This window comes from Podarcis cretensis (genome assembly GCF_951804945.1).
Source record: "Podarcis cretensis genome assembly, chromosome: 2".
NCBI lineage: Eukaryota > Metazoa > Chordata > Lepidosauria > Squamata > Lacertidae > Podarcis > Podarcis cretensis.
The window spans coordinates 106,850,599-106,967,288 of NC_137171.1; the positions used below are offsets into that span (position 1 = coordinate 106,850,599).

Genomic DNA, 116,690 nt, shown 5'->3' on the forward strand with positions numbered 1-116,690 from the left:
GCGCGCAAAGCCAGGCGCAGAGGTTTGGTTCCGCTTTCTAGCCGGGGATCCGAGTTGCTGAGCAGGAAGCGAAAACAAGGCTCCTCACTCAACCATTTGTTAAAACAAAATAAAAAAATTCCTTCCAGTAGCACCTTAAAGACCAACTAAGTTAGTTCTTGGTATGAGCTTTCGTGTGCATGCACACTTCTTCAGATACACTTCTTCAGAAGTGTGCATGCGCACGAAAGCTCATACCAAGAACTAACTTAGTTGGTCTTTAAGGTGCTACTGGAAGGAATTTTTTTATTTTGTTTTGACTATGGCAGACCAACACGGCTACCTATCTGTAACTCAACCATTTGTTGCAACCCTTTCTTTGTGGGGGGCAGAATAGTTTGTGCAACTACACAGGCTCCTTCCGGGTAGATTTCTGCCTAAACTTTCTGGGGAAGTCCTTTCTCTCCTCCCACCCCACCCAGGCATTTTCGCAAGTATCATCTTAGCTTTGCGAGTTTGTTTACCTAAATCTACCTTCCTGTGGCTAAAATCCGCAGTTGCTTAAAATGAAACGGCCAGTGTTAAGGTTTCAGGTGGCCGCGTAAGAGAAGCCCACAGGCCATCAGGAAGGCAGATAAACCTTGCCAAGCAGCCGACGCTGCACAGTGAGGTATTTGGAAATAGGGTTAACGTGTAGATGAGAACATAGAATTCCAAATAATTTGTAATCCACTGATAAAGGGCAACCCAGAAAGACTTATTTAAATATCCCCTGGGTCTGTAGATGTATATATTGAGGAAGCTGGGATAACTCTAATCAGTAGAGCAGGAGGCTGTCAATCTCAGGGTGGTGGGTTTGGCCCCAGGTTGGGCAAAAGATTCCTGCATTGCAGGGGTTGGACTAGATGACCCTCATGGACCCTCCAAGTCTACAATTCTGTGATTCTTTAAAAATGTCAGAAAAGCAATCGATGGAGTGGGAAAGTATATATAAATGTTCTAATGGACAGAGAGTAGCAAAGCAAACTTAGTGAAATAATAAAGGGAATAGCATTACTAAGTATACCGTATTATTGATTGATTACATTTATAGCCTTTTCTCCAATAAGCTCAAGGTAGAGGTTCCCTTGCTCCTCATTTAAACCTCACAACAATGCTGTAAGGTTAGGCTGAGAGGCATTGACCGGCCCAAGGCCACCCAGTGAGTTTCATGTCCAAATGGGGATTTGAACCCAGGTCTCCCAGCTCCTAGTCCAACATTCTGACTGCTTTATCACACTGGCTTTCAAACAGAACACAATTAAGAAAATGTCCGATTGGTTTGATTTAGGAAAATACCTTAACCTGAATCTAAAGTATCTTTGTGGTAGAAGGAAGAGGAAAAGAGGTGGCTGGGGCTTCTCATCCTATAGTGCAATCTGTTTTCAACATGCAAATTTTAAAAGGAATTGAGCCTTCCGGTGACCCTGTGGGAAGGGATTTGTGCAGAAGTATTGTGGATTAATTTGGGGAAAAGAATGGGAATGGTTAGGAAATGGCAACATTAAAACAACTGAATCAAGGTAATGATGTCTCTGCCTACCAAGAGTTAATTGAACGAAAGGGGTAATAGACTCCAAATATTTTCATTTGAGAAATTTTGGGTTCAAAATAAATCGAGAAGGAATTATGTGGAAGGAAAGTGGATTTATAAGGATGGAAAGTGGATTAGAAGTATTATTAACAAAGAGAAAACAGAAAAAATGATATAAGAGGGATATCAACACAGTTGATCTGACAAGAATATAAAAACTTTGATGAAGGTGTGCACCACTTCCTCAGGCCTTCTGTCACACCCTCCGTGAATGTTTTTACATGGCTGGAATGTGTCCTTAAACTTTTATTATATCTCTTGCTTATCTGGAAGGGGTTTATGGAGGTGTGTGTTCAGGAACTAGCTGACTGTACAAAGCTTAAAGCCATAGCAAGTTGCTATATGGCTCCGTTGAGGATAAAATTAATGCCTCTAAAGCAGAATGCTGTGGATGTACATCTCGTAAGGAAGATACAATACTGCCTGGATATCCCCCCCCCCCAAAAAAAAATGGATTAAAATATTAAGATTACCAAAACAAGTTTTCATCTGGAGTCAAAAGTTTTAAATGTACTACCCACTAGCCCAAGCGGCGTCTGCATTGTTTATAGCACCAGGCTGTGTCAAACTTCTTCCTGAGGTTGAGAAACTTGTGTTTCGTTAACGGGAAGCTGCGTTTCTCAAAAGATGGCTCCATGTTGTACAAAACACATGCGGCCTGGGGGTGGGGAAGGAAGGTGGCCTTCCTAAGAATGTATAAGCTGGGGCAGGAAGAATTTGAAAGTGAGAATGAACCAAAACGCCTCCTCTGGAAGGCCTGGTGTGTGACTTGGAGAAGCCATTGTTGCTCAGCTTTGCCTCTCCTTCACTCTTGTTACATTGAGAGAATATGGGCCTACCCTCCAAGCAAGCCCGGCTCTGCCATTGGGGAGAGTGAGGCAGCCGGTGCCGCCTCAGGCAGCCATTTTTGCTGTGAGGCGAAGGCCGGAAGCTGTCATTTATCGTTACTGCATTTATCATTTATTTATATACCACCCTCAATCCGAAGATCTCAGGGCGGTTTGCGAGATAAAAATACAGGATAAAAACACAAAATAAATAGCTCAGACCAAAACAAAACAAACCCCTTCCCGCTGCCAAGGAACAGGGGAAAGGCGTTTAGACCACCTCAGAGGACAATAATAGTTTATTTGCTGGGTGGGAGCGAGGTGCCATTTGCTGCTGTGCCTCAAGCAGCAAAAATGTCTTCAGGCAGCCCTGAAGATGACTCAGGAAACGGCGACGCAGAGCGTTTTGACCATTTGAAGTGGGGAAGCGCTATGTGCAGAACAGAGATTATTATAGCTTCCTGCCCGTACGAGATAATGCCCATTCCTTCCCTCCTTTTCTCGCCAGCCCGGCTAACACTTCCTCCCACCCCACCCCCCCAAGCCGCCCATGAGAATCGGCACTGGGAGCACATTCCCATGGATGGCTTGCCCGGTTGCCATGGCGCCCGGTGAGCAAACAATTCCATGGCATGGCTAAGTCTCCCTATATAGCAGGCAGCAACCAGGCTCACAGGGCAAACACACATACACGGGAGGCCCCTTTTCTCAAGCCGAGGAGTGAGGGTTAATGCCTTAGAAAAATAGGCTGAGGCACAGCCTCCGCCCGCTGCTCCCTTTTGTGATGTGAAAAGAGGCCAAAGATATTTCTGGGGCCTCCTCCCCAATAGGAAGCACATTGTATCTTCCCTGGGCCAGATAGGAAAGTGTGAGAATCAAAGGCAAGGCCGAAGGGCTTCCCACCATTGCGGAGAGTGTGGTCCAGCAGTTTCCAAACCCTCCAGCTGCAGAGAACCATTTTTTAAAAACAAAAAACGGGCTTCCCTGCGGAGGAACCTCCTCTTGCACTGACCATTCTGGGAAAAGTTCTGGTGCAGGCAATCCAGAATAAACTATTCACAGCGGTGACAAGTCCATTTGTCCAATTATGTACAGAAGCAGATGGGGGAAGGTGGTTTTTAAAAGCAAAACGACTCCCATCCCCACTTCCCTCATCTGTTCACCCCCCAAAGGTGTTGCTCTTCTGACGGGCTCCCTTCCCTGAGGGCAAAAGGCACTTGTGGATTGAGGCTATGTGGGGGGAAGAAGGGATTTGATTCTCCTTAGCCATATGCCCCTTTTCGTGCCAAGTTTCCGATCCGACCATTTCATCTCGATTGGCCCTCAGCTCATACAAGGTGGTGGTTCAGGACTGCTGGGCCTCCTTCCTGCTCCATGTAAACTCCCCTCCAGTTCCCCATCTGAAGCATGATCAGCAATAGCAGACCACCTGTGTCCGGCAGTGGAAGCCTGTCAGCCATCTTTGAACGCCATCGGTCCATTCTTGTATTCCCAGTTCTTTTTACATTAACCTGCCAGTGGTTACTAACAGCTGGATCTCTGCTACTTTCCAGGTCCTGCCCACCCTTTTCTTGAATTGTTATGTGCTCCCGATATTAAATATGTTCTCCCTTTGGGCTATATAGCACCCCTTTCATTCACTCTGAAGCAAAGCATTTCTGTGGCTCACGTGCATTAGAATCAAGTGGGGTTCACTAGGGGCATAATTTCAGTGCAGGAAGTGAAAACATGTCAGGAAACCAATGGATTTTTATTCCGACAAATATTCAGGGAGTAGGGAACTTGCAGTCCCCGCCTGTTGCCAGGCCACAGCTACTATTGCATCTCTGGCCATTGGGGGGGGGGGCCGTCACGATCGCTGGACAGATGGGGGTTGAAATCCAACAGCGTCTGATAGGCCACCCCCCACTCTAGAAGCTTCTGTGTGTTGTCTTTTCTTTTTTAAAAACACAGTGCAACACTATCTCCCCTTTTGAACTGTTTTTTAGTCACCTTGTTTTTCAAGTGGAAATTCCTGCACACTATGTAGCATCCTTCCCATCCCACCTGTAAGGATAATGCAGTCTTTTTCCTATCAACAGCCTCTCTGTATGAGAGCTTATTCATTACCACATCAGAAGAAATGCTCATTTGCAGAATATTTTATCTGACATGGCAACTTCTGAGTTTCTCATACGGAAGGCTTTATCATCACGTGCAGACTTATCATTTCAATTAGAGACATGAGAAATCAGTCAGTTGTCTGTTACACTTAGCACTATGTATATCACTCTTGTGATGAATATATTTGGTTATAGTTATCTGTGTTACGTTAAGGACTCTGAGTTGTTTAAGTCTCCTTCTGCTAATCACAGGGAAAAAGAAAAGCTAAATTCCTGGTATCTGAATGTAAGGATGATGGAGCATAACATACTTCTAATAATTCCTGATCTACAGGCCCTTTCCTATACATCCATCAGTCATTTTATACAGAAGTTTAAATCGTGCCACCATTCCTTTCTTTCCCAGCTCCCAGAACGTATTCGCCAAGGAGACAGAAAGAATGAAGGTTCTAATTCAGGTTGCAATTTTTATCTCTACAGTGTTGCCCAGGCTGAGAGCCCATGCCAGGGTGGCATGGCAGCAGACAGAATAGCACACAAGACACAGGAACAAGCGGCGTTGAGTAGAATTTAATGACTCGGGACCCAAGACAAACACCAACTTTATACAAAGACAGAGCAAGACTGAGGCCTCCCTGGGAATGGGCCCAGGACAGCCTCATTTGGTTACAGCAATTCCAAGCATGGATAAAAGGGAACAGGGAGCCAAACATTTAAATAGGAGATGGTACTGGCAGTGGTTTCTCACCCCAAGGGGCCAAGAAATCCAAAACAACTCTGGGGCAGGCAGCCAAGTAGTAGGCCAAGCCGCAGTTCCATGCCTTCCACGTAGGAGGAGAAGGCATAGCAGCAGGTGCCTTCCAACATTCTTTACCCAAACTGCCAGACTAAGCAATGCTGGTGAAAGGGGTGGGTGGGTGCGGAAATCAAGGAAACTGGGAGATGCATACTTCTGTCATGAAGGCCCATTTTGCAGCCACGGTGTCCTGAGCTTGGGATACCAACAAGGAGCAGATGGGAAAGTGAAAGGGCAGGCAAAAAAATAGGGGGGGGGGGCTGTGGAATATTGTGAAGCAGGCACCCATGGTATGGCAAATCGGGAGGAGGCCCCTTAGGGGCAGACACCAATGACACCCACCCCCACCCACCACCCCCAGTAGAACAGGCTGGGTATGCAAGACCAGGAGCGCAGGACTCGCCACAGCTCCCCTGCCTCTGTGCAAGGCGACCAAACCAGAACCTTTGGGGCAGGAGATGCAGGAGGAACTGCCACACCGGGGGCACTCAGTGGGTCTCCCCTGGCACGCCGGCACAGGGCAGCCTCTAGTAGGGGGACACGAAGGGAAACCTTTTCAGCTTGCAGGGGAGGAGGAAGGGGGTGGAGCAGAAAGTGCTTGTGTGCTTGAGAAAAGGTCACAGCAGCTCCTCCTCCTTCCCACTGCAGGGGGGGACGCCGGGGCGGGGTAGGGCGGGAAGCCACAAAACAAAGCCTTCTTATGTACACCCCACCCGCCACCCACCCCCAGTGCAGAACGACTTAGTCAACTTCCTCCATGTTGCTGTAGGATGGAGCGGGGTGCTCTGCGACCCCCTCTGGTGCCAGTGCGGGAGCAACTTCAGGGGCCAGGTTGGTTCCAAAGGGTGGCGAGCTAATTCCCTGCAAACAGAACAAAGCGTTAGAGAGCAGCCGCAAAGGGTGCAAACGTCTCCCTGCCGTGGAAGAAGCTTATTGTCTTGTTTCCAATATGAAATCTCTAGATACACATTGTTTGAAGGTCCGGAAACAGATTTCAGGGAAAGAGTTCATATAAATATAAACCTTATTCATTGACTTCGTTCACAAGTTTTATATCCTGCTTGATTGCAACAAAAACCTCGGAGCAGTTTACAAAAGCTAAACGCTACAATTATCAGTTAAAAAAAATGGTTACCAAACAGCTATTTAAAGCATTCAAAAATAATCAAAATATAAAATAAGGTAAAGGCATGTCAGATTTCCACATGTCTGGATAGGCTTGCCTAAACAGAAATGTTTTCAGCAGGCACCAGAAAGAGTACAGTGAAGTACTGGCTGATGTCAATAGGCAGGGAGTTCCCAAGTGTGGCTGCCGCCGCACTACAAGATTGATTTCTTACAAATGCGGAACGAATATTATGTGGCACATGTTAACAGTGACAGGTCTGCAAATCAAAGCAGTCAAGTGGACACATGAGATAAGGCAATCTTACAAGTAACCTGGTGTCAAGCTGTTAAGCACTTTATATACCAGATAATGGTCCGACCATGACAAGGGAATGCATCATTGCCCACCTCCTTGGTCCATCCCTCTTACCATCACTTGGAGCAAAGACTACATCAAGAATGTGCCCTGCCTGATGTGTTGGGCCAATGACCATGTGAGAGAGCCATGGCTGTCAAGAGGTCATGAAGTCTTGAACCAGCTCAGCAGCAGTCTCTACATGGATATTGTAGTCATTCCAACACCTCAACCAGCCTGATCAGGGACACTACTGGGAATTGGGGGGGGGGGCATTCTAGAGACCAGCAGCATCCCAATCTGTCTCTCTAACCCAACACTGGGGGGAAACCCCCTAAGCCTTTCCCAACACCAATAATTTTTATGGCAAAGGAGATGGTGCTTTTATGGACAGTAAAACCACTACCACCCTGGATGCCCCCAGTCTAGCCTGGTGCAGTACTATTAACCAGAGGGACCCATCCAGCTCACTCACCCAAGTTTCAGTAATGCAAGCCATATCAGTCCCTTCAGTGTGAGCAGGTGAGCAGTTACAGCTAGTCTCATCAGTATATTGTTCAATTAAACATGGTGTCTGGTAGACAGGCACCTAAATACGAACTGATATTATTGAACAGTCAAATCTCCGGAAATTTTAGGAAAAAATCAGTATTTCTGAGTGTAATACATACAAAGCCTTACACATAATTCTCTCCTGCTCCAGGCTTGAAGAGTCAGCTATCCGCCTAGAGCCAGGTCTACTTTACACAAAACTGCCCCATCACCCCAAGAATTGTGTGCCAAGGAAACCTACACTCCGTGACCCACATATAATAACAATAATAAACATATAGTTTGCAAAAGGGCATGTAGCTAATGTATCCTGCTTCTGCAAATAATGGGGAAGGGCAAAAAAACTACCCTAACCAGTGATTTGAAATCCCACTGAGCTCCTCTTCTATTTCACTAGACATTGCCCATGCACTTCTGAAACTCTTCTTTGAAGATATCCATGCTAATAACTTGTTTCTTATTTTGCACAAACACTGAAACTCTCAAACAGCAAAGTGAGCTTTGCACCAAACTACAGAACACAGAGAGCTACAGAGTCATCACCACCAAAAGAATTTATCCAGGACTATTTTCGCTACAATTCAACGAACGGCCCAACCAATTCCTTGGTTCCCCTTGTGAACCAGTAGAAACAACAGCTAAGACTGGACAGGCTTGGGAGCCAGCGGGAAGATATATGTGTGGACGCGCAGAACCCCCATTAAATTTAGAAAGCAGGTGCTGAAAGAAAGGAGCAGCTGGGGAAAGAAAGGAGCCCATCCATATCTCTTTAGAACAGCTTAGGGTTTATTAAATACAATAAATAAATACACAGTGAAAGCTTTCCCACAGCACAATGCAATGCCTTTATCCACCCAGCTGGCAGAGGATGACCTCCTTAGGGCCGGGACGTCCTCACCAGAATTGCACATGGATCAGGCTGTGCTCTTTGGCACTGGTGCGGCTAGAGACTGCCCACTTCCTGGGACACAGCAGGAGTACCAGCACTAGACAGCCTGAAAACTGGGCACTGGAGACAAGGCCATATCCCTTTCCCTCCCTGCAACGAAAGGGAAGGAGGTGGGTGGGTGGGGGAGCCTCTCTGAAAAGTGCTGGGAAGAATGTGCAAGATGATGTTAAGAGTTGCGTAATGTTTATGAGTATAATATTAACAACAAACAATAATGACACACAAACCAAGGAAGGGGTGTTGCGAAGAATAAGACCTGGGCTCCAGGATCACAAGCTCTCTCTGACTTATTTGGCCACAGCCAAGAGCCTAAATTGGGGTACTCAGGATTGAACCTGTAGTCAAAGAGGCACCAGAGGGATCCTGCACTGCACTGGAAAAGCCACACAGCCTGCAGGGCCAGATTAAAAGAACACGAGGCTACACGACTCTGACGCCAGAGACACACTTCTGTTTCCTCGTGTGCACGCAGACATTGCCTAAGCGTTCAGAAACAGGTACGGGAGCTGTGAGGCGAGTCAAAGTAGTGTCTTCTCTTTAGCTGGGGCCCTGTGCTAAAGAACATTTAGCTGAACTGTGGTCTCACGTCTCGGTAGAAAGATTTGTAAGATGCCATAAAACAAAACAAAAAAGATGATGATACAGTTGGCTGAAAGCCAACACTATCCTGGTGAGGGAACCTAATCCATCAATATTCGGAAGAGTCAGCAATACATTCTCACTCCCTCAAACAATGAGGGAACAGATGCCCGGGGACTTCTTTTCCACCCCGCCTCGAAGCACGTCGCTGATGCCCAACTGGGTAAGAGGTCACGACCTTCAACTACTAGGCACATAGGGCAGGGGGCAGCTGTCAACCCAATACAGAGGAGCAATCGCAAGGCAAGGAGTGGCCAAGACCAACAGATCCAGTTAGAGAGACCAATGTCTGTAGCTCTGTAGCCTCTGCTGGAGTTCACAGATGTGATTCACGCGGGCCAAAGTCTTACAAGGCCGCAGCGCTTTAAAGGGCCTTTCCCCAGTTGCCAATCCATGTGGGACACGGGCCAAGCAGGAGAGAGCAGGTCCTAGACTTGAGGGCTTCGTGATGGGGAGGCACTGGCACTAGGGCTTCTTCTTGCACCCACCCTGGCAGGGAGCATCCAAGGCCTTCGTCACAAAGGTGTAATTGGAGGAGAGCCAAGGCTGAGGCGAGTGAGCTACCCTCCTGCTGGGTGCCGTTTCTGCTGCTACTGCTACTACCTCCAGCGGGTCTGATAGATGAGTGGGTAGAAAACATTCAGTAAGAGTGCCACAATGGCTGCCATGGTGCCCAGGACAAAGTATCGGACACGGCCTTCATCGGGACAGTCTGGGGCGAGGTGCCTTGTTCTTCGGCTGCAAGACCTCCAAGGGCTCCTCATCAGCCTCCTGGCAGCTTCCTCTTCAGCCTCCAGTTCCTGCCAGAGCAGAGAAGCCTGCGATGTGGAAACCTGCGTCAGCACTTGGTGAGAACACAGCGGCAAACCCCTTAGTCACCCACAAGCTGCCCTGCCCCTGCCCGGAACAGCCTGCCTGCAAGCGCACCTTTCCCACGCCAGATCTCTCTGCTGCGGCCCCACAGATTTTCTGCCCCCCCCCCCCGCTATACAGCTCCAGTAGTTCAGATACGGGGGCCTCCCAGGGACAGAGTGAGCAGCACAAGCCACAGAAGGATGGGGGGCAAGCGAGCCCCAGATTCTCAGAGTAAGGCATCCATGCTGGCTGGCTGGGGTCAGAGTTCTTCCCCCCCCCCCTGTCTGCAAGCGTCAGCACCAGCTCAATCCTTTCAAAAGACCCAGTCACCAAAGTCATCACAGCCCAGACTTCCTTGTATGCGCAAATGCACTGGACCACTCAGCCACACTGGGTGAGAACACGAGGATCATTCATAAACAGCCAATCGCAGTTGAGCTTTTGCTGGTGACAACATGAGGATCTGATGGCAGGCAGTCACATCCAAGCGCTTGCAGGTGGGAACATGAGGATCTTTCGGAAGGATGACAGCTAATCAACAGCTCAGCTTTGGCAAGTGAAAAAACCATGAGGAACATTCAGAGATGGCAGCCAATCATAATCACTCTTGTTTCTTTTTCTTTTTTTTTAAAAAAACCACAACAATAACGACAGAGTTGCACAGGAGTTAGTTGCAGAGTAACTAGTCACAGACCAGCTCTTCCACGTACAGAAAAATCATTCAGACCAGTCAGCCAATCACTGTGATTTCCTAGATAGAGGTTTAAAGGCGGGCAGAATCTGTCTTATCTTCCCCACTCCATCCCTTGGGATCTGTGCACAGGGGGGATCTGTGCTTCCAGACCTCCCATATTCTAAAGCTGGTTGGGGAGGGCGATGTTTTATAGCTGGTTTGAGGCGCCAGTTTCGCTGCACGGGTCAGCTGCCAGAGTCCACAGGCACAAAGGGAATCTTGGCTTAAGGCACACAAGCCCCTCTGGCAGCTTCTCTGAATGGATCTGTCTGCATCCTCTCCTCCTGAGTAGGCCATGTGGTTCCAATCGGCCTTGGCTTGCTGGGCAGATGGCCAGGGGGCAAAACACACCGCCCAGCTCCAGCAAGAAAGGGCAAGAACAATGCGGCCTGCCCCGCAGCACAGCCTCGGAGCTTAACCCCTGCCCAGGAAGCTGTCCTGGGCAAGATGCCACCACACCACATGGCAGAACCCCAGGAGACGCCAGTGCCCCCAACCCAAGTGCACACTGGAGGCTCTCGTCCAGGTGGCTGGCATTGCCTCAGAAAGCAGTGCTGGCCTTCCGCCTCCCCGGTCGCTACCATGTTAGTGGCTGGGAAAAGAGTCAAGGGGAAAGAGAAAGGAGAGGCTCTCAAGCCAACAGCAGCGCCGAGTGCACAGCAGTCCACAGTGCTGGAATCAGGCCCCTTAAAGTACGACACCTTGGCTGCTCAGGAACCGTGGCATTGCCGTTTCTTTGGCACCATTCCCTCATCTGCTCTATTTTGAACGGGACTTGCTGCTGTCACCCACAACTCTGAAGCCGGCACCCTCCATATTGAGGGGATCTTTCCCCCCCAGCCAATTCCCCACCCACCCGCAGGCGCCTTCGACTCAGGGTAGCCTTCCTGTTCTTGAGAAGGGCCTCTCTGTTTCTATCAAGACCTTCCCCTGACAGCCTTGAATGCTTGTCATTTTTCCAGGACACAACTGTTGGAAGGAGGCCCACAGCCCAGCCAGAGCTGTGAGGGGGAGCCAGCAGTCCCTTGGCTCCTCTATCGGCAGTAGCGAGGCCCGTTAGCAGGCCTGTCGAAGCGGGGAAGACAGGCAGCTCCCCCCAAAGCCCTCACCTGATTGGCTGCTGCCTCGGCAGATGGGGCCATGTCGGCCCGAGGGTCTGAGGGATGTGGTGGCCCCCGTGGGGGTCTCTCCACTGGAGAGTTTCGTCGGCGGTAGAAGAGCACGTAGGCATATCGTGTCACCACCTGGCTTTCATCCACTGTGGTGACGGTGCTGTCATCAAAGAGCCGCCATCCTGTGAAAGGGGACAGGCAAGGGATAAGCACACCAAGCTCTGTGACCCACTGATGAGGCAACACTGCCTGATCCTCACCTGTCCTTCACTCTTGCACAGTCTCCAGGTCTCCCACACATCAGGAAAGAGCTACCCTGTGCACTCACCCAAATTCAGCCCACAACTTACCAACGTGGTAGCTCCCACAGCCTTGCCTTGCTGTCCAATGTGCATTCATGGGTGCTGCTTCCCTGGCAGAGGTTAGCAGACTTGTGGGGGATTTTGCAAAGATGCCAGGACACCCCAGAATTAACTGAGAGCGATGAAGCCGGCAAGTGGGATCCTGTCACTATGTGAACCTATGAAATGTTTCCCCACCTACATGGACACTCTCTAATACTACAGTCATATTCACAAGTCCTAAAACAACTATTTATTCTTCGGTGTTATTAATTATCAAGGGCAGTATGTATTGGGGATTCATCAGATTCCCTTCCACCAAATCCCACTGTCAGCAAATTCTAAGCAATGGGATGAACAAACTGACTGGAAGTTAGGAAGGAGAAGGGAGTGCAGGGCATGGCAGCCCTATTCCCATGAATGACAAGGTCGTTGGCCCACAATGCTTACATGTCTACAAGCCATGAATGCTAGAACGGTTATCTCATTTCTTGAAGTAAAAAGTAACCAGCTACCAACCCAACTGGTCAAGACTGCTCACATGCAGAACAGAGAAGAAAAAGATTCTGCTTAGAAAACACTTCTATATAATGTTACTCAAAATAAAATAAACAATACAGTCGTACCTTGGATCCCAAACGCCTTGCGAGTTTAATGTTTTGGCTCCCGAATGCCGCAAACCCAGAAGTGAGTGTTCTGGTTTGCAAACATTCTTTGGAACCCGAACATCCAACAAGGCTTCCGATTGGAAGCTGCGCCTTGCTTTCCGAATGTTTTGGAAGTCAAATGGCTTCTGGAACGGATTCCATTTGACTTCCGAGGTACCACTTTATATCCTTAAAACACTCAAATTAGACCTGCTTCCCAGTCTTCCAAAATCCTACTGTATGAGGACCTGGCTCTAAATTCAATCTTGAGAGGCTGAGGAAGCAATAACAAGTATTCAGAACAATCTCCCTGGAACTTACTAGTACAGAGGGGTCCAGCTCTTTTTGACTGTGCATGTGGACCACTGCATCAAGACCTCTCCCATCATAAAGGAGGAAGGGCAGTGATTTTCCTTTGCAAATGAATGGTGGAGGCCAAGCTGTGCTGAGCAGAAAGCCCAATCTTGCCCTAAATCCTGCTTAAAATGTGAAGCAAGCCTTCTCCTCCCTTGCACCTGAAACATTCAGCACTGACTATGGAGGAAGACCCTGCTACTTCCTCATTGATGCCTTATCAAAGCAGCAATGAGTGCCCTAGCCAAGATCTTTCTCCTTGTGTAGGTCTCTGAGAAGATTCTACATCAATGGCTGGAACTTGGCTAGACAATCGATGGCTACCAGACCACATGAAGCTCCCCCCCCCCCGCCCCGGTAACTCACCCACATCACTGCGTTGGCTATTCTTGTCACTGGGCAGCCGTGCATAGGCTGTGTAGTGTCCGCCAATCATGCCCCCGTAGTGGTTGATAACTGCATACAGGTCATACATGGGCAGCTGCTGCTCATCCTTCTGGCCAATGCAGAACTTGCTCAGGTCCAAACTCCTGGGGACAGAGATAGGAATAAGGTACACAGCTGTCTTAACTTGTCCTATCTATATGTGTTTCAAGGCAGGCAATACAAGAAGTCTTCAGATTGCTTTGAGAAGTGGGCTGAGTTCCCTATCCCAACAAACTATAAAGACTGGGGGGTGAGGTGTTCCTAGCTTGCTCTGTTCAAAACGGGCAGATTTCAGAAGAGCAGCCACTGGAATTGGTTGCAGCAATACGGAAGATAAATTTGTGGCACTTTGAAGATGGATCAAGTTTACTTAGCGGTAGCTTGAGCCTACTTTCATCAGACACATGGTGGGTATACATGCACCACAATTGAGGACCTAACAATGCACACTTGACTACCACATGCATCCGATGAAGCAGGCTCTGTGAAAGAGAAATGTGCTGCAGCCTCAACGTGAAGGCACCACCAGCCTATGCTTTCTGCCCATCCTGAAAGATTTAGCCCAACTTCAGTTCCGCCCTCCCTTCCAAACAACGGGTGGCCAGTTAGGCTGCCTCCTTGCCACATGAGACGTAAATGCAGGCAAAAGGGTTGACAAGCATAGCCTGAGCATAAAAGGTAAAGGTAAAGGGAACTCTGACCATCAGGTCCAGTCGTGGCCGACTCTGGGGTTGCGGCACTCATCTCGCTTTACTGGCCAAGGGAGCCAGCGTTCAGCTTCCGGGTCATGTGGCCAGCATGACTAAGCCGCTTCTGGCGAACCAGAGCAGTGCACGGAAACGCCGTTTACCTTCCCACCGGAGTGGTACCTATTTATCTACTTGCACTCTGACGTGCTTTCAAACTGCTAGGTTGGCAGGAGCAGGGACCGAACAATGGGAGCTCACCCCATCGCGGGGATTCGAACCGCCGACCTTCTGATCGGCAAGTCCTAGGCTCTGTGGTTTAACCCACAGTGCCAACCGCTAAACACCCTTGGTGCTAAGACAGGGCCTGGCACTGCAGCCACATCTGATCCAGGCTTGGAGTGGAGGGAGATGCCTTCCGTGGACTTTCCTATGCGAAGTCCAAGTGGGAGCAAAGGAACACAAAGCGCAGCAGCATCTCCTCACCGCACTGGGAAATCCACCATGTCGTTGATCTTGTCTCTCCAGATAAAGCTGCGGAAGGAGAAGCGCTTGAGTTGTATGATGAGGACGTTGGGCAGGCGCCACAGCATGAGCTGCTTGGATGCCTCGCGGTGCTGCTTACATTTCGGGCAGTACCTGCGCGGGGAAAAGGGGGGCGGGGTCTGTTAGCTTCCTTTGCTGCCAGTTCTGCTCTTTACCAACCCGTTTTGCCGCACTACGGAAGACCAAGGCATCCTGTTTGTGTTTCTGAGATCAAAGGGTTTAGAAACAGGCTTTGATCACAGCTGCAGTATGCAGCATTCAGCTGATGGGAGAATGTGAGCTCTTTAATTGGAAGAAGGGGGCTTCCACCTGACGTGGTTTCAGAGAAGAACGTGACTGTATGTGGGACATGCTGAAGCATGCCTGAGAAGCCCAGGAATTCAACAGAACTCTCAGTCCTCTTCAGCCCCTCCACAAACTCCCAACAGTTCCTACTGTGCAGTACTTGACGGCCATCTGTCTTGGATGCTTTAGCTGAGATTCCTGCATTGCAGAGGGCTGGATCAGATGGCCCTTGGCCGTCTCCTCCCAATTCCATGAATCTATGATCCTATTATCACTTCAGTGTTTGGAAGCAGTAACCATTTCCCAGCCTACAAAAGCTGCAAATCTGAACCCCAAAACTAGCTGCACAGTGTATACGTTTCACAGACACTTTGGGATCCTGCTTATGGGGTTGTCCCTGCCCACAGAGAACCCTTTCTTACCAGGCCTCCTCTGGGGCTAACACCTCTGGCTTAGTGAAGAGGTTGAGGCACTGCTCCAGGGTGAAGTGTCCTGCCCTGGCTGCCTCACTCGCAGAGCCGGGATCCTCTACGCACTCCAGCTCCTTGGACTCTACAAGAACAAACTCCTTCATCCTCTCGTTGTTCTTCCAAACCAGGGCCAGAGAACAATCATCTGTCAGGTCAAGAGGGACATCTCCTGCAAGGATATGGAAGTTTACAGATGGTGCCACCCATCTAAACACACCAGGCCAAAAACAAACAGCCAAGAAATAAGAACCAGAGCAGGGGCAGCCAATATAGTGGGGCCTCCAGCAGTTGTGGACTGAAACCATAATCAGCTCCAGCCCAGCAAGGTCAATGGCCTGGAATTAGGGAAGCTGTACGCCATAACTTCTAGAGGGTGGTCATATTGGCCACTACCAAACTAGGGGCAGTCCGCCTTTCTGTTTAAGAACATAGAAAGGGTGTACGGAGCAAGAAACATGAGAGAAGAGGGAGGCAATTCCTTATCAAAGCTAGTTTCAATTCTTTGTGAGCAGGAAGATTTGCAAGCTTGTTCATAGCTCACCATGATCCTGCAAAGCAAGTTGCTACTAAGCCCAAATTTCACATGGATGGAACTGGGGTCAGGCCAAGGAGATTACTCCACTCTAAAGTCACCCAAGCGGAGCTCGCAGCCAAACATTCCACTAGATCACATGTTGGCCCTCCAAGTAACGGATGGGAAAGCCACCAAGGCCGCTTAAAATGAAAGATTGGGTGTAGGAGTGTGGGGACAGATACCCAAGACAAAGCAGAAAAGGAACAACTGCAGGCCCCATTGTCTGTTTCTGCAACTGTGTAGCATAGGTCAACGTCAACTATGCTGGAGGAGGAAAAGCCAGGAATTCCAGCTCCAAGGACTGTGCTTTCCTCCCCAGAACTTGTGCTCGTTTGTCACTCCTTCGGGTGGGTTGCTTGTATCCCACACAAATGTGGTAGTGGGAACCTTAAATCAGCATCCTGAGAACTGGGACTGGCAAGGGCCGCTGAATTCTAAGAGAAGTCATCTATGGGACAAGACACCCAGCTAAGATTTCCAGCAGCCAGGTTCTTGGTGCCTTGCATAGCTTCTTATCCCTTCCCCATAGCTACCAGAAAGATGTGGAATAAAAAATACAGATCTGTATGATTCACACAGATAGCAGACTTCAACCTTTTGTGCAGTGTGTGCATAATTTTAGCCCAGGAGAGACAGCCTCAGCTAGAGCTGATCAGTAGCATACATGTATTCCTTTAGGGGCTCAACAGCACCTTGCATTGGGTAAACAGATTAGATCAGCCTCTATCACCACAGAAGATCTCCCTAAGCAAGGATGGGGCCCTCTTAAAATACCAAGCCAAATGTTCCAAGATGGCACTGCTTTCAGAACCCTGAGATTTTAACCCTCACCTTTGTCCTCCAGCTTCTGCTCTTTGTTAACGGCATCAATTTTGTTGATGTAGAACTGGGTAGCGTGGGAACTCAGCCCCTCAGCCGGATGCTGGTAACCTGGGATGGCAGCTGTAGGCAAGCAAGGGAGGGATGGTGAGTGGCAGCACCTCAGCCGGCAGCCCCTTCTTTCCTCTGCTCAGCCACCCTATCCCCCTTTCCACACCTGGGACAGCATTTCATCTACAAAGCCAGGGAGATGGCTGGGGTCTTCAGGAACCGCACAAAACACAGGAAACGGCCCTGCTTCAGGATATTAATATTTGCTTCTGGTCATCTGTGTTACGTTCTGCTGCTTAGAAGCCTCCACCCTACACAGCATGAGGCATTTGGAATAAATTGTTTTCCTAATCCCACTTTTGGCTTTTGGGGAACAACGGGGACAAAAGCATTTAATAAAGTTGCTTGATTTTATTATTTTGATTCTCCTTCTTCTTCTTTGGCTTCTGGTATCTGAGAGCAGAGGCTGTTGGGAAATTTGCCTGCTGCCTACAGAGCTCCTTGTGCAACAAGCAGCCCTAAGGAATGCTGGCGTAACAGCCGTACCGAAAAGTGGTGAGAAACCCCTTGGGGAGGCAGACGCCCAAAGTAGCAGCCGGTGGAGGGTGGGGGGCTTTAAAGAAGGCCCATTCAGATTTGCCTACCTTCTGGCTTGGGGAGCCTCTCAAAGGGCCCCTCTCTTTCCACAAAGCTGTCAGCCCGTGTGTCCAGGGAGGGCTCGGAGAAGCCCGAATCCAAGCTCAGCCCCGAGCCTCTTCCTGCGGGGACCTTGCTTCTCACAGCGCTGGCGTCCCCCAGTTCCGGCTGCAGCTCAGGGGCCGAGAGAGACGACTGGGGTTCCTGCAGCAGGTGTGGGGCCCTGGCCCCATCTCCCGACTCCATGGCGGTGGAGGCCTCATCGGCGGCAGAAGCCGTGGCGGCGGCAGACGCGACTGTGGCGCTGCTGCTCCGGGCCAGCGCCTCTGGCTTCTCGGGAGGCTGGTGCTGCAAGCCTTGCTCTGGCGACATCCTGCCCACCTGGAATGGCGGCTGGAACACGCTGACCGAGTACCTGAGCAGGGAGAGGAAAAGCCGTCCGCTAAGAGGACAAAAGTAGACACATCACCTTGCCAACAAAGGTCCGTATAGTAAAAGCTATGGTTTTCCCAGTAGTGATGTATGGAAGTGAGAGCTGGACCATAAAGAAGGCTGATTGCTGAAGAATTGATGCTTTTGAATTCTGGTGCTGGAGGAGACTCTTGAGAGACCCATGGACTGCAAGAAGATCAAACTGATCCATTCTTAAGGAAATCAGCCTTGAGTGCTCACTGGAAGGACAGATCCTGAAGCTGAGGCTCCAATACTTTGGCCACCTCATGAGAAGACTCCCTGGAAAAGACCCTGATGTTGGGAAAGATGGAGGGCACAAGGAGAAGGGGACGACAGAGGACGAGATGGTTGGACAGTGTTCTCAAAGCTACCAGCATGAGTCTGACCAAACTGCAGGAGGCAGTGGAAGACAGGAGTGCCTGGCGTGCTCTGGTCCATGGGGTCACGAAGAGTCGGACACGACTAAACAACAACAACAACAACAACAACAAAGAGGTCACAGCCTGTCTGAAGAGGGAATGTGCTGCTGGCACTGAGGAAGGAAATGGAAGCTTCCTTGCTGCCTCGGCCAAAGCCTACAAAACGAGCCAAACAGCGGTGGCTGGCCAAGCGCCCAAGAGCGCTGCCAATACTCTGGCTACCTTACCTCGCATAACCTTCCAGAAGCTGGGCCAGCCGTGCATAGGTGAGGCGTGACTCCGGCACGCTGATGAGGAAGGGGAAGCCAATGTTCTCAGGGAGGCACAAAGCTTTGTGGTCAGGCCAGTGTGTTTTCTGGCACACTCTGAAACACAAACACAAAAACAGTCTCATGCAGAGGGCCGAAGGGGCTCGACGCAGCCATCCCAGCCCAGCCTGAGAGCAAGAGACGGCTCTCAGCTATGGAGAGGGTGAAAAAAGAAGGGGCGGCTTACACGTTGCAATAGCCGACACGGTAGCACCGAGTGCAGCGCTTCAGCTTCTCCTCTTCTGACTGCTGCTTCTTCTGACAGGCGGCACATTTGGTGATGGGAACGCTGGGCACCTGAGGACGCTTAGGGGAGAGAAAATGCCCGCTTAGGGTGATTCGGAAGCGGTGGGCACCTGTACTGGGAAGGTGGCAGGACAGAATGTGTAGGTTTCACCTTGAAAGCCTAAGAGCTTTCTTTCCATCTCCTTCTCGTACACCTGTATGGAGGGTGTAATGGCAGCTCCTGGCACTTACCTGTTGGACCTGCAGCTCCACCACACGCTCCTTGGCCAGGTCTGGAGAAAGCACTTCGAAGCACAGCAGGAGGTCTGTGGGGGAGACCGTGTCCAATGAGTGTGAAGGCAAGAACATGCGGTGGAAGCGGTTCTTGATTACCTAACCAAAGGAAAAAAGGGAGGTGAAGTCCAGCAGAGCGTTAACCAGGGGAAAAGCAATTTGCTCTGCTTCTGAGCTTCCCAGTGACATGTGGACTGTCCAAGATGGAACAATAAGCTTGGCCTGGATCCAATAAACAAACCAAATACTGAACAAGCAGGGTGTGCAGCAATTGCTGCAACAAAATGTTGTGGTGAATCGTGCACCTGTTCTGAATTTCCAGCTGGCCAATCAGGCCCCACTCCAGGATACTCAATTTTCTCATCTTCCTCCAGTTTCCCTTTTTCCTCAAACAGCTGAACAGCCTTGCCATGCCCACCGGGAATGCCAAATCCTCAGAGCAGTTCTGAGTGCACACCCTAAAGTCCTTCCCTCCCCATTTCAGACCATGCACGTCTTTCTACACATACACACGGTGCTATTCTGGTTACACAAGGATCCACCTGGAAAATGTTCATTATTACTATATAGGTTTGTGCTAGTGGCAGTAAAGACTCATTAGAACAGCACTGTGTCAGGATGAGGACGGAGTGGGGTGGGGAGACAGACAGACAGACATAGAGCTGCAAAAAAGGGAGGTGGCGGGGGAGGAACCAGATCCTTTTATGTGTGAATGGAATAGGAGGAACTCTCTGGGTTGAGTCTTTAGAGTCCTAACTTAGCCTGGAACAATAATACAGTCTTAGATTTGGGGAGTAGGGAGAATTGAGAACTTGCTGGTGGGAGGAAGAGGAGGAGGAAAAAGGAGACGAATTTGCAGCACTTTTTTAAGAAGCGGGAGGTATTTCCAACTAGGTTCATGCAAAAGTAGATACATATGCTGCAAGGATCCAGTTTAGTCTAATTGCCTAACTGTAAGCATATGGGAGGAACGGGGCATGGATAGACCATCATTGTCTCCATATGCTCATGACAATTCCCACCCCCCCCTTGCTCCACCCAACAAACAGGATTTTGGTCCAGGTCTTTTCCTTGGTAGACACTCCAGAGTTTATTCCTGGCGGGGCCTAGTACAGATTAAGTCTTGAGTGCAGCACCACTTGCTCTGTGGTCAGCCTTCTTATTTTTAAGCAAGAAATTTGTGTGCATGTACAGTCCCAGTGTAATGCATGCCACAACTACTGAGATGTGGGTGGGTGTGGGGGTGTGCGTGCACACACCCACACATATAATACATCATGCACAGCCTAGTGAGAGGTAGGGTTCTGTGTTGATGACACTCAAATGAAATTCTGGAGGTTGCAGGTAAGGGATCCCAATGAAGTGGCCAGATGCAAGAGCAAAGGCAAGAAGCAGAGCCAAATTTTGCATATTGATTGGAAATTTTCTGCCAAAAACCTTGGCTGCCAGGTCACTAGGTCTCCTGTACACATAATGGCTCTCTGGTACCCGGGCAGCCACAGCCAGGGGAGATCAGCCAAGCCTTGTGTTGTGAAAAGGGCACGGCATCCACAGAAAGAAAAAGCTCCAGAGGTGATCTGAATGCCAAGAAGCTTCCATTCAGTGAACAAGCCTCACTGCTGCTAGGAATCCTTAGAACCACAACTTTAGCAGCATTTGGACACAAGCAATCAGCCGGACCATGCCTACCTCAGCCAGGCGCAGGTTATCAGGAGTCACTCGCACGCTATGGGACACAGAGTCTAGCACCTCCATGGCAGTGGAATTCTCCTTGCTGATGCTCACCAGGAACTGTTGGAAGAGAGCATGTGCTGGGGTAGGTATATCACGGTGTGTGTCCCTTCCAGTCTTCCCTCCCACTCCCTGGTCTCATTAACATTTACAACTTCGACAATGTAGTTCCTGAACTGCACCAGGCTTACCTCATTGGATTAGCCAACCAATCAAAGCTGTACCCGTGGTGTGCCTATGTTCACATGCTCTCTATTGCAATTTAGACATATTTTGAGTTGAAGCACTTGGAACCTGCCCCCGACACATATTGCTTTGCCTCTCAAAGCAGATGTTATTTCCGCTGGTATGTCCCGCTGAGTTTCAGAAATCTCTAAAGCTCAAGGCCGCTCATGACATAGACACTATTCTGAAGGCATTTAAAGCACAAGATAAAAGATTCATCCTGGGCAGCTGGGATGCTGCTGCTCTTACCTTAACAGGTTTCTTGTGCGGTTCCTTTGCAAAGTAATAGACCGTCAGCACTTTCTGCTTTTGGGGTAGGGGGACTGGCAAATAGAGGAAGGGGTCAAACGTGATGGACACCTGCAAGCAATAGGATTTGGCAGTCAATCAGCACCCCCTGGACATAATGCGTAGTGCTGGAGGCACTGGCAAACCCCAGAGATACAGAAATGGCGAGTCTGGGGTCAGAGGGCAGCAACCAAGGGAAGGAGGCAGCCTGGTAAAGGTGTCGTACCAAAGGATCACCAAAGTCCTTGATGGCAGGACACATGGACCGTGGAGTGGAGGATATGGTCCAAGCTAATGAATAATCACTGTAAAATTAGTAAATACCACCTCCCGCCAAGCTAGTGGAGGAAAAGCAACTTTAGATGCAGGCCATGTTGCCCCGCAGCAGGCTCAGAGCTGCGAAGCAACCAGGAAACCCAAAGAGTTGGCACACTACCTTTGAACACACAGGGCACACTAGCTTGGACTTGTACTGGCCCTGGAACAGGTCCACGATGAAGGAGTCGTTCCTCATCTTGTGCCGTTTCCAGGCCTCTTCAGCAACAATCTAGCAGTCAAAAACAAGTAAATAGCAGTGAGGGAACAAAGGCAGGGGTGAGCAAAGGTCCTTCAGGCTCAGCCTAGCCAAGGCCTCCCAACTTCCACTGGGCCATTGTATATATTATATATGTGTATATATAAAGACTTGCCTCATCAGGTCGTCCATCTGAATCTACCGTTTCAGTGTAGGGCTTGCTGTGAATGCGGTTCAGGTCCTCATGGAGCCCATCCAGCAGAAAAGCCATGAATTCCTGGGCATCGTGTTGAGCATAGCCTGTAAACTGGCTGGCCTTGCTGGCCACAATCGCCTGTGGGAAGAAAGGAGCGTCATGAACAGCCAGACGCCTGTATGGCATGATCAGAATGAACGTTCTGCCAGATCAGAGCAGATGGCCATCTAGTCCAGCATCCTGGGTCGTATCCAGCTAAGCTCTGCTCAGAACAGACCCAGTAAAATTAATGAACCTAAGTCAATCGGTCAGGTCTACTAGCATCAGATACAATCTTCTCACGGCGCCAACCAGGTGCCCAAGGGAAGCCCATAAGCAAAACCTGAGGACGGCGGCACTCTTCCCACTTGCAGTTCTCAGCAAATGGTGCTCCCCTTGTCCTCTCAGGACTGGAAAGAGTGGAAAGTGCCAAGTGAGAGGTGAATGGGCTCAAGAGCTATATGGAAAAACAGTAACTACCAGGACAAGTAGCTTCAGAAGTGTGCACAGTCCGGATTAAAGTTTCCTAAAGCCCAGAGGCTTCCTGCTTGAGAATCTAAATGGTTGCTGGTGATCCAAAATCATTTCCAGCCAGAAGGCACAAAAATGGTTTGTGCTTGCATAATTTATCATTATTAAGCTCCCAAGTAATAAAATGCCCTTAATTCCAACACACAGGGGTGTGTGTGTGTGTAGTTTTTATACACTGTAACCCATAAAGGATCCCCCCTGAGGGAGAGCAGATAAATTTTGCTTTCACTGCCAACAGTGCTCCCCAGAACAGCAATTTGCTCGGACCATATAGTAACTATAAATACACATGGAAGAAAGCAAGCGACACTCTAGTGGAAACTATTGGAAGGGGATTAAAGCTGTTCCCTGCCCCCTAACGACCCCCAGCAGCTCCCTGAGAATCAGGCTTGCTACAAACTGCACAGCCCAACTGCCCAACCCTAAGCAGCTTCTTGGTCACAAGCACTGGGAACCTGCCTCTGCACAACAAAACTACATAGGCATAGGTGGACACGGACACACACACACACACACACACACACACACACACACACACGGCCTCCTGCTGCCCACTTGGGTAGCTCATCCTCTCAGCCTATATATGCTTCTGCAGAGATACCTCACCTTCAGCTTGGAGGGCTGGAAGGCGTGGTGTGTGCCTTTCCAAAGCGCCCTCAGCAGCACTGCAAAGCCGATAGCCAGGCGCCCCCCAGTTCCCAGGGGATTGTTGTAGTTGATTTCGGACTCGAAGGAGTGATCTACAGGAGTGTAAGTGAAAGAGAGAGAAAAGGTGATGGAAGGTGGAAGGTGAAGGCCAACCATGGCACGCACAGAGACAGGTCCAGCCCTGGTCCCACTCTTAAGATACAGCTTACCGTGAAAGAAGTCTCGCAACTCCCGGGTGTTGGAGAGAGACTGGATAACACTGTTCATGAAGCAGGTGTTGCCCAGGTTCACCAGCCCCGTGAAACCGGGCAGGCACACCTTCTTGTCCTCCTCCTCCTCCTCTTCCTCCACGCTTTCGCTGCTGACGGGGCTGTGAGTCATGGGTGGGACCATGCATGTTGGCTTGGGCTGGAGGGGAAGATGCTAACACAGTCAAGGAGGCAGCTTCCATTGGTTGCCAGGCTCTCTGTCTTGCCCAGAGTTTCTAGGCTTTGCATGCTGGATTTCTATGGTCACCACCCCACTTTCCCCTTCCTCTCTCCGGCACAGAAACCCAGGCCTTGCTCACATTTAACTTTTAAAAAAATCATTTATTATTCATACACAGAGCAATTCCCCCAAAACGGCTAATCCATCCTAATTAGATGATCGCATATATGCTCTTTGTTCACTGGCATGGACAGCAAGAATCACACCCATATGTGTAGGGTTCAGCCTTATCAGTTGTATACCCCCAATTACCTGCTGCTGGAGGTACCGCCCTCTGTTGTTTTTCTGTAGAAACTTCCCCAATGGACTTTACCTGCCCACTGTCAGAACACAACTGCTGAGATAAAATGCTGGACCCAGCCCAGCAATTCTTAAGTGCATATTCTGCATTACTTTTGATTTTCCTTTAACTAATGTCACACAGTGCAATTCCCATATGCTAAAAGCAAATGCATTCTCTGAATGCCGATCCTTATGTGTCCAAAACAGCAACAACCATACAAAGCATGAAGGCACCCTGACATTTAGGGGAACCTGAGAGTTGCAGAAGCGCAGAAAGTGCTTTTAACTTGATGGCAACGTTCCTTCCACCCCTGTTCCCTCCCCCCCATGACTGCTCACATGTGCATTCACATGTCCAAGGAAGTTATTAACAGCCTTAGTTCCAGCACTGCCTCGCTGCCTCCATCTTCAGAAATTTGACTTTTCCCATATCCCTCCTGGCTAGGAAGAGGAAGAGGTAGGTAGGTAGGTAGATAGAGGGGTGTGTGTATGTGTGGTGTAGTAGTAGTAGTAGTAATAATAGTAGAGCGTCCTTTGCTGGTGACAAGTCAACTTGATGCAAGGTCAGGAAATTTCCTCGCACTCCCCCTGGTTCAGAGGCAATGCAGGAAACAGTCCTTCCCTGAATGGCTCCCCTTATGCTGGAAAGGAGAAGGTCTGAAGGTCTAACAGCCAGTCAGATCTCCACCTTTAGGCACCAAATAGAAAAAACAGCCATAGAGCTATTTCCATCCAAACAGCATTGTTCCGCCCACAAGCAACATTTTGTTGCAGCTGCTCACTCCTAACTCATTGGTCATTGTAATAATCTGCGCAAGGTTCAAACCCATTGTAATCCAAGTAGCTCCTGTCTTCAGCCTACCACCTCCCCTGATAGCGTGTCTGCCTGAGCCCTAGAGACTGGGATTCGAAACTCCCAGCGCAGGCCAGGAGTTCTCACCGAGGGGACGAGTGGTTCCTGCTTCACTGGCACATGCTCCGTCACCGTCCGAGCGGCTACGCCATCCAGGCTGCTCTCCTCTGCTCGCGGCTTCTCCTTCTCTCCCACTCGTGCCTCCTCCTTAGTGGACAGCGGGTGCTGGTTACTTCCAGGTTGGCTTTTATCCAGGGGAGTAGGGCCTGTTGGCATGGCAACCTTCGCACCACCCACTGCACCTTAAAAAGGGGGAAAAGTGGGCTTGTGGTTAGCAGCACATGTGCACTGAGAGGTGAGCGGCGTGCTCTTCACTGCGCCAGCGCCAGGACGGTTGCTGTGCAGTGAGCCCGGCTGCCCTTCCTTGCTTAAAAAGAAACGGTGGGGAACCTTTTCTGGATTCCAAGCAGACATCACAACATCAACCCTCTTTCACACCCTCCATCTGGTCCTGTCCCCAAGTAATTTCTGACCTCAACATCCCCAGCCAACAACAGCATTCATTTCATACCATTTCTATAACTCCCTTCATCAGAGGATCATAGATGGGGGTTAACAATCACACGGCAGTTCACAAATAGTAATACTAATCAGAATATCTGACGCTGAAGCCCCAGCATCCTTGTCAAACCTCAAGAATCCCAACAAGGCGAGCTCACAAAAGTCAAGGTGCAGACCTCGTGCGGCAGGAGCCTCGAGACCCCCCCAGCGCTGGCTGTGCCGCTTCTTCAAGCAGATGTCGATGCGAGCGGGGGTGAAGTTGTACGTACACTGGTCTGGCTCTATGAGGTTCCTGCAAAACAAAGCAACCCAACCAGGGATCAGAGAACAGGAGGCATAGACCTAACCTAAGGATGTCTGGGCATCACAGAAGAGCGTAACTCCCAAAGTACAGTGGTGCCCCACAAGACGAATGCCTCGCAAGACGGAAAACCCGCTAGACGAAAGGGTTTTCCGTTTTGGAGGTGCTTCGCAAAACGAATTTCCCTATGGGCTTGCTTCGCAAGACGAAAATGTCTTGCGAGTTCCTGCGGGTTTTTTTCCCTTTCCCCCCCTTTTTCTAAGCCGCTAAGCCGCTTATCAGCTGATCCGCTAAGCCGCTTATCAGCTGATCCGCTAAGCCGCTTAACAGCTGATCCGCTAAGCCGCTTATCAGCTGACCCGCTAAGCCGCTTATCAGCTGACCCGCTAAGCTGCTTATCAGCTGACCCAATAAGCCGTTTATCAGCTGACCCGCTAAGCCCCATAACCGCTAATAGCACTAATCCGCTAATGGGCTTGCTTCGCAAGAAGAAAAAACCGCAAGACGAAGAGACTCGCGGAACGGATTCTTTTCGTCTTGCGAGGCACCACTGTACTGTGCTCATCCCATTACATAGGAAGGTGGGAGGAGGGGGGAAACCTTCTCCAAAAGGGACCCCACACTAAAGGTTGCCCACCTTATTACAATTTCTGGCAAACTGGGCTCAGGCTACTGGCACTGTTGTGTCCACATGGCACAGTAAGGAAAGAGGGGACAGGAGAGTGTACCCACTTCTCCAGGGCAGAAGTAAAAACGGGAAGTAGCTACCCAGCTTGCACAAGTTCACACGCTTTAGACTGGGCTGTCTGGCAGCGTGTGATCAATACGAAGGTTGCTTCTTGTGCCACAGAACAGAAAAGTGGGTAGGAGGCTTATTTAGATTATGATGCAGGGACAGCTAGGCTTTGTTATGTCTGATTGCTGGTGTGTATTAGCAAAACAAAGCCATAGTAACCGGCGACAAAGAACCCCATTAAAAAAAATCTACAATATCATCACTATGAAGGGAAGAGATACCTGAGCACCTCTTCTATCCAGTGTCCCAGGCCTGGGCCCCCAGTGTAAAGTAATATACATTGATTTCTAATATACTGATTCATAGACCTTAATTCAGAAGGGAGAAGAGCTGTGTCAGATTGGTGCTGGATGTGCAGGTGGGGAAGAGCAACAGAAACACTGTCTATACCATTAGTGTAGAGAAGGAAAGTCTTATACCTGAGTTTCACTTGCCACCGGAATACTGTATGAGAGCCACAATCTGGATGCAGTCGCAGGAAGTTGACATCACTGCAAAGAGAGAAAGAAGTTCAGGCAAAAGAGACAGACAGGAGCCATCGCTTCCCCGCTGTCGATCCCACTTACTGGCAAAGTCCAGTTCTGGGAAGGAAAAGCACTTGGCCTCTACAACAGGAGTCACCATACCTCGTCTGGAACAACAGTGTGAAGTCTTGCTCCCGAAACAGCACCCTAGACATCTCCTTGTGAATCTCCTTCACATAAACGTGCACCACCATAGAATCGTTCCCTTTCTCATACGAGTCGTTCTTCACGAACGTCAGATTCACTGTGGGCTCTGGTTCTGGGAGGGGGGGAAAGCAAAGGCAATGACAGTAATGACAGTAATAGAGGGGCTCTGAATAGCGCCTCTGCACCATCCTCAGCAACGGCAAGCCAGAGAAATGTGACAAGGGAGCGAGAGAGCCCAGCATGTGACCTAAATTCTCAAATAGGGTTTGTCTCTTGGGTTCAGGTAGGAGGACTTGGAAATAGATCAACCAGACATTAGTCTGCAGAATGCACCGGAGCAGCGTGCACTTGAAATGTTAAAATTCAGCGTCCAAAAATTAAATTACGCAACTTATATACCTTATGCAAATTTGCATAAATTGTTTAGGCTTCTGCCAATCACAAAGAGCAGCAAAGAGCTATGCAGAGCACAAGACCCACGTCTCCCTTGCCATTGCGAACAATTACACTGTTCCACTCCTCTATCAATTTCTGAGATTGGCTACACAATGCCTGGTGGACAGATCATATAGCAAGCTGGATTACAAGTCCATCTAGGCTGGTACTGTCCACTGTGACCAACAGTAAATCTCAGGCAGAGGCATTCCCAGCCATGGCCTTTCTTGCTGCCTGAACAGTTTCAAGCCTAGGCTAACACCTTGTTTTAAAAATAAAAACAGAGCTTTTCAGGATGCTGAATTCTTCACCCAATTCTGATGTGGTACTTCTTGTGAACAGCTCAAAACATAGCCCTTGTCAAATGTTACTGACATTGCATATTTGTTATGGTGGGGGGGAATCAATAAAAATTACATATATATAATATATATATTATACATATATATAAATATAGCGCTTGTCCACAACCAGTTCTTGCCTAATAACAACAACAACAATTTTATTATTTATACCCTGCCCATCTGGCTAGGTTTCCCCAGCTCCTCTACATAAGGTAGGTCCTGTTGCTAATTCATAGACCAATTCAAATTATTTCTTAAATGGGTGAGCATGCAGGAACCCCATTCCCTCCCTCACCATTAGCAACAGCCTCAAGGGCATCGCTGTCCTCGGACCAGCCTCTTTTCTCAGTGTCCCTGGATGGCGGAGAGGAGGAGAGGCCTTCGCTGAAGGCAGAAGCAACTTCTGGCCCCTGTGGAGTCTCAGAGGAACTGGCTGGCTGTGGAGCCCTCTTCTCTGGGCAGGGCCGAAGCTGGCAGGGCAGTGAGTCTGCAGAGACAGTAGGCAGCTGCGTTTCCACAGGCACCGACACCCTCTCCATGTTGTCAGCCTGGCAATGTAGGGAGGAGAGAAGGCACAATCAGATGCAGCGATAGCCACTGCAAAACATGTAACCTGAGGCATGCCACAGCGACCTTCTCCTATAAAATTATGTGACGTATGACTAATAGAAAAGAACAAAGATTGCAGCTGTAGTCCATGGCGCCTCTAAGGGTGAATATCACCAGTGTTCAACATGCACCTGAGGGGTGGACTGCAATGCTTAAGGGAGGTGCCAAGGACACCTTTGCAACATGCTAAGGAACACAAGATACAGTTGAACTGGGAGACTCTTAATACCACCAAAAGCAGCGATGAGGCAAGCAGCATAGCAGAACTAAACAAATTCAAGGAAATGGACACTGCCTTTAGTGAAGACTGCCCTTTCTAGGGCATAAAGGTAAAGGTAGAGAGACCCCTGACCATTAGGTCCAGTCGTGACCGACTCTGGGGTTGCGGCGCTCATCTCACTTTATTGGCTGAGGGATCTGGCGTACAGCTTCCGGGTCATGTGGCCAGCATGACTAAGCCGCTTCTGGTAAAACAGAGCAGCGCACGGAAATGCGGTTTACCTTCCCGCCGGAGTGATACCTATTTATCTACTTGCACTTTGACGTGTTTTCGAACTGCTAGGTTGGCAGGAGCAGGGACCGAGCAACGGGAGCTCACCCCGTCGCGGGGATTCGAACCACCGACCTTCTGATCGGCAAGCCCTAGGCTCTGTGGTTTAACCCACAGCGCCACCAGCGTCCCTTCCTAGGGCATAGCCATACCTTAACTCTCATTTGAATCCCATCAGGGGTATAAAATAGTACCGTATTGGCCCGTATATAAGACACACCCGCAAATAAACCGCACTTTTAAAATTCAAGGCTTATTTGTGGGTGTGGCCCACCTCCTGGCTCTACCACCCTGAACAAGGGGTGGGCAGAGCCCAGCTCTGAACGCGCTGCACGCCTGCCTCCTACACTACTGCCTCCCGGCACTACCTCACCAAGCCAGTGCCGGGGGAGGCTTGGGAGTGGCAGGCAGGCTGCGTGCCGTTGCCCCACGCTCCCAGGCTGCTTCCTGGAGGGGGGGGGGAGCCGCGCCGCTTTGCCAGCGGCCTTCCCCTTTTGTTTTGACAGCTTGCGGGAGGCTTGGGAGTCATGAGTGGGCGGCATACCGCTGTCCCACACTCCCAATGGCCCACCTGGGCAGCTGTTTCAGCAGCAATATCATAAGGTCACAAATATAAACTGAACTTTCAACTTTTCTGGATCGGAATTTGGAAAAAAAGTGCTGCTTATATTCGGGCCAATATGGTAATAATAGTAATAATAATAATATGATGCTAGGAATGAATGCATTTATTCATTTTCTGCCCTTGTGCTTCATTAAACACCTGGAAACAGCTTTCTGCACAGTAGGATGCAGTACAGTACTCGCAACCATTGCTGCACTGCAGCTCTTGCAGTACAGCATCTTAATCTAGTAATTGTAGCAATCAGAAAGGGTGAGAAAGAGAAAGCACCAGCTCAGTTTACCTATAGGCAAACTTGGTCATTTCAAGCCCCTTCAGGAACAGGACAAGTGAGCCTCTTGTGTGGGAAAGCTGTTAAAACTTGGAAGGCTCAAGTGAAATCCCTGTTCTCAAAAGTGAGGAGGATAGCAAGCCACAAAACTGGGGCCAAGTGTCACGAGCTCCATGGCGACATCTTGGCAGGACTGGTCTGAGGGGGAGGAAGAAGGGTTTGGAGCCTGACGCTGTAGAGGGGCCAAGCAGTCTTGAGAGTATTCAGCTGCATGGTTGGGAAGAGGTCCCTAGTGGTTTGCTGGGAAGAAGCACCACCCCAGTGCCACTGGATGGCCCATCTGATTCGGCCTCCACTCTGCCTTCAGCTAGTGCTTCCCTACTCCAGGGGGCGTGTCTGAACCTAGGTCAGACAGTTGAGCAGGCCGCGCCAACCTGTTTTCCAGGGACACGGCATTGGCCACACACACAGTGCCCACAAAGGAAGAGCCAAGGGGACGTATCACATGTTGACAAAACGCCTTAGCGTGTGCCCAGCCTTGCATCTTGGAGTTCTATGTTCTGAACTCCAGACATGTGTACCTGCATCTATGTTTAGACCATGCAGTGGATTTCAGAACAAGGCCTTTGGGAATAATCGAGGAAGAATTCCAGTAATGTGTCTACAAGTGGAAGCAAGGATGGCACACCTGCATTTCTGATGAGCATCCCAGAGTCTCCTCTCCACAGGGACAGACCACAGAGCCAAGTCTGCCCTTTCTTGGACTGACAGTCATTTGATGGGAGGAAGGAGGCAGCCTGTTCCCTTTGCCATAGGGCTCAACGACAAAAAAGCAGCCGGTCCCAGCCTTGAGCCATGCACACCCCTCTCTCCCCGCTTCTCACCTTTAGGTCTGGCGGGGCGTCGCCTTGGGCTCCCTTGTCATTTCTCGGGTTGCCGGCTTTCCCACTGAGTCCTGGGCTCCCCAAGCTGCAGCTGTTTCCTTCCTCCTCAGACAGGCTAGCTTTGACACCCACTGCCCTTTTGGCACTGGGGCCAGCTGGCAGTCCCGGACTGGCTGGGCTCTTCCCTCCTGCAGCCTCGTTCCTCCCAGAGCCTCGCTTTGGGTTGGAGGAATCCCGTTTGCCCCTGGATGGCTCCGCTGTGCTGTCAGGCTGGGGCTCCTCAGGCACCTCCACCACAGAAGGGGATTTTTCCTTGCCATTCTCCTTACACGCAGGCCTCTTCGTCTGCTCCCTTGAGCCATCCTTGCAGCGTTTCTGGAACAAATTTTTTAAAGGCTAAAAATTACTATATTGAGTTAGGGAGAGGAGCAGGCTCCTTTCAGACTGAGCTTAATGGATGCAGCCAGACATACACTTGACCTGCTTTTTGCATGCTGGACCAATTCCATTAATGGGGGGCTTGTAGTTGTTTGAGTTATTGGAAGCTGCTGTGACATTTTTGAAAAGGCGCTCTGAGGATAACATCACTCAGATTTAAACAGAACATGACACCACAGAGCAAATCCTGAGGTGGTGTCCTGAGTGTTGCCTGGTCCAATTGTATCAGATCAATTTCAATTACGGCAGCCCAATGATGGGGGCAGGGTGCTTGTAAGGGTTTGAGTGATCTGCTATTCTCTCCACCTTCCCTGTAATAGCTTATAAAAGCTAGCCAGGCAGGAATGCATGGATGCGTCTGTTGCCCTTAAGGAGGAGGTATACCACTGCCACTTTAAGAGGAGCTCCCCAGTTCCTTAAGTATTGAATAGCTATTGCCCAGTTGAAAATATCCCCTTTGGGAGCCAGTTGCTCAAAAGGGGTGGGGAGATTCAACTTGCAGGCATGCTTGGGAGAAATGGGTTACCTACAGCCATTTCGGTCTGGTTTAAGGCCTGGGATTGGGACTGAAACAGCATTAGTCACCCTGGTTGTTAGAAAAGTGTTTAGGGTGCGGGTGCAACTGTTAATTTTTCTTTACCACTTGGTCTCTTTTGACCATGGTATTCTTTAGGACTGACTCCAAGGGTCAGAAGCTGGAGGCACTGTGTTGCAGTGGTTCCACTTCTACCTACAGAGGCATGTCCAGGGGGTGGCAATGAGAATCCCCTGCTTGGTGCCATGGGAACTGACATGTGACTGTGGAACTCCCTGCCTCTGGATGTGCACCTAGCCCCAGCTTTGCAGGTATTAAGAAGACACACCAAGGCACAAGGTTTTGGCCACACTTGTGGAAATGTTTGATTACCGTTAAGGATTTTACCAGTTGTACTACTGTTTTAGTGATACATTATTCATGTATGTATCTTACTGTTTTATTATGAGGTAAGCCACCTAGAACCTTTGGTAAAGGGCAGGTAAAAGGTAAAGGTAAAGGGACCCCTGACCATTAGGTCCAGTCGTGGCAGACTCTGGGGTTGCAGCACCCATCTCACTTTATTGGCTGAGGGAGCCGACGTACAGCTTCCGGGTCATGTGGCCAGCATGACTAAGCTGCTTCTGGTGAACCAGAGTAGTGCACGGAAACGCCGCTTACCTTCCCGCCGGAGCAGTACCTATTTATCTGCTTGCACTTTGATGTGCTTTCGAACTGCTAGGTGGGCAGGAGCAGGGACCGAGCAGTAATAAATGAGTTTAGTAAGTAATAAAAATAATAATAAATGTGGCCCCTTTGCTTACAGGAAACAGATTTAGGCTGGCCATGGGTAACAGGTTGGGGACTGTTTGCCCAGAGTCACAGCAGCTGCTGCGGCTCCCTGGAGTATATCACTGCCGAGCCAACCCTCCGGGGTCCCTTCCAACTCTAAGATTCTATGAAAAGGCAGTCCGGCTCTCATTCTACCTATCCTTGCTGGTTTCAGAAAAGGCTGAGCTACGGAACAAAACCCCACCTGAAGGTTCAGAATAAGGCGGAATCTTACCAAAAGTGAAGCCCAAGTGTGCAACGGGATCTTCTTTTGTAACACCAGCTGTAGGATATTGCCCTTCTTGTACTGGACTTTGCTGCAGGAGCTCTCAATCTCTGCAAATAACTGGCAGCTCCACTCGCGGCCATCTAAGGGTAGGGGATGGGAGGGGGAGATACGGCACATACAACAGTCTTTCGGCTGCATTTCACTCCCCACTCCCCCCGCCAATAAGACAACAGAGCGGCAACAGCGAATAGTGCATTGAAGGCAGAAGGTCTTAGGTGCAATCTCTGACTTCTCTAGTGAATGTCCCTCAAGAGATCAGGAATAGCCTCTGTCCAAAACCTTGGGAAGCCACTGCTAGTCATCACAAGATAGTATTGGGCTAGATCAGGTATAGGCAAACTCCAGCCCTCCAGATGTTTGGGGATGTTGGTTTCTATTTCCCTCACTGAGCAGCAACTGCAGTCACAAGACATTGTTTTGCATTCCACAGTCCAAGTTACTGTTGGATTCCCACGGGAATGGGAGACTGGATGTGACGTTTCCTGGATGTGACTTTCTGGATGTGGTTTCCTGTTTTTCACTGTTCTCTCGGTTTCCTTGTTAGAGAGACAGTTGCTTCTCTGCTCTCAGAGGTAAGATGCATGTTTGTATTCTCTCAGCATAGAGTGTAAATAAAGTTAAAGAATGTGGCACATACTGCTTATCCTTCTGCTGTGTGGATTACTCTGCTTGGGCTCAAGATAAGACGAGCCTGTATCAGCTTCAGATGGGCCGAAGCTGGTCAAAATCTCACAGGGACTACAATTCCCATCACCCCTGACCACTGGTCCTGTTAGCTAGGGATGATGGGAGTTGTAGTCCCAAAACATCTGGAGGGCCAGAGTTTGCCTATGCCTGGGCTAGATGGTCTGATGTAGCATAAGGCAACTTTGTATGTTCTCAATGTTTTTGCCAAGCCGCAACTGGATGAAAACAGAAGCACACCTGTGCTGACTTAACCAGGATAGTGCTGTGCTAGTCTCATGAGAAAAGGGTTTTTTCTTTTTGTTTTTTAAATGTTTACAGTTCTACAACATTTTGCATTGGGGTGAATAATGTTTCACACAGTAACGTTTTTTTAAAAAGACTTAAGTTGTACTTTTTTTTTTTTTGCAAGGGATGGAAAAAGAAGGGCTGGGACTCATGGTCAAGCCTGAAGAAGCAAGCTGAGAGCCATAGAGAATAGCAAATAACTATGCCAAGTGAAATCTATTCCCTGAGAGCTGGCATCTCTTGACCCAGACTTTTACTGCTTGCTGTGTGTTGAGCATTTACAAAACACACACACAACAAAAATACTTAACAACATGTTCTCATGCCTGTTTATGCAAATCTGGGACATAAGATCTTTTAAAAAGAAAACCTAAGTCTCTCAGGATCCTATACAAACTGCAGGATCCAACAATAAATGCCACATTTTGCTCTCCGCTGCACAATCAGAACAATGTAAGTTTCCTGTTGAATCTTCATCTGCCACTTCTTGGGCCTCTGTGGGAAGAAGACTCATTCCCCTTAATTTGCTATCACAAACAGTTATTCCACTAAGAAGCCCTTAATCTTGGGGGTTAGGGGTTTTAAAGACTGTGGCATTCAGGGCTGAAGCAGATGCTAAATGAAGCCCAAAGCATTACAAAACAAAAAATCCCTAAACTGTTCCCATTGATCCCACCCTGCAAATGCAGGGCCACATGCAGCCACATGCAGGGTTCCTTCCTCAGTTCCTCCATCATGAACTACCCTTGCAGGAAGGATACATTATTCTAGGCACCAGTTACCTTAACTCACCATCGAGCTATGAACCAGATAATGTCCCCCAAGAGAAGGACCTAATGTCCCTTCCTGGAGGTGCTCAAATGGTTCTCTTGGCAGATTGCTTGCTTGTTAACCTCAGGATTCTCAAATGCCCAATTTTCAGTCACTCTTTACCCATAAACAGAGGCTATGGTCTTCTGACTCCTGGTAGGGCTGAAGCCTGAAGTCCCTGCATGTATAGACTAAGGACAAGTAGGCTGCTATTCTTGTTCATTGATTCTTCCCTTCCCAGTTTGGGCCTGCTTGGAGTTTTGCTTTAAAGAGGGCAACTGCTGCTACTGTTCACCAAGAGCAAAAGAAAAGGAGCAAACAGAAAGAGAGAGAGAGAGATGCCCAGCCAACTAAGAGCTACAGGAAAAAGAAAGAATGTCTGCATCACACACCAGGTAACTTGACAACACAACTGGTGTCTGTGAAAGATGTATCCACTTCCTCTCCCTTCAGGACTCCGCCGCCCAAGTTCAGCTTCACAATGATTTCATGAGCATTCTGCTTCCAGTCCAGCAGCAGGTCTAGGAAACAAAAGGGTGGGTGGAGAGTAAACAGAGGATGTCAGTCTCTCACTTGCTGATCCAGAAGTGCAAAGTGCCAGAGTGACCTGTTAGCTCATGAATGTGAGAGTCCAGGACTTGAAGCAGAGTTAGTAACAGAGTGTAAGTTTGCAGCACTCCTACGGCATCATAACCAACGTAGAAATCGTTGCCACGCAGGATGTTTGGAAGACGGCTACCAAAACTCTTCTTAAACAGGTCACATGAAAATGTGGAGGATATTCAACAGTTGCAACAAGCCATTGCAGCCAAAGGAACATTCTCAGTATGGAAAAACAGTGTGTTACAGCATTGTATTAGGAGCTGGTGGAATACAGTAACTTAAGCATAAGCTGTGAGTCAATTAAGCTGTTCACAGTTCACCTCAGCCATGAAGTGACCAGGTGGTCCTAGGTAAGCCATTATCTCTCAACTTCAGGTCTGCAGCACAGGAAAAGCAATACTGGCTAACACTGTGCAGGACAGTTATGAGGGTTATGGAAAACATGTATGTGAATCACTTTGAACACTCTAAAGTGCTATATATATTTCACGTGTGTGAGTATGAGATGCTGGAAATTAATGAGATGGATTATCAGCAGTATCACCCATTTGTAATCTGCACTGACTGCAACCTACCCTATAGCAACTGTCAGTTATTATTTATTTATACAACTTTTAAACAAAAAGTTCTCAAGGTGGTTCACATAGGGAGAGGTGGCTTATAAATGAGTTTCAATAAAGTTGTCTCAGCAGGGATGGGCTTCCACACATAGGCCTTGAACTAAGGACCAGACTCCCTCCCCTTAGGCCTGAATATCCATGCTGGTTCTGGGTGTCTTGAGGAACAACACCCTCCTTAGAGGAGAGTTTGTTCAATTCCAATAATCCTCACTTGGGGCATGTTGTGAGATGCAGGTGCCCTCTTCCCTTGAGATTGTCCATGGTGGTTCTCAGGATGACAGGGTGCTGAGCTGGCAGGCTCACTGGCATGACCCTGTCTGGCAATTCTTGAGCTCTCCTGCACTCCCCGCTCAAAAGCAGAGAGGAATGCGGCTGAACACCCATCACTTCCATGGGAACAGAAAGACACAGACATGCTTGAGGCAGCAGTAGCTGATGCTCTCCTGTGACATAACTGCCATGCCCTCTGCTGGTGAAGGGCTGATCTTACCATGTGCTTCTCATGCCTCAAATGGGCCAGCGTCAAGGTCGTTACGGCAGTCAAGGTCCCCCTTCTTTTGTCATGCTACCTTGGCAGCATGTTAGGCTGTTAGATTGACACAGCTTTGTTAAGATCGCTTGTTAAAGAAGCAACCCTCAGCCCTGAAAAGGAGTGGGGCAGCCACACAGTGCAAACAGGCGCATCAAGGATAAATAAGGTGGCTCAGTACTTTTCGCACCCTGAAGTCATGCACCCCTGCGACTTACCCTCCTCCGACTCCCTCTGCCAATTGGGCTCTACCAGCGCCAGGCCAGGGAAAGGCTCTAGTGATCAAAGAAACATAGAAGAGGTGTGTTGCTTTGCCAATGAGCAGCTGCTCACTGCATCTGCACAATGTACCTCTCTGCTGCTCCTCACTTTGGAATAGGTCCTCCACAGGTTAAACTTACTTCTTGTTTTTTAATCACCACAGTCCTGCTGCCTGGATAAGGAACTTGCACACAACCAAGAGGAAGGCAATGGCAGCAACACGCAGAGGACGGTAACAAGCCAAATAAGGCTTATGAAATTGTCAATTGTTGTGGTTGCCTGGCCTGCAGCAACAGGTGCCATGTCGCCTCTTTGTCAATGCATGCAGGAAAGAGGTCTGTGTAACATTTGCACAGGGATTTGCAGGCTGGCATCCCCTGAAACCCTCCCCTTTGGCTTAGGTCGGGTCTTCACCTGCCCCACACCTGACGCACTGTATGAAATCGGATGTAGCGCAGGTGGGTGTGGGTTGACTGAAGTGGACTCTGCGGACCAAATGGGGAGGTTTGGCAGGCCCAATTAGTTCTGTGGATCAGAGGTTCCCCACCCCAGCTCTCTACAGACAAATAGCAAGGCTTCCCTCACCAGCAATTGCTGCATTAGATTATTGAGAATCCCAGCTTTCACTTTCAAAAGGATATTCTGGGCTTCAAAACTGCAGGTATAAGCTTAAAGAAGTAAATGCATTTTCTACCAAAAAACAACAACCAACAACAGACCACCCCCTCTGGAACTCCACGGATTGGGTGCACACACTCTCCCACCAGAAACTTCATAAAGGCCCCCATTCCTTCCCCGCAAGTCCCTTTCCTTATATACTATTTTAATAATTTGCAAATTTAAAAAATGCCTTATTATGGTCTCGGCCTGACTCACTGTGGAGACTTCTTTTGAGACTAAACAATGTTGTTGGCCTAGATTCCATTGGTCTAATGATTTTATTCCAAGGACATGACCTTGCAGAATTTAGTGCTTCAGGTTGTGTGGAATTTTGGAAGGTGAATGTGAAGTGCAACACGCCCATGGCATTCGGCAAATGATAAATACACGGGGAATAGTCCTCATTTTTAACCCTATAGAACCAGGGGAGAGGCTGACCGGAGGTGGATCCTTCCGTCAAGCATGAGCCTGTGAGAAGGGGCACATATCTACAGAGGCAGAGTTTAGACACTTGGGACATGCCTCTGTGTGTGGAAATTTCCTGGCAATTTCAGCAATCCAGGAAAGTGGAAGTGGCGAAAACAGGGAAAGGTTCCCTATTTACTCCTGGCTGACAACCAAATCTGCATAGCTGGAGAAGGCTTGAAACATGAGAGGGAGGTTGCTAAGTAAGAGGGGAAGATAGATGAACGTGCTTGATATATTGTCATATTTAAAGAGACAGGCAATTCTTAGGCCTTTCTTCACAGCAAGTTGGCCATTGTGCCTTCCACCTTAAGTTCAGCCTTGATTCACTGAATTAGGTGTGGGAGGATTCTGTGCAGAGAGGAAAGGTATTTAGAGGCCAAAAAAGTCTGAACTCAGCCACTAAAGACAAACCCTTGCAAGTTTTATCATAGGAAGCTTTCTAAACTATGACACTTTCTACAGAACTAATTAGCAGGTGGAGGTTAGAGTGGGAATAAGGGGCAAATATCACTGCAAAAAGCCACTGCTGGTGAAATAAATGTGCCAGCTTTCAAGCTCCTCAATTCTTCCGTTTGGTAATTTGCAATTGTATATTCTACCTTGTGAAAAAATCTGTGTAAATTAAGAAGAAGAAGAGTTTGGATTTGATATCCCGCTTTATCACTACCCGAAGGAGTCTCAAAGCGCCTAACTTTCTCCTTTCCCTTCCTCCCCCACAACAAACATGCTGTGAGGTGAGTGGGGCTGAGAGACTTCAAAGAAGTGTGACTAGCCAAGGTCACCCAGCAGCTGCATGTGGAGGAGCGGAGACACAAACCCAGTTCCCCAGATTACGACACTACTGCTCTTAACCACTACACCACACTGGCTCTTAAGAGTCTGTTCTGCACACTTCAACACAAGTTGGCTCAATGAAGGATTTCATTGCACCAAATATATTTTTCATAGTCATCCAAAACCAGCATTGGTACTATTATCTATATTCTAAAGACTTAATTTTTAATCACTTATCATGAAAAATGAACACTTTAGCTTGTTTCTTTATGGAAGAGAGAGCTACATATAAACAGTGATGCAAACCGAACTAATAATTTAAGATGGAAGTCACTAAACCAGCCTAAGCTGGCTGAACATCCAATTGCCGTAATAACCCAGTAAGAAGATTTACAGCAAGAGGAGTTGATGAATCATTGCTATGAGTTCTAATCTGCTCTTCCCCTAACTGAACTTATTATTAGAACAGTGGTGCTGTAAGGTAGCTTTTATCTAGACCAAAGAAAGGCAACTGTTAGCCTCAAGACCTGTTCTTTCCACCACAGAAGGACAATAATTAGCAGCAGTAATAAGTTGGTGCGCTGCATGTTGCACCATGAGAGATAAGACAATAATGTCAGACACAATCAACCACAATTAGTGGCAAGCTGACTCTCCTTTAAGGGAGAGCCTCCTCAAAAACAGCACCTCCAAGTATCACCAGCAGTATTACTTGAAATGTAACTGTTGTACATCTGATGACGATTATTCCCTAACTAAATTTACTGAAATTGTGTACCTCATGGGTAGGTAAACTAAGGCCCGGGGGTCGGATTCAGCCCAATCGCATTCTAAATCCGACCTGCAGACAGTCTGGGAATCAGCGTGTTTTTAAATGAGTAGAATGTGTCTTTTTATTTAAAATGCATCTCTGGGTTATTTGTGGGGTATAGGAATTCGTTCATCCCCCCCCCCATATAGTCCAGCCACCCTCAAGGTCTGACGGACAGTGGACCAGCCCCCTGCTGAAAAAGTTTGCTGACCCCTGGTGTACATGGTCACCGGAGACACCTGTCCATGATCACAAGGATAGGAAAAAGATGGAGCGGGGGGGGGGGAGTCCTTTCTCTTATAAATATTTGGAGAGAGTGGAGGAGATAGTGAACGGAAAGGTTTTGCAAGCTGCCAGTGTCCAGGACTTCCACAATTTTCAAAACATTTGGGTATGCAAGAGAGCATTAAGCAAGAAAAACAGCCCTTAAGGCTGCAACTTTGCATTGAGCTCAGGGCACAGAAGCAGGCAGCTGGTTTTGGAACAGCGCATGGCAAAGCCTGAGTCATATTATATCCTTCAAAAGAAACTGCCTTGAGCAACACTGTTAAGAGCTTGACTTTCTCTCTCTGCATTGGCTCCCTGCCCCTTTCTAGCTTAATTTATAGCAGCTGACCATAGCATAAGGCTCTTCATCGTTTCTTCTCCTTCGTCTCCCAGACATACGCATCTTTTACGCATCATCTTTAATCTTTGCTCCCTTCATCTACTGACACCACAAGTGGGCAACTAGAGATGTGGATTTCCCATAAAATTTTGAACTGGAAACCTCAGATTTGCATAAGGTGATTTTGCATCAGAAATTATTCTGATCCCCTAGAGAGTGATTCAGTCTAGCATGTTTATTTGTATTTAGTAAACAAAATATATCCATTTTTTTGTCCCAATGAAAAAGTATTCAACCTAAATTAATCGGATGTGGAAATTGAAGCACTTAACATGCTTTACATGTATATTGTGTAGTAAACACAGATTTTTAAATTGGAGTATTTCTTTAAAAAATAAAGTCATTAGCAGGCACACTTCCCTTGTGCTGTTTAAATTTAAGAAAAAACAAAGATACTGAAAACTGTTGACTCACAACACAGTCTAGCAACCCAAACTGAGCATGATATGCTGACTTGCAGAGTTTGCTAGGGATAATGTCCCAAAAACATAAAAGTACAATTTAAAAACTGTCAAGCTTGGCTAATATTGCCTTTGAAACTGGCACCCATACATTGTTGGTAATGAACTTATGAAATGGATACTTTCCCATAGAAAAAACAAGCAATGGGCAATTTTTCTTTCAAAAAAAAAGTCCACCTCACATTGCTGTGAGCAACTTGAAAGTTGCTTAGACGCCTTACAAGCTGGATTCACACTCATTTCAGCACACCAAACAAATGTGGCAGGCTGCACAGAGCATGATTTGCATGAGAAAGGTGCACTGGGATGGCTCTCTAGGTGTGCCTTCTCCCTCATTGCAGCTGTGCTCCCTTCAGTCCACCAAACGGATTGTCAGCCCCTGTCAGCTGGGGTGTAGGGAGCGACCCAATGGAATCACTGCCCACAACATGCCTGTCCCTCCCCCACCCCCAGCAGCTGATTGCTGTTGGTAAAAGCCAAAGAGCTTTTCCTGGACACAAGGAATGGGAGAACCACAATGGGATCACTGTGATCCTCTTGCTTGCCTCCTTTGGAGCTCTGTGTGCATTTGTGTGTGTGCATGTGAAAGTGTATGCCCCCTCAATCACTGCCCATCCCCAATGAATTATTATTATTATTTGTTTGTCTGTACCCCACCCATCTGACTGGGTTGCCCCAAATGTAGCTGTTGGAAGCAAACAGTTTGCCTACTCCTGATTTACACCCGTGTCTCTTGTGCTGTGATCCTTTCTATTCCTGGAGCAATTTTCCCTGCTGCATTTGCCAAACCCACTGAGCCCACCTTTTAGAGCTCTCTTCCATTCTCACCTTTTCAGGAAGGTCTTTCTTGGACAATATCAACACGCATACACCACACCTCCATGCCATCTGTTTGTCTGCTTCCATATTTAGTGCAGCCTATTATACTTGGGCTGTATATTCAAAAATCACACAACATGGAACACTTTGTCCTTCTCACTTCTTTAAGCAACTCTTAAAATTATGCTTGTTACAAGTGGTTGAAGGGTGACTTAATTCACTCAATGTGAGTTGTAGGTAGAGTGGGGATTCAAATTTATTACAACAGTGGCCATGACATCCACAACACACCTTTAAAGCACCTTCTTCCCCCAAGGAATCCTGGGAACTGTACTTACCCCGTACGGAGCTACAACTACTCCTACTCCTACTACTACTAACTTAATTAAATTTGTATACCTTCCACTACCCTTAATAAATAATAGTTCCCATGATTATTTGGGGAAAGCCATGTGTTTTAAATGTATGGTGTGGGCGTGACTTTGGCAACTGGCAGATGGGAATTACTCCTAATTAATTGATCGAGAGTAAAGTTATGGTCTTGTGAGCATAATTTGACAGTAAAAATTTCGCGTAGAGACAGTGTCACAGCTGGGTTCCGTGTAGCACTTTCTGGAAAGTTTCGCATACTTTGTGCACTGAACAAAAAGTATGTAACAGTGATACAGAGGAACTTTACAAGTATTTTTCCAGCCCTGGTCACTAGATGTCTCGAGTCCTTTTGAGCCTTAACTTAAGGTACTCCTTCCATTTGCTCTACAGTAATCAGCCTTATGCACGTAGTTTTCAACCTTTCAATTGATCCAGCATACTTATACTAACATAGTATTTTTACTGGATTTAAACGTAGAGTAATAGGTACCTATAGCACAAAACCATACCTTTCTTTGAGTCACTGCCAACTGGTCTCTCGCCTTCCTTATTCTCCTGATTGGCTCGGTCCTTCTGCTTCTTCTTACTGGCTGCATCTTCCACGCCCCGTGCTGCTCTTCTCTGGCCAGGGATGCTGGCACTGTTGGACATTTTCAGCCGTTTGGATGAGACAAACGGCCCGCCGGGGTCGGTGACAGAGTCTGGGTCAGGGGTGCGACGTTTTCTTCCCGAGCCAGCTATCTTGGCGATTCTTTGTGGTCAATCTCTCTGGCAAGGAACAAATGCCTGGGGGGCACATGGAGGAACACAATGGGTACGGGTGGTAGCAGAGGAACGGCAAATACCTGTGCTGTCAGAAGCCTTTCTGAAGTGCTGTGTATATGTGTACACACACACACACAAGCGCACACACACACACGTAAGACAGGGAAAGGCAGCACAAATGTCTTTGCTTTGAAAAATGAATACAGTACTACTGATCGGAATGGGAAGCACTGCCTATTCAAGCAAGTGCCATTCAAGGCACAGTTTTATCTACACACATTTTGAGATGAAGATTTTATTTTACATTGCATGACCACAGTCAAAATGTACCGGGCAATATTTCCGTAAGACAAAAAGTCATCCTGGTGAGGATCTAGTTCTACCAGAACAAATGGGTGGCTCAGTGGTCTGTCAAAGCCAGAGTGCTGTTATCTGATCCCTTTCCATTACTGGGTGCAATAGAAACAGCTGAGTACAAGACTGTTGATTTCCATGCGGGTTGTTGCTGCTTCAGAAACGATTATGCTTCTCTGAATGGGCGCAAAAGCCAGTAAAATTTCCTTTAAGTTACGGAATTCCTGGGGCTTTCCAAAATCTACCAACCCCTCCATTTGCTTGTCCATTTGAGTGCCTTGCATCTAAGAGGCCAATTACAACTTAAATATTCATTACAGCAATACAGTAAAAGCAGCTCTCTGAAGACGTAATCAGAGACTCCCCTGCTTGTTACTGCCAGCCAGGGTGAGCAATACAGGCTCCCCACTGCACTCCATGCAGCTACTGGCCAATTCCCTTTCCTGCTAGCCTGCGTACCACTATCAGGTTAGCCAGCTCAGAGACCTAAGCTGTCAAATACCAGTTTCACTCTCCAGCACCTCCCACGAACAAACAGGAAAAGCTTAAGCCAGGGGTCAGCAAACTTTTTCAGCAGGGGGCCGGTCCACTGTCCCTCAGTCCTTGTGGGGGGCCGGACTATATTTTGGGGGGGGGGAAATGAACGAATTCCTATGCCTCACAAATAACCCAGAGATGCATTTTAAATAAAAAGACACATTCTACTCATGTAAAAACAAGCCGATTCGCGGACCGTCCGTGGGCTGGATTTAGAAGGCGATTGGGCCGGATCTGGCCCCCCGGGCCTTAGTTTGCCTACCCCTGGATTAGGCTGTCAGAAGGAAGCCAAAATTGAATGCTTTACTTTTTCAGATTCATCACCTGTCAATTCAGTTATAGAGAGCCTTAACATGGTCTTCCCCACTTATTGCCTCCTGGGCACAGTACAGTGAAAGTGAAACCTAGGAACTCTTACTTGGAAATACCACCTAGGTTCAAGAAGTTAAATTTCAAGGATAACTGCCTGCACAAAGGCCAGATTATGTATGTACCTCAAGAGAAGCATGACCTGAGCATCAAATATGATATAGACCAGACAAGAAGCACACAAATTCCCACCCAGGAAACAACATTTTTGAAGTTGTAACCAGGCAATTACTTCAAATACCCTGGAGCACAAAGGGTCAACAAATAGTCCACAACTGGCAGCCTTTATACGCAACACCAGGTCCCCTGAATCTCCAAGAGCTCACCGAGCCACTACTTTGCTCTTCTGTCACCAGTATAATCGTGCTATATTTTGTTGCTCCTGGTGAGCTTAGTACTCCCCACCATTCACGGGCCTCAGCAAATTGGATTACACTCTGAATGTGAAGTATTACTAGGAAACATAGCAGTCAGGACTAAGGTATGCAGTAACAGTGACAGTCCCAAGTGGCAGACCTTAGAGATGGGTAGGAATATGGACACCTCCAGATTTAGGGGGCCCTGCGCAAAGTGGTCCTCTGGTGGCACTCCTCCTCCATAGATGGGTCTGCTTGATCTACAACTGAGTTGCTGGATCTAGAGACCATTTTGATTTCCTATAACATCCCCAATTCTGGTCAGTGTGAGAAATTAAAATAGTCTCTAGACCCAGCTGCCCAAATAAGCCAGTTTGTGTGTGTGTGTGTTGTTTTTTTTAAAGGAGGGTCCAGGGCACACATCAATGTATGCCTGGCAAATGGCCCAAGACACCAGGTGAATACTGGCACACAACTTAGATGGAAAACTACTACTCCAAAACTTTTCTACCAATTACAAAAGACCCCGCCATACTCAAAGAGTTTGCCTTTCCATGTGTTTTCTGGCAGACAGTATACTACTGCCCATGATTAACCTTATATAAACTTTATATAAAAATATAGACTCATAGCCTTTCAGAAATGCTTGAAAATTTCAAAGTGCTCTTCCTCACTAAGAATTCTAAACTATCAACTCTAAGCCCAATTAAATCCTACCAACAGCCAAGTATGAACAAGATGGAAGACTCCATAAGCCAGACTCCTTTCCCATTAAAGACACCCAAACCACTCCCAGCCAGGAGTCCATGATTCAGGTGTAAGCCTGAGATAAAATAATAGCCTCTAAGGCAATAGCTATGATGAAGAAGAATAGAAGTGTGAAAAGCTCTCCAAGTCTGAGCAACAAAGGGCACTACATGCCACAGCTGGGCACATCCCAAATTGCGGTGCCTTCCTGAAAACACACTGCACAGGGCTGCATCACTGCAAAAGGAACCAAGAACTAGCATCTGGCTCTTAAATGTGAATGCTGATCTGTTCTGCGTGTAAGGAACAGCAGCTGCTTTGAAATGGGTGGAGGGGGAAGAAGGCCTGGAGTTTCATCCAGGATTTATCTCTTCTACAGGGAGAGCCAGTCATCAGCAAGCACAGGACATTCTAACCTGTAGAAGCTACACCCATGGGATCCTGTTGTTACAAAGTCAGTGCAGCTGGATCCTGGTTTCCACCCCGCAGAGGACATAGCCTTTAGACCAGTGGTTCCCAAACTCTTTGCCCACCCAAAGAGACTTTTTAAAAATTGCTGAGATTCCTGGCAGACCACTGTTAAAAGTCCAAATTGCCAGCCATCACTACATCTTGTGGTGGCAAGTTCCAGTGAATAATTCTTCCTTCTCAGAAACATCCAGCTTCTGGAATACACTAGAACATAACCAATAAACTCCCATTTCATCTTCAAAAAAACTCTTCCACACCCATTTCCCTCTCCACATAAAATCATGTTTACATAATATGAAAATCTTTTGCAGTTAAGCCTGCCACAAAGGACTGCCCCATAGATCCAGACCACAGTGCCTAGACTGTGAACAAAGCTCAGCTACTGAGTCTTTCAAAAGCAAATTTTATTAGGAACAAACAGCACTATTCACACACACACACACACACACCAGAAACAAATTTGGAAAGCGGCAAAGAAGGAACTGCAGAAGAACAAGCCTTCTTAACTGAGCCATCCCCAAAGCAGAACACAATTTAGAGCCTTCATAAATGTATCCCGTGCTGCCTATGTTGATTTTGTATTCTTTCCATTCCTAATGTTTCCAACCTTAAATACATTTATCCACATTACCATATCCATTTGCTTTTTTTATTTAATAAAATCTTTATGAAAATTCACCAGCATTTTGATTCAAATTTCTCATGTTTGTTTGCAATTTTGCTCAGATGCTGACCCATAGAAGGCTAGATTGCTTTACAGATTTGTTGTATTTTTATTCTAGTCTTCAGCCAAAAGGGCTCTCAGAGTACTTTACAAATATCAATGAGAAGACGGCTCCTGCTCTCAGGCTCACAATCTAGTAGATGTAAAGTGTTTTAAGCACCCAGAAAATACATTAAACACCTGTTAATTGCTACTACATGGTTAACTTTGGCACCAATAAACCTTGTATTTATGATGGTACCCCCCCAAAAAAAAACCCTGAAAGGGCTAATGTACTCCTAAAATAACTATCTTTTTTGAGCCCCTAAGCTCACCAGCTGAGGTTGAAGTCTCATCTAAGTTGTTGTGGCACAGTTGGTTGCTATAACATTGCCTCTGGGCACCTGATTGGCTGCAAGAGCTGTTCATCTCATGACACCAGCAACAAAGCAGCTACGCTATTTTCACTGCACTGACCTAACCAAGCCACTTTCTTTCCCACACTTTCGGACCTCTCCTTACTTCTCGCCAGTTGGCACGAACCACATGCCGCAATAATCTCCACCGCCTGCTTCTAGGAGCCTTTATTTGGAAAGAAGAGCAAAGGCAACTCCTCGGGTTTTGTAGCGCGCAACACTCCTCCCCCCCCCCACAGCTTCTTTCACAGAGTCAGCCCATGGCCTAGAAAGCCATATCCTCCAGCCCCACAATACAACCCTTATTCCCACGTGTCTGAAAAAGTCTCCTGGGGGGGCGTGCAACTTGCGCACTTGGGGGACCCTGCCTAACCCAGGTGCCTCCGCCCACCTGCTTTTTGGCACCTGACAGCTTCCTACACGACAGGAAACAGGGGCTGCCACAAGCTCTCAGCCTCTGAGGTTACACACACACACACACAGCACCTACAACGCACGGAAACAAGGCTGCAGCCCGGAGCACCGCCAGGCCCAAGACCACGGGCCCTTTTTGCAGCCACTTCTTCGGTCCCTGCTGTAGGGGAAAGACCATGAGGAGCAAAAGCGGGCCCACCTGCACAATGACAGCTCCTGGATCCCACCCCACCCTCCAGCCGAAAAGGGTCACACCTGAGGGAGGCCAAGGCGGGGGGGGGGAGCTCTCCCCGCGACCAAGAGACGCGACACGACCCAGTCCCTCAACACACTTATAAACCCCACTTACACACACACGCACACAAATACACGGATACACCCCTCTCCCTCCTCAGTGACTCCCCCCCCTCCGCACCTCGACGGAGGCCCCTCCCCCTCCCTCAGGGCTCACCACTCCGCCCCCCCCCCGCCGCCGCCGCGCACCCTCCCGCTGACGGGCCCCGCCCTTGCGCACCTTCGCCCGCCGCCGCCGCCGCCGCGGCTTCGCCTCCTCCGCCCCAACAGTCACTCGCCGGCACCCCTCCCCCACCCCGCCCGCAGCACGCACGCACGCACGCGCGCGCGCGCGCTCACATACGAAGGGCCGCGGCAGCGACTCTCTCCCCGCCCCCGCGGTTTGTTTTTGTTTCGAGCCGAAGTTCCGAGCTGCGTGGGGGTGGGGGTTGGGAAAGGGGAGAACTCAGGAGGAGCCAGGCCCGAGCTCGACGTGACGTACTTCCGGAAAGCCGGCGTCGCTCGGGGCCACGTGACGGCGACGAGGAGGAGGAGGCGGCGCGCGGGGCACGACGAGGCTGCTCGGGTGAAGAGGGAGGCGTGGGGAGAGAGAGAGAGAGAGAGAGGATAGATAAATAAATAAATAAGTGGGCGGCGTCACGTGGCGAGGGGAGCGTTCTCTCCGCGCACGCGCGCTCTGGTGGCGCGGAGGAATCTGCCCCGGTTCGCGTGGCGTCACAGGACGAGCCCATGGCAACTGGGCTATAAGTAGACCGTGTAGCAACGGCGGGGCCGTCAGGCGCTGCTGAGGGAGCTCTGGGGTGGCTAGTCCGGGGGTGAAGCGTGGGCATATGCGGCAAACTCCGTTGTTTCCGAAGCTGCAGTCGTGTTTCACGTCAAATTTCATACTTCCACCCCTTGCTTTCTGATTTCAGCGCTTTGTAAGGCTTTTGTTTTTCTTCCTGCCTTAAGACGACTTTTCCTCAGTTGGCTTCGCAAACAGCAAGGCTGACATAAAAGAAAGGCTTCGCTGCATCCCCCCCCATTGTTTTGGTCGGTTTTTTTCGCCCGGAGGAACAGACCTGGAACCGATTTTTTGCATCCTGCCAGTGTTGATATTTGGGGCCATAACCCTCCCCCCCCTTTTTTGTCTTTATGACTGGGGGAAAAACATTTACAGGTTTGCTAGTATGTCCCCAAACGGTGCAATATGAAAAAAATAAATTGCTTGTGAATAAAACAGGTCCCAAGGTTTTGCCCCATCTACTGACTGGGTTAGGGTTAGGTCCCCTTTGCTGCACTATGTCTTGAAACACCGTTTGCATATTTTGCCTGCTAACAGACAATAATAATCAGTCGGATCTCTCTAGTAATGCTTCCCACCACCCCGCTGCTTTGCCTATTAGGACTGATAAGGTTCCTTGCAGATACAAGCATCCCAATATTATTCTATGCACAGAAGACGGTGTGGAAATGCATGTGTATTTACAATAATATATTTTCAGATAATGTCTGTGTGTGCTTTCATCATGAGCAAAATTTATTTATGGGAATGACATTACTTACAAACAGCATTAACAAATGCAATCCGTGCAAAAATATTCTCAAGAGACTTGCAGATCATATTTTGATGTTATCGGCGAAAGCTTAATTTCTAACAAAATAAGGCTAGGTAGGAAAAAATGGATGAAAATGTAGCATCTGTATGGTATGACGATGTTTAATATTAAGAGGATCATATTATTGTAAGTCTCGGAGCTGTTACCGGAAAAATCTGAGGGCTCCCTTGGACAAAAAGTAAAGACACCAACCAGAGTAAATTGGAGCAAATCAGCAGCCTGTAGGCTTGGTCTTTATTGAAGAAAGACTGTCGCGACAGGGTGCTCCCCTCACTTGCAGGTGAGAGGAAAGACACAGAAGAATAGTGTGCAAGGTCTTATAAAAACTTTTGAAATTCCCCTCCTCTAGGTCTAGCCCACCCCCAGAAACATCATGCATACATTACAGAAAGGAGGGGTTGAGGGAGGAGTTGTGGTGGTAACATCATGCATACATTACAGAAAGGAGGGGTTGAGGGAGGAGTTGGTGGTAACCTGAGTGTCTTGTCACCTGGCTGGTTCCTCCTTTCCCCCTCCCCATGAGTCACTTCCAGGAACTTCCAGGAGACAAAGGGGAGTTTGCAGTTTCCTGCCCCCTGAGGGAAGATCTGATCAGTGTCCTTTGTTTCAGTCCATGCTGAATCCACTCCCATATGCAAGTTCTTTGTGATCTTGATTGTCTTCTGTCTGGGACCATCAGGGTTGGCATAGCAACTGGGCAGGGCACCTGTGTATGTGCTGGGATGCTGAAGGGATTATGGCTGCCCTGTATCAAACCTGCCCCATTTTGTAGTCCTTCCTTCATGGAGTAAAATAAAAGTGGAACAGTGCAAATCCAATGTATGGTTGATTTTCTATGAATTTATAACAGAAGCATAGCGTATGTAGTGTGTGAGTGTGTGTGTGTGTGTGAAGTTTGTACAAACAGAATGATTGGGGTGGGGGGGTTCCTGCTACAGAGCTATCAAACGAGAAAAAGCTATTTACCGTAAATACAGGCAACTGTTTTAACACTTAGTCAGACCACTAACTACATTGTCTTCAGTGACTCTCCAGGAGTATTCAGACAGGAGTTTTCCCCAACCTTACTTGGAGACAGGGTGGCCGGCTGCAAGAGAGGACAGAGCCCCTCCCCCCCCCATGAAAGCATTTCAGTGGATGTAGTTTGCATGATAAGCTACACCTGCTGAAATTCCCTCTGCATTAAAGGTGCAGGAGCTTCGCCCTCTTTTGGATTTGGCTACACTACCTGCTCACTGGAAGGGCAGATCGTGAAGCTGAGGCTCCAATACTTTGGCCACCTCATGAGAAGAGAAGACTCCCTGGAAAAGACCCTGATGCTGGGAAAGATGGAGGGCACAAGGAGAAGGGGTGGACAGAGGACGAGATGGTTGGACCGTGTTCTCGAAGCTACAAACATGAGTCTGACCAAACTGCGGGAGGCAGTGTGTTATGTACTGAGTTGAATAGGATCCATACTGCAGCAGTCTGATTGGTCCTACAACAATAGGATCCAAATTGCAGCAGTCTGATTGGTCCTAGAACAATAGGATTCAGAAAGCAGCAGTCTGATTGGTCCTAGAACAATGCAGCAGTATGATTGGTTGGCAGGAACCACCCAATCATGCTCCAGATAGAAGTGAATCCACAACCTGATTGGCTTACAGTAGAATTCCAGAATTAGCCAATCATGTGCAGCCCATTGTGTAAATAATGTATATAAAGCAGATACTTTGAGGGGACTTTCATTCATTCCTCCTCACCACTATGAGCTGAATAAAGAGCATGAAATCAGTTTGCGACTCTGAGTATATTTCACAGTGGAAGACAGGGGTGCCTGGCGTGCTCTGGTCCATGGGGTCACGAAGAGTCGGACACAACTAAATGACTAAACAACAACAACACTACCTGAGCATAGAGCTAGGGCCTGCTTACCTGCCTACCATGTACTTTACCTCTGTTCCTGGATGACAAGGTTTTACATGTTAACTGTGATAAGCAGCTTTATTTCCACTTGAGGATAAAGCCTTAGCCTCTCTTGTCTCTAGCAAATGCCAGTTCCCACTCCTTCCCTAGATAAAAGGCAGGATGTGTTGTGCATGGGAGGCTAATATGGAGGGCTGGTTAGCAGTGAGGGTGGGGTGTTTGAACCCCATTACAAGATAGTGCTGAACTTAGGTGTCATGTGGACCCAACTCATAAGGGGTCAGGGAAGCTTTGTATCTGGAAAGTACCGGTAGTTGTCCGAATTCATCCTCATCGCACTATCTGTTGCACCCAGTTACTAAGTAATACAGTACTGTAGTTGCATATTGATAGGAAGCTGTAGTACTCACTTTGGATAATTATTACTTCCCCTATATTTCAGCCTGTTCCTATTTGCTGGAAATAAAAACAAACTTCCGCTGAGGTAACAAACATAACCTGTAAGCCTATTGTGCATATGTACCGTTTTAGACTGTACTAGCTTTTTGCATATTTTTCTCTGTACAGTGGTACCTCAGGTTAAGAACTTAATTCGTTCGGGAGGTCCGTTCTTAACCTGAAACTGTTCTTAACCTGAGGTACCACTTTAGCTAATAGGGCCTCCCACTGCCCCTCTGCCGCCACTGTGCAATTTCTGTTCTCATCCTGAAGAAAGTTCTTAACCCGAGGTACTATTTCTGGGTTAGCAGAGTCTGTAACCTGAAGCGTCTGTAACCCGAGGTACCACTGTACTGGTAACTTGCACACATTTAACCTGCACACATTCAGCTTTATGCACTTTATGCTGCCGCTGCTACTACTACTACTACTGCTGCTGCTGCTAGGTAGATGAAGGGGATGGGTGTCCATGAAAATAGACTGGCAATTCCACCTGCAATTGAACCTAGTGTGTTTTGACTATATATGGATTTGGCTTTATGCATTATCCCTGGAATGTAACCCGGGGATAAGTTGAGAGTCACCTGTAGTTGTCACTAATAATATTGTTTTCCTATGTAGTTTGCATCATGTTAAAATTATTATAGATACTCATGGATTTGCACCTCATCTACCTTGTGTGAAGTTAAATGGGTACATACATCTTCATGTGGGACGCAGGTGGCGCTGTGGGTTAAAGCCTCAGCGCCTAGGGCTTGCCGATCGAAAGGTCGGCGGTTCGAATCCCTGCGGCGGGGTGCGCTCCCGCTGCTCGGTCCCAGCGCCTGCCAACCTAGCAGTTCGAAAGCACCTCCGGGTGCAAGTAGATAAATAGGGACTGCTTACCAGCGGGAAGGTAAACGGTGTTTCCGTGTGCGACTCTGGCTCGCCAGAGCAGCGATGTCACGCTGGCCACGTGACCCGGAAGTGTCTCCGGACAGCGCTGGCCCCTGGCCTCTTAAGTGAGATGGGCGCACAACCCCAGAGTCTGTCAAGACTGGCCCGTACGGGCAGGGGTACCTTTACCTTTTACATCTTCATGTAGCCACATACAGTATTGCTGAAAGGCCAGTTTGTCGGTGGTGGTCAGAAACATTACCGAAAGAGAGAGATGGCCAATTATGATGTAGTACCTCACAGCAGGTAAGAGGAAGGAAATGTTGGTATATAATACACAGCAGATGGACTAAAGTTTTGGGCTTCATAGGTGGTTTTTTATCTAAGCAATATTTGAAAAAACAAGTTTCCCTTCACATACACACATTTTGCACTGTCAATTCTACCCCCACTGCCCCATTTTGCTTCCACCAATTATTTCATTATCTGTGGAATTCTTCCAGGTATTGTGAGCGTTCTTGATTCCAAACAAGGCATAGTCTCTAGTACATTTTAAATTGGCTGGGTGCAAAAACTGATTCTAGGTCTGTGTGCTCACTGCATCCTGTTAGAAAAAAGGAAGAAAGTTTAGGAAAATGTTCAGATGTCTTGTCTAAGGATAATTGTGTTACTGGCTACCTAAATAAACTTGAGAAAAATTAGTACTCAGTAAAATGAAAACCACTTTCTGTACACATTTTCCTGTTTACCTAATAACTTGTGTGAAAAAAAGCCCTACTTTTATAAATCACCATGATTGTGGGATCAACAGATTAGCTGGTGGGATCAACAGAACTAGCCCATGTTTAGCGATCTTGCATCTGCTCCTATCACAAGAGTCTCTACATTCTTAAGACAGTGGCAAAATAGCTAGGATGCCGACACCTAGATCGGTACCATAGCAACCACAGTGCTGCCATGGCAACCAAATAGATGCCAGTCACTGACAGTCCTGGTATTATGTGCCATTGGCACTATGGCAACGAGACTGAAATGAGCTGGTACTGTACCATTAGCACCAATGCCCTGTCAACCATGAAGAAACCTGAGAAGTGACACTGAGACTGAAACACTGCCAAAAATGCCATGGGAGACTTGGAAACTGTTTTACCTCGAATATTAGAGGCCCAGGGATAGTCAACATGGTATTGAACTACATTACCCATCATCATCCCTGACCATCAGCCATGCTGGCTGGGGCTAATTACAACCCTCATAAGCACTATTTTATTATTAACTGGTGATAACCTTGCCCAACACCACAGCAACACTACTGACAGCCTGCCAGCGCATACTAGTTATATATCCTATCTGTGACTGACAGCATTCCTATTCTTTTCAAATTGTTAAATTGTGTTGCTTCAAGCGAGGCACAATGTTGCCACCAAATTGGTTCACATCCGAATGGATCCAGTGCCTACAAAGGGAAAGAGGAATTGACAGCCACATTCTCTGTGGCTGCTCTGCTGCTTTTTCTGTTGGGCTGGACAACTGATGTTCTGTGGCTCCTAATCTGTATGGGTGTTCAATATTTTTTTTTTCTTCTGTACCATGTCATCTGACCTGACTGTTAAGTCAGCAGCTCAAAAGATTCCTAGTTTCTCCTTAGCATGAGAGATGAAGAGCTGTGATGAACAACAACTTCAAATTTAAATACCTGAGCACCAGAACTGTTGCGTAAGAAGAGTTTGGATTTGATATCCCGCTTTATCACTACCCTAAGGAGTCTCATGTTGGGAAATGTTGGGAAAGATGGAGGGCACAAGGAGAAGGGGACGACAGAGGATGAGATGGGTTGGATAGTGTTCTCGAAGCTACCAGCATGAATTTGACTAAACTGCGGGAGGCAGTGGAAGACAGGAGTGCCTGGTGTGCTCTGGTCCATGGGGGTCACGAAGAGTCGGACACGACTAAACGACTAAACAACAACAACAACAACAAGGAGTCTCAAAGCGGCTAACATTCTCCTTTCCCTTCCTCCCCCATAACAAACACTCTGTGAAGTGAGTGAGGCTGAGAGACTTCAGAGAAGTGTGACTAGCCCAAGGTCACCCAGCAGCTGTATGTGGAGGAGCGGAGACGCAAACCTGGTTCACCAGATTATGAGTCCACCACTTTTAACCACTATACCACACTGGCTCCACATACTATGCCTTTGTATATCCGGTAGCAGAGGGGAAAACAGCTGAATTAGGGCCTATAACACCAGCATGGGATGGTAATGGTTGGCAGTCTTCCAGTACCACTTCCTTTTTTCAAAGGAGGTGTTGTTGCTCTTTGCAAAGCCCCTAGGTTCACATGAAGCTCCTATTTAGGCAGGCTTCTCTATGCCCTTCAATGTGAGGGTCAATGAAATGAACACATGGAATGGCTCCATCTATTATGAAATTACAGCTGAAGTATTATGAACACCATCACTCAAAACACCATTTTAGCCGGCCACATATCCCGAGGGTGTTGTAGTAGTGGATTTTGTGCATCGGCAGGGTATTGAACTTGGTCAAAGTTTGTTTTTCTTTTTAATGTTTATATTATTAACTTGTAAGATATGGATTTGGGTTTTTTTGTTTTTGAACGTTGATTTTTGTGTTTAGTGTATTGTTATTTTTCGATATTTTTCATCTTGTTGTGTGGAAAATACTAATAAAATTTATTTATTTTTAAAAAAGAACTGGGTTACCTTTGAGGTTCCCTCCACCTCTATGATTCTGTGGGGTTTTGGTTTTTTTTTTTGATAGACAGCATTTTTAGTGAGTGTTGGTGATAAGTGCAGCAAAGTTCTAGTGTGTATGTGTGACCTGTAGCCTTTCAGATGCGAATGAACTACAACCCATAGTCAATGCTGCGAGTTAAGAGTCCAAAACGCATCTATTAGCCGCCCATTCCTCACCCATTCTAATGGCTCAAATGACATGGATTAACACATCATCACCACCATAGTTTTATTATTTATACCCTGCCCATCTGGCTGTTTCCCCAGCCACTCTGGGTGGCTTACATTGCAAACGGCAAGGCAGAAGAGGTAACTGAGGGCAATTCATCTTTGGTAACAAAGACATTTCAGCCACCACAGAGCAAATCTATTTTAACACGAAATTGCAGTACAGGACACACCTGCCCTATTAGCCTTGCACAAGATTATTCTAGTAGGGCAGCACTGGTGTTGGCCCACTGTGTGCTGTCACAGGTATACATACTCACAGTGCAGTTTCACCAGGGCCCAGCTCCAGTTCAAAACAGAAGTGTAGACACACTTTGGGGTGAATTATGAAAGGCAAGCCAGGATTTGAGCAGAGGAAGGAATAAGACAACACAGAGAGCAATAGCCTTTGGGCCTTTAATCACACACAGGTGTAAGCCACCTTGGTTGGGGCAGATCACACACAGGCATGGCAATGCAGCTGCCTCACCTGAACTTCCTTTTAGGCAACCCTTCCCCTGTCCTGTTATTGCTCTGAGCGAGAGACCAGCAGAAAACCAGAATGGGAAAACTCCGCTATGGCAGCTTAAGTGCTTCCTTACGGGCTGGATGTTGGCAGGGAAGGGATTTTCCTAAGGAAGCCTTGATGTATGCAGTGCTGTGCTTCCACCAAGGCTGGGGTGAGAGGAAGCGGTGCTCCGGGCACTAAGCTAGATCTAGGCAGGGGTAGCCAAGACTTATTCAAACACATGACTGGGAGCAGTGAATAGGACCATACAAAATGGGAGTGGGTAAGGGAGAGAGAGAGGGAGAGGGAGAGAAAAAACCCCCACAGCGGATCACTGGCAGGTGTTGTAGATTTGGATCTGCTGATTGATGTCTCCCAAGATGACCCTCATCTTGGCCTCAAGCCCGTCCAGTTGGGCCGCTTTCTCCTGCAGCAGCCTCTCGTTTTCTTCATACGTTTCTTCCAGCGCTGAATAGGGACAGGGAGGAGAATTGCAGCAACAAAACGGAGAAAAGTTAAGGGAAAGATGGGCTGCTAAAACCGTCCCCTCCCTGAAACCTGCCTCTGAAGGGACAGTTCCAGACAAGGAGGTCACAGCCAGCCTCTCCTTGTGTGCTCCCTCCCCCACAGCAAATCTGCTCCAGATCCCCCAGAACAGATTTGGGAGGGCAGGGTAGAGAAAGTTCTGTTGCGCAAGTGGAAGCCCTTTGTTATGTACTGAGTGAATAGGATTCAGAATGCAGCAGTCTGATTGGTCCTAGAACCAATAGGATCCAGAATGCAGCAGTCTGACTGGTCCACAGGAGCCACCCAATCCAGCTCCAGGTGGAAGGGAATCCACAACCTGATTGGCCTGCAGGAGAATTCCAGAATTAGCCAATCACGTGGGGCCCATTATGTAAATAATGTATATAAGGCAGACATTCTGGGGGAACCTCCATTCCTCCTCACCACTATGAGCTGAATAAAGGGCATGAAATCCACTCTCAACTCTTGAGTATATTTCACCCTTTATGCAGAGAGGGTGACGTAATGAGTAGAGGCATGCAGACACAGTAAAGACATGTGCCCCTTTGGGGAAGAGGTTTCCCCGCCACCCTCCATCAAGAATGTTTGTGTCAGCCTCCCCACTGGAAACTCAAAGTGCCCAGAGAGCCATGGAGAGGGTGGATTAAGGAGTGTGTGTGTACTGGGTCAAAGGCTTGGCTGCCGTGATCTATAGATCCCGGGCAAGCTGCCTGGCTTTGCCGGAGGATGGCATTTGCCAAGAAGGTAGCATGAGCTAGGGCAGGGCACCTCCTGCTGTTTTAGGAAGAGAAAAACAACAATTCCAAGTCCCCTCGCAGTGCTGAGATTCCCAGGATGCTGAATCCTGCACAAGTTGCTTGAGTCTGACATGGAGATTGCCCACAGCTCTGCCCTTCCCCTCCTAATATCTTACTTCTACGGGAAGGGCCCTGCTTCCCGCAAGAGTCTAGACTCCCACTCTTCCTCAGCAGTCTCCTTCTGCTTTCTGCTTTCCCATATCTCCTCTCTCCTGCAACATCCAGGGCTTGCTGCCTGTTCTGCCTGTTCGCAGGTTTTCTATCCAAGCATGTCCTGAGTCACAAAATGGGATCTTTGGGGGATTTATCAACTTTCTAAACGGAAATGGCTCTTTACGGTTCTATCCTCCACAACGCAACAAGAGAGATGGAAATGGAAACACATGGGCAGCCTGATAAAATTCCACTTGTATTGTGGAATTCTCTGTATATTAGGCAGGCTGCATCAGTGTTTAGTTAGAACATTTTTATTTACATAAACTTGCCCTGCCGCGTGGCTCGGTTTTATGTTATTCCGAGCTTTGTCTTTTTAGGTTTTTAATTTTGATTTTATGCACGCTGCTTTGAGAAGACCTCTCCGCCCCCTTCTTGGTTTAGCAGTATGGAAATTTATGCAGACATAAAGTAAGTAAATAAGCAAACTGAAGACACCAAAAGGCAGGGCTGGCCAGGGCTTCCCACAATCAAAGAGCTGTTTCGGCATCTCATGTAGCTCCCTGTCCTTCTCCTGCCTACTCTCAAAATTTATGGTCTTCCTCTCCCTGGTTCCATCACCTCAACCTATTTGTGTGTGATGGTGATGGAGAGAATCTTTGGAAACCTGGATTTTGAAAGCGGCGTACAAACCAAATGAAACAAGTTCATGTGGCCTCGGCCCAGTATACCTGAAGAAGCGTCTCCACCCCCATTGTTTTGCCCAGGCACTGAGGTCCAGCTCTGAGGGCCTTCTGACGGTTCCCTCACTGCGAGAAGCGAAGTTACAGGGAAGCAGGCAGAGGGCCTTCTCGGTAGTGGCGCCCGCCCTGTGCAATGCCACCCCTTCAGATGACAGGAAATAAACAACTGTCTGACTTTCAGAAAACATCTGAAGGCAGCCCTGTTTAGGGAAGCTTTTAATCTTTGATGTTTTGTCATCATCATCATCATCATCATTATTATTATTATTATTATGATGATGATGATGATGATGATGATGTTGGGAACCGCCCAGAGTGGCTGGGGAAACCCAACCAGATGGGCAGGGTCGTAATAATAATACAGTGGTACCTCAGGTTAAGTACTTAATTCGTTCCGGAGGTCCGTACTTAACCTGAAACTGTTCTTAACCTGAAGCATCACTTTAGCTAATGGGGCCTCCTGCTGCTGCCGTGCCGCCGGAGCACGATTTCTTCTTATCCTGAAGCAAAGTTCTTAACCTGAAGCACTATTTCTGGGTTAGCGGAGTCTGTAACCTGAAGCGTATGTAACCTGAAGCATATGTAACCTGAGGTACCACTATAATAACAATAATAATAATGATGATGATGATGATGATGATTTGCACAGTTTACTGTCCAGAAGGCACAGAATTGTGTGAAACCCAGGTTATTGGGGGGGGGGGCAGAAACGTCACACACCACCCCAGAGAATATATTTCCCCCCTTCTCCCAGGCACTTACCGCTCAGCCGCTGCAGCTTGTCATGCGCGTCGCGCAGCAGGCCCTTGGCCTCGTCCCGTAGGCGCTCTGCTTTCTGCCGGGCCCGGACCACGTGCTGGGCCTTGCGTTCCACTAGGTCCTTCATGGTGCGGTACTGGTCACCCAGCGTTCCGTCCAGCAACTGAGATGCAGCGGGAAATAAGGTGCAAGCGGTGAGCAGGAACTGCAGTGTTATGCTTCCCACCATCTCTGGAGCGTTGCAAGGAAGATGGCAGGAAGAAAAGGCAGGAAATGGGCCTCCTCTGGGGGAACTTGTGTGGCCCTCCAGATGTTGTCAGGCTACAACCCCCACCACCCTTGACCGGTGGCCATGCTCACTGGGACTAATAGGGTATTGGAGTCCAAACAATATCTGGACAGGCTGATCCCTGACTTAGTGGATTACTTTTGTTCATGCCAATCATCTTGCTGAGCCCAATTTTCATTCATTCATTCAACAGCAACATCAATGTGTATAGTACTTTTCAGGGTGCAAGGGGACAAGTCCCTGTCTTGAGGAGCTAAGAATTCTAAAATCTTGTAAATGAGGCCAGGAAGGAATGCCATCATAGATGAGAGCGGCCAGTGATGGTGGAGTTGTTGCTTTTCGCTTCCTCCCGAGGGTTGTGCCCTCAGGTCCTGTTTGTGGCGTCTGGTTGACCACTGTAAGAAACAGGGTGCCATGCTCTCCCCTCCCAAATCTTTTTGTTGTAATTCCTGGAGTCATCAGCTATTTTCTCTCCAGGTCCCACGCCTCCGCTTGTGGCACTTTAGGGGGCTAGGCTGCATGGATGGATCCAAAAGAGGAACTGAGGGATGGTCAGTCCTAGTTCTTGGAGTTTGGGGTTGGCCTTTTAGGTGCCTCCCAACTTCCTGATTCCAAAGGAACACACAGAGACGTGAAACTGACAGGGTCCGGGGGCTGGAAGGAAGACAGGAGGCTATCAGCCTGGCTCCATCTGCCAGAGGCTTCAGCAGGTGGATACCTAGCCACACAGCCTTGGGAGGCAATCAGTGTTGCACTAAGGTGATCGTTCCATCAGGGCAAGCATTTCAGCTTGTCAGGTGGAAAGATCCGCCGCCCATTGCCCCACATGCTGTTCCATGGGTTCTCTAAGCACCCGCCCCCACAAGCCAATTAGAGGGGCATGGGGGGTTGGAACCCTGTCGCACAAGCCTTGTGTAGGGCTGTTGGTGGGACTGGCGAGCTGAATCCCACTGTTTATTTTTTCTTCTTTTTCTAAAAACACACATTTTAACTGATATGTTAACGATCAAATTAAACAAATGGCCAATATACCAAAAGATAGAAGTGACGGGAGAGACATCAGCAAAATCTCCTCTGATGCTTTTCTGACAGGTAAGGATTATTTTCCACCTGTTTTACGTAACATGCTTGCAGTCTCGAAAAGTAGGCGGACGTCCGTCTTAAGGCACAGCTTCCTCTCGGCCACGGTGGTTGGCAGGGCATTTGGGTGAAGGAGCATCTCTGACACCATCTTCATTTGTTTTTTGTCTGATTGCCTCCAAACAGTCAGTCAATTTCACCCTCTGAGTAATTTAGCAGGAATCACAAAGACCCAGAGAAACTGACAGCCAGTCACCATCTCTCAGCCTTAGCTATCCTCCTAACAACCCTGTTAGGTGAAGTGGGGAGAAGATATTCTGGGGGGTGAGGCTGGGCTTGTTCGATTGTGTGCTGCACACATTTCAATTGTGTGCTGCAGCTCAGTATTATAGCAACAGGAGTTTGTTGGCGCACTTGGTAGTTTCTAATAAGACATTATTATTATTATAAGACCTATAAGACATTAGGATGAAACTGGCAAGACTGAATTCCTGGAGCCAAACGAATGAAAAAGCAAATGGAGTGGGCAGCAGCGTCACCAAAATTACAAGGCAAAGAGGATACACAAAGTACCAGCTAAAGAACGTGAAGCATTTCCAAGTACCAATTTGCACAAGAAATACTTGTTTTGCATTATTCACTGCAAGCTGCCTGGTGCTTGTATGACGAAACATGGTAGAAAACCTTCCAAAATAAAATGAAACTCAAACTTGCACTGCTGCGTGGGCAGCCACCCATTCGTACCCTGTGTGTACACAATGCAGCAGTGATGCTTCCTTCACCTGTACTCTCAGTCCTAACCCAAGAGACAGCTATTTATCCATCTTTGCCAGACTCCTAGACCTTCTCAAGCCCAGCCTCACGTACCTGTTCGGCTTCACCAGCTCGGTCCCTGGCAGTGCTGGCTGTCTCCTCAGCTCGCGTGGCGGCCAGGCTGTTGTTGGCTCGTTTCATCTTGAGCGCATCCACCTGCTTGTCGAGGTGACCCACGCGCTCCATGGCTTCAGCCAGCTGACCTTCAGCGCTTGCGGTCTGCTGCTGGATCTGAAGGGAGAAGGGAGGCAAGATGGGAAGCTGGAGAAGGTCTGCTGCATCTCACCATTGTGGGAAGGTCTCCGCCATCCTACACGAGAGCGCTGACCTCACTGAGGAGATGTTATGACTCAGGGGATTTAGAGGGCATCATGATGCCCCCTGAACCAGCCTCTGGTGCCCCTCCATCTTTGGAAGTTCAAGCCAGTGTGGTGTAGTGGTTAAGAGCGGTAGACTCGTAACCTGGTGAACCGGGTTCGATTCCCCGCTCCTCCACATGCAGCTGCTGGGTGACCTTGGGCCAGTCACACTTCTCTGAAGTCTCTCAGCCCCACTCACCTCACAGAGTGTTTGTTGTGGGGGAGGAAGGGAAAGGAGAATGTTAGCCGCTTTGAGACTCCTTACGGTAGTGATAAAGCGGGATATCAAATCCAAACTCTTTTTCTCTTCTACTGCCAGACGTGCCCTCAGTGCCAACGCCTCAATGGCATTACCATTTTGAGGCACGGAGGGCTCCAGCTCAGAGGCCATAACAGAACCGTGGCCTCCCCTGTTTCAACTGAATCCACAACTCATTAAACTGACACTCCTTGGGGGTGGGGCTAACTGCTCCAAGGATGCTGTAGGCCTAATTAAGGCTGAGGGTTCGCCCACATCTCCATTTGCGCCACTGCTTCCCCCCAGGGAAACTCAATTGTTAACACTGGATTGGAACAGACAACTGGTAGGGTTTTTTTTTTTTTGCAGATTGTTGTTTGCTCAGCTTTAGCACTAAAGAGCAGGTTTTCGGGGGGGGGGGAGCAGTGGGGCAAAGGCAAAACTGCTTGGTTCCATGGTGATTGATTGGGCAACAGATGTTGGACACAATATAATGTTGTAAGATTGGGAAAGGCTGTGGAAGAAAGGGGTCAAGTTTACTGCATGTACTGTATTAAAAGAAAATAATATGAAAATGATGTATAGATGGTACTTAACCCTGATGAAATTAGCAAAGATGTATCATACAAATGATAATTTATGTTGGAAATGTAAAGAAAAAGAAAGTACTTTCTATCATATGTGGTGGACGTGTCCTAAAGTGAAAGACTTCTGGGGAAAAATATATAACGAGTTGAAAAAAATGTTGAAAAATACATTTATTAAAAAACCAGAAGCCTTTCTACTTGGAATAATAGGATTGGAATTGCCCCAAAACGATGTTAGACTGTTTTTGTATGCCACTACAGCAGCAAGACTTTTATTAGCCAAAAATTGGAAATCGCAAGAGATACTAACAATAGAAGAATGGCAGATGAAGATGATGGACATTTTGGAGCTGGCCAACCTGACTGGAAGAATCCGCGACCAGAAAGAAGAGGAGACACAAGAGGATTGGAAGAATTTTAAAGAATATTTGGCTAAATATTGTAATATAAGATAAAGAGAAATTTATTGGAAGTAATAATTAGGCTTAGGGGTAGAATATGAATATGCTATTAATAAATATTAAGGATTAGAATATTAATAAAGGAGAAGAAGTTAGTAAATGAAAGAAGTTAATATTATTAGAAATCTGAATTTGGAGAACTGCTAAATAGGTGATATAATGAAATTCAGTTAGAGGGGATTTGAGGAAGTCAGTTATCAATGTAATGAAACTAGGATTTGGAAGTTAAAATTCATTTTTATGTGTTTTTCTTTGTTTTTTGTGTATTGTAATGTTTTTCTTTTTTCTTGTTTTTCTTTTTTATGTGATAAGTGTGGAAACTAATAAAAAAAAAAATTGGGGAGGGGGGACTGCTTGGTTCCATGCCTAGAAAAAGTAGGTCAAGTGGAAAAAGCACTCGGACCCGTGCTTTCTAGACAAATGGAACTGAAGACAAGCACAGAGCCGTGTTGCTTCTTGGAGCTATCCAGGGTGCTGCTTACCTTGTTTCTTTGGACTTGGTTTTTCAAATAGCTTTCAGCAAAGTACCTTAACAAAGACTCCTGAGTAAGCGTGGCAGTCAAGGAATAAGGTCCTCTTGTGGATCAGAAATTGGTTAAGTTGCAGGAAGCAAAGAGTAAGAATGAAAGGGCAGTTCTCCGAACGGAGAGAAATAGGAAGTAGGTCATTGGGACCTGTGCTTTTCAACTTGGCTCATAAACAATCCAGAATGAGGGGTGAGCAGTGAGATGGCAGCGTCTGATACTGAATTGTCCAGGGTCTGACTGGGTATAAAGGCAGCTAATTATGTTCCAAGGGACATGGGTGGCGCTGTGGTCTAAACCACAGAGCCTAGGGCTTGCCGATCAGAAGGTCAGCAGTTTGAATCCCTGCGACGGGGTGAGCTCCCGTTGCTCAGTCCCAGCTCCTGCCCACCTAGCAGTTCAAAAGCACGTCAAGTGCAAGTAGATAAATAGGTACCACTCTGGCGGGAAGGTAAACGGCGTTTCTGTGAGCTGCTCTGGTTTTGCTGGTTTTTAGTCATGACCCGGAAAAACTGCCTGCGGACAAATGCCAGCTCCCTTGGCCTGTAAAGTGAGATGAGCGCCACAACCCCAGAGTCGTCCACAACTGGACTTAACTGTCAGGGGTCCTTTACCTTTACCTAATTATGTTCCAAGTCCTTCTCTATGTTTGATTATGTTTCAGGGGAGGGCTGCGCACAGCGACGGGGCTTACCCTATTCACGACATTCTCGGTGTTGTCGATGTCGCTGGCTGCGTTGCGGATGGCTTTCTCAGCAGCGCTTTGAGCCCGTTTGGCGTCGTCCAGAGCCTTCTTCACTGCTTCGGCTGCAGTCTTGACGCTCTCTGCTCGAGCGCTGGAGATGGGAAGAACATGCAGCAAGTGTGAGCCCAGAGCTATGTGCACTAGTGTCCCCCTCCCCTCCTCCGAGATCTGTGCCAAGCCCTCTCTCTGGATGAAAGAGAGCCCTGAAAAAGAAGCTGGTTGATTTAGCTTCTCCCTGAACGTTTTTGTGCTGACCATTTGTGTTCCCCACTGTTCGGTTTTTATTTTTGAAATAATTTTTTAGTTGATTTTACAAGTGTAGAGTTATAACATTGCCAAATACATATCCATATTTAGAGATTTCTCTGTATCTCTAGACTTCCCACCTTCCCCTCCACAGGTCCTATTATCAACTTTTTCAAATGCATATTATTTCATCATCCAAGTTTTGTGTCTCTCCATTTTGTCCATAGTATTGTCTACATTACAAGTGTTATTACAATCCTGCTAATGTTTTCATCTGCTTACAGTGGTCTCTCAAGTAAATTGTAAATATTTCCTGTACTTTATTAAAGTTTTGGTCTTCTTGGTTCCTGTACTTTCTGGTCAGCTTTGCCATTTTGACCTGCTGTTCGGTTTTTAGCTCTGCATAATTAATTTGTTTTGTACAGTGGTACCTCGGGTTAAGAACTTAATTCGTTCCGGAGGTCCGTTCTTAACCTGAAACTGTTCTTAACCTGAAGCACCGCTTTAGCTAATGGGGCCTCCTGCTGCTGCTGCTGCGCCGCCGGAGCACGATTTCTGTTCTCATCCTGAAGCAAAGTTCTTAACCTGAAGCACTATTTCTGGGTTAGCAGAGTCTGTAACCTGAAGCGTCTGTAACCTGAAGCGTCTGTAACCTGAAGTGTATGTAACCCGAGGTACCACTGTACTACGATGCTTTTGAAAGGCTAATTGTACAGCTGCCTCCATGTTTCCCCACATCAGTGAGAGTTTGGCCCTCCTTGCATCTAAACCACTCTTGTATTTGAGCCTAGATGGCAAACTAGTCCAAACAGTGGCCGCCCCACCCTTGTACAGTGGTACCTCGGGTTACATACGCTTCAGGTTACATACGCTTCAGGTTACAGACTCCGCTAACCCAGAAATAGTGCTTCAGGTTAAGAACTTTGCTTCAGGATGAGAACAGAAATCGTGCTCCAGCGGCGTGGCGGCAGCAGGAGGCCCCATTAGCTAAAGTGGTGCTTCAGGTTAAGAACAGTTTCAGGTTAGGAACGGACCTCTGGAACGAATTAAGTACTTAACCTGAGGTACCACTGTACTCTGTTCAGCTCCTGTAACACAGCCACATGAAAGGGCCTCTCATCACCATGTTTCTAGCAGTATCTGATATGCACAGTGCTTCACAATTCTCCTCATTTAACTTTGCAATACACCTAACAAAGGAGGTTATTTTCTCTCAGCCTAAGACCCAACGGTGAGCTTCATGGAGGAGGGGGGATTTGAACCCATGTTCAAACCTAATAATAAGCCCACCATCAGTTCAGGTTTTAACAGCAGCTGTGGAGACTCCTGACAGGGTGCTGGTCCCACACAGCAAACTCCTACGCTGCCCCAACTTCCTTTCCCTGTGCTGAATAACTAGTTGCTGCTCATGAAGGGAGGAGGACCAAGGGGAGCACAGTTCTGTCCCTATGGCCTCCTCTCTGGGTCCGACAGGAGCAGCCTCCATCACACGCCCTCTCCGGCCCTCGCACACTCACTTGGCGCGGCGTGCGTCTTGCAGCAGCTGTCCTGCCACACGCACGTCTCCCGCCGTTTGGTCCAAGATGGCGTCCACGTTGGCCAGGCTGCTGACGCGCTCCTTGATCTCCTCAGCGAGGTGGTGGATCTGTGCGGGGGATGCTGGGATGGAGAGTTCCAGCACACGGGAGGCCACCAGAGCAATGCTGTCAGGGTTGGCTCCGTCAACTGTGTGAGCAATGGGGTCAGTCAGCGCTACAGACGGGTAGAACGACAGGCCCTTGTTTCTCGCAAGACCCACTGCAAATGTCCCCTATGCCCTGCTTTCTTTCATCCCTGTCTGAATACCCCCCAACATGCACACACACACACACAGACACACACACAGAGAGAGAGAGAGAGACACTGCTGGAACCATTAAGGGGTAAATATGTCCACCTGCCTTGCCTGGGACTTGTATAAGCAGGTGCAGCGTCATTCTTAACTTTTTTGTATGGAGTTTTGCCTTTCCCTTTTTGGCAGGAACATGAATGTAACTGGCTTTCATTTAATTTTTTTCAACATTAAGATTGCGTTCTGAATTATTTTTGGCACTTGCATTTTTATTCTTTGTGAGAGCTCCTTGTGAGGAGGGGTCGACTGTCCAACCACTTTAGGAATTGTTGATTTGTGAGAGTGGTTAATGGGGTCTCCTTGCAGCTCTCAGCAGCCTTAACACACTATAGCTCCCATAAATCTTTTTTTTTGGGGGGGGGAGCCGTTCAAAAGTGGCATTTTACGGCACGTGATGTACCGTACGTTACACGAGCTGTCTTTTTGAGATAGGCATCGAACAAAATAAAATAAGGGACTGGTTTAGGGGGGCAGCCTGATATCCTGCACTTACGATTCAGGAACCCCTTGATTTGCTGGATGAGGTCCCGTAGTTCCTTGTTGGAGCGCTCCAGCCGGGCTTTGGTGGCATTGGCATTGTCCAGCACAGCCTGTGCCCTCTGCTTCGCCTCACCTGCCCTTGCCTTTGCCTCGGCCACCTGCAAAGGACACACCAGGTCCCCTGGTCAGCCAGCAGGGGGAAGCAGAGGCCTAGGGATGCAGGGAGCATTGCATTCCAGGAACAGAGCCAGAGCTAACTGTTTACTGCCTTGAGAACAACGTCCAGGCCTTCGTTCTGCTGGTCTTTCCGATGAAACGAAATACGTGCAAACGGAAAAGCTCTAATGGGTTACCTTGCCTATAACACTGAGCTCTGCGGCTCCCCTCTGATGGCTTACCTGACGCAGCAGAACATCCACGTCAGCCACAGCGCGGCGCAGCTCCCCTTCGGCGTGGCGGGCTCGATCCAGCGCGTTGTCGGCTGTGGCCACGGCCCCGTTGCAGTTGAGGCCCCCGCAGTGGCGCCGGCCGTCTTCGTCACGGCAACCAGCCCCTCCGCAGGGGCTGCTGGAGCAGGGGACGTCCCCCGGAGCACCACACACCTAGAGAAGAGAGCTGTGATGGCCTGGGATTCGGACTCGGAGGCTGAACCTGAGGAATCCCAGCCTGCACAGGAGCCCCGCCTCCAGAACCAGCTGAGCCGGGGCTGGGGCTTGAGCCTGAAGGGTCCTCACCTGTGCTGGATCCTCAGGTGCAGGCACCAGCTGAGCCTGCTCTGGCTCCTGAGGTGATGGAGGACCCATTGCCTGCAGGTGCTCCACTCTCAGTCCCGTCAGGGGAAGCTGAGGTTGCCTCTGGGTCCAGTAACCCTCCAGCCTCTCCTGAGCTGCAGAGGCTCAGGGCAGAGAGGCGGCAGGAGGAGTGCTCGCCTCCAGGCCAGGAGAGGTGAGTCACCTGTGGACTGGGGCCGCCCTATGCCTTGGGGCAGATAAAAACCAGCCAGCCCCAGTCCCAGGTTGCGGGAGCAACATTGTTGGTAGCCTGTCCCTGCCTGCACCCTGTCCTGCTCTTCTGCCAGAGTTCCTGACCTCACCTGACTCCCTGCCTTGGACCCTGCTTAAGCATTGACGGACAGCCTCCATACCACACCCTCAACCTCGGACTGGACTCGGACCTCGCCGCACGGTTAGCCCTTGGGACCAGCACAAGAGCGTTGGAGGAAGCATGAAGAAACTTGCCAGCATTAAATCACATGAAATAAGTTTTTTTTAAAAAATAATAATACAGAATTGGCACAGGAGAGTCTGGTCCAATGGGCGCAGCAGCTCCTCTTCAGTAGGTCTTGCCCCTATGGAGCAGTTGAGGAGATGAAGGGCCCTGCCTCCCCGCAGCTGCCTAAGTCCTCCAGGGTTTCCCCTAAGCAATCTGAGGCTGTGCTTATGTGATGCTGATTTCTCCTCTGCCCTCTTCATGCCTCTCCTGGTACTGGGAGACCAGGAAGAGAGGGGAGCTTGTCACAGCAGGAAGGCCTCTTCACCAGCCAGACTCCTCTCTGCCTCTTGGCCTCCCTCATCCCACAGTCCTGCCCCCACGTCTACCTCTGATTCTGGACTTCTTTCTGCCACAGACTCCCTCCACTCGCTGTTACCTCTTCTGACAACCTCCTCCCAGTCTTCTCCCTCTGACCGCTCATTGTCATCTCACCACCAGTCCCTGGGCTCTGAGTCGTCTTCCCTTGGGGGTTCCCCAGCCAGTTCCCTCCTCACCATTCCTCTGCGTCCAACCAGTCCCTGACACTCGCCTGCTGTCAACATGTCTCCTTCCTCGCTCCGGCCACTTTTGCCTCTGGCCCTGCCCAACCACTGGTGTGTGGCCTTCAGGCGCTTGTTCAGAACAGAATGTGGCCCTCAAGAGGCGGGAAAAGGTTCCTCGCCTTTGCTCCGTGTGGTTCACAGAAAAGACGGGCACGTCGAAGTACCACAGAGTAACATTTCGCAGTAAAATACCAACAGGACATTAAGCAGAAACTGAAAAGTTCTTTCCTCTCAACCAAGACCTGACTGGCTACCTCAGGGATGCGGGGAGACTGTGACCCACCGTGTCACTAGTCCCCCTGGCCGGAGTCGATGAGAGCTGGAAGTCTGGCAGTATTTGGAAGGCCTCTGGTTCCCCATCTCTGGCTCTCACACACTTTACTTTGTGGTGTTTCCTTCCCAGAATACCTACCCACCTTCTCATTGATCCGATGCAGGCTCAGCCCTCTCACGCGTGTGGACAGGTCAGTCAGGGCTCGCCGGTTGGCTGCATTCTGCCGATTGAAAGCATCTCTCCGGGCTGCCATCAGGTGCTCCGTGCGTCGCCGGGATGCAGCCGATTGGCCGACAGGGCTGGAGAAACCCACCGTGGAAGCGTTGGCCCGGTGTTCCGCTTCCCGCGATTGGACAAAGGACTGGCGGACGCTGTCATAGGCTCCTGCCGGGGGAAGTGGGGGCGGGATTAAAGAACAGGACTATGAGGCCCTTGCCAGACCAGGCTTCCTCAACCTCGGCCCTCCAGATGTTTTTGGCCTACAACTCCCATGATCCCTTGCTAGCAGGACCGGTGGTCAGGGATGATGGGAATTGCAGCGTCAAAACATCTAGAGGGCCGAAGTTGAGGAAGCCTGTGCTAGACCTATGGGAAACCCCCATAATCATAATATATATGTCATCCATCTGACTGGGTTGCCCAGCCACTCTGGGCAGCTCCCAGTGAAATATAAAAAAACAGCATGAAACATTAAAAACTTCCCTATACATGCCTAGCCTCCACACTGGCTCATGAGCAGAGGCTGCAAGTCAAAAGGTTGTGGGGCCAGGGGGAGAACTGCAATTCTACGTTTGACGAAAGGGCTGGGTAAAAATGGGGGGTGGGGGGAGTATGTTTCTTACGTCACTTTGGACACGCACTTACCCAGCACATTGGCATTCTTGAGCGCCTCCAGCTGGCGCGCAAGGTCTGCCAGGCTGAGGTTCAGGGCCCGGGCGCCGCGTTCCAGCGTGCCTAGAGCATGGTTGGCGTTGAAGTTCCTGTCCTGGGTGGCCGTCAGCAACCCTTCCAGGCTGGTCAGCGTTTCTGTGACATCGGCAATCTCCTGGCTGGTGTGAGGACGTAAGTGGGAAGTGGGAGGGAGAAGATGAAGAAGAGAAGAAGAGTTTGGATTTGATATCCCGCTTTATCACTACCTTAAGGAGTCTCAAAGCGGCTAACATTCTCCTTTCCCTTCCTCCCCCACAACAAACACTCTGGGAGGTGAGTGGGGCTGAGAGACGTCAGAGAAGTGTGACTGGCCCAAGGTCACCCAGCAGCTGCATGTGGAGGAGCGGAGACGCGAACCCGGTTCACCAGATTACGAGTCCACCGCTCTTAACCACTACACCACACTGGCTCTCAGTGGGGAAAGAGGTGCACTGCCAGCCAGGACTAAACCACCCACTGCTCCTCTTCAGAAAAATGAAATTAATAACCTTTTCTAAAAAACAACAATCCTGAAGCCTTTCTTTTAGGAATTCTAGGTGCCGAAATCCCAAGGGAGCAGAAAAACTATTTATGTATGCAGCCACAGCTGCACGGATGTTATTGGCGCACAGATAGAAAGAAGATAAAGCCCCTACCAGAGAAGAATGGCAGATTAAGTTGATGGATTATGCCGAAATGGCTAAAGACCCAGAAGAATCAGAAATCAGGAAGACCAAAATTTTAATAAGGAATGGGGGAAATTTATAACCTATCTTAAAAAACATTGTATAAACAATTAAAATCGTTAGTAGGATTGGAATAGCACTTGTAGTTTAATGGTGAGTTTTGGAAACAACGGAGATGTAAAAGATGTGGGCTATTATAAAAGATGCAGGAGGAAATGATTAACAACAGGACCCACAAAAGTGAGGAGGGAAGTCCTAGAGATTCTTTGGGAATCTTGTGTCTAGGTTGTACGTTTGATATGTGAAGGTAAAGTTTTAATCTGAGAAACTTGCAAATACAGTGGTACCTCGGGTTAAGTACTTAATTCGTTCCGGAGGTCCGTTCTTAACCTGAAACTGTTCTTAACCTGAAGCACCACTTTAGCTAATAGGGCCTCCTGCTGCCGCCGCCCAATTTCTGTTCTCATTCTGAGGTAAAGTTCTTAACCCAAGGTACTATTTCTGGGTTAGCAGAGTCTGTAACCTGAAGCGTATGTAACCTGAAGCGTATGTAACCTGAGGTACCACTGTAAAAAAATGTAAGAAGAGAGAGAGAGAGAGAGAGAGAGAGAGAGAGAGAGGGAGAAGCCCAGCTCCCGAAACAAACTATGGTACCTGGGATTCTTTGGGAGAAGCCAAACAAAAGACAAAAATTGAATGCAGCAGCTCAGTTCCTACCCTGCCTACCCACTGCTCCTAGGCTCCAGCCAGGTCCATTTCTTCTGCACATGTACAGGTACCAAGGCCACCCGTCACTCACCGCAGCGAATCCATATTCTGCAAGAGGTGGGTGATTGCACTGGCGGTGGCGTTGCGGGCATTGACGATGGCCTGGACCGCACTCAGCTTGTCCTGGAGTCGGCGGAAGGTGCCCTCAAACGCCCCGGTGAGGCCCGTCTGCTGAAGCTGCTGGGCGCGCTGCGCCAGGCTGCGGGTTCGAGCGGCCAAATCCTGCACAATGCGGTCCCAGTCCCCAAAGCACTGGTGGCATGGCTGGCAGGCAGGGAACTCGCCGGCAAAACCTCGGGAGCACTGGTCGCAGCGCACACCCGAGACCCCCGGGAGGCAGGAGCAGTGCCCAGTGATGCGGTGGCATTGTGGCTTCTCGATCCCACGAGGGTCACAGTCGCAGGCTGCACGCAACATGAGAAGAAGAGTTTGGATTTGATATCCCGCTTTATCACTACCCAAAGGAGTCTCAAAGTGGCTAACATTCTCCTTTCCCTTCCTTCCCCACAACAAACACTCTGTGAAGTGGGTGGGGCTAAGAGCCTTCAAAGAAGTGTGACTGGCCCAAGGTCACCCAGCAGCTGCATGTGGAGGAGAGGAGACGTGAACCCGGTTCCCCAGATTACGAGACTACCGCTCTTAACCACTACACCACAGTGGCTCTCCAAAAACGCCATAAAGGAGAGAGAGAGTTATTCCTTCGCACATGGCATCTTCCAAGCGCTTCATCCCACATCAAGGGCTCCCCCACCTCCAAGGAAACCACCCATCTCTTTGTAGACCACATTTTCTTTTTTAAAAAAATAAATCATTTTTTAAAAAATTTCCAATAAAAAACATCCAATTTTTCTGGCCCATGTAGGACCAGTCTGGAAAGTTAACCTTGGTGAAGACTTGACGTTTTCATCCCCCAAAAAGTATTTGATTTGAGTTTCCATTGAAATGAGGCTGTATTCTAATATTTTAATGTATTTTAATCTTGTTTTTAAGTTGTGTTTCGGTCAATTTGTTTTTGTATCAGGTGTTAGCCCCCTGAGTCCAGTCTTGGCTGGGGAGGGCGGGGTATTATTCATAATAATAATAATAATAATAATAATAATAATAAATATTCAATCATAATACTTCAATTTAAAAAATAAAAAAATAAAATAAAAAAGATCACATTATAGTCCAAATTGTATTTATTAATTTCTTGGGGCTCCCCACGGTCTGGATCTCTGGAGCATATCTCCACATCTTAGTCCTGCTTCTCCTTGTTGTTTCCATATATTCCACATCTCAATATTAACACTTGGTAATATAGACCACATTTTAAAGCTGCATGGGCTACCGCCGGGGATCGTCTCTGACAAAGGTACCCTGTTCACAGCCCAGTTCATGCAGATGCTGGCACTGGAACTGTGCATTTCATCCACTCGCCATCCTGCGATGAATGCCGAGTTGGAGAAAACTGACATGACTTTACAGCAATATTTGTGCCGTTATGTCGGCTACCAGCACAGCAACTGGGTATCCCTTCTTCCTCTAGCAGAGTTCTCCTACGACAATGTGCTCTGTGTCTCCAACCAACAACCCCTTTCTTTGCCAACTAGGGATACACCCTCACACCTTTCCAGTAAGCATGGCTGAAGAAACAAATCCCTTAATAGTCTGAACCCAGGGTCTCCAAATCGCTCTTTGTAAAAAACACATTCTACTAGCTCTGCCTATTTAAATGCCATTCCTATTATTTCACCATGTGTGCTAGTAGAGTGTGATCTAGTATTAAATCGCCCACTCCAAATGGCTTCATAACAGAATCAAGAAGCTGAGTTGATCTCAAACGTTGTTGCTTGAAATATTAGGTAAAGGTAAAGGGGACCCCTGACCATTAGGTCCAGTTGTGGCCGACTCTGGGGTTGCGGTGCTCATCTCACTTTACTGGCCAAGGGAGCGGGCGTACAGCTTCCGGGTCAATTGGCCAGCATGACTAAGCCGCTTCTGGCGAACCAGAGCAGCACACGGAAACGCCGTTTACCTTCCCGCCGGAGAGGTACCTATTTATCTACTTGCACTATGACATGGTTTCAGACTGCTAGGTTGGCAGGAAGTAGGACCGAGCAACTGGAGCTCATCCCGTCGTTGGGATTCGAACCGCCGACCTTCTGATCTGCAAGTCCTAGGCTCTGTGGTTTAACCCACAGCGCCACCCTCGCACTTTCAAGCATATTGGTATGAGATTGGATACCCAGCCTTTTAGTGAGTCGTGTCCTTCAGAGAGTGGACTAGGCAGAAAAACGTCAATTTGGGCAGGAAGTGAGAGTCAGATGAAGTGCTGGATGTTTAGCCGGCGAGTTTGCTGAAACTGGGATGCAAATGTCAGCCTTTGAGAATCTAATGCTGGATTAATAGGTTGTGCTGCCTGCTTCAGCAGCCAGTTTGCTTCCAGTACATGATCAAATAAATATTACAAAAGGCACAGGAAGTCTCCAGTGCATTGTAATTTACCAGTAGACTCTCAATGAAGTAGGAAGATTCCCCTTTCTTAAACAACGGCTTGGACTCAAGAGTTCCTTCTGTGCAAGCAGAAGGAACCCAATTCTGGAGCATCTCTTGACCCTTAGGAAGTGTCGTTTTGCGGGGGAGAGGTGAAAGGGGCTGAAATGTGAAATAGGGGTAAACCCCTCTGAGCAAACATAATTTAATTCATAGTTCTCGGAATCCAAACCATCACCTTCATGGGCATCAAGACCAGAAACTCGCTTAAATGAAATAAAAACATTTTCAGGATCCCTGCACAGCCCAGAGCAACGGCAGGGTTTCAGAATACGCAGCACTCACCTCTGCACTGCTGGCTGGGCTCCCCCCAATGGTTCTCCTGGCATTCCGAGCAGGTGCGGCCCCCGAAACCTGGCCGACATTGGCATTGCCCTGTAAACTACAAGGCAGGCGCAGTTTGCATGACAACTTCAAGAACTCCCCAAAGCGAGCCCTTTGTACCCTGCCCCGTGGAAAAGTGAGACACGGAAGCCATTGCCATGGTAAAAAAGCAAAGATTTGGATCCTCCCCGGGTACCCTAACCACTGCTTCACACTACCTCTCAGCTCCTAACCCTAGCTGGGTCTAAGGAAGGACAAATAAGTGCATATAAAAAGGGGGAGATCTTAATGACTGGTATTTTAGTAAACCCCAAGAGCCCAGTTTGAAGGATTAACACTCTAAAATGGAGTGGGGATTGGTATGCTTAATTCATGGGGACAATAAAGTTTTAAAACTGTTCAGTTGAAGATACTTGACAGAAGAGCAGAATCATACAGCTGTAGCTTATACTGGATGTGTCAGTCAACAGATTGCCCACTAGTTATCTATGAGCTAGAATCTTCAGTATGGCTGTTATAGGGGCATTCATTGTTGAATCTGTGTTGGAAGGAAAATCTTTTACTGACATTGGTCCAAGTGTATGAAATGTCCACAATGTTAACCATCTCCTTTAGGAGGTGTGAACCAGCCATTTTTCTCATGTAACTGTACTAGTGATTTATAGGACTGCTGTGCTCTTGCTAGGTTATATTGGTTCTTATTTGCTCCAAACTGTACTCTGGCTTTTCCTTTGACTAATGTGGCGATCTGCATGATGACAGATTCTGTAGAATAGGCACTACTCCAACCTTGTTTAGTAAGCAGCTCCATGCATAATGCACCTCCACCAAGAACATACCAGCCCGTGTGCACGGGAGACACCACTCTCACAAATGGAGGATCAAAGGGAAAGTTATCCTTAAAAGAGAAGTTGAGCAAAATATATTCTACACCTTCTTTTTCTTTTAAGACTTGAAGATCACTATGCAACGGGCTGTCAGGATCAACCCTTAGAAGTTTTACATGCCAGTCATATAGGCTGTCATTTACAAGTTCCACTGAATAAATCCCTGACTTGTAACTCTGCGACCTATATATATCCCTGAGTTCTTTCATAAGTTGATCTGAAGCCTGGGCAGACCCAGAGACTGCACCATTTAGATGGTCTTGCCTTTGACTCTCTCAGATTTTTTCTAGGAGTGCCAGGTTCTCTTTTTCAATGGCGTCATCCTCTGCCTTCTTTCCATCGACAGGTTCTTCCTCCTTCATATCATAATGATCCAGATCAATATCTTCACCCATATCTTCCTCCTCCACTTCTTCTGATGTAACCTCTTCCATTGTTCCATTCTGGCCAGTCGGCAATGGTTGATCTAACATTTCAACATCGGTGAAATATACTCAGAGTTGAGAGTGGATTTCATGCTCTTTATTCAGCTCATAGCGGTGAGGAGGAATGAATGTCCCCCCAAAGTATCTGCTTTATATACATTATTTACACAATGGGCTGCATGTGATTGGCTAATTCCGGAATTCTTCTGTAGGTCAATCAGGTTGTGGATTCACTTCCATCTGGAGCTAGATTGGGTGGTTCCTGCAGACCAATCATACTGCTGCATTGTTCTAGGACCAATCAGACTGCTGCATTTTGGATCCTATTCAACTCAGTACATAACAATCGGGATGCTGGGGAAGATTATATAGTCTGCAGAGGTCACATATCAATCGTTTCAATTGTTGGAGAAGCAGAGTATTGCTCTTTTTAATATCATCTAAACGCTCCAATACTGAAGTCAAGTTGGGGTCATCTGATTCCACAAACGATATTGGCGATGAAGAGGGATAAGACTCTGTGATGTTGCAGTTGGAAGCCTCGCAACGCCAACACCGCCGCCGCTCACCTTCCACTGCTTAGCATGTCCCATAAAGTCCCAGGTTCAACCTCTGGCATTTCCAGGAAGGGCTGGCAGCATCTCTGTCTGAGGCCCTGCAGTGCTGCTGCCAGTCAGTGTAGACGCTACTGAGCTGGATGGACCAATGGGCTGGCTCAGGGTAAGGCAGCTTCCTGTGTTCCTATGCTCTCCCCTCCCCTTGTTTCTAACACAGCTTTGCACCAGATCAGGGGTGTGAAAAAGAGGCCCTCCAGACCTCTCTACCTCCCCAAGCCACTACTGTTACTGGCCCTAATTTGCCCCCCAATGTATCTTTGAATTGTAGCATTGGAAGGGTCCCAAAGAGTCATCTGGCCCACCCCCTGCCTGGATGGAGGATGGAAGCAATGGAAGTACAGAAACCAGCCTGCAAAGGTACATATTTACTTTCACGGTTTCACCCCCCTTTGTTTCTGCTGATCCCTGGCCTTCAGAAGGTTCCCTAGAAGAAAATGCTGCCCTCCCGCTCCTGCCCTAGAGGCTCCCAGCCTCGCCCGGCACACAGCTTCCCATCCTAACCTGATTGCAAGCCGAGCTCAGGGAGTACTGCGGGTGGCAGTCGCAGGGCTGGCAGCCTTGACCGCTGGCCAGGTTCCAGAAGTTGGGAGCGCAGCGGTCGCAGTTCTGCCCCTGGACGTTGGGCAGGCACTGGCATTGCCCGCTGTACCGCTCGCACTGGCACTGGTCCTGCGACGGGCACTGGCTGCGAACTGTGCCCAAGAAGTTACAGGAGCAACCTGCAGGGAGGGAAGGCACAGAAACACCATACACAAGAGAAACACCGGTGCTTTCAAAATGGCGGGTCGAAGAAGGAGGCTCCGCTTGGAGGGTGAAGCAATGGATCGGCACGAAAATTAAATATGCAATCATGTAGATTTAAAAAGAAGCCACACCTCATCTGGGCATAAGAAACCTAGCAGCTTTCACACTTCAGCAAGGTACTGCGGGGGGGGGGGGGATATGGGGCAGGAAGGGGCATGGCAGATAATCGGACTCCTAAATTGTTCCCCACAAGCCTTTGTGTGTGATAAAGCAGCCATCCATGTTCTGTGTGGAAGGCAAAGAAGCCTTCCTTCTTATCACTGCACCCCAGCCCCCAGCAACATTACTAGTCCCATTTATTAGCAATCCTGAGGATTAGAAACCGGATTTTTGTGTTTTGTTTCATCCCCCCCTTTCCTATTTTTTAAAAAAAGAAACAAAAAGCTCACATTCTTGGTCCTCTGAAATATGACACATACTGAATTAGAACACCAAGTTCCTGACAGCATTTTGAAGACAAGCTTTCCTCTTGGGTCTCAATATAAGTGGCCTTACTTACAGGAAGGGAACATAGGTGCCTTAGGGGGTTTCATTCGCAGTTAACGATTTTGTTGAGATCCGAACTTGGGAATAATAAAATGATATGTGGTTAAGATTTAAGGTGCAGCTGGCCCCGGGACCATAAGCCCTGAGTGTTTGCGGTGATCTCCTTCCCCCATAAAATTAACAGGCCGCTGTCAACAAAATAATCGGGAAGCCTGAGGCCTGATCCTCTTTCGTTTACTGAAGGACCACCAAGAGTCAAGGTTAGGCAGGTAGCGATGGGAGCAACATGTGCCGGATGGAAAACACATCTCTCTCCACAAGAGACACTCACGGCGGCAGGTGCGTCGTGTGGCATCCCCATAATAGCCTCCCTGGCAGTGTTGGCACTGGTCGCCCTCAGTGTGGTAGAGGCAGCGGAGGCAGCGGCCTGTGCGCCGGTCACAAGATCCCGGATCTGCCACATCAATGTTGCTGTTGCACGCGCAGGGCTGGCACTGCCCCCTGGCCTGCCAAGGGTTGCCGTAGTAACCAGGAGCGCACTCGTCACAGCGCGGGCCTGTGTGAGGTAAAAGGCGCTGTGTGAGATAAAAGGCGTCATTTATGAGGTAAAATGGAGCCCAGTCCCCATCTCCACTGCAATACACACATAAACCGCGACCACAGGTCTATCAATGTACTCATGTTCCCAGAGAAGCGTGACTTGAGAAGGAGGTTACAATGTGGCCTTCTGTCTCTGTTACACCCCTTCCTCATCTCTTCTCAAGCTCCCAGTCCTAGGGCTACAGGGCGCTAGAAAGTTGGACTTGCCTGTATAGCCTGGGAGGCAGCTACAAACTACTGTCCCAGAGCGGCCATCTTGGCGGCAAGAAGCAGCAAAATGGCGTCCAGAGCCAGGTGCCTCAGGGCAGGGACAGGGCCGGCAATGGCCCCCTGAAGCCAGTGATGGGTTCCCATAGAATCCGGACACGCAACTGCAATTTGGGGGAACAAAAAAAAGGGTTTGATGAACATATTTGTTGCCATTGGTGTGGGGGCCCATCCCCAGGGCTGTTTGCAGATTGTGGTTTGGTCCTTTGGAAGTTAGGCCTCGCCAGGAGGCCTTTCCCTCTGGACTTCATACACATGGATACACCCCCTACTTCCACCAGGGGCTGTCCCAAGATGCTCACCTTTGGCATCGATCTCCTTCTGTGTGGCCCCGGCAATGCAAACAGCTGCCCGTCCGTGGGTCGCATTCCTCCGAGCGCCCGTTGCAGTGGCATGGGCGGCAGCTGGGGAAGCCCCAGTGGCCGGGCTGGCAGTGGTCACAGCGCGGCCCAAAGGCACCAGGCCGGCATGGGCACTGCCCGTTGAAGTTGTCGCAGAAACTGCTCAGAGAGCCTTCGCTGTTGCACTGGCACACTGCAAGGGGAGAGGGGGAGAAGTCACGCACATGCTCCCTGCTGCTGCTCCTCCTGACACACAAGGTAACGATCCGTGGACGCCTCCTGCCCTGCTCATCACGTGCTGCAGTCCGTCCCCCACCATATGCAAACCCCCTTCACCCGTGTCTGCTAGGGTGCTGCACAGTCTGTTCCGAGAAGTTTCAACATCCAATTATGCAAATCAGAGAATGGAAACGTGCTTGCTTTGCATTAAAATTAATGCGCTCGCACAATCTTTTCCTGAACCTGATCATTTAAGATTTTTGCAGCGTCTGTCAGCTAATGGCAGGATGAAGAGGTACATCAAAGGAAGAGAAAAATAAAGAGGGCATCTACAGAAATGCACAATTGCTCCAGTTTTGTAAAAAAACCAAACGAACCCTGTAGTTTGAGTGCTTGGAAAGTGCTATGATATCTGTAATAGAAGAGCTGTCTTGAGTAAAGTAAAAAGCAAAGTGAGCTCGTTTGCAAGCATGGTGCAAGTGCAGAATTGGTTCCATTGGTGCGTTTGCACTGCGCTGACCTCACCGCTGCCTTACTTGCCCCCTTCTGGATGAGTCGTGACTCAGGTGAAAGGAGGTCAGGTAAGCACCCCTGCCTTGTCAGCTGCTACTGGGAGGGATTAATAGTGGGTGGAGGAGCAAGAGGGAGGCAGGGGGCATGTTATCATTTCCTCCCCCCATATTTCCTCCCCCCATATTGCCCCAACTCTGCAAGCAGCTCCTCTTCTGCAACCCAAGGAGGCGTTTCAAATGTGGGTTTGCACTTTGGTGCAACGGCAGGAGCAAGAGGAGACCGGACAACTCTCTGTTCCCAGTGGTTCCGTCCTAGCAGAATGTTTACATCAGCACTGACTGAAACGCAGGAGCCCAGAGAGGATTGGCCCATGCTTTCAAAAGGAAAGACGAAAGAGTTTGGGGAGGAAAGGGCGGAACCTGAATTATACTCACCTTTGCAGCCACCGGGCCCAAAGCCGTAGGTGCCGGGGGAGCAACGTTCACAGCGGCGGCCTATGACGTGAGGCTTGCACTGGCACTGCCCCCCATCCGGACGGCACTCGGAGCTCAGCGATCCCTGGGGGCTGCACAGGCAGGCTGGGGGCAAAGGGAGAGTGAGTAGGAGGCAGGAGAACGAAAGGAAAGAAGTGCCCTTCTGCTACAAGCCAGCAGGAGCCTCTCTTCCTCTGATATACATAAAAGGGCCTGTGAAAGACACTGAGAGAGGTTGCAATGGCCGTAGCTCAGTGGCAGAGCCTCTGCTTTGCGTGCAGAAGGTTGCTGGTTCGATCCCTGGAATCTCCAGGCAGGGCTGCGAATGTATCTTGCCCAAAAACTTGGAGAGCTGCCGCAAGGCAGTATAGGCCTACATGGCTCAGGTGGTAGAGTATAAGACTCTTGATTTCAAGGTCGTGAGTTTGAGCCCCATGCTAGGCAAAAGATTCCAGCATTGCAGGCAGTTGGGCCAGTCATCTGGCTCAGCCAAAGGCAGCTGCCGACACGCCCCCAGCTTGCCCACTCCAGTATAAGATGGCAAGAAGCATTATCTATGTGGCACGGGCAGCCCCACCCATGCATGCAACCTAGCAAGGATGTGGCGCAGCATTGCTCCCTCTTAGTGTGGGCCTTTTGGGTACCACCTCTCTCAGCTCACCCTGAACCCCCTGTAGCACTTGGGAACATTTCCATTGCTTAGGTAACCCATTCCTGTGCAGTAAGGATGTATTGCATAGTGAGTTGGTGGTAATAAAGGTAAAGGGACCCCTGACCATTAGGTCCAGTTGTGGCCGACTCCGGGGTTGCGGCGCTCATCTCGCTTTACTGGCCGAGGGAGCCGGCGTACAGCTTCCGGGTCATGTGGCCAGCATGACTCAGCCACTTCTGGTGAACCAGAGCAGCGCACGGAAACACCATTTACCTTCCAGCCAGAGTGGTACCTATTTATCTACTTGCACTTTGACATGCTTTCAAACTTCTAGGTTGGCAGGAGCAGGGACTGAGCAATGGGAGCTCACCCCGTCACAGGGATTCGAACCGCTGACCTTCTGATCGGCAAGTCCTAGGCTCTGTGGTTTAACCCACAGCACCATCTGCGTCCCTGTGAGTTGGTGGTAGTTGCTTGTTTATAACACTCACGTAGTGCCCCCTGGTGGATGATGGCCGACATGCTGGTGAGCAAGGTGACGCAAGGCTCCGGCGTCGGCGCCTTAACCACGGGCCGAGCCTGCTGGGCGCAGCGGTAGCGCTCAAAGGTCTCCTTGCGGGCGATGGAGGCGGCGTCCCCAGCGATGAACATCTCCAGGGAGGAATAGCGTGGCATCAGGACCAGCTGAGTAGGAAGGGGAGCGAGAGGGAGGCAGAGAGGAGGGGTTATTTGTAGCAGTCCACGGTTCCCCCTACAGAAGATGCAATCAGAGTCTCAGTACTTACAGAGTCCAGCAGCACCGCAGCCCCTTGCAAATGGTCACGTCCTCCGTAGTGGGTGAACTCTACCCGAATGGTGTAGCTGAGCCCTTGCTCCAGACAGACTGGCTGGGGCAGCACCACAAACCTACAGAGCAAGAAAAGGCCCGTTTACAGCAAAGGGGAGCGGAGGGCCTGGCATTTTATTTTTGCTGTGTGTGATGATCCTACGGTGTCTTCCTGAATGCCAAGGATGGGAAGGAACCGCCTGCCCCACTGACTGGCTTGCTCCCCACTGACTGGCACATCTAGGCAGCCTGCTTTGTCCCCTGCAACGGATGGGAAGGCGCTGCTGACTTCAGCAGAGCTCTGGAAGGAGTCTGTGTAAGAGGCAGGGAAGAGAAGTTCTCCCGGGTGAGACCACTAATTCCTGGTTGGTTTTTAAAATTGCTTTTATTAGAGATTTTCTTGGGTTTACAAAAGAACACACAGTGGTACCTCGATTCTTGAACGTTTCTGTTGGCGAATGTTTCGGAACTCGAATGCCGAAAACTCAGAAGTAAATGCTTCTGTTTTTGAACGCGCCCCGGAAGTAAAACAGCTTCTTCTGCGTGCTTCTCAATTTTCTCAATGAAATTTGCAGACCATCCTTTGCACCTTGGTTTTTGAACGTTTTGGAACTCGGACGGTCTTCCGGAATGGGTTGCGTTCAAGAACCGAGGTACCACTGTACATCATCTCTCTTTTCAGATTATAAAGTCATTTCTACAGATAAGTTATATTCAACGCAAGACGTGAATGCTGTATATGGCATAAGGTTGAGGGGGGGGAGAGGAAAAGAGAGGTGGGGAGAGAGAAGGGGGGAGAGGGGAGCATTGTATGTTTTTCATCACTCACCGGGATGAAGGTGGCAGAGCCGTCGTCATGACATCGTCGGCAGGGATGGTGTTTCCACAGGGGCTGCTGGGGGGGATGGGCCCAGGCCGGACCACAGATACTTTCACCTCTTCCCACTTTCCTGGAAGCTGAGTAAAAAGGAGGACTTACAATGTGGCTGCATGAGATGTGGAGGCAGGCCAAGGGTAAGATGGCACCCCCTCAGAAACAGCCTTTAAGCTGTTTTTTTGGTTTAGGGGGAACAGCCGTAGCTGACTGCAAATGGTCTCAAGTTCCACCTCGGGTATTTCCAGGCCGGGTGGGGAGAGAAGGCTGCCCTGAAATCCAGAACAGACCTGGAAGATTTGGGAACTCCAGGGCAAAGGCAACACTGAATTCCGAACGATTTCAAAGTTTACATTTCTTCAAGCTGAAGCTCAGAACATTCTGAACTCTGAAAAGCTGAATTCTGGGATTAGACTTCTTAATTCTAATATATATAGGGAGGTAGCCGTGTTGGTCTGCAGTAGTCAAAACAAAATAAAAAAATTCCTTCTAGTAGCACTTTAGAGACCAACTAAGTTTGTTATCGGTATGAGCTTTTGTGTGCATGCACACTCGGTATCTGAAGAAGTGTGCATGCACACGAAAGCTCATACCAATAACAAACTTAGTTGGTCTCTAAGGTGCTACTGGAAGGATTTTTTTTATTTAATTGGAATATAGTATTTCGTGCTAAAGCATTGTATGTCGCTGACCTATTGGGTGATATTCAGCTAAGCTTTACTCGGAATAGACCCATTGAAATGGATGGATATGACTAAGGCCTCATCCACACGTCCTTTTTCCTGCCACTTTCCCCCAGGAAAACCCGCAGTTTAGCACTGAATTAGAAGAAACGGTAATCGGATTCTCAGCAGATTTCCATTCGTTCCGTTTTAGTGCTAAGGAGCAGGTCTTCCAGGGGAAAGCAGCGGGGCAGAGGCGAAACTTTATTTATTCCCCCGAGAAATGCTTGCTCTGAACTTCATGTACAGCTCTGAATGCTTCGCTAAAGAGTTTGATATATATGTGAAGATCAGAAGCCCAAACTGCACATCCCCTGTTTCTTTATGAATGGAGCAGAAGTATTGTAGGACGGTAGGGAAAAGCAGAGGCACCTGAGGCTCATAGCGCAGCAGAATGTCATACTCCATGGAGAAGGGCACATTGTTGACCTGGAACTCCACCACAGCGCCCTCCAGCACCCGGGCAAACCCCAGCCCTGTCCACGTAGCCGGGTGGCCCGTGAGGTGCACACGCTCCATGACTTCAGCTCCCTGCCAAGAGAAAGATCCGTAAGACTTTGTGCTTCTCTTAGTTAGTTAGTTGTTGGGTGGTGCTGTGGGTTAAACCACAGAGCCTAGGACTTGCTGATCAGAAGGTTGGCGGTTCGAATCCCCGCGACGGGGTGAGCTCCCGTTGCTCGGTCCCTGCTCCTGCCCACCTAGCAGTTCAAAAGCACGTCAAAGTGCAAGTAGATAAATAGGTACCGCTCTGGCGGGAAGGTAAATGGTGTTTCTGTGCGCTGCTCTGGTTCGCCAGAAGCGGCTTTGTCATGCTGGCCACATGACCTGGAAGCTGTATGCCAGCTCCCTCGGCCAATAAAGCAAGATGAGCGCCGCAACCCCAGAGTCGTCCGTGACTGGACCTAATGGTCAGGGGTCCCTTTACCTTTAACCTGGTGCTAATGCTCTTGGACTACAACTCCCATCAGCCCCAGCCATCCAGACGGGGTTGGACTAGGGTACCCTTCCAACTCCTCGAAACCCTGGCCGGTCAGGGTAGACACTACTGTCGGTACTCAGCAGAGAACACTTTCCTACACCCCTGCATTTAAGCAACTGCAGGCCCACGTCCTCACCTGGAGAAGCCGGGCCTCTTCCGCTTCATACGTATAATGGTCCAACGCGGTGCGGTAATAGCCGGTCTGCACTTGGCTGCACTGCCTGCCCACCATGTGGCTGCGGCAGCGGCACTGCCCCGTCTCCATGGCACACCTGTAGCAAGGCAAAGCGGGAGGCTCAAACGGGGAAGGCGGTTCTAGCCCATGAGAGCACGCTCACCCGCTTCCTGGCACAGGGATGGGCAAATCTGTCTATTCCACTTTCTCATTTTTCTACACTTATGTCCCTCTCTCCACATTTCCAAATCGGGTTTCTTCAAGTCCTCGTGAAAATTCATTGATGATTTTCTCCCAACGTACAAGTTTGGCCAATAGACACGTTTTTGCAAAGCAATTTCCCCCTCCCTGAATGTGTTTGTTAGGCACAATTCTCCCCCGCCACGCGTGTTTTTGCACACATTACTCGCTCGGAGAACTGCAGAGTTTGGAGAAACGCAAATTTTGAAAGGTGCCTGTGTTTCAGTCCACTATTGTTTTGGAAGGTGTGAATTAACCAGGTCCATCTCAAAATACAGCCCCAAATCATTTTCCTCTCTCCATCTCCAGTACCAAGCTAAAAGGGCCTTGCATGGAAGGTGCTGGGAGGCTGCTCCCTTGCTGAATAAAGCTAAGCAAGTTCAGTTCTGGCCAATGAACAAGGCTTGCTGCCTTGAGTTCCCCAGCAGAGAGGTGGGGGTAGAAATTCAAGAAATAAATAAGCAAATAAAGAGGAGATGAGGGCTGCATCTCTTTCCTCACCTCTCCTTCCAAAGTGACCGTCCTATCTCTGGCACAGCAGATCGTGCTGTGCCTCTCACAAACCCTCCTATATGGGTTGGGGAGCAGAAGAGCTTTGCTGGATCAGGCCAGCACACCAAATGCCCTGCGGGAAGCCCGAAAGCAGGACCCAAGGGCAAAAGCCCTGTCCCTTCCTGCAGTTTCGAGCGACTGCAGGAAAACTCACTGCAGGTCCTTTTCATGCAAAGAGATTGCTCCTCAGCTGATTTGCAAAGCCCACATTTTGGTCTATGGTGTGGGTAAAAGCCTCAGCGCCTAGGACTTGCCGATCGAAAGGTTGGGTGGTAGGAATCCCCGCGGCGGGGTGCGCTCCCGCTGCTCGGTCCCAGCGCCTGCCAACCTAGCAGTTCGAAAGCACCCCCGGGTGCAAGTAGATAAATAGGGACTGCTTACCAGCAGGAAGGTAAACGGCGTTTCCGTGTGCGGCTCTGGCTCTGGCTCTGGCCAGAGCAGCGATGTCACGCTGGCCACGTGACCCGGAAGTGTCTCCGGACAGCGCTGGCCCCCGGCCTCTTGAGTGAGATGGGCGCACATCCCCAGAGTCTGTCAAGACTGGCCCGTACGGGCAGGGGTACCTTTACCTTTACCTTTATTGCTTATTGGGGGACGCGGGTGGCGCTGTGGGTTAAACCACAGAGCCTAGGGCTTGCCGATCAGAAGGTTGGCGGTTCGAATCCCCGCAACGGCGTGAGCTCCTGTTGCTCGGTCCCTGCTCCTGCCAACCTAGCAGTTCGAAAGCACCTCAAAGTGCAAGTAGATAAATAGGTACCGCTCCGGCGGGAAGGTAAACAGTGTTTCCGTGCGCTGCTCTGGTTCGCCAGAAGCGGCTTAGTCATGCTGGCCACGTGACCCGGAAGCTGAACGCTGGCTCCCTCGGCCAGTAAAGCGAGATGAGCGCCGCAACCCCAGAGTCGGTCACGACTGGACCTAATGGTCAGGGGTCCCTCTGCCTCATTGATTATTGGGTTTCTATCCCACCCTCCCTCCTCAAGCGCCCCTTGTTGGGATCGTGCTCCCAGTCCCACCTTCCTCAGCCTCCCCCACCCACCCAGGACGCTCTCTCCAGCGCCCCCTTACTGGTTGTCGCGGGCACCCCCTACGTCACAGTCGCAAGGCCGGCAGCCATGAATGTCAGGGCTCAGAGCCCAGTGCTCCGGCTGAAAAAAAGAGACACAATTATGTGTCAGCCAGTCTGGGGGGGGGGACCCAAGCAAAGGGAAAGGAGGGGGAGCAGGGCAGCCTGTTACTCACCAGGCATTGGTTGCAGCTGCGCCCGGTCACCAAACGTTTGCAGAAGCAGTCGCCTGCAATGGCGTCACATTGGGGCCCGTCCTGCACTGTGCCCCGGGGGTCGCACTGGCAGCCTGGTGGGTTAAAGACAAAAATAACTGAGTGCATAGAAGAACAAGCCTTGCTAGAGCAGCCCCAGCATGGCTTCTGCAAGAGCAAGCCTTCTCTCATGAATCTATTAAGAGTTGAAAGTGCCAGCCAGCACAGAGAGAGAGAGAGAGAGAGAGAGAGGTGATCCAGTTGACTCTGAGCTCATCCACACTTGTCCCATTATTTCTAGGCACAGATCAGAGAAATTCTGCTGTTTACTGCTGAACTGGAGCAAACATCAATCTGTAGAATTAATTACGCACTCACTCAGATTTGTTACACCCAAGGCTTTTTTTCCCATCTGGAACTCGCTGGAACTCAGTTCCGGCACCTCTAAGGTGGGTGCCATTGCCATGATAAGAGAACAAGAGATCATGGTGAGTTCCGTGAGCACCTCTTTTTCTGGAAAAATAGCACTGGTTTCATCCCACGCCTCCTTCAAACAGGAGTTCAGGGGGTTGCCCACAACCAACAGATAAAATGAGATCACGCCATTAACACTTTTATTGACTTTTGTCCTGAGAGTGAGCTACAGGAATGTGTAGGAATTTGAGCACAGGTCTCCTCAAAGTCTTGTTCCAGCTTTCCCCAACCTGGTGCCTTCCAGTTTTTTGGACCCATCAGCCCCAGCGAGCCTTTCCAAGAGTCAAGGATGATGGGAACTGAAGTCTAACCAGTTTGTGGTTAGCCTGTCTTGCACTGTATGCCAGTGGTTCTCTGGGCCACACTTTCAGAATAAAAACTTGCTCACATCACACCAAATTTTTTATTGATAAGAAATACATTGGAAAATGAAAAGAAACAACTCCTAGCATTGTCCTGGGATCGTCCTCAGTATCACTTGATGCTCTTGTTCTTATTTTGAAAAGATTTGCAGGCCCACATTTTACATTTGATGGCTTAATCCCCAGATAATCATTGTTCTATACTGATTACCAGTGAAAACACAAGGATTGCTCTACTGAGATATTCAACAGTTAAGATATTCAGCAGATAGCTTTGTCTTGTGGTAATCATGAATTATCACAAGGTTTTGAAGAAATACATTATAGAGGACGTTTCTTTCAGAAATACCGGAATGTCATATCTGTTTGATTTTAAAACAATGGAAAATATTTTACCCTTATAATTAACCCTAAAGATGACCAGCAGAAAGACAAACAAACTATTATTGGTGATATCAAAATTATATATATTTGGGGGAGGGGCTATTGGGCTGTTTTTTAATTTTTATTTATGTATTTTGTGGTTTTATATTTTGATTTTATCCTGTGAACCGCCCTGAGACCCCCGGGTATAGGGTGGTATGTAAATTCAATAAAATAAAAAGTGTGTATTGGCAATAAGTTATATAAAATCGATATATAGAATAGATGGGAGGTTGGGTCTTTAGTGTTAAGACCAATTTATGTCTTATTGTTTGTTAAGAAAATTCTGCATCTACTGTTATTCCTGTGTGTAATTTGGATATTTGTGTTTTCTTTTTTTTCCTTTTTCCTTTTCTTGCTGTATCAATAAAATAAATAAATAAATACCCTGCAAACTATTTTTTTAAAAAAATTAAAAAATACTACCGTATTTTTTGCTCTATAAGACTCACTTTTTCCCCTCCTAAAAAGTAAGGGGAAATGTGTGTGCGTCTTATGGAGCAAATGCAGGCTGCGCAGCTATCCCAGAAGCCAGAACAGCAAGATGGATTGCTGCTTTCACTGCGCAGCGATCCCTCTTGCTGTTCTGGCTTCTGAGATTCAGAATATTTGTTTTCTTGTTTTCCTCCTCCAAAAACTAGGTGCGTCTTGTGGTCTGGTGCGTCTTATAGAGCGAAAAATATGGTGTATTGCATTACACTGAAATGTTTCTTTGACCAGTGTGGTGCACCACAAACCTTTGAGAACCACTGGTCTATGTTTTGTGCTGCACTGGCTAAGCAGCCCACCCAGAACCACATCTAAATGGCTCAGAAAAGGAGCTGGATATGCCCAGGGAAACCCCATTGGAGATACCTACGTTGGCAACCTTGGGGGTTCTCCGCATTGAGTCCAAAGAAGCCGGTCTTGCACTTGTCGCAGCGGACTCCCTGCACATGCTCCTTGCAGCGGCACTGCCCGGCAATCAGTCCCAGCGCCGGGTCGTCGTGGGTGTCGCAGACCCCGCCATCGAGGGTGCCGTCGGGGTCGCAGTCGCAGGCTGTCCGGGGAGGGCGCAGAGCAAACCCCAAAATTAAAGGCACAAAGAGAAGCCGCTAATCCCTATCTAAACTAGTAAGAAAAGAAAACTATTCCACTTGCTTGAAAGAGATCTGTTCCCTTCTTGCAACAGCGGGTCTGCTGTGCCAAGCTGCGGTTCTTAAACCATAAACAGATTGAGGTTGAATCCCGACAAGACAGAAGTACTGTTTTTGGGGGACAGGGGGCAGTTGGGTGTGGGGGATTCCCTGGTCCTGAATGGGGTAACTGTGCCCCCTGAAGGACCAGATGCGCAGCCTGGGAGTCATTTTGGACTCACAGCTGTCCATGGAGGCGCAGGTCAACTCTGTGTCCAGGGCAGCTGTTTATCAGCTCCATCTGGTACGCAGGCTGAGACCCTACCTGCCTGCGGACTGTCTCGCCAGAGTGGTGCATGCTCTGGTTATCTCCCGCTTGGACTACTGCAACGTGCTCTACGTGGGGCTACCTTTGAAGGTGACCCGGAAACTGCAATTAATCCAGAGTGCGGCAGCTAGACTGGTGACTGGGAGCGGCCGCCGGGACCACATAACACCGGTCCTGAGAGATCTGCATTGGCTCCCAGTACGTTTCCAAGCACAATTCAAAGTGTTGGTGCTGCTCTTTAAAGCCCTAAACGGCCTCGGTCCTGTATACCTGAAGGAGCGTCTCCACCCCCATCGTTCAGCCCGGACACTGAGATCCAGCACCGAGGGCCTTCTGGCAGTTCCCTCATTGCGAAAAGTGAGGTTACAGGGAACCAGACAGAGGGCCTTCTCACTAGTGGCGCCCACCCTGTGGAACACCCTCCCTTCAGATGTGAAGGAAATAAGCAGCTATCCTATCTTTAAAAGACATCTGAAGGCAGCCCTGTTCAGGGAAGTTTTTAATATTTAACGCTGTACTGTTTTTAACACTTGATTGGGAGCTGCCCAGAGTGGCTGAGGAAACTCAGCCAGATGGGCGGGGCATAAATAATAAATTATTATATTATTATTATTATAATGTGAAATCATTTCCGCTCTTAAAGAGAGGGGTTCTAGTCCTCAAGCCTGCCCAGAAACCTTGCCCGAATTAAATCTCAGCAAGCTCTGCTGCAACCACACGGCGGTGTCTGCGCAAAGACAGCCTCTGCTAACTCGGCAGCAAAGAAAGAGCACTTTGTTTGGAAGCTCCCAACCCGCAGGTGCAGGAAGAAAGGGGTCCTGGTGATGCAAAATAGAAGATTTCGGCTTTGGCAACTCCATGTTAGCTTCCGAAACTGGACTCCAGGCTTGCCACCTTTGCAGATTCTCACGCTCCGCACTGATGCCAAACAGTGGGGCCTTGAGCTTTCAAGGGAACGTGCCAAGGCCAGGCACAGGCCTTTTTAAAAAAGGCTCTGCTAGCAAAACCCACATGCCAATATTCTTTGCAAGCTGTGGGAACTAGGCAGAGGGCAAAGTTAAGCAGTTAAGTAGAGTCAAGGCATGGGTTGGCAAACTAAGGCCCGGGGGCCGGATCCGGCCCAATTGCCTTATAAATCCGGCCTGTGGATGGTCAGGGAATCAGCGTGTTTTTACATGAGTAGAATGTGTCCTTTTATTTTAAATGCATCTGTGAGGTATTTGTGGGGCCTGCCTGGTGTTTTTACATGAGTAGAATGTGTCTTTTTATTTAAAATGCATCTCTGGGTTATTTGTGGGGCATAGGAATTTGTTCATTCCCCCCCCCCCCCAAGTATAGTCAGGCCCACCACATGGTCCGAAGGACAGTGGACTGGCCCCCTGCTGAAAGTTTGCTGGCCCCTGAGTTAAGGGGTCTGGCTCAAATGCGCCAGGCAAGGAGATGAACACAGGGAGTGAGGAACCTTTATCAACCCAAGAGCCACATTCCTTAGTGGGCAGCCTCCCAAGAGCCACATGCCAGTGATGCACAGGGCAAAGGATGGGACTCCTGTCCTTAAGACAGCAGGCTACAGTGCAGCCACACGCAAGTCAGGGATTGCGACGCAGAAGCCTCTCTTTCCAAGGAAAGCAAGAAGAGGCATGAATACGTCCATCACCGAGATTCAGGAGGTGCCAAAGGAGGAGAGGACAGGCGATCCCACCTACTGAGCGATTCCACCTAGCAAGCAAGATTGCTTGCTAAGGAGCAGAAACGCTTCCTGCACTAAGCTGAGCCCACCCCATTCCTATATACAGTGGTACCTCGCATTAAGTACTTAATTCGTTCCGGAGGTCCGTTCTTAACGTGAAACTGTTCTTAACCTGAAGCACCACTTTAGTTAATGGGGCCTCCTGCTGCCACCGCACGATTTCTGTTCTCATCCTGAAGCAAAGTTCTTAACCCGAGGTACTATTTCTGGGTTAGCCAAGTCTGTAACCTGAAGCGTATGTAACCTGAAGAGTATGTAACCCGAGGTACCACTGTATGTGGTAAAAAGTAAGGGTTGTCGGTCTCAGGTCAATATCTAAAGCTTTGAGGGTTAGACCCCCTGCCTCAGATTGATTATGCATATTGCCTGTTGCGTCTTAAGCTAGCAATTTGTATATCCCCCCCAGGAAGTGAGAGCTGAACTCTTAGCTGATAAATACCTACAAATTGCATCTCTGACGGCCAAATTCATTCTGACGGCTTCGCTCCAGCATTGTAATTTAAATTTTTTATGCTGTAATCTCTATAGCCTTACGCTGTCTGATTTTAGAGCAGGGGTCAGCAACCTTTTTCAGCTGTGGGTCGGTCCACCGTCCCTCAGACAATGTGGTGGGCCGGACTATATTTGGGGTGGGGGAATGAACGAATTCCTATGCCCCACAAATAACTGAGATATGCATTTTAAATAAAAGGACACATTCTACTCATGTAAAAACACCAGGCAGAACCCACAAAGAACCCAGAGATGCATTTTAAATAAAAGGACACATTCTACTCATGTAAAAACATGCTGATTCCTGGACCGTCTGCGGGCCGGATTGAGAAGGCGATTGGCCCCCGGACCTCAGGTTGCCTTCCCCTGTTTTAAAGGAATACCATGCTTAGGCCCTCTGTTATTCATTGTGAAGGACTTTGGCTATATACAATACACTGAATTTTTTATCCATCGCAGCAACCTAAACATTTAAAGCCCTCAGGAAGGCTCTTCCTTCAAGTTCCTGTTCTGCAGGAATGGGGAGTCAGGACAGCCATCAGCCGATCCAGGCACCTGCACCCAATGAAGCATACACAGTTACTTTCCTAGTGCTGAAAGTGGTAGCCTTTCCACAAGAAAGGTCCTTCGTCCCTGCAAACATGCAGACCCCAGCCCCGTTTCCACCCAGCCACCCGCCCCAATAGAGTTGGCAGGCTCTCACCGCGGCACACGCTGGGGTCCCGGATGTCTTTGGTGGGGTCCTTGTAGTAGAAGGGCTTGCAGAGCTGGCAGTGGCGGCCCATGGTGTTGTGCTGACAGTCATCGCAGACCCCGCCGCTGCTGTTGCCCGTGGCCAGGTACACAGCCATGTCGAAGTGGCACTTGTGGGAGTGCTCGTTGCAGTTGCACTCTGTCAAGAGGCAGCAATCACATCCAAAGCCCTGACCTCACCAAGCCCCAAATCCATGTGAATCCCTAAATAACCTCAGCTCCAGGTATCTGAAACAGCATCTCCCTCCCTACGGACCGGCCTGGGAATTAAGATCAGCGGAGAAGACCCTCCTCATGGCTTCACCGCTGTTGGAAATTCATGGGGCAGTGGCTCATGAGAGGGCCTTCTCGGTGATGGCCCCGAGAATGCAGAACTCCCTTGCCACGGATGTAAGCCTAGCGCCATCTCTTTGCAGCCTTTCAAAACTGAAGAGATGAGCAGGCCTTTTCTGTGGTGGCTCCCTGCCTGTGGAATGCTCTCCCCAGGGAGGCTTGCCTGGCACCTTTGTTACATAGATCTTTAGGCACCAGGCATAAACATTCATCTTCTCCCAGGCCTTTGGCTAATTCAAACAATCTATGGCCTTTTAAACTGGGGGTCAGTATTATTTTGTTTGTTACTGTGTTATGTATTTTTGTGTTTTCATATTGTAAACTGCCCTGTGATCTTTGGATCGTGGGTGGTATATAATCAGATACTCACTCTTGCATGCGTTGGTGCGCCGCCCCTCAGCCGGGCGCCAGGGCAGCTCGTGGTAGAAGTTGTCGCACTGCTCACAGTTCAGCCCGTTGGTGTTGTGCTTGCAGACGCAGCGGCCATGCACCTGCGGGGGGAGAAAGGGGGAGACCCAGGCCACGCCCACGGTGAATGGAAGAGGGCGGGTCTTTGCCTGCTCTCCTGCGTTCAGACTGCACACGACCTTCCTACCCTACATCATCATGGGCATGCCGCGCCCTTCCCAGGTACACATCCACAGAAGTTATGCTTGCACCCCATGTAGGGGACAAAGGCCACGTTGGCTATGTATATTTTGAACTAAGTTGGTGCCCCAGTAAGTAGTTGGGTTATGATTCTAGTCCTTAAGATAGACTTGAAAATGCATGTGCTTTTTCACATGGCTGGGGGAAATTATGAATATGTTCCAGCGGTCAGAGGCTAAAACCCCGGAGCTCTGCACAGTTCCTCAACTCTGCCTTTAGCTAGTAAAAAGAGAAATGCTAAAGCAGGCTTCCTTAACCTGGTACCCTTGTTGGACTCCAAGTCCCATCATCCAGGATCGGCAAGCCCAAGAGGCTCAGTGGTTTAGACCACGGCACCACCCTTCTCTACAGACCAGCCTGGGAATTAAGATCAGCGGAGAAGGCCCTCCCAATGGCTTTGCCACTCTCGGAAATTCGGGTGGCAGCGGCTCATGAGAGGGCCCAGTCAGTGACGGCCCCAAGAATGCAGAACTCCCTTGCCACTGAGGTAAGCCTGGCACCATCTCTTCGCAGCCTTAGAAAATTAAAGAGATGAGTGGGCCTTTTCTGTGGTTGCTCCCTTGCTTCTGGAATGTTCTCCCCAGGGAGACTCGCTTGGTGCCTTCGTTACATATCTTTAGGCGAAAACATTCCTCTTCAACCAGGCCTTTGGCTGATTAATATCCCACAGCTTTTTAAATGCGTTTGTGGGAAGGGGATTATTGTTTTGTTTAATTCTGTTTCAATTATTTGTGCTTTTACAGTGGTAACTCAGGTTACAGACGCTTCAGGTTACAGACTCCGCTAACCCAGAAATAGTGCCTCAGGTTAAGAACTTTGCTTCAGGGTGAGAACAGAAATTGTGTGGCGGCAGCGGGAGGCCCCATTAGCTAAAGTGGTACCTCAGGTTAAGAATAGTTTCAGGTTAAGAACGGACATCCGGAACAAATTAAGTTCTTAACCTGAGGTACCACTGTATCTTGGTATTTTTATCTTGTGAACCGCCCTGAGATCTTTTGATGGAGGGTGATATATAAACCAAATAAACGAAACAAATAAGTTGTGGGGGGAGTCGGCACGCCTAATCAAGTGCCTATGAGTGTTCCTAGCGCCTTACCATGCCCTCTATGTCAGCAGGGCTACGGGCGAGGGGGGCGCACTCTGAGGCATGTCCATAGCAGAAGCAGTTCCCACGCAGCACCATCTCGTACACGGCATAGTAGTACTTCTCCTTGATCTCCCGCCGCGAATCCAGCAGGTCGTCTCCCAGGGTGTGGAGTTTGGTCAAGTTCACCCGCAAGTTGGTGACCTTCAGGAGATCTGGCGGGCAGAGAGGTTGGAGTGGGTGAGAAGGCAGACAGGGAGAGAAGCATCCCCACTGGGAAACAGCTTTCCCGGCTGGGGCTGTGGGTTCGAAAGTTGGGCTACTTGATGGGCTATAAATATCAGAGTTGTCAGGCCCCCCCGCAAGCTATCCACCAGGACCAGTCAGAAGTATGCGCACCACGACGAGGGGAGAGGGAACAGATTCCCAGCCGCACACAGAGAGAGAGAAAAAGAGAAAGAGCGACAGACAGAGAGGGACCACAGCTAAATCTAGCACCAGCCAAAGCAGAAATCTGTCTAGGCCCAAATTTAACCAGCCCCCAAATAGAACTAAAAGGCAGGGCCAGCTGCCGTCCACTCTAGGATCCCAGGGAACTGTTTGCTAGCTAGCTATTTGTGTATATGTTTCTCATTCTTAGGGACTGGGAATCTTGGTTGGGTATGTTTGTCTGGATTTGTGGTCCCCATTGTGGCATCTCTGTGACACCCTCAAACACCCCTTTAGTGTCCACCAACGCCCTCTCCCCCTCCTAAATTTTAGTATATATATATTTTAAGTCAGAGTTTTTCCTTCTTCTGCATTTGTTGATTTGGTTCAGGAGTTGTTGGCTGTCATTGTCTTGCGTTTCAATTGTGTAGGAGGGATGTAGGTGTTTTGCAAGTTTGTTTGGGGGCGGGGAGGGAAACATTCTGAGCTTTGCTGGTTTTTCTTCTGTGAAATCAATGTCTTGCCATGTTCATAATTGTTTGTTATCTCTCCTAATGTGCCCCAGGCAAAAAAAAGTCTCAAAGACGAGGATCCATTGTTTGTGGTGAGAAAAGATTGACCCAGCAATTTGGATCTGGTGAAAAGAACAAAATACCTTTTTCAGGAGGAACATTCTCCTTAATTCCCAATGAATGGTCAGAAGGTCCGGGGGACACAGCCTTGCTAAACTTAAGCAGCTCTGGGCCTTATCACTACACGGGAAGGAGTTTGGATTTGATATCCCGCCTTTCACTCCCCTTCAGGAGTCTCAAAGCGGCTAACATTCTCCTTTCCCTTCCTCCCCCACAACAAACACTCTGTGAGGTGAGTGGGGCTGAGAGACTTCAAAGAAGTGTGACTGGCCCAAGGTCACCCAGCAGCTGCATGTGGAGGAGCGGGGAAGCGAACCCGGTTCACCAGATTACGAGTCTATTGCTCTTAACCACTATACCACACTGGACCATACCCAGGTTCAATCCTCAGCATCTCCAGGTAAAGTTGGGAAAGATTCCTGCATGAAACCTTGAAGAGCCACTGCCAATCTGTAGACTGAAGTGTAGGTGGGTTCCCACAAGGCAAGGCGCAGTGATAACAGCAAAAACCTTTACTGAACTACAGAACTGAACAACAGGGACAAAGCAACTGCTTATATACATTTATGAAGGCCTGGGCCACTCCCAAAGTGATTGGCTGTCTAAACTTCCAAGCTGCGAATCATGACTCAGAGTTTGAGGGCCAATAGCAGAGGCCCAAATCCTGAAATGTTCTGTGACTGGAAATCATGTATCGAATCAGAACACAGGAGCTCAGAATCCTTAGTCCAGACTCAAGCTCAGGCAAACACAGACCGCTGAATACATAGACAATACTGAACTAGAAGGACTAGCCATCTGGATCAGTATAAGGCAGTGTCCTATGTTTCTACATGGACTAGAGACCCGGCCTGGGAGCCACACTGGGAACCATGAGAGATATAAATGTATAAGAAGAATTCCTTATTGTGTGATCGCTCGTATTTAAAACCACAATTCACTAATGAGCTGCCGTTTCCCAAACGAGCCCAATAGACTCATCCATTCATTTCTACCTCACCCATCTGCAAAGATGCGTAAGGTGGCTCGCAACCTTTTGCACAGTACAAAAGAAGAGCAGAACGACAGAACAGCACCTCAACTCCATAAAAAGGCAGGAAAGTTCTCACTGAAATGAGAAAATATCCATCTCGACAAAAGCATTTCCGTCGCCTGTCTGGAAACAGTGATGGGGCCATGCATACTTCGCCCAGGAAGTAGTTCCAAATCCCGGGGGTCACAACCGAAAAGGCCTTCTCCACGGCACCTGCCCTACACCCACCACATCTCAAGTGGTTTCTCCTGGGCATGGTCGGCCAATTGGTGCCAAAGAAGGATAGAACTTTCTTTATGTATGCAACAACAGCAGCAAGAATACTGATTGCGAAATATTGGAAGACACAAGATTTACCCACTCTGGAAGAATGGCAGATGAAGATGATCGATTATATGGGATTGGCAGAAATGACTGGCAGAATCCGAGACCAGGGAAAAGAGTCGGCGGAAGAGGACTGGAGGAAATTTAAAGATTATTTGCAGAAATATTGTAAAATCAATGAATGTTAGAATGTTGTTGGACAGAAATTAAGTGGTTACCAGCTGTAATGTAAAAGTGGAGTAATAAGCTAAAATAAGTTACAACAAGTTACAATAAGGATTTGCTGAATTAAGATTCAAACTGGAATACAAAAGGGGGAGGTGAGAGGAGGTTCGAGAAACAATGTAATAGAAATAAGTTTTGGAAATTATATTTGTTCTGTTTTGTTTAGTTTAGTTTTTGTTTTTTTGTTTTTTTATTGTGTATTTTTGTATTTTTGTTTTTTGTATTAACTTGGAAACTCTAATAAACATTTAATATAAAACACATCTCAAGTGGTAGGAAGACTTCTGTTATGTACTGATTCGAATAGGATCCAAACTGCAGCAGTCTGATTGGTCCTAGAACAATAGGATCCAAAAGGCAGCAGTCTGATTGGTCCTAGAACAATAGGATTCAGAATGCGGCAGTCTGATTGGTCCTAGAACAATAGGATTCAGAATGCGGCAGTCTGATTGGTCCTAGAACAATGCAGCAGTATGATTGGTTGGCAGGAACCACCCAATCATGCTCCAGATTGAAGTGAATCCACAACCTGATTGGCTTACAGTAGAATGCCGGAATTAGCCAATCATGTGCAGCCCATTGTGTAAATAATGTATATAAAGCAGATACTTTGAGGGGACTTTCATTCATTCCTCCTCACCACCATGAGCTGAATAAAGAGCATGAAATCACTTTGCGACTCTGAGTATATTTCAACCTCCAAACCAGAAGGTACGTTCGTGGCAGGGGAGGAAGGATGCAGCTCCTGGAATGGGCCAAATAGCCCAGGGTGCGCATGTAGTGCCACTTTTACGACAGTCGATCGCATGGCTTAATAAACATGGGTGTGCAAGTTTCTTGCTTGGTTTGCGCAAGCAATGTTGTGACACATTACTGCTGCAATTTCGGGGCCTGCGTCCTGCCTACGTAATATATATATAGAGAGAGAGAGAGTGCGCACACATTTATTTATAGTTATATTAAGATGGAAATATTTGGTGCAGCAGAAACGTTCCAAGATTCTACTCTCATTCGGAGGTCAGAATCTTGTTTGTCCACTGGGAATCCAACTCCTCTTGGGGGGCGGGGAGCAAATACACAGTACGCCCAGCCTCTTCCTGCCCTAAGCCAGCTCCTCCCTCCTCTGGCACCCTCCCACAGAGAGACTCACTCAGGACCACCTCTCCCAGAGAGAGAGAGAGAGAGAGAGAGAGAGAGAGAGAGAGAGAGAAAGAGAGAGACTCACTCTGGATTTTGGGGCTGTAGGGGTCACGGATGTGGATAGCTGGATCCAGCACTCTGTAGATTACCTGGAGCAAGGAAGAAAGAGCAGAGGGTCAAGGGGCAACAGCCAGCTTACGAGAGCATAATCCTGCAGCCCTTGGCCTGGGCCTCTACAAGGAGGAAGCAGTCTGCAGAGACCGAACGTATATGGTGTGTTTGGTGCTGAACCCATCTCTCTACCCCAACCCCCCAACATCTCCTGTCAGAGCTTGGTCAGGTGCAGGTCAGAAACAAGACGCAAAGTTTGGGAATGTAGTTTATCTTTTTATTCAAGAAAACAGCCTACTGCTCAGCAACACATCCCGACAGGTTTTGCCTCTATAGAGCAGTTTCCAGGACTGGCGGTCTCCTTCTCTGCTGGATGTTGCCCAAGCAGCCTCAAACTACAGGGCACCTGTAATCTCTGTTCTGCCCTACGTATTGCCCTGGGTGTCCTTGGAGTCAAGGAGAGGGGAGCTAGTTGCAGTAGGAGATGCAGATTCCTGGAATTCTCCACCAGCGACTTGCCCTCCCTCCTCTGCTTCAGCCTCTGTGTCTGAGCTGCTCCCTGTCACAGGCTCTCATTGCTCACTAAAGCCTGTTGCTTCTTTAGCATCCAACCATCCCTCTCTGTTTAGGGAAGCTTTTAATGTTTGATGGACTAAGGCATTTTAATATTTTGTTGGAAGCCGCCCAGGGTGGCTGGGGAAACCAGGTATAAATTATTATTATTATTATTATTATTATTATTATTATTATTATTATTATTTATTATTATTACCTCTCCTCAGTGTCCCACCACCAATTCCCGGGCCCTGAGCCTTCCTCTTCTAGTGCTTCAACTTGGGGGTTCCCGGACTGCTACTTCCCCCCACTCCTCATCATCTAGCCCATCCCTGACACCCCCACAGGTAATCCTACTGCTCCGGACGCCCTGCTTTTTTTACTCACCTCCCCCTCGGTAGAGGGCTCAATGTCCGAGTAGCGTGACTCACAGACAACATCGTCCACACGTCGCAAGGGTCCCCGGGAGGCGGACGGGAAGGAGGCGGCGCAGTCGTAGGCAAAGTAGCGGTACACCTGCCAGGTGCGGCCAAAATCTGCCGAACGCTCCACCAACATGGCTGCCGGCCGGAAGGTCTGCAAGGGGTAGAGGAAAATGGGAATCTTTGCATGCGTCCAGAACTATCACCTAGTAAGTCGGGGTGGAATAGGATACAGCTATGACGCAACCTGTTCGTACGTGGACGTCATCACTTGATGCACCAGTTGCCAAGGGACGAGCGCATATGGGCCCTAGACCAAGGCTGGGAACTCTGTGGCCCTCCAAATGCTATTGGTTGGACTACATCTCCCATCATCTCTGACCAACGACCCTGCTGGCTGGGGCTCATAGAATCGTTGTAAGGGACCCCAGAGTCATCTAGTCCAACCCCCTGCAATGCAATGCAGGGATCTCAGCTAAAGCATCGATAATAATAATAACAACAACAACAATAATAATAATAATAATAATTTTTTATTTATACCCCGCCCTCCCCAGCCAAGGCTGGGCTCAGAGCGGCTTACAAGCAAAATAAAAACAAGATGAATGATTACAACTTAAAAACAAAAATAAAATACAACATTAAAATAATGGAATATTAAAATGTAGCCTCATCGCAGGAGGAGAAGGAAAAGAAAAAAAAGAAAAAAAAAGAGAGGGAGGGAGGGAATCAAATTGGCTCCAAGCCAAAGGCCAGGCAGAACAACTCTGTCTTACAGGCCCTGCGGAAAGAAATCAGATCCTGCAGGGCCCTGGTCTCATGAGGCAGAGCGTTCCACCAGGCCGGAGCCAGAGTTGAAAAGGCCCTGGCTCTGGTTGAAGCCAATCTAACTTCCTTGGGGCCTGAGACCACTAGGGTGTTGTTATTTATGGACCTTGAGGCTCTCCGTGGGGCATACCAGGAGAGGCGGTCCTGTAGGTACGAGGGTCCTAGGCCGTGAAGGGCTTTAAAGGTCAAAAGCAGCACCTTAAATCTGACCCTGTACTCCACCGGGAGCCAGTGCAGCTTGAAAAGCACTGGGTGAATATGCTCCCATGGCAGAGACCCCGTGAGGAGCCTCGCTGCAGCATTCTGTACCCGCTGGAGTTTCTGGGACAGCTTCAAGGGCAGCCCCGCGTAGAGCAAATTACAGTAGTCAAGCCTGGAGATGACTGTCGCATGGATCACTGTGGCCAAGTCGGGGCGGGAAAGGTAAGGGACCAACTGCTTGATGCGGCGAAGGTGGAAAAATGTCGCCTTGGCTGTTGCTGTAACCTGCGCCTCCATGGAAAGGGAGGCATCAAGGATTACACCCAAACTCTTAACGGAAGGCAATGGTACTAATTGGGCCCCCGCAAGAGAAGGGAGTTGGTCCCTCATGGCAGATGGCTATCCCCTCTCTGCTGAAAAAAATCCAAGGAATCCATCCATGGGATTGGGTGGATTCCAACAGCATAGATAAGGGTCCCCAACCACCTGGTGCAGATTTGGGGAGGGCGCAGGCAGGAGCTGGGACCCCATTGCACAAGCAGTCATCCTCATGCCAACAGGATGCAGTGGTTGGCTACCACCCTGTATCTTGGAAGCGAGGACAAATGAGAGCAATAATCGTGCGCAAAAACCAAGTCACAGCTGCGTGCAAAGTCGAAATTAAAAGAGAGAGACGCCCCGCAAATCACTTGTTGCGCAGCAAAGCGTTTACGAGCGTATTCTTGGAAATGCCGGTTTAATCATCCCCTCGTTTAATTTAAACACAGCTCATTTCCACAGGGGGGAAAAAAGTTTCACAACAATGTCCTCTGATTTTCTCCCCCCGTTTGGGGGCGTCAGGAAATAATCGAACATAAAAATCCGCCCCCATTCCTCCGCAGCTTCTCTTTCCATTGCGAACAAGCAGGCATGTGGCGCTGGTGGGGCTGGAATTCCAACTGGGACTGTGGCAAGGGGGAGAGGTTAAAGACCCTTCTTCCCACACCACAGCTGCAAACGGACCCAGCAAGACACACCTTAACGTTGGCTATGTGCATAAGTTTCTTTTTAATTGCCCGTGCAAGGACAAACCACATGACTAATGTCATCTCTGGCCTGGACCTAAGAAGGGCAGCAGATGTTCTCTGATGTGAACATTGAAATATATAGCGTCAGAGCAGCAATCCACCTAGCCCAATCATGCTCACACTGACTACCGCAAGCTCTTACAGGTCTCAGGCAGAGGACCTTTTCCATCTCCTTCTACCTGATCCTTTCGCCTGAAGGGGCCAGGACTTGAACATGAGACCTTCTGCCTTCAAACCCAGCAGCATGGTGGGGCTTTGCCGCTCACCTGACCTCCGCCTGGCTAAGTTGCTGCAGCAGACCAGGAGGGATGTGGCAGCGGCAAGGTTGGTGTGGTGCAAACACAATCCAGTGCTCCTGCTAGGGCGTTTGCACCAACGCAACCCCCTCTCCAGCTCCATGTGCTGTAGAGACTAAGCCAAACAGAGATTGGGTGAGTAATCCTACGATGCCATCCACTTCCACTTCCCAGAAATCCGCTCCACTTCCCAGTGGAGAGGAGTTATGGTGGACCATGTGGCTACCCACTCCCCACCGGGGGCGGGGGACCTTGTCCCCCGTTGCCCGGAGGATTCCGGCCATGTCAGAGCCCGGCCAGCCAATCCGCTGGCTGGGGGCGTGGCCGGGTCCATTTTAAACAGAGGCACAAGCCGGAGGGCTTCCTCTTTGGCTCGCTTCCTCAATCACCCACCCTCCCTCCCTATTTTGCAGGTTTTAGGCACTGGCCTTGCTACGGACCGCGGTTGTTCGCCATTGAGGGGCCTGGTAGGAATTTTTCCACTTGGCAAATTGGCACTGGCCATTTGGTTTTTGCCTACCTCGTAGAAATCGCCACAACTTTGTTAGGGTTGCGGTTAGGCATTGTTTGACCTTGTGATGCGGGAGGTGAGGTGTGGCCATCACCTGCCCCTCCAAGCTTAAGGGTATTCCGTTAAAGGAATCCAGGGGTGTTGATCTTGTCCGAAGCCCGGGTCGGGGGCTAGGGCCATGACATGACCCCAACGGGAACACCAGGGGAAGCTCGAGTTGGTATGCATCGACAGGGCTCCTCCATCCGGTGGTTTACCCTTACCAGACTTCCTGCACATCAGGCAGGAGTCAGATATGGTCAGGTCCAATCAATGCCTAAGCCAATACCACTCACATTCTGTAATTCAATAAGGTAAGGTAAAGGGTAAAGGGACCCCTGACCATTAGGTCCAGTCGTGACCGACTCTGGGGTTGCGGCGCTCATCTCGCTTTATTGGCCGAGGGAGCTGGCGTACAGCTTCCGGGTCATGTGGCCAGCATGACTAAGCCGTTTCTGGCGAACCAGAGCAGCACACGGAAACGCCATTTACCTTCCCGCCGAAGCAGTACCTATTTATCTACTTGCACTTTGACGTGCTTTCGAACTGCTAGGTTGGCAGGAGCAGGGACCGAGCAACGGGAGCTCACCCCGTCACGGGGATTCGAACTGCCAACCTTCTGATTGGGAAGTCCTAGGCTCTGTGGTTTAACCCACAGCACCACCCGCGTCCCTATAATTCAATAAAGTTGTGGCCAAATTTGCCCAATAACATAAACCCAATATCTGTGTTCTTTGTGTGTTATTTCCCAACGAGGGGGTGGCTGCGGGGTCTTGACACGCAAACAGACAGTCACTTGTGCATCCGGAGGATCTCGTGCTTCGTGGGGGATGGTGGCTAATGTTCAGGATTCTGACCCGTTACGATGGCTGCATTACCTCCATGATCAGAAGCACTATTACGGTTGCTGAGGATCATGGGCAAGAGGGCGTTACTGCTCTCATGTCCCGCTTGCGGGCTTGTGATCTGTATCCCCGCGAGAACACAATGTTGGACTTGACGGTCCTTTGGTCCAACCCAACAAGGTTCTTCTGATGTCCTTGAGGAAGCGTGGATCCCTCCACTGGAGAAGAAGCCCACCTGTTCCCAGCTGGGACGTACCTTGAAAGTCATGATGAGGTGAGTGAAGTGGAACTCAGCCTCCAGGTCCAGGCGGATGCTCACCTGCTCCACACCTGGAGAGACAGAAACAGACCCCTGTAAATAGCTGAGGACTTAAATGACACTTGTAAGATAACAGAGATAGGGATGCGGGTGGCGCTGTGGGTTAAACCACAGAGCTTAGGACTTGCCGATCAGAAGGTCGGTGGTTCGAATCCCCACGACAGGGTGAGCTCCCGTTGCTCGGTCCCTGCTCCTGCCAACCTAGCAGTTCAAAAGCACGTCAAAGTGCAAGTGGATAAATAGGTACTGCTCCGGCAGGAAGGTATACAGTGTTTCGGTGCGTTGCTCTGGTTTGCCAGAAGTGGCTTAGTCATGCTGGCCACATGAACCAGAAGCTGAACGCCAGCTCCCTCGGCCAATAAAGCAAGATGAGTGCCGCAACCCCAGAGTCGGCCACGACTGGACCTAATGGTCAGGGGTCCCTTTACCTTTACCTTTTTAAGATAACAGAGACTTAGGATATGGACGTTAAGTGGAATGGAGGATATAAAATATGCAAAATAAAAAAATTCCTTCCAGTAGCACCTTAGAGACCAACTAAGTTTGTTCTTGGCATAAGCTTTTATGTGCATGCACACTTCTTCAGAAACACTGAAACAGAAGTCACCAGACCCTTAAATCTAGTGAGAGGGTGGGGAGGGGTATTACTCAGAAGGGTGGTGGCAATGGGTGATTGCCTGATAGGTGTGATAAACCTGTTAACGACTGCAATTGGTCTTACAGGAAAAAGCAAGGGGTGAGATGGCTAAAAATAGCTTTTATCATGTATAATGAGATAAAATATGCTGCAAGAAATGTTAAATATGGAAACCATGGAAGGGTGGAGGGAGGTCTAAGGGTAGAAGGGAATCTTGTATCTGTCTTTTTCTCTTTTTCTTTTAGTTAATTACATGTGATATTGTTAAAAATAATTGGAAAAATTAATAAAATTTGTAAAAATAAAATAAAATGGAGAGACAGACACAGAGGGGTAGGTGCTAGAGAGGCCCCAGCAAAACTCTATTCCACGAGGAACCAGTTTTCAAACCGTGCTCAGGAGTTTCTCAGACGCTTCTCAGGGGCTTGTTTCTCAGCGGGAAGATCCGTTAACTCTCCGCTGCTGATCTTGCTACGCAGAATGTGTTGGGTGCCTTTCTGGGGAGCACGTTTGGCTCATGTAGGAAAACAGGGGAAACCCAACAAGTCCAGCCAACACCCTGTTAGGCCTAGTGTAAGTACGTAGCAGCTTCAGGCCTCGCCAATCCAATAGGACTCAGCTCTGGGAACCTCTGTTTTAATTGCCCACAATGATACAGAGCAGGGGTAGGGAACCTCAGGCCCAGGGCCAAAATGTGGCCTTCCAGGCCTCTCCCCAGACCACCTCCCCTCTCCCAGGCCCACTCTGCAGCCTACTCAAGATTGATTGATTGATAACAAAGGGGGGAAAATATTTACGATACATAAAACAAAGAAAAGGTAATATATGAATATTACTGTTATTATTAATAATAACAGTACTACCATGAGCTCACACTGAGGGTGAAATAACCATCAATAGTTCCATCTTAAGCTAAACATAAACATTGATATAATATAATCTCCAAATAGGTTTCCATAAGAAATTGATGTCTATATGGAAGTGTGTTCAAATGTAACAAGGGCAGTGAGGTCCTCAGACAGTCCCATAATAGATGGTGGTTATTTATCCTTCCAGGCACGAATGGATTGCTCGCAAAGGGATCTCAAAATCCACTTCTGTTGTCCTGCTGTGAATCCTTGTACTAACAGTGGTACAGTTAATGCACTTTTAAATAATATTTCTGCAGCGTGAAGATTCACAGCAGGGCAACAGAATTTGCAAGCCCACTGCAAGCTCAGAGAGTTACACTAAAAGACGATGGGCTCACGCAAACCTCCATTCAGCCTGCCAATTCCCCCTGGGGAAACCCACAGTTTAGCGCTGAATTGGGACAAACAGCAAGGTTTTTTTGTGGATTGCCATTTGTTCCAATTTAGCACTAAAGAGCGGCAGGGACAAAGGCAAATCTGCTTGGATTCATGCTTTCCACACCTGGGGCAAGTGGAAGTGTGGATCAGTGCCTATACTTAATATCTGCAAATATCAAGGATTTTGCCAATGCAAAACGGATACGGATGACAACTTCACGCCAAAAAGTATATATCGCTGGTTTGGGGCTGCTGGTGGTTGCAGTCGAAACAACGTCTGGAGAGCACCAGGTTGCTGAAGACTGTTCTAGATTAATGCAGAAAACTCTTGTGCAGGTGGTACTGGATTTTGGGGAGGGGGTCCATAGCAGTGTAAGTGCCATGCTGATGACCCAGGATGGAAACAGTCGGGCTGCTAGATAGAGCCAAGGCTCCCACAACTGGCAGCAGCACTGTGTTCCTGCAAGTAGCAGGCCCCTCCTCTGTTGTCTCCCGCCCCCGCCTGGCCCAGGTCCAGGAAAGAAGGGACTCTGCTGGGTATGATTCAGCATTTCCTCTGCGTAGGAGAGAAAGGAAAGGAAAAGGGCTCTGGGGACACTCTCTCAGCCATGCCATGTCCCAGACAAAGAGCACTCTCTGCAGGCTCACGTAACCGGGGCACAGCGAGTTCACCCAGCTGTGAGACGACAGGGCTTGTCACAGGGCAACACACAACCCCGAGAGCAGGAAAAGGACACACACACAAACATCCCTCCAAAGAAGGATTGCCTGATGTAACATGGAATTTAATGTCCCTGGCATGTACCATATAGGGTGGGGTGTGCAGACTTGATGAGAAACGGTGCAAATAATAATAATAATAATAATAATAATAATAATAATAATAATAATAATTTATTTGTACCCCGCCCATCTGGCTGGGTTTCCCCAGCCACTCTGGGCGGCTTCCAACAAAGATTAAAGATACATTAAAATGTCACCCATTAAAAACTTCCCTGAACAGGACAGCCTTCAGATGTCTTCTAAATGTCAGGTAGTTGTTTATCTCTTTGACATCTGATGGGGAGGGCGTTCCACAGGGCGGGCGCCACTACCGGGAAGGCCTTCTGCCTGGTTCCCTGTAGCTTTGCTTCTCGCAATGAGGGAACCGCCAGAAGGCCCTCAGTGCCGGACCTCGGGCAAATGTAGAAAGAGGGAGAGGAAACATCCTCACAGCCAAAACTGTGGACTTCTGTTTCTAACATGGTGGAATTCAGTGCATGAAGTCAAGAATCGAATGTCTCATTTTCGAAAAATTGTGGGACTCAGAGGTGGCTTTCTTCCGACAGAGGAAGATGCTTTCTGGAGGAGGAAGAGAACCTTTGGACCCAAGCCCAAGTTTTTAGCCCTCTTGGATCAAGTCGAAAAAGTTTTTTAAAGTAGCTGAAAGAACCTGCTATACAAGCAAGCAAAAAATATATACACATATACAAGTAAACACACACTGGGCAAAAATCAAATCATGTGGCAACCTCACAGAGATGAAACCCCCACTCCTTACCGTTCTCTGACTGCCACCAGGCCTTCTTGCGGTTGAGAGCAAAGGCAGTGATCACGTTCTCAATGCGGTGGCTGTTAGGATTGGACAAGGCCTGATAGGGCCGGCGTGAGTCGCACACGAAGCACTTTTTCTCGTCCTGCAAGAGAGATACCCGTATGCTGAGCTACACATGCGCCATATGATCACAGTCCTCAGGCGAAGGAGGGGTTTGGTACAGAAAACAGCATCCAAAGAAACTAAGCTTTCATAGCGCTCTCTCTCTCTCTCCTTGAGCAATTATGGTTGCAAGGATAAGCTGTGCGCATGTGTGAGCAGAGCAAGGTGAAATCGCAGAAGCTAGTGATACAGGGTGCCAATGATCTGTATGTTTGTGTGCGCACGCAAACTTCCATCGAATCAAAGAGCAGGAAGGGACCTTCAAAGTCATCTGGTCCAGCCACCAGATCTGCTGTTTTAGCATACCTGAGTCAAGAGCCATCTACACTCTGCTCAAAAACCTCTTAAAGGAGAGTCCAGCAGTTCCCAAGTTAGTCTTGTTCCACTCTCAAACAGTTCACGCTGTCAACAAGATCTGCCTAATGTGCAGTTAAAATTCCCTTTCTTGTCATTTAAGTCAATTGGGTTGGGCCCTACCTTCTTTGTTATTTGTTTTTAGTTATTTATTTTACAGTTCAGCCAGCTAGCCCTGGGGATTACCTAATTGATTTTTAATTTTTTGATTTTTATTGTTATTCATGTTTTTATACCGTATTTTATGCTGCTTTTATAATTAAGTGTTTTAAAGTGTTTTAAATTTGTTGTTGGCCGCCCTGAGCCTGGTTTTTGAACCGGGAAGGGCGGGGTATAAATAAAATACTATTATTATTATTATTATTATTATTATTATTATTATTATTATTAAAAACACACACCCAGCCTTTTCTGTGAAGAACTCAGTGGCATGCATGTTTCTCCCTTATTCCTGCCTCCTGCAAGGAGTTAGGCTGAGAGAAGGTGTGGCCAGCCCAAGGTTGAATTGGGGTCCTCGTGTTTGCAGTTCTCCCAAGGGTAGCAGGAAGCAAACCTGGTGTGCGCTCCCTAAGCATGCACACAAAAGCTTATACCCAGAACAAACTTGGTTGGTTTCTAAGGATGCGGGTGGTGCTGTGGGTTAAACCACAGAGCCTAAGACTTGCCAATGAGAAGGTCGGCAGTTCGAATCCCCACAACGGGGTGAGCTCCCGTTGCTCGGTCCCTGCTCCTGCCAACCTAGCAGTTCGAAAGCACGTCAAGTGCAAGCAGATAAATAAGTACCGCTCCAGTGGGAAGGTAAATGGCGTTTCCGTGCGCTGCTCTGGTTCGCCAGAAGCGGCTTAGTCATGCTGGCCACATGACCTGGAAGCTGTACACCGGCTCCCTCGGCCAATAAAGCGAGATGAGCGCCGCAACCCCAGAGTCGGCCACAACTGGACCTAATGGTCAGGGGTCCCTTTACCTTTCCCTTAAGGTGCTACTGGGCAATTTTATTTAAAAAAAATTATTTTGACTGCTGCTTCCAGGTAGAGCAGAGTATGCTGTCCTGTTAGCAGTGCTGAAGTAAGCATCAGTTACCAGTTTGGTCGGTGCTCAGTTTTCTAGTGTTTGCTTTCCCCTTATCGAGTCTCTCCGGCTCAGAATAGAGGTCCTTTAAAGAAATAATTTGCCCACCGACCTTCGCTCTGCAGCACTCACCTGCAAATGGCTGACAATGCAGTAGGGCTGGGGACGCCGCAGGCCGCAGGTGGAGGTGGCGAAGAGGCGGTCGGCCCGGCCTACCAGCAGATCTCCTGTGTTTGGGTAGCAGCTGCCTTGGGAACAGCCATGGGGGGGCTCAGGCTCCTGGCAGAGAGCTCCCCCCAGCACTGTGGAGACAGGGAAGGCAGAGAGAGGAGCAGAGAGTACAGAACAAGGGACGCTGTGGCTGGGTCCATGAGGTTCGGCTCATCTTACAGGTGACGGATGCAATTACAGTGGTACCTCGGGTTAAGTACTTAATTCGTTCCGGAGGTCCGTTCTTAACCTGAAACTGTTCTTAACCTGAAGCACCACTTAAGCTAATGGGGCCTCCCAATGCCGCTGCGCTGCCAGAGCATGATTTCTGTTCTCATCTTGAAGCAAAGTTCTTAACCCAAGGTACTATTTCTGGGTTAGTGGAGTCTGTAACCTGAAGCGTATGTAACCTGAAGCGTATGTAACCCGAGGTACCACTGTAAGCTTTTAAATGGTGAAATGTAATAGATATGAGGAGTTTTTGACTGATTCCAGACTGCCAGGGGGGGATCCCAGCGCATACCAAAACTTTAAATAGGTTTAAGTGCTCCAACATCCTAGTACAGTGGTACCTCGGGTTACAGACGTTTCAGTTTACAGACTCCGCTAACCGAGAAATAGTACCTCGGGTTAAGAACTTTACTTCAGGATGAAAACAGAAATTGCCCCATTAGCTAAAGTAGTACCTCAGGTTAAGAACAGTTTCAGGTTAAGAACGGACCTCCAGAACGAATTAAGTTCTTAACCCGAGGTACCACTATACAACAAATCCACCCCTTTAACATAGCTGTCAACGTTTCCCTTTTTTTAAGGGAAATTCCTTTATTCCGAATAGGATTCCTCACAAGAGAAGGGAAAAGTTGACAGCTATGCCCTTTAAAGAAATAAACAAACCTGACTTTTTGCGGTTTGTAAAGTGGAGAGGAACTGTCTCAGAAAGTGTGGGGTGACTAAAGGATTAACTGAAAGACATGCAAACAGCCCGTAAACCAGCGGTAGCCAACAGGGTGACATACAGGTGTTTGTTAGACTACAACTCCCATGATCCCCGACCACAGATCATGATAGCTGGGGCTGATGGGAGTTGGAGTCCGGCAACATCTGCAGAGAACCATATTGGCGACCTCTGGACGAATGCCGCTTGTGATATAATCACATTGTAAACAAATCAAAATGAATGCTCAATAAAGACCAGGCATAGTCCAACCCAAGTGTGAAGTTTGCTCAAGCAAATCCAGATGAATACTGAATTAAAAAAAAAAAGTCCTCTGGAAGAGTTCGTTCAACTTGGCATGGTAGAGGGATGGTACTTATGTATTAACTGGAGTTCAAGTGCGAATCAGACCCACTAGCTAGACTGCTGTCAGAGGTTGGGTGGTGAAAGATTTGGCATCCATAAAAAGGCAAGACAAGGGAACTCCACGGTCCAGAGGATTATGATCGGACTTCAGAATATTATAAAGATATAACTTCAACATCTGAGGTCATAACAGAGAGAAAGATGGCGCCAATAAGGAGAGGACATATAATGTAGATTATCAACAATCTCTGCTTTCGCCCATTTTAAAAACCAAGGTTTTAGCTATCATGAGATACCTTTGAAAGCGAGCAGATGAATTGGAATCAAAAGACACAGTCTACTCACTGGTGAGCACTTTTAAAGTCCCACTAATTTCAGGGAGAGAGATTTACAGCCCAGTCTTATGCATATCTAGGGACGTGGGTGGCGCTGTGGGTTAAACCACAGAGCCTAGGACTTGCCGATCAGAAGGTCGGCGGTTCGAATCCCCGCAACGGGGTGAGCTCCCGTTGCTCGGTCCCTGCTCCTGCCAACCTAGCAGTTCGAAAGAACGTCAAAGTGCAAGTAGATCAATAGGTACCGCTCTGGTGGGAAGGTAAACGGCGTTTCTATGTGCTGCTCTGGTTCGCCAGAAGCGGCTTAGTCATGCTGGCCACATGACCAGGAAGCTGTACACTGGCTCCCTTGGTCAATAAAGCGAGATGAGCGCCGCAACCCCAGAGTCGGCCACGACTGGACCTAATGATCAGGGGTCCTTTTACCTTTACCTTATGCATATCTACTCAGAAATAAGCCCACAGCACTGCCACTGAAATCAGGAGCGCTCCCAAGCACTTAATTTGGCTGGATAATGCCTAGATTTAATGAAATGATGTCATCAAGGCACTCTGATTAAGAATTGGATTTCCCCCCCACCCTCCAGATTCCTGAGGATACAGTTTATGCAAAACTATATCCGATTTACTCCATTTGAGGTGATTTTTTTGACAATAAAGGTTTTCCTGTTAAGAGCAGTTTATGGGTGTTCCCATTTGATCTGCTGCTTTGACCGTCTTATTTTCTTTTTCTTGACAATATAAAGGCAGTGATTGGCAAATACACCAAACTCTTGCGCATTCCAGGGCTCTCGCTCATTTCACTTGGCCTCCAGTCAAGCCCCTTCATGCACACCCATTCACAGATACCGCCACTTACCCGACCGTCACTATTTACTTTTCCACCCCAAAACAAACCTTTACATTCAGAGAGGGGAAAGGGACAACTTGAACTCTTTAGCCCGCTGCAAAGCTTGAGCATTCGTTCAGATTTAACCAACTCTGTTATACTGTTGCTTCTCAGCATCATTTGTTTTGAACAGAGAATCTGGGTTTCTTTGGCACCAAAATACTATTTTTGTTCTTTGGTTTATGAGTCAACACACCAAAGTTGCTTCCAGATGACCTGTTTACTGGGCAGTCGTCTTGATCTGTTTGCAGGGAGATTAGAAAGACACCAGCTACTTATTGAGCAGTCGTTCTGATTTGTTCGTGGGGAGGTCAGACAATGTCAAGCAAGTGTCGTCCCACACTTCCCAATGCACCCCCCACCCACTTTCCTGATCACAAAAAATCTGAGCCTTTGGGGAAATTGGGTTTTTTTTTCACAAGAAGACCTCCCAGTCAAACATAATGGTGCAACCTGAAATTGCCGATATGTGATTGAATTCCACCCGAAAACAGCAGCAGTCTGTAAGCATCCTGAATTACAGTGGTACCTTGGTTCTCAAATGCCTTGGTACTCAAACAACTAGATACCCAAACACTGCAAACCCGGAAGTAAGTGTTCTGGTTTGCGAACTTTTTTGGAAGCCGAACATGCTCCGTTTTGAGTGCCACACTTCCAATTTGAGTGCCACGCTTCCGTTTTGAGTGTTACGCTGAGGTCTGTCTGTTTTTGCTATTTATTTTGTGTTTTTTGTTTTTTGCGGCTCTTTTGGTTTTGTTTTTGTGACTGTGTGGAACCCAGTTCAGCTACTGATGGATTGATTGTGTGATTGCAGTACATTGACTATTGCTATCATTTTACGGATCAATGGTCTCGTTAGATAGTAAAATTCATGTTAAATTGCTGTTTTAGGGGTTGTTTTTAAAAGTCTGGAACGGATCAATCCATTTTGAATTACTTTCTATGGGAAAGCGCGCCTTGGTTTTGGAACACTTTGGTTTTGGAACGGACTTCCGGAACGGATTAAGTTTGAGAACCAAGGTACCACTGCATAGCGACTTTTTTTTGCATTGCTGCCCACTCTTGATGTGAAAATCATATAAGCATACCAGTACCTCTTTATTTTGCCCTGTGGGGCAAATGGGCGCTACCAACTCCCATTATTCCAATGGAAGCCACCCAGTCCAGATGGCTACTATTAAATCTTTTGAAAGCTATTCCTATTTGCAGAGCTCTCGGGTCAAACTTAGGGCTCATCCACACTTAACACTTGCTCCATGCTCTCTAGGCACAGGTCTGTGATTTCTACGTCTGTGTCTGAGCACAGTTGTTTTTTTTTTGTCCTGGCAAAAAAAAATGACATTTTACTTTTGAATCAGAGCAAATGGCAATATCTGCAAAAACCCCGGTTGCTGTTTACTCCGATTCAGCAAGTAAAATGCAAGCTTTCCCAGGGCAAAAAGTAGAAACTACTCAAACACAGACCTGCAAAGCCTGGAAAACCTAGCAGCTATGGAAGTGTGGCTGAGCCCTTTGTTTAGCCCTGAATAAAAGGTTAGGTGGATATCTATGGTATTTGGGAGACAGTTAAGTGCCAGTTCTTCAGAGTTACCCAAAGTGCTTTTAATCATACGAGGGGAGGGGAAGGTCAGTGTGATCCAACACTCCAGAGACTGTGCTAGAAGTACCACTTCTGTCGAGATAATTGGTGATGCTGCAGAGATGCGGACCAAATCACTGCAAGCCCCACAGAAACCATTCATAGGAAGGGGGAGAATCCATGAAACAAAATGGTAATTGTTATGTACTAAGCTTGGATCCTAGAACAATAGGCAGGTAGGATCCTAGAATGCAACAACTGATTGGGCTGCAGGAGCAGCCCAATCAGGCCCCAGGAGGATGTTAATCAGCCTATTAGGCTGGTAGGATCCTAGAATGCAACAAGTGATTGGCCTGCAGTAGCAGCCCAATCAGGCTCCAGGAGGGAAGCAGAACCAGCCAATCAGACAGGACCCATTGTGTAAATAATGTATATAAAGCCTGAGGTTTGGGAGGAAATTCAACTTCTGTTCTACGAGCTGCAATAAAGAGCATGAAATCACTACACGACTCCAAGTATATTTCAGTAATCATCCAGAGTTGTTAAAGTCTGGGTTCGGATCCTACTCTTTCTGTTGCTCCATTCCTCCTTGAGAAAACAGGAATAGCAGCAACCTATCTAGTCAGTTCACCATAAATAATACAGTGGTACCTCGGGTTAAGAAGTTAATTCGTTCCAGAGGTCTGTTCTTAACCTGAAACTGTTCTTAACCTGAAGCACCACTTTAGCTAATGGGGCCTCCTGCTGTCGCTGCGCCGCCGGAGCACGATTTCTGTTCTCATCCGGAAGCAAAGTTCTTAACCTGAAGCACTATTCCTGGGTTAGCGGAGTCTGTAACCTGAAGCGTATGTAACCTGAGGTACCAATATAATTAATAATAATTTATTATTTATACCCCGCCTATCTGGCTGGGTTTCCCCAGCCACTCTGGGCAGCTTCCAACTGAATGTTAAAAACAATACAGCACCAGATATTAAAAACTTCCCTAAAGAGGGCCGCCTTCAGTTGTCTTTTAAAAGTAAAATAGTTGTTTATTGCCTTGACATCTGGTGGGAGGGCGTTCCACAGGGCAGGCGCCACTACCGAGAAGGCCCTCTGCCTGGTTCCCTGTAACCTCGCTTCTCGCAGCGAGGGAACTGCCAGAAGGCCCTCGGCGCTGGACCTCAGTGTCCAGACTGGATGATGGGGGTGGAGACGCTCCTTCAGGTATACAGGGCCGAGGCCATTTAGGGCCTTAAAGGTCAGCACCAACACTTTGAATTGTGCTTGGAAACGTACTGGGAGACAATGAAGGTTGCCCAACCCTATTCAGATTAAAGGGCCACCCCCGGTACAATGGGTCTTTTTGCCATTTTGATCTGGCCACACACCCAGGACTTGACAGTGCAACAATCCCAGCCCAGTGCAGATAGATAACTGCAGTGCTAGAGATGGAGGTTCCTAGGCATCTCCTTTCGCATGCAGGCAGGCTTCCACCCCGCAGACATCCGCCACCAGACACTTCCACCTGTTTCTGCTGCTCACCCTGCAAGGGTGGGACTGGGGGGAGCGCGCGTGAAATGCCTCTGCTCGCCTCCTCTGCCCTCAGCAACTACATGGGGCCTGGGAGCGGAAGCCGCAGCCCTGCCAGAAATAACCGTGGCAGGGATTGGCTCTGTTGTCCGTCCAGCTTGGCCCCGCGCCAAGGAACGTGGGGGCTGGGGGCCGAAAGCCGTGAAACGATGGCTTTATAAGAGCTCACGTCCATCGGAGAGCCTGCTAAAAAGAGGGAGGCGGAGGCACAGCACCAAGCGGAGATCGCAGCTCGGATAAGTTTGGGTCCCGCTGGATGCCAAGCGGTCTTTGTACACAAACCTTGCCCCTCCACTTCACTGCAAACTGGCAAGGGGAAACATGGGATGGGGGGAGATGATGGCCCTGCAGCTGAAGAAAACTTCAAGGACCATTCCTTCCTTTGCCAGCACATTCCCAACACTGCGGCACTCGTACTCCTTCTACAGCTGCTGAGGTGGGGCAAGTGTGGGTCCTTCCTGTTAGCGCCCCCCCCCCAACCTTCTCACATTGCAAGGCTGCTCCCAGGCTCCATGCCAGCTCTCTGAGCCTCAAATCCCCTGGAGCCAGAGCTTCAAAGGGAGCCAGGGACAAAGACTCCAGCTGGTGGGGCTGGGTGTGCAGCTTCCCCCAACCCAAGGTTGGGTGGGAATGGAGGTGGGAGTACGCAGACCAGGCACCCACCCTACTCTGGAGGCAGGGAAGGGGCACAGAGAGACAAAAGGAAGCAGGTGGGGTGGACGCAAAGCTGCCACCGAAGATGCATGTTTAAAATTCCTCACCCCACATATAGACTGTCTATTGCACTGTTTTAAGTTGAGCAAACTGGAATAGCAGGCCGATTCGTGTTTGCAAGCACGGTTTAGGATGCCAACCCAACTCATTACTCACGCCCTGAAAGGGCAGGAGGAGCCATCACTTATATATAGTCTTTAGCCATCCTAGTTGCTAAAATGGTGAGGCGACGGCAGTGTGCCAAGCATCAAAGTAGCCCTGAGAATGGACACCTACAGTTGCCCCTCAACATCTCGGAGCCAAAGGTGGGTTTCCCTCCCTGCTATTCTTTCACAATACACAGCTACTGCCAAGTGAAATGGGAGTTAGTGATGGTAGGAAGGAATTGAGGGCAGCTTTCGCCAACCCGGTGCCCTCCACATGTTTTTGATGATGTCCCTATGACCCCCTCCCCAGCCAGCACTGTCATCCAAAACATCCAAAGGGCACCAGGCTGGTGAAGGCTGATCTGGGGGGGGGGCAATAATAATTATCCCCTAAACCACTTAACCCAGAATTAAATTATCAGCCTACTGCTGATAAGCCCCAGTTCAAGAACCAAGGGGAAGGGAGACACAGCGACTTCTCAGAGACTGAAACATTTCACCAAAGCCAAATATAGAGGCATCTCTCTTTCATGCACACACACAGACATTATTCACACACACACAAACATTTTTACTCTCCTTCTAATTTTGTCTTTGCTTATTGCCACGACCCCATATGGTTGGTTTCAGCCAAAGCCTAGGCTCCTTGCTCTACAAATGTTTAACTTCTTACATCAGCTCTCAGGATACGCACTCAAGAACACTTGACACAGATTAGCAACTCCTCAGCGTCGTTCAAATGAATGCTTGTGGCTGCACACCCAGAACCAGGATGGGTTCTTTCCCATTACATATCTGTTGGCAAAGTGGAGGTTTCAACCTGCATAAGCGATTGTTGAGTGTGCAGACGGAAGGCACTGACTTCCGATTACTTAACACAAGAGTATGTTGGTGTGATCTTGTGAACGAGGCAAAAACAGGTGTCCGCTGGCAGCAGACGGACCATCCAGGCATCACCCACATCCTTAGCCTCTGTATGAGACACATCTAAGGAGCGATCCTATGCAGCTGCCGCTCACAGGGTGTCCCTCCGCAATCCGTGAAAGTTTATTCCGTGCAGACTTGCATAGGATTGGGCCGCTTGTCTGAGAGAAGCAGAGGTAGGGCTGTTAAATGCCAAATCAACAGGTGCAGCTTTCTCCACCGTAGCATCTTGTTGCTGGGGGAACGCGGCAGTTGCTGGCAACCCTCAAGCAGTGAGGCATGCTAGAATGGGGCAGATAGGACCCCAATATCAGCACCCACCCACCCACACCCACTTTAGCCAATATAATCTCGACCACCGTATGCCCCAAGTAGAAAGTAGGAGTTTAGAATATACGCCCTGCGAAGAAGACCACCAGACGCTATTTATACCATCTTGATGCCTGTCCTTTGGGGAATCTCAGAGAGGTGCCCCCAACCCTCAAACAGGGCACATCAGGCCCTGGCAGTGTCCCACCAGGAGGAGTGGCCACACTGAGGACAACCACCAGGGCGCTTGTGTGAGAAGAAAAGGAGATTTCTCTGGTTTGGGCTGTTAAGAAGCCCCCTGTCCTGAGGGAAGGGCAAGGGTGGCAAGATGCAGACCCAAGAAAAGATTTGAGAAGCCCTCAAGCCCTCCTCGATTTAAAAAAATAGTTTTAAAAGTCACTATTCTAGTAGACACACACACAACCAATTTCAAAAGTGAAGTTCTCCCTCCTCTCAGCATGAGGCTCCCCCATTCTCTGCCTCCCTCCTTCCCGGCCATCCTGCCAGGACTTTGACAGGCAGGTGCCGCGACCCCGATCCTTGGCGGAGACTCACCTGCGAGCAGCAGACCCCACAGCCTCATGGCAGCTCCGTGGATGCCGCGCACCGGGCGGCTCTTCCTCTGCTGACCTGGGGGCAAAGCCAAAGGGATGGCGAAGATGACCCCGGCGGCGTGGGCGGCCTGTGGGTCGCTCCGGATGGGGAGGACCCCTTTCCCAATGCAGGCCGTTCCCGCCTCCGCCTCCTCCCCGTGGATGCCTCTGCGCCTTTCCTAACCCGAGCCCCGGCCACTCCGTCCCGAGAAAACCCTCCTCGCCCCCCGTCCTCCCCTTAGGGAAAAAAGAAAAGGAAAGAAAGAAGAAGTCGCCCCGCGCCGCTCCTCGGCTTGATCCAAAAGCTAAACTTAGTTGGAAAAAGTTAGCAGCGAAAAGGCCAGAGGGAAAGCGCGGGGCGGATTCCGCCGGGATCTGGTGCTGCTGCTGCGTAAAGCCAGCAGCCAGATACTGTACATACGCACATCCAGAAAGGGTGGTCTTTTCTCTCTTTTAAAAATAAAAATAAATGAGGTGACCGATGTTTATTTAGGAGGTGAGGGTGTGTGTGTGCATTTTTAGCTGAGGCTCAGTGCCAGGTCTTGAAGCAAATTAAACAAAACTAAAGCCTTAACATGCATGGATTTATTTGTTTACAATCCTGTCCTCTCTATACAGTATAGCAAACCTCACTTTGCATGGATTTATTTGTTTACAATCCTGTCCTCTCTCTATAGCAAACCTCACTTTGCTTGGAAAACGCTCTCAAATGTGGCAAATCTTTCGGGTATTTGGCTTTATCTTTATATTGCACAACATAATTATATATGTCTATATTATGAAGCCAAATATCCGTAGATTAG

At 48.6% G+C, this 116,690-nt stretch overlaps 2 protein-coding genes, 1 long non-coding RNA gene and 1 pseudogene across 13 annotated transcripts; 1 reads left to right on the top strand and 3 right to left on the bottom strand.

Moving 5' to 3' along the window:
• Positions 1-3,589: 3,589 nt before the first annotated feature.
• LOC307209229 lies at positions 3,590-5,715 on the top strand. Its single transcript, XR_013835448.1, has 2 exons — positions 3,590-3,992; positions 5,022-5,715. It is a non-coding gene; the product is annotated as an uncharacterized lncRNA (long non-coding RNA).
• USP19 (ubiquitin specific peptidase 19) lies at positions 5,096-47,930 on the bottom strand. 10 transcript variants are annotated; one of them, XM_079957985.1, is made up of 27 exons: positions 47,559-47,717; positions 42,422-42,698; positions 36,838-36,894; positions 35,260-35,388; positions 33,032-33,165; positions 31,014-31,388; positions 28,373-28,625; positions 27,254-27,410; positions 27,047-27,118; positions 25,689-25,822; positions 25,057-25,271; positions 23,555-23,753; positions 23,304-23,437; positions 22,107-22,265; positions 21,854-21,964; positions 21,379-21,489; positions 20,863-20,964; positions 19,132-19,272; positions 18,842-18,960; positions 18,574-18,711; positions 17,483-17,889; positions 16,800-16,910; positions 15,347-15,563; positions 14,580-14,732; positions 13,348-13,511; positions 11,637-11,821; positions 5,096-6,198 (listed from the first exon to the last, which is right to left on the bottom strand). In XM_079957985.1, the coding sequence occupies exons 2-27, from the start codon at positions 42,561-42,563 to the stop codon at positions 6,079-6,081; spliced, it is 4,239 nt and encodes a 1,412-aa protein (XP_079814111.1). In that variant the 5' UTR covers positions 42,564-42,698; positions 47,559-47,717; the 3' UTR covers positions 5,096-6,078. The 10 variants fall into 10 exon arrangements, with proteins under 10 accessions (XP_079814111.1, XP_079814112.1, XP_079814117.1 ...); XM_079957986.1 differs by lacking the exons at positions 5,096-6,198; positions 47,559-47,717 and adding exons at positions 8,118-9,757; positions 47,820-47,930; XM_079957991.1 differs by lacking the exon at positions 5,096-6,198 and adding an exon at positions 8,118-9,757 and having other exon boundaries at positions 25,057-25,265; positions 25,707-25,822.
• A 7,577-nt stretch (positions 47,931-55,507) lies between these two features.
• LAMB2 (laminin subunit beta 2) lies at positions 55,508-116,239 on the bottom strand. The gene is made up of 33 exons (XM_079957726.1): positions 115,850-116,239; positions 107,449-107,618; positions 105,739-105,874; positions 102,210-102,283; positions 98,132-98,320; positions 97,164-97,227; positions 93,308-93,510; positions 91,934-92,054; positions 91,181-91,369; positions 87,652-87,831; positions 85,516-85,628; positions 85,342-85,421; positions 83,446-83,581; positions 82,703-82,861; positions 81,564-81,691; positions 80,694-80,814; positions 80,400-80,592; positions 79,218-79,361; positions 78,013-78,244; positions 77,651-77,814; positions 77,175-77,399; positions 76,055-76,272; positions 73,586-73,682; positions 70,797-71,169; positions 69,267-69,451; positions 68,545-68,786; positions 66,713-66,916; positions 66,328-66,472; positions 65,462-65,669; positions 63,648-63,789; positions 60,839-61,015; positions 58,606-58,765; positions 55,508-56,090 (listed from the first exon to the last, which is right to left on the bottom strand). The coding sequence occupies exons 1-33, from the start codon at positions 115,875-115,877 to the stop codon at positions 55,954-55,956; spliced, it is 5,337 nt and encodes a 1,778-aa protein (XP_079813852.1). The 5' UTR covers positions 115,878-116,239; the 3' UTR covers positions 55,508-55,953.
• LOC307208990 (ubiquitin-conjugating enzyme E2 Q2 pseudogene) lies at positions 73,856-74,989 on the bottom strand (annotated as a pseudogene). Its single transcript has one exon. The product of its transcript is annotated as a ubiquitin-conjugating enzyme E2 Q2 pseudogene (transcript).
• Positions 116,240-116,690: the final 451 nt, after the last annotated feature.

Coding starts and splice junctions, on each gene's coding strand:
- USP19 (XM_079957986.1), bottom strand. CDS start 42,563: ATGTCCAACAGTGCCAGCATCCCTGGCCAGAGAAGAGCAGCACGGGGC. Junction 20,965..21,378: donor CGCACAAGAAACCTGTTAAG/GTAAGAGCAGCA, acceptor CTCTTCCAACAG/TTCCTGGTGAGCATCAGCAA. Junction 11,822..13,347: donor TAGCCAACGCAGTGATGTGG/GTGAGTTACCGG, acceptor CCCCTTTCACAG/GATGGCGGCTCTTTGATGAC.
- LAMB2 (XM_079957726.1), bottom strand. CDS start 115,877: ATGAGGCTGTGGGGTCTGCTGCTCGCAG. Junction 80,593..80,693: donor CTGCGGTGCTGCTGGACTCT/GTAAGTACTGAG, acceptor CTTCCTACTCAG/CTGGTCCTGATGCCACGCTA. Junction 56,091..58,605: donor CAAGCTGCAGCGGCTGAGCG/GTAAGTGCCTGG, acceptor GTCCCTATTCAG/CGCTGGAAGAAACGTATGAA.